Source organism: Schistocerca cancellata, chromosome 2, assembly GCF_023864275.1.
Source record: "Schistocerca cancellata isolate TAMUIC-IGC-003103 chromosome 2, iqSchCanc2.1, whole genome shotgun sequence".
NCBI classification, from domain to species: domain Eukaryota; kingdom Metazoa; phylum Arthropoda; class Insecta; order Orthoptera; family Acrididae; genus Schistocerca; species Schistocerca cancellata.
This window is the reverse complement of record NC_064627.1, coordinates 702,482,943-702,623,474: the sequence shown is the minus strand read 5'-3', so window position 1 is coordinate 702,623,474 and position 140,532 is coordinate 702,482,943. Positions and strand designations below refer to the sequence as shown.

Here is a 140,532-nt window from a genome sequence, read left to right as displayed (position 1 = left end):
CGCAGGACCAGAGTTATCCATATACCAAGTCGGTGGGGGTTGCCTCCAAGACGGCCGTGTGGGTAGCCTACAAGGCTAACAAAGCCAGTGGCAAAGCATTGCACCATTTGCCGCCGCAGCAGCTAAGACATGGTTTCAACGTGCGGTGGAAATAGCTAGTGGTATTATCAACCAGGTTACTACAGGTCTCCGCCAGGTTTCTGAAGAAACAGGAATTTGTAACCGACACCCATGTGTAGCTGCTGTTGCTATTGCTCCATGAACGCTCACACACGAGAGTGGCGTCGTATCCAGCTCGCGAGAAATCCGGCGGATGTGCCCGTTTTTGCGTGTGTTGATGCAGGAAAATACACTCCTGTCAGCAGTTGCCTATTGCGCACGGACTCTTTGGAGAAAGAGCAAGTGCGGTTGCATGGATAGTGTCGTCTGCTAGGACAGACTCTGTGGGGTCCGGAATTTGGAGCTTAGAGGCGCCACAAAAGTAAGTATCACTCTACTACACAGTCCTACTCTTTTTTAATAACTTTTTCATACATACACATACATACACTCACACGCATATATATTTATATAGGAGAGAAATGAATTACCGAATAAAAAATACAGAGTGCCATTTAAAAAGGTCATACCGCTGTTCATATCTTTGTAAAAAAACAAAGCTACAATGAAGGCAATCACGCTGATTGATGTCCCTCTGACAGCTAAAGAACATTTGCTTGAAACAGTTTGTAATTTGCATCTGGACAAACAGTTATTTAGAATGGCCAAGATATCCCACCTAGCAACAAAAAAACCAATGGCATATTATGGCTCCCGGTGTCCCATGCAACTTTGTCCCACAGACTTGTCCAGATGCAAATTACAAACTGTTTCATGCAAATGTTCTTTAGCTGTCAGGGGAACATCAATCAGCATGATTGCCTTCATTGTATCTTTGTTTTTTACGAAGATATGAACAGCAGTGTGACTTTTTTTTTAAATGCACCCTGAATTTTTTATTTGGTAATTCATTTCAACTCCTAAAGACCTATTCAAAAATGTATCACAGTGTACCATTCACTGAAACACAACGTTATTAATTACATAACACAACACTGACTTAGAGCCCGGGATCACAAACTTGTCCACTTGCTGGAGTTAGAAAAAAAATGAAAACCAAGTAAAAACATAACACAAAATTGACTTCGACTCTCCTGTACTATTGCCCAGGAGTAGAAAATTCAAAGGTGCTCAAATTGGTGACCATAGACACCGATACACTGGTGCACTCATTGAATGAAAGAAATATTTACTACATCCAATGTTGCCTGCTGAAGAGAATTACAAGGAAGCACGATACGCTCCTGCATGTCCTCTGGAGTTGTTGGAATATCGCGATAGACAACATCTTTAATGCATCCCTAAAGACGAAGTCCAGAGGAGTTAAATCAGGAAACATAGGAGGCCAAGTAACTGTTCCTCCTCGACCAATCCATCTGGCAGGATACCTTCGGTTCAGAACATGACGTGCACGCAAGGCATTATGTGCTAGACATCCATCGTGTTGATACCACATAAGCATTCTGGTTCTTAGCGGCACTTCATCCAGAAGAGGAAGAAGAATTCGTCTGAGGAAGTTGGCATATGCTGTACCGTTTAGACTACAATTGATGAAATAAAGCTCAATAATTGTAGTACCAAGCATCCCACACCAGACGTTAACTCTCCAATGACGCTGATGTTCCACCTGTCTACGCCATTATGGGTTGTCGCTGGACCAATAATGTGTGTTCCTTGTATTTACCTGCCCTTTGTTTGAGAAGGAACATTCATCAGTAAACATAACATTGGAGAAGAAATTCGGGTTGGCAATGATTTGCTGCTGTGCCGACAGACAGAACTGTACACGATTCTGAAAATCATTCCCATGCAATTCTTGATGTAGGTGCACATGGTAAGGATGGATATGGTGACATGTAAGAATACGATGTACACTGGTTTTAGGAATGCCAATCTCGTGTTCAAGCTGTCGTGTGCTCACATGTGGATTCATAGCAACGGAAGCGAGAACAGTAACTTCGGCAGCTTCGTCTCTGCGAGTGCTACAACGATTGCGTTGTCGTGGTTTGAAACTTCTCGTTTCCTGAAGCGTCGCAACAAGATGAGAAAACATCCGTCGGGAAGGTGGGTTCTTGTCAGGATATTGCTTTCTGTACAGTTCCTCTGCCTGCGTATCATTTCGCCTGCCTTCAACCACAACAACAACAACAATAATAAACGAAATGTTATGTCGATGCAGTTTGTAGGAAGGACAGCCTTTACCGTATACCTACTCTATACAACAGTAATTAAAAGGACTAAACTACTGTACTAAATGTACCCGTACATAAGAAAAAGTATTGCAAATTATTGTTCTGCTAACTTACATTTCCCATAAATGAGTAGCATTTTTACCTTCTCATTGTTGATGTACATTCTGCTCACACAACTCTTCAACTGACGATGGTTGACGGAATGATAGGTGTACATTCTACTTATGTTTACATTTGTCCTCTGTCAACGTCAGCACGTCGATGTATTCCACTAAGTGCCGGGAGCGTCAACATCAATATTGTGTTATGTAATAATAACGTTGTGTTTCAGTGAATGGTATGCTGTGACATTTTTGAATAGGTCTCTAGGAGAAGAAATGAATTACTGAATAAAAAATACAGGGTGCCATTTAAAAAAGTCGTACCGCTGTTTATATCTTTGTAAAAAACAAAGCTACAACGAAGACAATCGTGCTGATTGATGTCCCCGTGACTGCTAAAGAACATTTGCTTGAAACATTTTGTAATTTGCATCTGGACAAACACTCACGAAATAAGCATCAAACGGAAGAACTACAAAGAACGAAACTCGTCTAGCTTGAAGGGGGAAACCAGATGGCGCTATGGTTGGCCCGCTAGATGGCGCTGCCATAGCACAAACGGATATCAGCTGCGATTTTTAAAATAAGAACCCCTATTTTTTTATTACATATTCGTGTGGTACCTAAAGAAATATGAATGTTTTAGTTGGGCCACTTTTTTCGCTTTGTGACAGATGGCGCTGTAATAGTCACAAACCTATAAGTACGTGGTATCACATAATATTCCACCAGTTCGGACGCTATTTGCTTCGTGATACATTACCCGTGTTAAATTGGACCGTTTACTAATGGCGGAAAAGTTCGATATCGTGTTGATGTATGGCTATTATGATCAAAATGCCCAACAGGCGTGTGCTATGTATGCATTTCGGTATCGTGGACGACATCATCCAAATGTCCAGACCGTTCGCCAGATAGTTACGTTATTTAAGGAAACAGGAAGTATTCAGCCACATGTGAAACGACAACCACGACCTGCAACAAATGATGATGCCCAAGTAGGTGTTTTAGCTGCTGAAAAATGCACTACGCTCGAATGAACCATTCTGTCAGACGAGGAGTCCAGCAATTAGATAGCGGAACTGAAACTGTTGCAAATTGGTGATGTTGCAGCTGGCGTGACCATAAATAACTAAACCGTTGGCAGATCTGGGGAGGTGCAGTTATATATCTGTCGTTTTTTTTCTTTACAAGTAATCTTGAGTGTTTGTGACTGTCTCTCCTCCATTATTGTGGCTGAAAAGTTATGTGAGACAGGAGAAATAATTTTGTAAAATGGGTCTACCACCTGAAATGGAACTACTTTCCAACAATACCAAAGGTTTAAGAGGTATATCAGACAAACTACTTCCGTTTCTGGTTCTTTTCGTAGCTGATGTGGTACACATAGATGAAATAATAAGAAAACATATTCAGTAATAAAATTTCAATAGTATTATATTTATATGACTTATAGTCATATTTTCATTGTAAAAACGCAGTGTTCATCTTTCCTCTAGGAGATAATTTTGGTCCAGGGTGTTCATTATTCAGTGAAAATATTATTTCACATTATTTCATCTCACTTTATTTCAAATCCATATCTAGTCACAGAAGTAAAGCATTTCATACATTGTTTTGCACACAAGAGAGCAATTTGCATAACAGTTTTGCACAAGACGGACACGTTCAGGTACAAGTACATGTTCTTGCAGAACACAGTGTGACAACGGAATGCAGTTTGATTGCAGACTAAATGCAGACTAACTGATGCCAACTGATTCAGTGTGCATTCCATTCTGTACATTAATATATGTTTTTCTGGAATGTTCCAGAACCTAATTGTTCAGATTGGAGATTTTCATAACATCTGATTTTATGCTACTAATAAATACCAACAAAATTATAACATTCTGTGCTTACAAAAATCTGAGAAACAAAACAATATAGGAAACATTTTATATAGTTCCAAAAATAAATTCAACAATTTCAAAACATGTCATGTAACAAGTTTTGTATATATTCAGCTTTTATATGAATATAAGTCCCCCCATGAACCATGGACCGTGCCGTTGGTGGGGAGGCTTATGTGCCTCAACGATACAGATAGTCATACCGTAGGTGCAACCGCAATGGAGGGGTATCTGTTGAGAGGCCAGACAAAGGTGTGGTTCCTGAAGAGAGGCAGCAGCCTTTTCAGTAGTTGCAGGGGCAACAGTCTGGATGATTGACTGATCTGACCTTGTAACACTAACCAAAATGGCCTTGCTGTTCTGGTACTGCGAACGGCTGAAAGCAAGGGGAATCTACAGCCATAATTTTTCCCGAGGGCATGCAGCTTTACTGTATGATTAAATAATGATGGCGTCCTCTTGGGTAAAATATACCGGAGGTAAAATAGTCCCCCATTCGGATCTCCGGGCGGGGACTACTCAAGAGGACGTTGTTAATGGGAGAAAGGAAACCGTCATATTATGGATTGGAGCGTGGAATGTCAGATCCCTTAATCGGGCAGGTAGGTTAGAAAATTTAAAAAGGGAAATGGATAGGTTAAAGTTAGATATAGTGGGAATTAGTGAAGTTCGGTGGCAGGAGGAACAAGACTTTTGGTCAGGTGAATACAGGGCTATAAATACAAAATCAAATTATGGTAATGCAGGAGTAGGTTTAATAATGAATAAGAAAATAGGAGTATGGGTAAGCTCCTACAAACAGCATAGTGAACACATTATTGTGGCCAAGATAGACACGAAGCCCACGCCTACTACAGTAGTACAAGTTTATATGCCAACTAGCTCTGCAGATGACGAAGAAATTGATGAAACGTATGATGAGATAAAAGAAATTATTCAGGTAGTGAAGGGAGACGAAAATTTAATAGTCATGGGTGACTGGAATTCAAGAGTAGGAAAAGGGAGAGAAGGAAACATAGTAGGTGAATATGGATTGCGGCTAAGAAATGAAAGAGGAAGCCGCCTGGTAGAATTTTGCACAGAGCATGACTTAATCATAGCTAACACTTGGTTTAAGAATCATGAAACAAGGTTGTATACATGGAAGAACCCTGGAGATACTAAAAGGTATCAGATAGATTATATAATGGTAAGACAGAGATTTAGGAACCAGGTTTTAAATTGTAAGACATTTCCAGGGGCTGATGTGGACTCTGACCACAATCTATTGGCTGTGAACTGTAGATTAAAACTGAAGAAACTGCAAAAAGGTGGGAATTTAAGGAGATGGGACCTGGATAAACTGAAAGAACCAGAGGTTGTGAAACGTCCCCTTAGAACAATTATACAAGACTGTGCTTAAACTGACACACAATATTTTGTAGCGCAACGCAATCTGACTTTCAGAAATCCCTACAAAGGAATGGCCCTGACTAACATTAACCTGTACCTTTCACAAATCACTTACCTCACCAAAATCTTCGTTACTCAAACTACTGCAATACAGCGAGCGCCACTACTGCCAGCTAAATAAAAGATTCAAACTACGGAAGGCACTAACTACTGATAAGCATAGTTAGCAAATGAAAGATTTTAATAGAGAACAAACAATGTATTTACCTTAATAGTGTTGAAAAACCATAATATACATAGCAGTTCATAATATCCAGTATAACAAATTTCAAAACTCCGCCATCTCTCTCCCCACATCCACCACTGCTGGCGGCTCACCTCCAACTGCGCAACGCTATGCGCTGTTCACATCCAGCTGCCGCTGCCCAACACTACAATGGCAGACAACAATGCAAACTAGCCACAGACTGCACACAGCACAGCCAGTGATTTTCATACAGAGCGCTACGTAACGTTGCCAATAAGAAAACATAAACAGCCTACTTACATAGCCCCCATGCTCCCCACAAAAAATTTTACAAATTGTTTTGGGCAGTGGCCAATAATGATTTGATAAAATTTTTCATAATTTCAATAACAAAGAAATCAAATGCGCACACTTATTGATACAATGTTGGTCAAAAGCTAAAATTATCTCACAGTCCAGGTTTTTTTTTCACAAAGTCTCATTAGTAAAAGAAATTGCACACAGAAGTAGTGGATTTCCATGCAGTCTTGAAGAAGTAGTGTTGCCCTTCCAACGGAAAGACAGTGCTGGCTCTTGACATGCTGACAGGTAATGGGCCACAACAGAGCAAACCCACAGCAGAGTCAGTCGAAGTTGATGAATATTGGTAGGTAGGTCATCACAGAGTAGACCCACTATAGTCTTGGTAGAGATTGTGGTATTGGTGGGCCACCAGAGGTGCAGACCCACTGCAGTCCTTGTAGAAATAATGTTATTGGTGGGCCATCAGAGATGCAGACCCACTGTAGTCCTTGTAGAGATGGTCAGCAGCCATCTGCTGCGACTGTGCAGGTGCACAATCACCAACGAAGAGTCTTGCAGAGAAGATAGCAAGTCCATAAACCACCACTTGTGCACACACAAAGTTTTTGGAATTGTCCTTAGAACCAGGAATGCTGTTATCCAGTCCCTTGCTGAATTATTAACACATGTGCAAACACTAACAGTCCCTACTTCTCACATATTGTCCATATACTATGACCAACAGAAACGTGTGCAGTGAAATGTAACTTACAAGTTACTTAATTTGATGAACTGGTGTCAATTACAATATTATAACATGAGAATACAATTACAAAGGTACAAAATACATCATTAAAGAACATAACAATACAGATAACATTTGTAGTAATACAGGCTTTACAAAAGAATAGAAATAACATATACATCAGTGTTACGCGAATTATGACATAAGTAAATACATAAAAGATCAGAATAACTTTTGAAACATCAACTTTACACATGAGCATTAAAACAAAACAGAATAAATAATGTCTAAGCATATTTACAAGGTAAATAACATATTATTAATGCCAATTATATTTGAGGATAACAGTATTCCTCATCATAGTGAATGTAGCTTAGTATTAGAAGAAGAAAAAAATTCTATGAAACTACACAGAGACAGGAAGAAAACAAATACACAAGGGTACACTAAAACATAGTGGGATAACTCAAAAGGAAAGGACAGGGTTCGTTTTCAGTGTAACATTTGGTACTGCAGTCCAACCCAAAACTTCATTCCATAGATCTTTCGTCTTATTTCAACCTTTGCTTCCACCAAAAAAAATCCTATCCAAGCATGCTTTATGTATTTTTCTCGTATAACCTCTCAGTGCATTGCTTCAAATTCATCACAACTCATTCTCTTATATAGTCTACCCCTTCTTAAGCTAACTTAAATCTACTGAGCTCAGATGCTAAACTAAGGGATGAGGCAATGCAGCAGCACAAAATAATTAACACGAACAGCAATGACAAAAAAATTCAAATTGCCAAATTAAGCAACAATATTACAACTAATATAAGGCAATGAGCAAAGTAACACAAAGTCAAATTCAGTAACACTATGCCTGGCAAACAGCAGTAACTTATACCTAAACATGACAAAGCTCAAGCAGAAAAAATATTACAGTAAAAATGGCCATGTTTAATACCTATGTCACATCTTAACACTAGGGTGATGCATCACAAAAACTTACTCTGCAAGAAAGTTACCAAGTCATTAAAAAAATTATTTATGCAATTCCTGTGAAGGGAAATGTCTATTTGTGCTCTCTTTTCTAGGAAAGTACATCATAAACGTATTCTTTACTGGGTCTGTAGACAGAAAATAATGATATTAGTACATCTATTAAATTTTATGATAACCAATGCTGCAGTGCAGCTAGAAACTAGATATTAAAGAAAATGAGGAAATCTCTTAACTAGAAAGAGAATAAATGTAAAATGTTTCTCATCATTTCATTAGACATTTCAGTAAATATCATAAATTAAGAGCTCCACAGTGTAATCATATGTTTTCAAGTTTGAGTGTGTCCTTTCTACAAAGGAATGTCAACAGCGAGGATAATGGCCTCCCCTTTTTTTTCTACCTGTGCCTCTGGAAGGCACTAATGGCTTTTTTCCAGGCGTCTGTCGCGCAGCTGGGTGCCCACGACGCATTACGTGCAGGTGGTCACTTAACTTTCTTACGGAAATGTTTACGACAGCAGTTTCCGCTACAGTGACAGTCTCATATAAAAATTTCACAGGTCGAGAATTTACGTTTTAAATGTGTAGAAACAAGATCCTACGAATATAACAGTGTTCAAAACGTTTTCGTTGGCATGGTGATACATTCATTATTCCTTACCTTATTACACATATACATATTCGTCGACACTTCTTCAATATTTCATCATAATAAATACGTAGCATAATAAAATTCCTCATATAACATCGGCTTATTGATCATAAACATACCGCAACAGCATAATACACATAGTCATCGTAATAATAACATCATAACACCTCAGTCAACTCTCACAATCGTCATAGCTTCCTCCAATAATTAAAAAAAATTCTCTCCTCATGTCAAAAGTGTCATCTGCCTCAAACGTACCTTAAAAATCGTGATCCCATACCAAATATATCATTCAAAGCTCTCATAATATAACAATGGGTCCGAAAAAATGTGAACAGTTCACAAAGTACAGACAAAATACAATTTCGTAAGTGTGAAGTTACCCAACTGTGTAATTGCGTAAACATCTGTCGCTGACGTAGTAAAAAAGTTTATCTCTCAGTTAAATGATCAGATAGCTGTGTAATTTATGTGTTAGAGGAATATGGTACCGATGTGTAAAGTTGTATAAGCAAATACCATATTAGCTAGGGCTCCTTGTGCTTGCCAAACACATGGTACACAAAGTAGGCGTGTACCCCCCTGAGGATTATTGTAATTATACCCTCAGGTGTTACAGATTACAGCAATGGAATGAAATGTATCACGAAAAACTTTCTTTGTAATTCAAAAATCTTTAAAAATAAATGTTTTAAGTACAAAATTAATCACTCAAATACGTGTCCTGTAGCGCTAAATGTGCGTCTTGCTGTAAGATAATGTCTGTGGAAGTGTCGTAGTTATTGTCCTCTGAAAGCTAAGTTCTGCAGAAGTCAAAGTACTTACCTCATGATAAACAAGAGTGAAATGCTTTGGGTATAGATATCTTAGTTATTACGCATATTGTTGTGATTTAGAAATTACTGGGCTGTAACGTATTGTTGTGCTACGGAAAAGGCTGTCTCATTGTAGCTATACCACAAAAGTTACTATTAAACATGTTTTACTTTCCAGAAGAATTCAGAAAAACTGTGCAGATATAAAACAGATACACCGCAAAAGCAACATTGTAAATTGTCACTCATTAGCAGCGTCGTGATAAAATCGTGTAGCTGTCACATAAACTTACCACTGTGTCGTCTGTTCACTATAACAATGCATTCGCAATTACTTTTCTAAGTTACCTATGTTCTTGACTGGATAGTTAGTTAGCTTTAAAACATAGTTGCATGTTGACAGTTTGTAAGTGTGACAAAGAGTACTAGTAACGTGAAGTGAAAAATTTTATAACAAAGACTAAATTAAAAAACAGTTTATCTCTCAATAAACGGTTTTACATGTGAGATGTGGTGTAACCCTTTGCTCTTCTCAGTACGCAGACTTTCAACTTGAATGCAATTATCATGTGGTATTCGTCCGTAAAGAATACTGGAATTTTGTTCAAGGTTAGCGTCAATGTTATTTTTCCCTGAGCCAGCGGGCGTAGGTGGCTGCCTGCGGTGCGATTCATTGTCTGTTTCTTTGTTGGCGCGCGCCGTTATTGGGATTAGGAGACCTAACTTCTACAAATTCACGTTGTCGAAAGTGCCCTGCTCTGTTTGAATCCCGCCAGTTCTGATGAAATTCAGGTCTGTCGTTATGATTACCTCGTCTGTCGTCATGTCGGTAGATTTCATAATTTCTTTCTTGTCGGTCATGTGGTGGAAAATTTCTTCCTGAGTCGTAACTGCACACTGGACCGTTGCGTCTAAAGTTATTCTGTCTCCCTTGATAATAATTGTTTTGGTACCCATATTGTCTGTTTCTAAGGTAATCTCTGTCATATTCATTACTACGGAAATGCAATCTTTCTCTGTAACTATTATTACTCTGCCAGTGGTTGTCATATGGGTGGTGTCTGTTTTGGTCACGATTTGCATTGTAAGAATAGACTTGTCGTGTCCAGTTATTGTTTCTGTTGTCACGGAATTGTGATGGATGTGATCTGTAGTGATTGTTTTCCTGTTTTCGCATCCCGCGACTGTCTGTGTCAATTTCTAATTCTTGTAAGAGTCCCTGAAAAGCTTCAATGTCGTCTTTGCAACGTCCTGCCAAAATAATATGTCGTAAATGTTCAGGCAATTTGATTAAGCAAATGCGGATGAGTTCTGAGGGGCTGTATGGGTTTGACAGGTACTGATTCTTGTGCAACATGTCTTCAAAATATTTCACAAGACTGGAAAATTCAGATTGTTCGAAATGTTTCATCATTATGATGCCATGTTTTACTCGGTCTTGTGTGGCTTGAGACCAATACGCTGAGAGGAAGGCATGGTAAAATTCTCCTTCACTGTGGCAATCGTGAATGACCGATCGCATTCTTACAGCTGGTTCATTCTCTAAGTAGCCACACATAAATTCTAATCTGTGCTCTAATGACCAGTTGGGAGGAAAACAATGAGAGAATTGATGGAGCCACGCTTGTGGATGAATGTCGTTGGCAGAATTCTTAAACATTTTGAATTTACGTGTAGTAATGAACAGCTTATAGTCAAAATCATCGTGTCGGCGAGTAGCATATCGGCCATTGTTACGTCGTGTCGGCGGTTCCATCTCAAAATTCGGTGTACCTTGCCAATTTCTTTCATAATTTCCGAAGTGCCCTGAATTATTATTTTGTGGCTGTTCCGTATTTCTATGTCCCTCTTCCCGTATTGGAGCGCGAGTGGCCTCTGAAATACGTAATTCTTATATTACCTGTGTCAGCTGATCTTGTACTTCCCGGATTTCTCTTTGGTGTTGCGTATTAATTTGATTCTGATTTTGTTTGAATTTCCTAATTTGTTCGCACTCTTCTGTGTCAGTGATGGCTACAGGTCTTGTGTCATTCAGATCATCATATACCTTTGCAGATAAGTTAGTGAACTGATCCGAAAGTTCGGCTACTTTCTCCGATAGTGTACTTATTTCCTCAGTGTGTTTTTCTGAACCAAGTTTCAGAGTGTCCATTTGTGTTGAAATCGTATCTACTGTGTCCTTTAAGTTTTCTTGAGTTTTTGCAACTTGCGTAACCGAATCGGTAGATGCAACTGAGTCAATTTTAGCTTGCAAGGTGTCGTGATTTTCATGAACAATTGTTTGCAGTTCTTTTATGGCTGCTTCATGATTCTGTAATGCATTTTCATGACGCGAAAAAATAGGTTGGAAATGCTCACAAATTTGTGTTTTTACGTCATTACAGACTTTCTGACATTTCGATTCAATGTTATGTAACTCAGCAGTTAAATCTTCACGTGTTTGTTCGAGAGTTTGTTCCAATGAGTCTAACTTTTGAAGTTTTTGCTGTGTTTGTCTCTGATTTTGTTCCATTGTGTGTAACTCCTGCTGTGTTTGTCTCTGGTGTTGTTCCATTGTGTCTAACTGTTGCAGTGTTTGTCTCTGATTTTGTTCCATTGTGTCTAACTTTTGAAGATTCTGTTCCATTGCGTCTAACTTTTGAAGATTTTGTCCCATTTGTTGCATTAATTGTAATAACAATGCATTAGTGTCTGGAATCTGTTCCTCTACGCTTTTCGGCAGTGCATTTGCACCAGCAACATTCACATTTTGACAAGCAGAAAATGTGTCTTGACTCATTTGAGAAACCGGTGAGAACCCAAAACCTGAGTCTACAGTATTTGCAATATTGTGTTCTGTCATTCCTAATTCCTGAGGCGAGCTGTTGCCGACAGATCGATCGATAATGCTTCCCTGTTTACTACCTGTTTCACTGTCTACACCATTATTTGACGCCCGCTCCATTTCCCTATGCACAGTTACCAAATTACTACTTTGAATATTAGTTAATTCATTACATGGTGGCGTTAACACACTGCTTTCGTCTTCACTGTCATTTCTCAGTTTACTTTGGAGCCTAGTGTTACGTTTTTCACACGCCATTATTGTCACAATATTTCACACGACAACACAGAAATGCACAATTTGAAGAGCAAAAATAAGAGAACACATTAACATAGCACTGAAAATAATATGTCGGTAATTGCAAGCGCAGCTGCGAAATACTTGGTGCAAATCTACATGCATGCCACAACTGTTTTACTGTACAACAATGAAAGGCTGCAACTACAAAGGAGATTCTCTCTACAATTACGCGCTAGCAATAAACAAAATCTACACTAATTACACAAACTACAAGAAAAAATCAGAAGATTCCAGTGAGATATCCTTGGCTAAGGGTCGACATATGAAACGTCCCCTTAGAATAATTTATACAAGACTGTGCTTAAACTGACACACAATATTTTTTTAGCGCAACGCAATCTGACTTTCAGAAATCCCTACAAAGGAATGGCCCTGACTAACATTAACCTGTACCTTTCACAAATCACTTACATCACCAAAATCTTCGTTACTCGAACTACTGCAATACAGCGAGCGCCACTACTACCAGCTAAATAAAAGATTCAAACTACGGAAGGCACTAACTACTGATAAGCATAGTTAGCAAATGAAAGATTTTAATAGAGAACAAACAATGTATTTACCTTAATAGTGTTGAAAAACCATAATATACATAGCAGTTCATAATATCCAGTATAACAAATTTCAAAACTCCGCCATCTCTCTCCCCACATCCACCACTGCTGGCGGCTCACCTCCAACTGCGCAACGCTATGCGCTGTTCAAATCCAGCTGCCGCTGCCCAACACTACAATGGCAGACAACAATGCAAACTAGCCACAGACTGCACACAGCACAGCCAGTGATTTTCATACAGAGCGCTACGTAACGTTGCCAATAAGAAAACATAAACAGCCTACTTACAGTTGTACAGAGTTTCAGGAAGAGCATAAGGGAAAAATTGACAGGTATGGTGAAAAGAAATACAGTAGAAGAAGAATGGGTAGCTTTGAGGGATGAAATAGTGAAGGCAACAGAGGATCAAATAGGTAAAAAGGCGATAGCTGGTAGAAACCCTTGGGTAACAGAAGAAATATTGAATTTAATTGATGAAAGGAGAAAATATAAAAATGCAGTAATGAAGCAGGCAAAAAGGAATACACAGGTCTCAAAAATGAGATCGACAGGAAGTGCAAAATGGCTAAGCACAGAAGGCTAGAGGACAAATGTAAGGATGTAGAGGCTTAACTTACTAGGGGTAAGATAGATACTGCCTACAGGAAAATTAAAGAGACCTTTGGAGAAAGGAGAACCACTTGCATGAATATCAAGAACTTTGATGGAAACCCAGTTCTAAGCAAAGAAGGGAAAGCAGAAAGGTGGAAAGAGTATATAGAGGGTCTATACAAGGACGATGTACTTGAGGACAATATTATGGAAATGGAAGAGGATGTAGATGAAGATGAAATGGGAGATATGATATTGTGTGAAGAGTTTGACAGAGCACTGAAAGACCTGAGTCGAAACAAGGCCCCCAGAGTAGACAACATTCCATTAGAACTACTGACAGCCTTGGGAGAGCCAGTCCTGACAAAACTCTATGATCTGGTGAGCAAGATGTATGAGACAGGCGAAATACCCTCAGACTTCAAGAAGAATATAATAATCCCAATCTCCAAGAAAGCAGGTGTTGACAGATGTGAAAATTACCGAACTATCAGTTTAATAAGTCACAGCTGCAAAATACTAACGCGAATTTTTTAGAGAGGAATGGAAAAAACTGATAAAGCTGACCTCGGGGACGATCAGTTTGGATTCCGTAGAAATGTTGGAACAAATGAGGCAATACTGACCTTACGACTTATCTTAGAAGAGAGATTAAGGAAAGGCAAACCTAGATTTCTACCGTTTGGAGACTTAGAGAAAGGCTATTTACAATTTGTACAGAAAGCATATGGCAGTTATAAGAGTCGAGGGGTATGAAAGGGAAGCAGTGGTTGGGAAGGGAGTGAGACAGGGTTGTAGCCTATTCCCGATGTTATTCAGTCTGTATATTGAGCAAGCAATAAAGGAAACAAAAGAAAAGTTCGGAGTAGGTATTAAAATCCATGGAGAAGAAATATAAACTCTGAGGTTCGCCGATGACATTGTAATTCTGTCAGAGACAGCAAAGGACTTGGAAGAGCAGTTGAACGGAATGGATAGTGTCTTGAAAGGAGGGTATAAGATGATCATCAACAAAAGTAAAACGAGGATAATGGAATGTAGTCGAATTAAGTTGGGTCATGCAGAGGGAATTAGATTAGGAAATGAAACACTTAAAGTAGTAAAGGAGTTTTGCTATTTTGGGAACAAAATAACTGATGATGGTCGAAGTAGAGTGGATATAAAACGTAGACTGGCACTGGCAAGGAAAGCATTTCTGAAGAAGAGAAATTTGTTAACATCAAGTATAGATTTAAATGTCAGGAAGTCGTTTCTGAAAGTATTTGTATGGGGTGTAGCCATGTATGGAAGTGAAACGTGGACGATAAATAGCTTAGACAAGAAGAGAATAGAAGCTTTCGAAATGTGGTGCTACAGAAGAATGCTGAAAAGTTGATGGGTAGATCTCATAACTAATGAGGAGGTATTGAATAGAATAGGGGAGAAGAAGAGCTTGTGGCACAACTTGACTAGAAGAAGGGATCGGTTGGTTGGACATGTTCTGAGACATCGAGGGATCACCAATTTAGTATTGGAGGGCAGCGTGGAGTGAAAAATTGTAGAGGGAGACCAAGAGATGAATACACTAAGCAGATTCAGAAGGATGTAGGTTGCAGTAGGTACTGGGAGATGAAGAAGCTTGCACAGGATACAGTAGCATGGAGAGCTGCATCAAACCAGTCTCAGGACTGAAGACCACAACAAGTTGTTTCTGAAGAATTTAAGTGTGTTTTTGAAATGTAATGCTATTTCTTAGTTTGATGAAAATTCAGTTTTGATAATATAAAACACTTTTGGAAAATAATGAAGTCCATGTGATATTAGTTATAAATAATTGGAAAAAATTTAGATTATGTATAATATATGTACACACTCTGTTTTGGATACAGATTATTGTAAAGTGACATGTGTAGGATAACTAACATTTGTAGCCTACTGTATTCACACAGAAACATGTAAAAATTTTGCTACATTATGAACAAATTTGGAGTTGTGTAATATTTTGTACATGTAAAAATGTATTTGAAAACTAAATGAGATCCATTAATCTCATGGTTTATAGCCGAAAATCAGAATAAATATGAACTAAAATACGGTGGAGCTGCAACATTTGGTTGGTCGTGTAATTTTCTGCAAATCTTGGTTTGTTATACACTGTAATTACTCACTTTAACCCTACTACAAAATGTGGACAAATGGTAACAACTGAGAACTATTTAAAACTCACAAGACACATGAAAGACACATTGAATTACAAAATGCATGCCGATAATATCAAGTTGTAAACCACACATTAAATCACTCATGTCATTTACTTACACTATTGATGTGTGATGAATAATAAACTGCCACAGTGTGTGGACCCTAACATGCCCAGTAGGCAGCATCAGCACCAGTACTTCATTTCTAAGATGCACCTAAATTAGTTGTTTTGTTATAAGCTTCTTGCCTGTTTGAAAGTGATAAGTAGCTGTTTACTTGTGGCTGTGTACAGTAGTGGAATTTATTTCTACAGCTGTTTGCGTATTATGTGAAAGTTAATGTGGTGTTATCTCTTTTTGTGGTATAGTTCCATGCTTTCAAACGGCCAGATGATTGAACGATACATAGGAGCAGTGTAGCAGGAGTATCTAGTGACTTCTTGGGTTTGTAGTGTAATTCTTGTTGAATAATGCAAGTAATTATGGATTGCACTTGTAGAGGGAATTAGCCATTGTCTATAATCACCTGCAACCTTTGTTGGCCACTGTTGACAGACTTCAAGCCACTGCTTGTGGATATAGTGGCGTTGACAATCTGTGGTGAAAGCTGTGGCATGCCTGAAGCCTTAAACGTCGCCTGAGATCCCTGATGTCACAGTGTCTTCCTATAACTCCATACATCTAAGGAGGAAGGGCACATAATGCTGCAGTTGGGAATCTCTGGCTGGAAGACGAATGTGGGTGCTGGCTACATGGCCTGACGGCTTAAAACCAGGTTTAAGGAATTGCCTGTCCCTCGCTGAGAGTATATTTGAGCGAGCAGTTGGATAGTTCATATGTTGGGACGATGTGTGTCAGTATCATGGCCTACATATAGATGAGGGATTAACTTAAAGACCATATAAAATCAATGTTGGAATGAGTAACAAAAATTATGAAGAAGACTTTTAATATCACCACAGTTCAGTACAGAATATCATCCCACACAGGAGACAGTATCATGATGTTATCCGCATGGTTTGGATGAAGAGTTATCAACACATGTAGAAGTAACTTAAGGTGTCCTCCAGGGGTATGTGTTGTGACTTCTTGTAGATGATGCATTTATCTATAATGAAGTACAGACTGAAAGGAGCTTCACAAATATATATTCAGATCTTCAAAAGTTTTGAAAGTGGTGTAAAGTCTGGCAACTTGTTTGAGTGTTCCCAAATGTAAAATGATGCACCTTATAAAACACAAAGAAAGTAGTATCCTACAATTGAAATATCTTTGAGTCACAGTTGTATTTCGTCAGTTCATCCGAAAACGTGAGGGTAACACATTATAATGACATGAATGGAACTATCACTTAGGCTCAGGCATGTGTAAATCCAGTAGCAGACTTCATTTTATTGACAGAAAACTAGGGAAACGCCATAAGTCTACAAAAGAGTTTGCTTAAAAAGCACTCAAGTTACCATCCCAGAATGTTGCTCAAGTGTGTGGGATCCATACATATGACTAACAGAAGATATTGTAAGTCTACAAAAAAAAGCAATTCAAATAGATAGAGGTATGTTTGTCTTATGGGAGAGTGTCACAGAGATGTTGAAAGAACTAAACTGGCACGTTCTTGAAGAGAGATGTAATATATCCCAAGACAGCTTACCTACAAAGTTTAAAGAAATGATTTTAAATGATGACTCTAGGGATATACCACAAGGCCCACATAGCAGTCCGACAGGGATGGATCATTAGGATAAGATTAGATTAACTACATCACACACAGGGGCATTTAAATAACCATTTTTCCTGCACTTAATTGGTGAATGGAATAGGAAAATTCCCTGATAACTGGTTTAACTGAAGGTACCGCTTGCTATGCACTCGTTTGAAATTCTATCATAAAAGTCAGGACACGATACACCATTAAAGTGTGTTTTGACAATGAGCAAGGCCCTCACTGTTTCAACTTTCATTCTGTTTTTTTCTTCTGACCACAAAGCGTTCACTATCGAAAACACACGTTCCACAGCAGCATTTGACCCAGGAATTGCCAGACAAAACTCCACCAAATAAATCATGTTTCTCATGTTAATGTTTTTACTTTTGAAATAAGCAAATATTTTACACCACATTGCACTAACACTTTCTTTGTCTCCTTCTTCACTTTTCATGAAGTTCTGTGCATATGAAAATTCATCGAACAGTTCGTCTTCATCAACAGGAATATTTGGTACAATACTTTTAACAAAAACACAACAGTCCTGAACATCCTTCCATTGTAGCTGCCCCTTTTCAGTATTAACCCAGTCAAATGCTTTAAAAGGTGTGAGAAATGCGAAACACCATTCTTTAATATATTCAATGCAAGAGTCATAGAAGATGTCAGTATAAATATGAAATTGTTCTACTGTAATTTCACCCTCTTCTTCCAGCTTTCTTAGAGTCTCATGTACAAAGGATGTGAGTAATCTTTCAGATTTTCTACATTGTAATTTACCCAATAATTTGTTTATTTCTTGATAAACTTCCACTATTGTGATTTCTTGTTTCTCAATACATTTAATTGTTGTGGCGAAAGGTTTTTAGCTGGCTAACAAGAAAATGTAGACACAGTGTTATCAAAGAATTGTTTAAGGATAACAGGACACTTATCAAGAGAAATGAAATATGATTTCAAAGCAGGAAATGTCTCTATAATTCTTTCCAATACTGGAAATCCACCTTGTCTTGCTGTACCCAAGTACAGTTTTGTATTCAGTTTCAGTAAACTTACAGAATGACTTCAGAGATTCAACCCTTACTGTATATATGTGGAAATGCTGGTAGATTTTGTTTACAATTAATTGGCAGTCGATGGGTAGGCAATCTGAGCCAATCTGTAAGGAATTGTGCACCACATGTGCTGGACAGCCAACACCTACTATATTATTCACTGTGTTCTGTTGCAGTTTATAGAACAAATTGTTTTTTCCTTCCTTCTACTTACTACCAAAATTGGTGTTAGGGTTATCTGCAGAAACTGCAATCACCTTTCCCTCAAGATCATATTTCTTTAAAACCTCTAGCACATAATTCTGAAGTAAATCTGAAGTTTCTCCATCTAAATTAACCAATTCCAGCACTTTCACCGTGATGCCATTTTCAGGGTGAAAATACCTGATAAGGAGAGGAACCAACTTCAAATCCAGATGATTCGATGTATCAATCATTACAGAAATGAATCGAGTACTTTTCACTTCATTTAAAACCTGCTGAGTCGCATACGGTGCAATAACATTTGAAATGATTGCATTACACTTTGTGTGTCCACATGAGAAGTTAGGATCGAAAAGTTTTTTTAAAAACTGCTGTAGTACAGTCCATTGTCTTAAAGCTATGGTTATGCATTGCATTGTGATATGCAAACGTAGCTTCTTGTGCTGCCAACTGCCTATCTATTACTGTTACTGATTTTAAGCTTACATTGTAGTCACGCACGCAATTATTTGATCTTTTTGTTTGATCACTCATGTGATGTTTCTTCGTCGTTATGTGATTCACAATGTCAGATCTTCCACCATGAGCAATAGCAAATTTTGATCTGCACAACATACATTCTACAGTTTCTCCACTACCAGTGATAAAAGGAAACTTGCTTTAATTATTGCTGTTAAAATTACACTTTCGTTTTGGCATAATGAAACAGTGATTGCACAGTGCAAAACATTAACAGTGTGGTGACGAAAGCCAGAGAGCAAGTATCAATGGTGTAGAGAATCTCTGGACCGAAAGGACGGATTCAGAGGATCGATTTAGAAGAGAAGAATCTTCTTTGTTATTCGTAACAAAGTAAAATGTAGGGTCCTCCTGAATAGGTCAGGTGTGCACTACACGCCGGAAGCGGCTACAAGGGTAGCGGAGTACGTGTGGAGTGCACATGTGGGTTTTTTAGCTTAGAGAATTCCCTCCCTACGTCCGACAACACGCCTCCCGAGACGCGGCAAGATAGGAGTAGGCAAAGTACAACAGGGAATAACAATATTAATGTGCTAATAGTAAACTGCAGGAGCGTCTATAGAAAGGTCCCAGACCTGCTCTCATTAATAAACGGTCACAACGCCCATATAGTACTAGGGACAGAAAGTTGGCTGAAACCAGATGTAGACAGTAATGAAATCCTAAACTCAGATTGGAATGTATACCGCAGAGACTGGCTGGACAGTGAAGGGGGAGGCGTGTTTATAGCGATAAGCAGTGCAATAGTATCGAAGGAAATTGATGGAGATCCGAAATGTGAAATAATTTGGGTGAAGATCACGGTTAAAGCAGGCTCAGACATGGCAATTGGATGTCTCTATAGGCCCCCTGGCTCAGCAGCTGCTGTGGCTGAGCACCTGAAGGATAATTTGGAAAATATTTCGAGTAGATTTCCCCACCATGTTATAGTTATGGGTGGAGATTTTAATTTGCCGGATATAGACTGGGAGACTCAGACGTTCATAACGGGTGGCAGGGACAAAGAATCCAGTGAAATTTTTTAAAGTGCTTTATCTGAAAACTACCTTGAGCAGTTAAACAGAGAACCGACCCGTGGCGATAACATATTAGACCTTCTGGTGACAAACAGACCCGAACTATTTGAAAAAGTTAACGCAGAACGGGGAATCAGCGATCATAAAGCGGTTACGGCATCGATGATTTCAGCCGTAAATAGGAATATTAAAAAGGGTAGGAAGATTTTTCTGCTTAGAAAAAGTGACAAAAAAGTGATTTAAAATGGAATGATCATATAATGTTGATCGTCGGTAAAGGAGATGCCAGACTGAGATTCATTGGAAGACTCCTAAGGAAATGCAATCTGAAAACAAAGGAAGTAGGTTACAGTACGCTTGTTCGCCCACTGCTTGAATACTGCTCATCAGTGTGGGATCCGTACCAGATATGGTTGATAGAAGAGATAGAGAAGATCCAACGGAGAGCAGCGCGCTTCGTTACAGGATCAATTAGTAACAGCGAAAGCGTTACGGAGATGATAGATAAACTCCAGTGGAACACTCTGCAGGAGAGACGCTCAGTGGCTCGGTATGGGCTTTTGATAAAGTTTTGAGAACATACCTTCGCCGAAGAGTCAAGCAGTATATAGTTCCCTCCTACATATATCTCGCGAAGAGACCATGAGGATATAATCAGAGAGATTAGAGCCCACACAGAAACATACCGACAATCCTTCTTTCCATGAACAATACGAGACTGGAATAGAAGGGAGAAACGATAGAGGTACTCCAGGTACCCTCCGCCACACACCGTCAGGTGGCTTGCGGAGTATGGATGTAGATGTAGAACCTATAGTGCGTTTAAAATTACTTACGATTTTTCACAGTTCAGTGCATGTTTGGGGTATGCTGAAAGTCATCACGCGCTTCCTAGCGTAAATAATTGCGCAGTTAATAGCAAGTCAAACAACCAGTAGCGTAAAATATTCTAGCCAAGCGGAATCATAAAAAACACGACATTTGAGGGTCACCAAAAAAACTTTCGGAACAGCGGGACATTTTGGTAAAAAACGGGACTGTCTCGGGAGGAACGGGACGAATGGACACCCTAACTTAAACCTAACTAACCTAAGGACATCACACACATCCATGCCCGAGGCAGGATTCGAACCTGCGACCGTAGCAGTCGCGCCGTTCCGGACTGAAGTACCTAGAACCGCTCCTCCACCGCGGCCGGCCACTACTTTAATCTATTCTCGTTGCAGTACTGCTGCATGATGTGGGACCCTTACCAGACAGGATTAATGGAGAAAGGCCAAGGAATGGTAGCACGATTTGTATAATCGAGAAGTGGGGTAGAGAATGCCATGAACATGATACAAGATTTATGGTGGACTTCATTCAAACGACGTTTCTCGTTGTGGCAGGATCTTATCACGAAATTTCCTTTTATTGACGCGGACCTACACAGAGACAAAAGATCATCAATATAAAACTAGAGAAATCAGAAATAGGATGGAAAGATATAGGTGTTCGTTTTTTTCGTGCGCTGTTCGATAGTGGAATAATAAAGAATTATTGTGAAGGTGGTTTGATGGACCCCCTGCTAGGCACATAAGTGTGATTTGCAGAGTAACCATGTAAATGTTGATGTAGATATGCCTGGTAAGGATCCCACCCACAGATGAATAGTCTAGCAGAAGACAGATAAGCGTGCTGTAGGCAGTCTCTTCATGGATTTGTTTTCTGCTAGTAAAATGCAGTCTGTGTTTCGCCTTACCTACGACATTGTCTATGTGATTGTTCCAATTTCAGTTGTTTGCAGCTTTAATCCTTATGTAGTCAGTTGAATTCCAGCTTTCAGATTTGTGTGAGTTATGTCTACATCCACATCTATACTCTGCAAAGGACCATAAGGTGCATGGCAGAGGGTAGATCCCATTGTACCAGTTAGTAGCGTTTCTTCCTGTTCCATTCATGCACGGAGCATGGGAAGAATGATTGTCTGAGTCCTCTATGCATGCAGTAATTATTCTAATCTCATTCTCGCTATAGCTATGTGAGCGATACGTAGGGGATTGTAGTCTAGTCATTGAGTCACCATTTAAAGCCAGTTCTTGAAACTTTGTTAGTAGACATTCCAGGGATGGTTAACATCTATCTTCATGAGTCTTCCAGTTCAGTTCCTTTAGTATCTCTGTGACACTGTCACATGGATTAAATAAACCTGTGACCATTCGTGCTGCCCCTCTCTCTATATATTCAGTGTACCCTGTTTTTCCTATTTGGTACAGGTCCCACAAACTTGAACTGTATTCTAGGATGGGTCACAAAAGTGAACTGTAAGCAATCTCCTTTGTAGACTGATTGCACTTCCCCAGTATTCTACCAATAAACTGAAGTCTACCACCAGCTTTACCAACAACTGAGTCTATGTGCTCATTCCATTTTACATCCCTACAAATTATTAAACCTAGGTACTTTGTATGTATTGGCTGATTCTAACATTGACTCAGTGGTGTTATAGTCATAGGATACTATGTTTTTTTTTCGTTTTGTGAAGTGCAAAATTTTACATTTCTGAACATTTAAAGGAAATTACCAATCTTTGCACCACTTTGAAATCTTAGCAAGATCTGACTGAATATTTTTGCAGTTTCCTTCAGATAGTATTTCATTACAGATAATGGTATCATCTGCAAAAAGCCTGATGTTACAATTAAAATTGTCTGCAAGGGCACAATATACAAATTGAACACAATGGTCCCATCACACATCCCTGGGGTACACCCAAAGTTACTTCTACTTCTGACAATGACTCTCCATCCAAGATAACATGCTGTGTCCACCCTACCAAAAGGACCTCAATCCAGTCGCAAATTTCACTTGATACGATCGAACTTCTGTCAATAAAGATATATGTTGTAGTGAGTCAAATGCTTTTCTGAAATCAAGAAATACTGCATCTACCTGATTGCCTTCATCTAAAGCTTTCAGTATGTCATGTGAGACAAGTGCAAGTTGGGTTGCACATGATCAGTATTTTCTTTCTGCACATTTAAATGCCTTTTCTGATGGTGAAAAATTGTTTCCTATTGTTTAGGTATGATACAATTACTGCCGATGCAGAGTCTTGTTCACCACAGAATTTGAGTGTAGTAAGTAAGATATCATGAGAAATACAGTTAAATGCTTTATTTAAATCACACAAAAGAAGTGAAGTTTTATTTTTATTCTAAACGACTACTATTACTTCATTCTCAATTGAAAGAACAGTAGCGGTAGTATTTCTTACACTGCAGGAGCCAAATTGACTATTAGAACGTAGATTATGCGATTAAGGGTAAATGTTAATTGGTTATAAATAAGGAAATTGAAATATTTTGTAGAAAGTAGGAAGTATTGAAACTGGCTGGCAAGTTCTGAGATCACGTTCATCCCCTTCTGTTTACACTGGAATAACTTTCGATATTTTTAGTGCTAGAGGAAATATTCGAAATCATAGACACATGTTAAAAAAGGAAGGCCAGTGGTTCACCAATTTTGTACACTGTTTTTCTAATTATGTAATTGGACAACCAAGAGTAGTCTTTGCTCTTGGAGTCTGAGAACTTCGCCTCTACTTTTCAAATCTCAGTGGGTGTGAATGTGCTCCATTTAAAGCTATGTTCAGTGTTGCTGAAGTAGATCAGTAGCATTAGTACCTGTAGCTTTAATTTTGTTCCAAATACCAACAGAATGCATGAAAAAAACATTTAATATGTCTGGGTCAAGAGCTATGTTTATGTTCATGATATGTGGGATACTCTGCAGCTGCCCCAAACATTTTTGCGCTTATTAACAGCACCTGCAATGTACTTTTGTATGCTGGTCTTTTTTCCATTCTAAGCTTAGTTTTAAGGTTCTTTTAATTCAAGATAAGTTTTGTACCTTTCATCTTTAAGCTCAGTTCCATATTTAGCTGAAATTCCGTATTCAGCAGAAATTTTATATATATGGTACAAAAATAACATGTTTTGTCTGATATTGGTAACTTCATCTGTGTACCACTTAATGTTATTCTTTATAAGTTTGCTTTTATAACTGATTTTTATAAGAGGAGAACAAGTATACCACAAATCTACATAAAATTTAATGAAATTCTCAAAAACATTTTTAGTTTCATTTATTTCCATTTGACACTAGTGAATATAGTCTCACTTAATATTTCTACATTTCTGAATGAGTTGGTGTACCACTTCTCCCTTCTGTCCTCTGACCCATGTCTCCTTTTTCTTAGTAGTGGCATCTGCATTAGATGGGACTCCTTCAGTTTTTATTGGTAAGCGTAAGGAGTATTGCGTCACTGTCTGCAAATCCCCCACCAACAATACTGATAGTGTACAAAACCCTTTCAGTGTTAACAGTGATGATCTATATACTCCATTACATGTGGTATTTGCAGTGCTAAAATATAAAGTTTCTGGGGAGGCTGAAAATGACTTAGTGATTTGCCCACTTTCGTTTCCAATTTCTGTATTAAAGTCCCCACAGGTTGTAACTTTTGTTTTAGATTTTAATGACTTTTTCATTATTATTTTCAAAGAAAATATCAGTATCACCACTTGGAGATTTGTAGAGACTTATAATGGTGAGCTTATGATCGACAAGATATATACAGCAGAAATCTTCACCTATTTTGGAACGGTATTTCTTTATATCAATTTCTGTGAATCTTGTACCCTCTTTTACAAATATGCCTGCCTCACAATTTTTTTCCAAATCTCGACACATTGCATCTGCAGCAGCGTGTCTTTGAGGAGTAAAGAAATCTACCTCATTACTTCTCAGCCAATGCTTCGATAAGCATGTAAAATCTACTTACTCATTACTATGGAAATTCGACAATTCAAACAATTTATTCCTAATGCTACCTAAATTCGCTTGCATCTCAGCTACTATTTTTTATTAATATGAGTATGTTTAGTCATATTTGTAATATTCAGTGTCACTTTCTGTCCTGTGTCCTGGTGCTGCTCCAAAAATCCTTGAGAAACAAAAGTTTCCTGTACATCATGTGTTGCTCTCTGGGATACAATGAAGGTTTGCTGCCACTGCTGTTTTCTCCAACTTTGTTTTCGCTGATGGTGGTGCTACTGTTACATATACTCTGGGTGCTTGATCTGACATTAGTACTGTGCTCTCTTGTGTATTTATTGTATTTCTTTGAGATGTTTCTGGAAGCTGATAAATCATCATAGATGGTAGCCCATCATATGTTGCATTAGGCACACTGCCTAACCTTGCTCTTCTGATTCTTCTGTGTGAACTATTGTCATTTGGGATGTTTCCTTCCTTTAACGACATCTCAAGTTACCTTGGAGTGATTTAGCTGCACTGGCAGCAGAAATTACTTTTTATTCTCCAGGTAACATGCACTTACTGTCCATGAGAAGTATGACCTCTATAGAATCACCCTCCACGTTTGAGATCTTATTTACTTTTTCTGAAATCTTCGTTATTATAACTTATTTTCCTAGTCTGTTTAGGTGAAAACCGTGTATACTGAGGAATCTTCCCTCACATTGCTAATGCCCACAAATGTTGCATTTTCAAATCGACTGCAAATATTCTGCATCTCTGTATTAGCGCTTTCAGTTACTTTGTTGACACACGACAACTCTGACAGGTCGTGTCGATTTGGCACTGAAAAAATGACTACATATGTTCCTCTCAGCTCAAATTCTTCTTCTTCTTCAGTAGCGCTACAGCCCTTGGTGAGCCTTGGCTTCTTCAACAATCTTCCTCCACACTTCTCGGTTATTTGCTGCTCTTTTCCACCCCCGGACTACCATATTGGTGATATCCATTATTACCTTGTCTATCCATCTTCTTCTAATCTCCCTTTTAGCCTAACTGAATGGATCATAACTTTCATCATTTTCTTTGGAATTCTATCCTCTGCCATTCTCTCCAAGTGTCCTAGCCATCGTATTAACAAATTTTACTATGTCCCTGCCTTGTATTAACTCTTGTAATTCGGCATTGTAGCGTATTCTCCAGCCTTCTTCCTCCCTTATTGGCCCATAGAGTTTGTGTAGTATTTTCCGCTCAGTGCTTCTTAGTGCATTTTTATCGTGTTCTGTCAACATCCTTACCTCTGAGCCATATGTGATAATTGGATGGATTAGGGAATTATATATTAGCAGTTTAGTTTTTCTTGTAACAAGGCTATTTTTGAAAAGCTGCATATTTGCAAAGTAAGCTCTGTTTCCTGCTTGTATTCTTTCCCTTATAGCCTTTCCAATACTGTTGTCATTTGTTATTAGTGTTCCCAAGTAGTTGAAAGAGGACACTCCATTGAAGCATTTCCCATTGATATTTAGGTTTTTATGGGTTCTTCTGGCCTCAGATTGTGACATTACAATATATTTTGTTTTGTTTTCATTTACTATGAGGACAATTTTTAAGGCTTCTCTTTCCATTGTCCAGTATGTTTCTACGAGTGTATTGGTGTTTCTTCCTACTATAGCAATGTAATCAGCGTATGCACATATCTGGCTAGTTTTCATAAATATGGTGCCTCTTTTGTTGATTTTATTTGCTACACTATGTAGGGCTATATTGGGCAGTGGAGAGAGACTATTCCCTCACTTCACACCTTTATTAAAGTCAAAGCTTTCACTTGTTCTGCTAAGGACCTTGACTTTTGCTCTTGTCTCTGTCATTGTCTTCTGATTAGTCTTATTAATTTAGCACATATACCAACTTCTTTCAGCACTCTGTATAGTTCTTGCTGATTTATGCTGTCAAAGGCTTGTTTGAAATCGATGAATAGGAAATGCAGATCTATATCATATTCATAGAACCTTTCCATCATTTGTGTAATCAAAAATATTTGATCAGTTGTTCCTCTGCCTGGTCGAAAGCCACACTGATATTCCCCTAGTATGCCTTCTGCACACTTATGGATCCTTTCGTTTAATATACTTGTGAAGATCTTATAAGCTGTACTTAGGAGTGTTACACCTCTATAGTTTTCACATGCAGTTCTGTCCCCTGTCTTATAAATGGGGACTATTATTCCAATTTTCCAATTATCTGGCATAGTTTATGTTTCCCATATATCTGTTAGTAATGTATGCAGTTCCTTTATTACAGCCTCACCACCAGTTTTTATTAATTCAGCAGTTATGCTGTCTTCCCCAGGGGCTCGATTGTTTTTTGACTTGTGCACAGCCTGGGAGACCTCTTGTAGTGTTGGCTTTCTTGCCTCATTGGTTTCATTGTCTACTTCCAGCTCCACTCTTCCCTCCTGTGCGGCTGTCTCTTCATCTTCTAGGCTGGTGCTTAGTGTATCTTTGAAATACTCTGCCCATCTTCCCACTATCTGTTCTTCCTCCCTTATCATTTTCCCATCTTTACTGGAACAGGCCATTGTTTTTGGTTGGAATCTATTCTCCATTTTGCCTATGGTATGATAGAACATTCTTATTCCACTCTGTTCCTATAGTTCTAGTTCTTGAAATTTCTTCTTATTCCACTCTCTTTTCTTTCTCTTGCACAGTCTGTTAGCTCTTCTCCTTCATTCTCTATATTGTTCCACATTATTTCTGGTTTCTCTCTGTAGCACTTTTATTCTTGCCCTGTTCTTTTCCTCTATTGCTGACCTGCAATCTTCATCAAACCATTCCTGGGTTCTTCTGTTCCTTCTTATGCCTATTATTTTCTCTGCAGTATCCTTAATGGCTTTTTCAAACCTGTTCCACCTTTCATCTACTCCTACTGTGGCCTCTTCATTGCTCAACTTTCTGCTTAGTGATACTTGTTATTTTTTTACGTCATCAGGGATGTTCAGTTTGTCTGTATTCCATTTCATCATCTTTCCCATTCTGTTGCCATTTGTTAGTGACAGTTTCTCTCTCAAGACTTATTTTATCACAAAGTGGTCTGAATCACAGTTTGGTTTTCTTCATGTAGTGAATATTTTCCAGAAACTCCATATGGATGTTCATTCCTCCCTATTTTTGCATTAAAATCTCCTATTACTAGCATCAGGTCATATTTAGGTACTGAATAGCATACTTTTTCCAAGTCTGTTTTTGCATTAAAATCTCTTATTACTAGCATCAGGTCATATTTAGGTACTGCATAGCATACTTTTTCCAAGTCTTCGTAGAACTGTTCTTTAATTATATCCTCTTTTTCCTCTATTGGTGCATGTGCATTAACTATTGATATATTCCTAAATTTAACTTTTAGTCTGAGTCTTCTGAGTCTGCACATCCTTTCATTTATGGTTTCAAATTCTAGAAGGCTTTTCCTAGATTCCGTAGTTATTATAAACCCTGTTCCAAGTTGGCCTGTTCTTTCTTCTGATCCACTATATACCAATGAGTACTCAGGTTTATCTATCTGCCCATTCCCCTGCCATCTTATTTCCTGTAGCCCTAAAATATCATATTTGAATTTTAAGATTTCATTGGTTATTTCTTTCATTTTTCCAGGCTGAAGCATTGTCCTCACATTCCATGATGCTACTGTTAGATCCTTTATCCATTTCGTTTGCGGGGTCGTGATACATGCTTTCCATCCAGTTTCCAAGGCTTCTGTTGAATTTCCGTAATATTCTTTTTTTTCAGTATGGGGTTATTAACCGCATGCCCAACCCCCAACCTGGAGGACCAGGATTTGTATGAGGTTTACTCCTCTAGGGAAGTTGGCTTCACTACGCCTCTTGAGCCCTCCCTGCCCTATGTTGTGGGACACACTTTGTCTGTCTCCTCTGTCAAGACCAATCCGGCTTGGGAGACACTGCCAGTAGCTATGCTACCGCCGGCATAACTCTCGACTTCATTGAAGCACACAAACCCTCCCACCCGGCACTGAAGGAGCCTACTATAAGGCGGTGTCCCCTGGGAGGGTCTCAGCTCAAATAGACTCCTTTTAAGTGAGATAAAGAGATCTTTTTTTTATTCCTTGCAATATCGTTTGATCCCGACTCATTATTGTGACTGCACTAAATTTCGCTCCTGACTTTATTATACAAGTTAACTTCTGCTTACTTGTACTCCTAAATTTAGTGGCTACACTTCGCTCTTCATTCTATACATACAATTCAAAAATGGCTCTGAGCACTATGGGACTTAATATCTGAGGTCATCAGTCCCCCTAGAAGTTAGAACTACTTAAACCTAACTAACCTAAGGACATCACACACATCCATGCCCGAGGCAGAATTCGAACTTGCGACCGTTGCGGTCGCGCGGTTCCAGACTGAAGCTACGTTCGCATTTGGTTTCCTAAATAGCATCAGTAATATTCCTTATTCTGTCCCATTTACAAAGTCGTTTTGTTTTTCATGTGGTTCACTTGAATCTGTAATGTACTTCGTGTAAGTTGTTTTGAGGCTAAGTTTTACAGAGTTTTTTTTAGTAGAATGGCAAAATCCATGTTGCTTGGTAGGCAAAAAAAGGTATACCTAGCACGAGGAAATACTGAAGAGAGAAATCGTAGAAGCTTATATAGGCTTAAAATAAAAACAGTATTTGGCTGGTGAACTTCCTTCCCAGAAATCATGAAAGAAGAAGGCGCGAGCTTTCGAATGGAGCGAAAATGAAAACATTTTTGTGCTATTTGGCAGACCCAGGTTTTCAGACTGGTGTATGGGAGAAGCCTTGGGTACGCACCAGACAACTGTGTCACTGACATTTTGACATGTTCATCATAATTTTTTTTACAGCATAATAATTGGTTCATTACAAACCTAGCGCTGTTTCTCGTGTCGAAACCGCACGCGCGACCACTTGAATACTTGGAGAGTGGTCAACTACGCCTCATATTATTTAACCAAAATTATCTCTTGTTAGAAAACTCTAACAGAGTACCTGCTGGAGTAGATGAAAACGTGATATATTCTTAAAATATCGCTTGCGTAATGTATTCACCTAACTTCAATAACAAAAATGTTTCCCGCACGTCGAAAATTCGGTACCATCGTCAGAAAACGCATTTTCGTGAACTGTCTCTAATGATCTTAATAATTTGTTGCCTCATGGAATGTAAAATCCAAACGTAGTGCATCTCTTTCAGAACACATTGATGCCAGTTCCATATTTCTACATTAAATGGTTTGCCTCATTGAGCAAGCTGAATGAAATGTAAGATTACAAGTGAGTTCTGCGCCAGACGACAAATGCCGACAATCTTCCCAAGGAGGGGACGTATTGAGAAAGAACTCCCTTGTCAAGGAATGTACTTCGAATTTTAATTCGTTCGAAACTGAGAACTTCCTTGGAGAGTGTTATTTTTTGGTCTAAGAATCTTCTCTGGAGAACGCTCTCTTTTTTTATTCATACGACCCACTGCATTCCAAATCGAGTAATTCACTCAGGCCATCGACGGGTAGAAAATGAACGGGACGTCGTCATCAAGGTTTTTCTGAAAGAATGCTTTGGCGCTAGCATTAGTAGGAATAACTGTGTTCTTTTCTTCTAATATCGGAAGTTAACCTATTTTAGACGCATTTACTCATGTTAGTTTAGTGGATATTATGCATTTACGCCTTTGTTTTATTATTTCTCTTATTATCGCGACAAATGCTAACGTTTCACGAGACTCGGATATTTTTTTCATTGAGTGTTCTTCCATAAGAGACGTCAGTTTTCTGAAATCGAAAAGTGATTTAGGTTTCACACTAACATATCAGAGCTGACACCTCCACTGTGCATAAATAAAAACACAAACTGAGGACTCAATTTGCATTAAATAACCCTTTATTAAGTGAGAAAGTCAGCTATTGAAGGAGAAAAAAGCAGTTGTCCATTGTTATATGCTACACAGGGGAAAATTGACGGTGAGGATAATGGATAAGATAAACAGGCTGTACGTACCCCATTGTAAATATTGTTTGATGCATTTGTATGTATATATTTTCGCTATCAAATAAATGTCGATGTTTTGATATGTTTAGCTTTTACTACTGTACCATACAAAATTGATCAAGAACGTCATTCATTATGATGTTTTTCTTTTCCATTAATAAACTTTATCGTTGTTAGTTCCATAATACCGACTTTACACGCCGATTTTGTGTCTCACGGATGGTATCGCACTTTCACCGTTCGGTACGGTGATAATACGAATTGACGACGTGCTGACATTCCGACTAGCGTGAACCCTACTCCGTCTGACTATGACGTCGTGTGGTGATCATCGTTTTCGTTCCGCTGACGTCTGATTTGAATCAGTCTGTTACAAAACTGGAGCCAAATAACATTACTTGTTACGGTGAAGCCCTGGCGGAAATTGGAAAAAAGTACCACCATCAATTACCCCAGATTTACAAGAAAGCAGCGTTCGCTGCGTCAACGACAGGAAAAAATAAAAACCTGTTTCTGATTTGGCGCATGAACAACGCTATATCAGAGTGAACACACTTCACTGCGAGTTCTTCGTGTTTTGATTTAGCGGCGAGGCCTTTATTTATCGATGGTTTCAGCGTCATAAAGCATAACGAATGTCGTCAATACGGTTCAATAAAGCCTAATTAGCATGCCCGCATTAGGCTTGTAGTTGTCGTTAACTCATTTATTATTAATTAGTTCGTTTAGGTTATGTGTCAATAGGACGTCTTAGTGATGCACGTAGTTTTGAGGTACTGGTTGTTGTGAGTCGTAAAGGACGATTTAAAACATTTGCGTGTACAGAAATACGATATGTGCAATGCAGTTTATGGTGTTGCGCATTGTGAGAAGTAGCAGAAGTAACTGACTTAGCGAGCGAGAAACAAGTGCGAAAGGCGATGTAAGTGTACTATTTATTTAGAGCCTATGATTGTATTACGTTCCGTCATTGTATTTATAGGGCTGTACTTCTTAAGTTACTTTCGTGACATAGTTATTAAAAATCAGGAAACAGCGTTAATACTGAAATAGGGTGACAGTATCTAGCAGCTTTTTCCCGTAGAGTAGAAGTGCATTGCGGGATGCTTCTTTTCAGTAACAGCTGGAAACTGCGATTAGTGTGACTCAAAAATTACTGTCTTAATTTCTAACCAGTATCCTGAAGTGATGATATACAACACAGTTTTACAACTGCTAAAAAAATATTCGTTTTCTAGACAAGGCATTAATGTCGCAACTATTTTAAAGAAATATCATCAAATACTTCGTAAATGAAAACGGCCAGTTCGTCTTCTCGTTGCAACGAAAAATAGAAACAGCCACACCAGCAATAATTATGGTATGCTCAGACATGCTCAGACATGTCTCGTACCACTTTAAATGCAGACCAGATGCTTATAAAGTTTCAAATCCTCATAATCGAAACATTCTGAACAGCATAATCCTAAACGAAAGAAGTGACACAATGCATTTACAGTAAACGGAAATAAAATGTAGTGTGCAAAATGGAAAGACGTCACGCTAAAAAAAGAAATAATAAATTCAAACTAAAATGACGTAAAAAATGAGGACGGCCTTTAATGAGACAGCCAAGTTGCGATTGTGATCGTTACACAACTACATGTAACAAAAAGACACTGATTAAATAACGTGAACTTCGCTAAGTATAACAAAATTTCATTGATTCGCTGGCGTATTGTTGGTTGTATAAATGAAAAATCGCGCGAGGTCAGTTAGTATCAAAAAATGAAAAATTGGAAGTAAATTCTTAAACATTTTCAGTACCTAGTTAACGAATACAGTTAAACGGTCAGTTTTGTTTCCGTGTGTTTTACTTTGTAGCAGATTTTCTCCTGTACGTTAGGTTTCACTAACATCGGAATTTCACAGAAGTGAGCCAGTACTGTGGATGGTAGCCTAAATCCTCATTTATCAATACAAGTTCAAATCTCCAATATAGGTGTTATTAAGAAACTGTCTAGATAAGAGAAGCGGTGTCTAGATTAGAGAAGCGGGCGTTTAGGCAGAAGCGAAGCATATACCAATAAAACTCAAACATTGCACACTTACGTCTACACCTAACAACATTCGCAGGTTTAGATTTGAAAGTGGTAATAACTGTTTGAGAGAGAATAATTATATGGGAAGAATTACGAAATAAAAAAAATGAGCTCTTTGTTGAATATATTTATTTATCACTTGTGTTTTTCCCTAATACTGCTGGGCACAAAACTTGGCAGAAGCAAGTTTAGTGAAGAGTCATAATCTTGGAGTAAAGTTTGACTCAGAGAAGTGAGAGCTTCTCTTAAATTGTGATCAGAATATACAATACATATGTGAAACACTATTGCTAGTAGTATATCAATAGCATTCATTCTGTTATTAGAAATGTGGAACATCTGAAAACACAAACGAAAGGAAAAATTATCTTGGGTACTAATAAAGGAAAAACAATTACTTGATTCAAATTAAGTTTTCAGACTGGGTGTGGCAGAACTGATGATAATATGGCAATCATTGAATACCAAGTTAAATTATTACGATATACAAATGACAGCTGTCACATTTATTATGAATTATGATGAGATATATCCCAGTTGACATTGTATTAATGCAAACTGACATTAGTTTAAAACCAGAATATTACATAAATAACAGACACTAATAAGTTGTAGTTCTGCCAGTGATAGTATGAAAATATTTTACATACTTAATAAGACCACCCTCAGATTATCTTTGTAATCAGTCACTGAGTCGAGGCATATTTCTTGCGAGCCTTAAATACAACAAGAACTAAAGTCTTTCAGTTTAGATTCTGTAACAGATTCTGCCACAGCTCTGTGCTGCAGAAACAAAATAACCTCACAAATAAAGTCTTTGCACTAATCAGTAAGAAATTCTGTGTGGGAAAACTAAAATGTTAAGACATTCATGGCATCTTTTGCATGGAAGTAACAGGCAGTGTTGGAGCACACAAACAAATTGCAACACAGCATAAAACTAACCTGAGATGGGGGAAATAAAATATGTAGTTTTTCTGGGTTGAGCACAGGGTTTACTGCTATTCTTTATTTACTTACATGTCCCTCCAAACATTACCAAGGATCAATAAAAAAAACTGTGATGTTTGCTGATGACACAAGCATACTAGTTAATATTCCGCACTCAACTATATCTTGGTTATACTGTGCAAAACCAAAACTGCTCACTGCTCACTTGACAAATAGTTTACCTTAATCTCATAAAGAGTTGCAATTTTAAACACACTAAATGACCTACTGCTGAGATGAAAATCATGCACCAAAGGAAACAACAAAGACTAACAAAAATACTGAAAACAGAATTGACAGCTAGAAACAAGACAAAAGCTATAAATACTTATGCTATACCAATATTGACCTACTCATTTGCGGTAGTGAAATGGAGTAACACAGACCTAGAAGCACTCAATACACTTACACGATCACAATGCCACAAATATAGACTACATCACATACATTCAGCAACAGAAAGATTCACATTAAGCAGAAAGGGAGGAGGAAGGGGATTTATCGACATAAAAAACCTACATTATGGACAGGTAGACAATTTAAGAAAATTCTTTATAGAATGAGCAGAAACTAGCAAAATACACAAAGCAATCACTTGTATAAATACATCGGCTATACCATTGCAATTTCATAACCACTTCTACAACCCTTTAGATCACATAACATCAACAGATATGAAGAAATTAAATTGGAAAAAGAAAACACTACATGGCAAGCACACGTATCATCTAAAACAGCCACACATCGATCAAGACGCATCCAACACATGGCTAAGAAAAGGCAATATATACAGTCAGACGGAAGAATTCGTGATTGCAATACAGGATCAAACAATAAACACCAGATATTACAGCAAGCATATTATTTAAGATCCCAATACCACAACAGATAAATGCAGACTTTGCAAACAACAAATAGAAACAGTAGACCACATCACAAGTGGATGTACAATACTAGCAAATACAGAATACCCCAGAAGATATGACAATGTAGCAAAAATAATACATCAACAACTTGCCATACAACATAAACTAATAAAACAACACATTCCCACATACAAGTATGCACCACAAAATGTACTGGAGAATGATGAATACAAATTATACGGGAACAGAACCATTATAACAGATAAAGGAACACCACATAACAAACCTGACATCATACTCACCAATAAAAGGAAGAAATTAACACAACTAATCGAAATATCCATACGCAATGCAACAAATATACAGAAGAAAACAGGAGAAAAAATTGAAAAATACATCCAACTGGCTGAGGAAGTCAAGTACATGTGGCATCAGGATAAAGTTGACATTATACCAATTACACTACCAACTACAGGAGTCATACCACACAATATCCACCAGTACATCAACGCAATACAGCTACATCCAAATGTATATATACAACTACAGAAATCTGTAATTATTGATACATGTTCAATTACCCGAAAGTTCCTAGATGCAATGTAACATATACCGTACAGTTAAAAGGAAGTCACGCTTGGTCAAGGTCCGCATCACTTTCCATTTTTAACCAGACATAATGTCTGAGAAAGGAAAGTAAAAGATAATAATAATAATAATAATAAATCATAACAGTTAAATATGCAATAGTATCAAGATTTATTTATGGTACATCTTATGTATCCATGTAAAAAGTCTTTGTTGGCACATTACTGTCACAGACATATAGGTATAATTCATATGGCAGTTTTTTGAGCCACATTTGAGCCACACTCCTATTGTTTTTCTTAAAGTTATTCATTGGTAGTTCGCTCACAGCCTTTAAGAGTTTGTTATAAAATTGCAAGCTAAGGTGTTTATGGCTCTTTTGTGTTAATTTCAGCCTTGTGTATGGTAGGTCTATGTTACTATTATTTCGAGTAGTATGAACATGAACTTCAGATCTTAAATTAAAGTTCTTTACATTCGCTTTAGCATATATTAAACAATTATAAATATATATACTAGGTAGTGTCATTATCTTTAGTTCTTTAAAATGATTTTTGCAACTTTGTCTTGGTGCTAGTCTTAAAATGCACCTAACTGCTTTCTTCTGCCACTTGAAGATGGTACTGGAACCCACTGAGCTACCCCAAAGAAGTACCCTGTATTGCAGTTGTGAATGGAAGAAAGCAAAGCATGTGGAGATTAGCAGATTTTTACTGATAACGTGTCTCAACTTGTGTAATAGAAAGAGAGTTTGAACAAGTTTGCCACATAGATAATTTGTGTGTCTGTCCCATGTAAGTTTTTGACCTATATGTAAACCTAGTAACTTGACATTTTTTGTATTCTGTTCAGTTGTTTTCAGGGTGAAGTAAATTTCTTGTTTTCAATTTGTTTATTGATAAAAGGTTGGCTCTGCACCAGTTACTGCTCATTTCAGTTACTACTTTGTTGTATTCTATGAAATCTTGCAGATTTTCTCCATCTGTTATTAGTGTCATATCATCAGCATACAGTACATTGTTGCATGGCATATAATTTGAGAAGTCATTGATCTAAACAATGAACAGGAAAGGGCCAAGCACTGAGCGTTGTGGAATTCCTCTCTTTACTTTCATGGGTGTGGACTTTTGATAGTTTGTTTTTACTAATTGTACCCTATTGCTTAAGTATGATAGAAAAAATTGTAATGGTTTATCTGCAATACCATAATGTTATAGTTTTTTTTATCATTATTTCATGTGTGACTGAGCCGAAGGCTTTTGTTAAATCTGAAAGTGTAGCACAAGTGAGTTTCTTGTTTTCATATCCTTCATATATATTACTAAGGAGGCATTCAACTGCTTTGGTTGTTGATAGTTCAGATTGAAAGCCAAACTGGTTCTTACTCAATAATTTATTACTTTCAAAATAATTGGAAAATTGGATATGTATGCAGTTTTCTATTACTTTTGATATAAAGGGAACTATTGATATAGGTCTATAATTGTTTGGCATTTTTCTGTCACCTTTCCTATAGATTGGGAGTGTAACTGTCATTTTCTGACATTCAGGGAATACTCCTTCTTCAAGTATGCGATTCGTCATATATGTCAGTAGCATTTAGATTGCAGTGGCTATGTGTTTAACAATACTGTTATTAAGCCCATAATAGTCCTCTGTTTTTGAGTTTTTAAGTTTCTTTATAGATTTGATAATGTGGCCGGAGGTGATTTTTGACCAAGGGAATTTCTTGGTTGCTGGTGCTTGTTGTTTAAGAAGGGTTACAGCAGCTGAAATATAATCGGAATTATTTTTACCAAAAGAAGAAGAAGAAGAAGAAGAAGATTGAGAGCTGGTACAATTTATAAAATATTCGTTAAGGATGTTGCAACATATAGGCCCTGTGGCTTCCTGTTTGCTCATTTTGATTTCACTTTTTATTACATTCCAAGCTGCTTGGCAGGCATTTTTTGAGCCTGCAATATATTCATCATTTATTTACCTGCACTGATACATCCATTACGTATATTCCTGTTCAGGAGATAGATTTTAATTGGAAGTCACTTGAGTGGTGTCAGTGGATAAATATGATATTACAGTGCCTGTGTTGTTCAGAAGTACAACACAATGTTCCTTTGGACATGACTGCACTGTACAGGTAATGGTTATCCATTTCGCAACTGAGAACACATTTCATGTATTTCAGAACAGCTGTAGTTGCAGCTGTCCTTGTTCCGTCGGACACACATGCAAATCCGGAGGAACACTGCATTGTACTTCTGATCAACACAGGCGCTGCAATATCGTTTTTATCCACCAATATCAGGCAAGCAACTTTCAACTAAAATGTCTCCCCTGTACAGGAATATTCATAGTGGATGTACGAGTGCTGGTTGTAGACATATGGTTGATGACATTTGAAAGTTTGGATCTGGCTGTGACTTGTACTCGGATAGCCTAACGGTAAGGTGATTGCTCACGATAAGGAAAACCGAGTTCGAGTCCCAGTCCGGCACAAATTTTCATTGTCGTCATTCCTTTATACAGCTGACGGTGATCCACATTCACAATGAGGAATGCATTTCATGAAAGTCATTCTTGTTCTAAAAAGCAAATCCTTTCATTTCACAAGCACTGAGCAAAAACATTCTAACTGTCTAAGAACTTTTTACTGACAAATTACAAGACTATTACATTCGAAAGTGTGTCTGTAGATTAGATTAGATTAGATTAATACTAGTTCCATGGATCATGAATACGATATTTCGTAATGATGTGGAACGAGTCAAATTTTCCAATACAAGACTTTAGTGCCAGTATAATTCACCCCTTTCTGTGCCAAAGTTAGATTTAATCTTCAATAGTGAAGACCATCCTTTCTCCTAGTATTGTAGTTATGCACACTGCTATTACTTTTGAATTGGATTTGGTTGTTAATAACAAATTTCATAAGAGTGTATATATACTGAGAAGCTACTGTGAATATCCCTAGATCCTTAAATAAATGTCTGCAGGATGATCTTGGGTGGACTCCAGCTATTATTCTGATTACACGCTTTTGTGCAATAAATACTTTATTCCTCAGTGATGAATTACCCCAAAATATGATGCCATATGAAAGCAACGAGTGAAAATAGGCGTAGTAAGCTAATTTACTAAGATGTTTATCATCAAAATTTGCAATGACCCTTATTGCATAAGTAGCTGAACTCAAACGTTTCAGCAGATCATCAATGTGTTTCTTCCAATTTAATCTCTCATCAATGGACACACCTAAAAATTTGGAATATTCTACCTTAGCTATATGCTTCTGATTAAGGTCTATATTTATTAATGGCATCATACCATTCACTGTACGGAACTGTATGTACTGTGTGTTATCAAAATTCAGTGAGTGTCCGTTTACAAGGAACCACTTAGTAATTTTCTGAAAGACAGTATTGACAATTTCATCAGTTAATTCTTGTTTGTCAGGTGTGATTACTATACTTGTATCATCAGCAAAGAGAACTAACTTTGCCTCTTCATGAATATAGAATGGCAAGTCATTAATATATATTAAGAACAACAAAGGACCCAAGACTGACCCTTGTGGAACCCCATTCTTGATAGTTCCCCAGTTTGAGGAATGTGCTGATCTTTGCATATTATGAGAACTACTTATTTCAACTTTCTGCACTCTTCCAGTTAGGTACGAATTAAACCATTTGTGCACTGTCCCACTCATGCCACAATACTTGAGCTTGTCTAGCAGAATTTCATGATTTACACAATCAAAAGCCTTTGAGAGATCACAAAAAATCCCAGTGGGTGGTGTTCGGTTATTCAGATCATTCAAAATTTGATTGGTGAAAGCATATATGGCATTTTCTGTTGAAAAACCTTTCTGGAAACCAAACTGACATTTTGTTAGTACTTCATTGTTACAGATATGTGAAGCTACTCTTGAATACATTACTTTCTCAAAAATTTTGGATAAAGCTGTTAGAAGGGAGATTGGACAGTAATTGTTGACATCAGATCTATCCCCCTTTTTATGCAAAGGTATAACAATAGCATATTTCAGTCTATCAGGGAAAATGCCCTGTTCCAGAGAGCTATTACACAGGTAGCTGAGAATCTTACTTATCTGTTGAGAACAAGCTTTTAGTATTTTGCTGGAAATGCCATCAATTCCATGTGAGTTTTTGCTTTTAAGCAAGTTTATTATTTTCCTAATTTCAGAGGGAGAAGTGGGTGAGATTTCAATTGTATCAAATTGCATAGGTATGGCCTCTTCCATTAACAGCCTAGCATCTTCTAATGAACACCTGGATCCTACTATATCCACAACATTTAGAAAATGATTATTAAAAATATTTTCAACTTCTGACTTTTTGTTCGTAAAGTTTTCATTCAATTTGATGGTAATACTGTCTTCCTGTGCTCTTGGTTGACCTGTTTCTCTTTTAATAATATTCCAAATTGTTTTAATTTTATTATCAGAGTTGCTGATTTCAGACATGATACACATACTTCTGTATTTTTAATAACTTTTCTTAATATAACACAGTAGTTTTTATAATGTTTGATAGTTTCTGGGTCACTACTCTTTCTTGCTGTCAGATACATTTCCCTTTTCCGGTTACAAGATATTTTTATACCCTTAGTAAGCCATGGTTTGTTACGAGGTTTCTTACGAGTATATTTAACTATTTTCTTGGGGAAGCAGTTTTCAAATGCATTTACAAAAATGTCATGAAATAAATTATATTTTAAATTGGCATCAGGTTCACGGTACACCTCATCCCAGTCTAACTGCTGTAGGCTTTCCCTGAAATTTGCAATTGTTAAATCGTTGACTGAACGTACTACTTTGGAGGACTGTTTAGTATTGCTGAATGAATGGAGCTATGTCATATATTGTAACTAGCTGTGCACCATGATCAGAAAGACCATTCTCAACAAGCTGAGCATTTATCTGGTTAAACTTATCTTGGTCTATAAAGAAGTTATCTATCAGTGAGCTGCTATCCTTTACCACCCGAGTAGGAAAATCAATAACAGGTGTCAAATTGAAAGAACCGAGTAATACTTCAAGGTCATTTTTCCTATTACCCTCTTTCATAGAATCTACATTGAAGTTCCCACAAATAATAATTTGTATTGTTACAATATCTCCTGTTTGTGTGAATTCCATTCTGTAAAACACTTTTCCTTACCACAATACTGTGCTTTTGCAAGCAGCAACATTTTATGTGGTCATGGCCACAAACAAGCTAGATTCTCAGACAAGTTGTCACAAAAAGCACAAACTACAGATCAAGTAGGTCTATTTGGCCTGCAGCCAACATGGTTGACGATATATGAGGGTGTGGGACTGGTAGTGAGTCATGCTGGGATAGCCTAATTGGAAGGTCAGTGTTCATGATAAATGGGAATCCTGGGTTCGAGTCCCAATCCGGCACAAATTTTCATTGTCATCATTCTGTCATACAGCTGATGGTTGTTATTATTGGAAACTGAGAATAAACTTCATGTATTTCATAATGGCTGTAATTGCTGCAGTGCCTGTTCCTTTGGACGTACATGCATGTGCAAAAGGACATTGCATTGTACTTCTGAACAATACAAGCACTGCAATATCATAAGACTGACTTTTGTGGCATTATTAAGGAAACTAACTTTTATAGAATTACATATATTCCACTATTTATTTACATGAGAAGGTTTAAGTTAGTTCAACAATGGGTGTGTAAAATTACAAGTTCACGTGTTAAGCAACAAAACATGGAAAAACAGAAGTTATTGAAATGTATCTTACAGTTAATAGTGGCTCAGTTTGAACTAAGCACCATCAGTAACACAACATTAATTACTGATTGATTTTTTATTAGTGCTTATGGCTTCAGTTGCCTTATTGAACCATGCTATAGTGGTGCAGGTATAACAAGGAAGTGGGAGCTCACGGAACATATCTTTGTTCTTCAGGGAGGAAAGAGATGTTGGTTGAGGTGGATCAAAAGGGGGCAGGTCATTCGACCCTAGATTGATGGGAACATGCCTGTTGGAAGGACAAAATATATTCAGACATTGCATATTGCTCTCAGCTGTGCATCACATAGCAGTTTCTAATAGGTGTTGTACACAGGCATAGTGGAGTTTTATAATATCAAAAGCTATGTGCCTATTTGTGGTTAAAAATACTTTACTGTTAAAATAATTTTTATTTTTAAGGAAAAAAAAATTACAGCAAATCTTTTAACTATTTGTACTCAACTGGCAGTTGCTTGTTTTCTAAAAGATTCTGTGTATTGGTTATTATCCGGAAAGATAGTTAAATTTTTTGTGTTATAGCAACAACATGGTCATCGTTGCCTGTTGTCAAGAGACCAGGCAGCTGTAGCACGTGATGTGAAGCAGAGAGAGTGAGACAAACTGGAGCTGCTGCAAAGTATTCTCTCTGTTGAAAACGTCAGGCCTCCCACCCCAACGTTGTCTTCCTTCTTAAATCCACACCACTATAGCATGGATCAATGAGGCAACTGAAGGCATAAGCACTAATAAAGAATCGATCAGTATTTGATGTTGGTGGGTGGTGTTGAGTTTGAAGAGTGATCCACTGTGAAACTCAAACTTTTTTTTGATAGTGAGCCTGCTTTCCCATATTGAAGATCAGCTCGACTTTGTTTTGGGATTAAAAGTGCAGCATCATTTTAATTCTTTCACGTGTTTCATTTATCTCTTAATGTTAAACCAGCAGCTTCCATCACTGCCTAGTGACATTGAAAGTTGGAGTCAAGTCTGGAGATGTGTTCATATGATCTCGTGATTAAAGTGACTGCTAGTGACACCCAAGAAGCATAAATGATTCCTGGTTGGGCACAAATTTTCATTGGTCCCAACAAATTCATTATAATGTGCTACCACTTTTTCTACTGTTGTGTTATGATCTTAAAGCTAATCCCCTTGATAAAATTCTTCCCAAGCCATTTCTCTATAAAATTTAATGCTTAAAGTTCAGCTGATAAATTTCACCCTGGCATTTATTTGAATTACTATTGACCCATATGTCCATGGCTTGGGAAGAATTTTATCAAGGGGATTAGCTTTAAGATCATAACACAACAGTAGAAAAAGTGGTAGCACATTATAATGAATTTGTTGGGACCCATGCCCATAGTGACATCTAATAGGGGCAACCCCTGCCCTCAGTGACATTTTACAGTCAGCTTTCCTGGAGAATGGCAGCCTATCTTCCATGAAGAAACTCACAAGATGAGATTTCATGATTGGTCCTACGGAATCGTATGAAATGAACCACCTAATATGTCTCAAACTTTGAGATGAGTAGAGGACAGTACCAGCTGTAGAAGTATGAAACCAGAATATGGTTGCAATAATTACATGTCTGTTGTTCAAAACTGATAAATAGTATTTTGTTCGAAATAACCTCTGTGCTGTTTATACATTTCTCCTTCCTCTCCAGCGGGCTATGAATGCCAAAACCAGTTCTTCTTTTGAAGCGAACCAGTCAGTGAGCTATTTTTGTACATTTTATATGAATTGAAGCATTGTTCAGTGAGAGCATGTCCCAGTGATGCAAATAGATGATAATCGGATGGAACCAAGTCTGGAGAATAAGCCGTGTGCCCTAGTATTTCCTGACTGAATGCCTCGATCATTCCCCTGACCCATTTTTTTGTGTGTGATGGGGCATTATGGAGCAATATGACTTTGTGTTGCCTTTTTTCATATTCTGGTTGTTTTTTGTGCACTGCTCAGTTTAAATCAATCATTTGCTGTTGGTAGCGATCAGTGTTAACGGTTTCACCAGGTTTTAGCAGCTGATAATTGATGACACCCTTCTGATCCCACCAAACTCACAGCATTATCTTCTTTCCAAAGTGATTTGGTCTTGCAGCAGATGTCAATGATTTTTCTGGATTCACCCATGATTTACGACACTTAGGATTCTCAAAATATATCCATTTTTTATCATCTGTCACTATTCAATGGAGAAACGACTTTCTTTTGTATATAGCCAGCAGCATTTCACAACTGGTCTTTCGATTTGCTTGCTGTCTTCCATTCAGTTCATGCAGAACCCATTTTCCCACTTTCTGCACCTCTCCCATAGCTTTAACTAAAGAGAAATGGCTTTCTGCATCACATTCAGGTGTTCCGTGAGTTCCTGTTGAGTCTGAGTATCATCTTCATCCAATAAGACCTGTAATTCGTTGCCTTTGAACTTTTATGGTGGTTTCCCACTCTCATAGTTTCTCATGTCAAAATCACCCCTTTCGAATTTTTTGAACCAATTGAAACACTGTGTTTTCCCAAGAGCATGTTTGCCAAAAGCTTCAACAAGCATTCAGTGTGATTCTGCAGCAGTTTTCTTCAAATGATAACAGAAAACTAATACTGTCTGCAAATCGTAGTTCCTAGGCATAAAACTCGACATGTCTATGGGTTTGTAACAGACACCAGTGTATGGAACTTAGGTTATTGTGTGTCGACATTCATCGTCAGCTGTTACAGGAAGCAGATGGTGCTGCAGACGTGGTCTCAAGAGCCCTATACTGGTGGCTAGGACCATCGACAGTGAAATTCCGGTTTCATACTTCTACTCCTTGTATACTGAACAGCCTGGCAGACATTTCTCCAGACCACACCTTTATATAACATTGTCACATGGTTCACTATGATTCATGTGTCCACAAAAGTCATTTTACTGTTGTTTGGTCAAGTTTTACACTTCCACACCCACCCTGTACCATATCATCCAGTTGGAATTATATTTAGCATATGAGCAAATGATTGGCCATGGTAAATGAGTTATGTACACCATACCGCAAATTATAGTGCTGTAACTGCTTCATAATGAGTTGTGCAACCCTCAGGGAGAATAGTGAAGAATGACAGAATTTTTTTCAAATAACAGCTTTCCGCATTTGACATTGTCCACATAAAAAAATGTGACTGTGGCATAATTGTTTTTCAGTTACAGATGACTCATCAAATTTCCACTTTACTAGCATGTGGAAGAACTGACATGGCATTTTTGTAAGTGTTGAACTTCGTATGTGTTGAATGTTTGTGACATGAGCTGAAATTCAACCTGATGCAATACTACTTTATTATCCCACTGTCATCAGCAAACAACCACAACAATAACAGTTCATGATGTTTGTTTAGGCAAATATCCACTAAAGTGACAATAACCATAGCTCAACCTTGAATGGGGAAAAGTGTTGAGATCTGTCTGGGTGTGGTACATTTGTGACAAAAGAGCCTAGGGCAGACTTGAGCCTCTCAGACAAGGAGTTGTTCATGGTCCAGAGTTGGAGTGACCTGTGACTCCACCGCAAGTGGCACCATTGTCACATACATTGGGCTGTGCCTCTGGAGTTGTAAATTTCCTGGTTAGGCCACACTGATTCCAGAGACAGCCACGTGTTAGCTACAGTGCTGAGTCTTGTTTACTTCAGCCTAGATCACTTTCATCCATATGTGAATACTTTGCACTGTTGCAGTCTCTTAGTTCTATGTTTGTCTGTGTCTCTTCATTTGGATACTTTTGGAGTCCTCATTCACTGGTTAGGTAAACACTCAGTGTTCGTTCAAGGATGCCACACGTACTCTGTACTCATTCCCAGCAGTTTGGTGAGCACCATCGTCTTGCTTTGCAAGATATAACAGTTGATGATGAGAACTTGCTCTCACAAGTATGTTTGTTTCATGTTAGTGTTGTATGTTATTGCAGTTACGGTCTTCAATCTGAAGACTGATTTGATGCAACTCTCCTTACTACTCTATGCTCTGCAAATCTCTTCATATCCAAATAACTACTGCAACCGTCGTCCATTTGAACCTGCTTACAATATTCATTTCTTGGTCTCACTCCACAATTTTTGCCTCACACGTCCCTCCAGTTTTGCATTAATGATTCCTTGATATCATAGAATGTGTCATATCAAATGATTCTTTCTTTTTGTCAAGTTGTGTCACGAGCCTTTTTTCTACCCACTTCTATTCAGTACCTCCTCATTAGTTACATGAACTACCCATCTAATCTTCAGCATTCTTCTGTAGCACCACATTTAGAAAGCTTCTATTCTCTTCTTTGAACTGCTTATCGCCTGCGTTTCACTTCCATACAATGTTACACTCCAGAGAAATACCTTCAGAAAAGACTTCCTAATGCTTAAATTTATATTCAATGTTAACTTTATCTCTTGAACTTCAGCCATTGTGTCTCCATTATATGTCCTCTTTTCTTCAGCCATCATCTGTTATTTTACAGCAAAACTCGCCTATTAGTTTTGTAGAGTGTAGAATGTAGTTTATTCATCTCATAACATACAGTTACAAATCAAAGTTTTGTGTACTGGAGACACATAAAATTAAAAATATAGGGTTATAATAGTTTTTAGACATGAAAAATTTAACAAGAACATATATAACACTTATGGTCATTTTGCAGCTTGCAATACAATTTATACAATATATTAACAATTTATTACACAATACATAATCTTTATTGTTTCTTTTCTTTTCAAGTTGCCAAACTGTCCTGCATGAATTATTCAATTGAATAGGCACATTTTTCCACTAGTGTATTAAATAACAATTATTTTAGTGGGTCAAACTCAATATTTAACAGATTTGTGTTATTTAATTTATTGTAAATTTTTAATCCCATGTACAATGGTGTTTGAGCGTAAAATTTTAAATTATGAGAGGGAAGTTTGAAAATATCTGTGAGGAGTACTGTAGTTGTGACTAAAATGAAAATTTTCAAGTGAGTTTTGATTTTTATATATGAAAATAAAATTTTTTGTAGATGTACAGAGAAGGAATGGTTAGCATTTTTAAATAATGGACAACAAGATGTTCTTTTTTGGACTACAAACATGTTTCTAATGGTTCTCTTTTGAAGTGTTAGTAATCTTGGGCTGTTCATAGAGTTTCCCCAGAAAATCATTCCGTATCAAAGTATAGTCTCAAAGTAGCTGTGGTAGACTATCTTCCTGGTGCCCATAAGGGTGGAACCAGATAAGATATTCATCGCATAAGTTAGGCTGTTTAGTTAGTTTGCTAAGAAGCCTACATATGCCGTCCAGTTTAAATTTTTGTCAAGATTTAGACCTAGAAATTTTACATAACTTGCTTCAGTCATTTCCTGATCGCTGTGCACTATTTTTGTGGGAGATGCTGATGATGTTTTAGCCCTGAACTGCACTAATTATGTTTTTTTGACATTGAGTTTTAATCCATTTTGCTGTAGTGTCTCATTTCCTAATCTAATTCCCTCAGTATTGCCCAATTTAATTCAACTACAATCCATTACCCTTTTTTGCTTTTGTTAAAGTTCACCTTATATTTTCCTTTCAAGTCACTGTCCATTGCGTTCTACTGCACATTCAAGTCTTTTGCTGTCTTGGACAGATTAGTGTCATCATCAGATATCAAACCTTTTATTTCTTGTTTCTGAACATTAATTCCTTCTTCAAATTTTTCTTTGGCTTCCTATATTGCTTGCTCATTTTACAGACTGAATAACATTGGGGGTAGGCTGCACTCATGACTAACTTCCTTCTCAACTACTACATATCTTACCCAAAGTCGGCTTCTACCAATTGTTCGATTCCTCTCTAAATAAGTCAGTATTTTGCAACCTTTTCTTAATGTAGTAATATGATTGAAGTTCCTGACAATGAGAAGGATTGATCTGTCTGTGCTTTAAAGAAATTTTTTATAGCCAAGATCATGTTCAAAACTGTTTTTATTGACTGATTTCAATGACAGGTAAGACTGTCATCTTCAGATCTCTAAAATTGTTTTTGGTTGTACCTCATGTTCCATTGTGCAGTCATAACTCATGCCAAGTTAACATATTAGTGGAGAGGTTTGTCAAAAATATCAATAACATTACAAACAGGTTTGTCACAAGTGAACAAGTGACAGACCTGTTTGTAAACCTGTGTGGAACGTGCAATATACTCTCCATTAAAGTATAGATTGTACATAAAGTCTGGGAACACTTTAAATTATTTATTACACAAGAACTAAACATTGTACAGGTGTCATACATACTGCATTTTGAAGAGAAACTCTGAAAGTTTTTTTTTTTTTTTTTTTTTTTTTTTTTTTTTTTTTTTTTTTTTTTTTTTTTTTTTTACAAACATTCGATATGCGGACCATGAGTAACTCGGCAGACATCAATACAATAATCAAATTCTTGCCATACCTATCCCAACATGGCATCGTTGACTGTGGTAGAGGCGGTACATACACCAGATCTTTAATGTGTCCCCACAGAGAAAAGTCACACGAATTGAGATCTGGTGATTGGGGAGGCCATTTAATGAAACAGCAGTCCCCTCCTGTAGCAGGCCGATCCATTGATGCAGCAGCTCCATGTTCAGTACCCACGAACTTCGCGATGAAAATGGAGTGGAGCCCTATCTTGCTGAAAGATGAACGGAAAGTACATTTGCATTTGAGGCATCAGCCATTGCTGCAACATGTCCAAGTAGGAATATCCAGTGACAGTGCTCTCATGAAGAAGAATGGCCCATACAGTTTTTGACATGACAAGGACAAAAAACATTTACCTTTGGGGATGATGATGAAGTCCTATACTCCTTGACAGAGCATAGGGGAACAAGAATCGCACTCAAATGCAATACATTCGTGTGGATGCTTTGTACCCCAGATTTGACAATTATGCCTGTTCACTTTCCCATAAGTGTGAAAAGTGGCTTCGTCGCTAAAAATTAAGCGATCAACAATGCCGTCCTCACCCTCATTGAGTTGTTGCAACTGCGATGAAAACTCAAAATGCTTGTCTTTGTCGTCGTCATTGAGCTTCTGCACTAGCTCCAATTTAAATGGTTTCATAGACAGCTTCTGCCACAGGTTTTCCACACTATCATTGGAGCTAATTCAAATTCACAGGATGCGCGATGCACCGATTTCTTTGGACTCCTTATGAATGTCTGTCATACGTGCTCCACATGCACTTCACTCACATTGGAACGTCCGCTTCTTTTTGCTGGGCATTAGCAACCCATCGTAATGAATTTGTGGGCCAGTGGTAAATGACCTTCCTAATTGGTGGCTTCTTACTGTACTTGGTTCTAAACATCTGTTGAACAGCTGTAGCACACGTGTTTTTGTCGATCTCCAGTACACAGAAAGCTCGCTCTGCACCTGAACTTGCCATGTTTGTGACTAGCGCTCTACTGCAATAAATAATTGAAAGTGTTCCCAGACTTAATGTACACCCTGTATTAATGTGGCATCAGTAATGAATGCCCAGTAGAAACCTGTGAATAAAAAACAGTTTTGAACATGGTCTTGGCTATAAAGTTTTATTTAATGAAGCAATAGATTAGTAATATTCACACAAGACAGCACCTAATTTCTTTAGAATTGGAATTATAGTTTATTTCATGAAGTCTCGTGGTATTTCTTATGTCTCATATATCTTGCACATAGGTGGAATAGTTTTATCATGATGGACTCTCCCACGCGTATCAGCAGTTCTGAGGGAGTGTCATGTGCTCTAGGGGCCTTGCTTGAGCTTTAGTCATTCAGTGCTCTGTCAAATTCTTCTCACAGTAGCCTATGGCCCATCTCATCTTCATCTACTTCCTCTTCTCTTTCTATTAACTGGCTTCAAGTTCAATTCTCTTGTATAGTCCCTCTACACATCCCTTCCACCTTTCCTTTCTTTGGTTATACTGGTTTGCCTTCTGAGCTGTTAATGTTCATACAGCTGCTTCTCTATTCTCCCAAGATCCCTTTCATTGTCCTGTAGGTGGCGTGTCTCTTTCTGCTAGTTATACTCATGTCCATGGACTTACATTTGTCCTCTGGCTGTTCCTCCTTAGCCATTTTGCATTCCTTGTCAGTCTCATGTTTTAAAAATTTGTTTCCGTTACACCTGCTTCATTTGCTGCATTTTTATATTTTCTCTTTTCATCAATTAAATTCAGTATCTCCTGTGATATCCAAGAATTTGTATTAGACCTTGTCTTTTTGCCTATATGATCTTCTCCTGCCTTCACTACTTCATCTCTCAAAGCTACTTACTCATCTTCTACTGTATTCCTTTCCCCTGTTTTGGTAGGATGTTGCCTAATATGCCCTTTGAAACTCTCAATAACCCCTGATTCTTTCAACATATCCAGGTCCTCTCTCTTTAATTTCCTACCCTTTTGCAAATTCTTGAGTTTTGATCTACAGCTCATAACCAATAAATTGTGGTCAGAGTCCACATCTGCCTCTGGAAGTGTCTTATGGTTTAAAATCTGGTTCACCGAGCGAGGTGGCGCAGTGGTTAGGACACTGGACTCGCATTCGGGAGGACGACGGTTCAATCCCGCGTCTGGCCATCCTGATTTAGGTTTTCCGTGATTTCCCTAAATCGCTCCAGGCAAATGCCGGGATGGTTCCTTTGAAAGGGCACGGCCGACTTCCTTCCCCGTCCTTCCTTAATCGAATGAGACCGATGACCTCACTGATTGGTCTCTTCCCCCAAACAATCCAAAAAAATTAAAATCTGGTTCCAGAATCACTGTCTGACCATTACATAATCAACCTGAAACCTTTCAGTGCCTCCAGGTCTCTTCTATGTATACAAACTTTATTCGTGATTCTTAAACTAAGTGTTAGCGATGATTCAGTTATGCTCTGTGCAAAATTCTACCAGGTTGCTTCCTCTTTCATTCATTTTCCTCAGTCCATATTCTCCTACTATATTCCTTTCAATTCCTTTTCCTACTACTGAATTCCAGGCAACCGTCAAAATTAAATTTTCCTTTTCGTTAACTACACAAATAATTTATTTTATCTTGTTGTACGCTCTTTCAGTCTCTGCGGAACTTGTTGGATGTAAACTTGAATTACTGTGGAGAGTGTCGGCTTTGTCTGTCGTGGCTACAATAATGTGTCCACTGTGGTGCTCACAGTAGCTTACCTGCATTCCTGTTTTTTTTTTTTTTTTCTTTATTTATTTATTTATTTATTTTTATTCATTACTAGATCTACACCTGCATTACATCTATTTGATTTTTGTATTTCTAATGTTATACTCACCTGACCAGAAGTCTTGTTCCTCTTCACTAATTCCCATTGTATCTAACTTCAAGCTATTTGTTTCCTTTTTCAAATTTTCTGTCTTACCTTCAGGGATCTAACATTCCACACTCCGATTTGAAGAATGTCAGTTTTGATTCTCGTGATGACGACATTCTCTTGAGTAGCCCCATGAGGAAACTTGAATGGGGGCAATTTTACCTCTGAAATATTTTTCCCAAGAGGAAGCCATCATCATTTAACCATGTGGTAGAGCTCCTTGTCCTTGGGAAAAGTACTGGCTATAGTTTCCACGCACTTTCAGCTGTTTGCAGTACTGACACAGCAAGGCCATGTTGGCCAATGTTACAAACAAATCAGTCAGTCACTCAGATTGTGGCCAATGCAACTAATAAAAAGGCTACTGCCCTTCTTTGGAAACCACATGTTTGTCTGGCCTCTCCAAAGAAATCTCTCCATTTTAGTTGCATCTGTGGTACAACTATCTGTATTGTTGAGGCTTGCAAGTCACCCTACCTCTGCAACGTGTGTGGTTCATGAAGTAGTAGTTGAACATTGTGGCCATTAAGGACCCAGTGTTTTTAGTGTGTTGGAGATAACAAATGCAGTTGCAGAAGGAGCAGCTGAGACAGTAGCTACAATAACAATAGTTGCAACAGCAGTTGCACGAACAACAGGAGCAAATGCAGGAGCTCATCAATTTGCTGGCCATGCAGTGGTGAGGTGAGTGGAGGCGGCACAGCCTCCACACCTCTGCTGGACACATTTGTAGGTTTTGATGATAATGGAAACATGGGAAAATTATTTAGTCCATTTTAAGATGTACTGCCAGGCAATGTACATCATTGAGTCTGTGGATTGGAATGTTTTTATATTGTTGTGGAGTACTAGTTTGTTTGAAGGCAGCCCCTAATAGTCATGAAAAAGTACAATATGCAGAATTGTGTCAATTACTAAGCACTACTAAGGTGAGAAAACACACGTGTTAGCTGACTGCGTACAGTTGAATCAATATCGTAAGTGTCCGAGGCAGTGGTATGCATTTGGATAGCTGACTTCCAGGGATTAGTGCATAGACGCAATTTTAAATGCAAACATTACAGCACGTCCTATGTAAACTCCCTAATCTGCAATACAGTGATGTGGCTAATGCCAGACAGGGCTGTACAAACTAAAGTGATAGTGCATTCAGATCTTACGTCAGAGGAAGCAGCATGAACTGCAGAATCAGAGGAGTTGATTGCTGCAGCACAAAATGTGTTTTCCAATGATTGGCAGGTAGCAAAACAACTTGAAGAGACACACCAGTGCGATTAGTCCCAGACAGACACTATTCAGGCTTTAGCGATCGTATTGTCAATGTGGCTGGACGGGTGTAGTAATGAAATGGGTACTCTGGCATCTTGGTGCAGATCTGCTACAGAGGTGGGGGCCTCACCAGACCGCTGTTGGTCTTCATGGCATTAGCCTTCCATTGAGTTCACACCATATGCAGAGTGCCGTCCTTTTACGGCACTGGACTTGCAGTCTTTCCCAGATTACACGAGAGGAGGCAGTGCTCTTATTTCTTTGCAACTTCTCAAGCTTTACATATGCCATGCAGTTGTGTGCAAAAAACATCAGAGAGCTGTGCTGCAGGATGATGTCCCCAAGTTTTCAATTGAGTCCACAAGCATGTCAGTAGCTGGTTGTTTCAATTACACACATGGGCCTCGACCAGTCTGATCAATGTAGATACATATCACTGACTGGGATGCTCCCCCCCCCCTCCCCCCCTCCCAATACTGCTCTCAGTTCCAACTGCTTTCTGATAGTAGGCAGCCGGCTCTCTTACATGGACAACTACTAGTCACAGCTAAATACAAGAATATAGAACACCAGCTCATGCTTTTGGTTGTAAATCCATAATTGGTAGAAAACATTTCATACTTAATGCTTTCATTATTTTTGGCTTCGAAGCAGTCAATAAAGTTAACTTGTCTGTCATTTCAGAACTTGGAAACATTGCTCCAATCATTCAATCAACATTTTGGTAAGTATCTGGGTAATTTCAAGGCCCAAAATTACGTTGAATTGATTGACAATTCCTAGGTTCTGTCCAGCCTGCCTCATGCCTTTTGCTATGCAAGGTAAAGTGGAGGTGGAACTTGACAGACGCCAGAACCTTGGGGTGGTGTCACTGATTTCATCAAGCCAGTGTGCCACCCCCACAGTAATCATCCAGAAATCCAGAGATGATGTTAGACTTTGCAGCGATTTCAAGCACACGATCAGCACACAAAGTGAAATAACTGTTTCTCCATACCATGTCAAGTTGTTAGCTAAGTTGACTAATAATCAGAATTTCCAGAATTGACCTCAGATATATGTACTTTCAACTGCCATTGGACACAGCAATGTCCAGACATGAAAATGCTAGAGGAATGTCGTAGGAGGTTGTCAGACACTTCGTCGCCAGCAGTAGGAGGAGCCCAGGGCATTGAATCAACCTCAGAAGAAGGAACAGCCTTGGCTGTGGGCTTCTGGCTTAAGGCACAAGGAATATTGGGCGTGGCTCATGGAGTGCAGTCGCCAAACAGGCAGGGGAGCAGCCAATGTGAGAAGTGGACCTGGAAAATGAGACACATGCAAGGCTGTCATCAAGAAGAGACAGTGAAGCCACTGAAGGCAGCAATACCTGGTACATCCAGGCTTTGCAGGAAAAGTTCCATGACTGGAGAATATGATGTGAAGGGAAATTTGGGGAAGGGGGGGGGGGGGGGAGCACGTCAGGTGACTGCCGCAAAAGAAGTCTTGTGGTGGTGTCGGATGGGTTTCCACAGAAGGCAGAGTGTGCTTCATGCAGTTGGCTGTTAGAAAAGATGATGAAAACATGATGCACAAGGAGCTGGCAGATCTTATGGTGCAAGAACCTGGTGGAGGCCTTGGTACAAGGAGCTGGTTGAGTAGGGGGTGCCTGCTGAACTGTCAGTGCCGGATGAGCTGGTGGCAGTAGATGAGCTGGTTGCCCTGGGGCAGGAGCACCAGGGATGGCTGGCACTGGGTCCTACAGGGGGCAGGGTTGCTAGGGCTGGGTCACAAGAGGTGGTGCTGGAACGATTGTGCGATGGCAGTCGTTTTCAGGGAAGCTAAATTACTCCATGAAGTTCTTTCATGGGCAGCTCATGTTTGTTACCCATAGAATCAGCTTCTTAAGAAAGGGATGAAGTTTGAGTGATCAGAGATGTGTCATTTGGCATTCCAGAAACTGAAGCAACACTTCCATTCTGCTTTGTGTTTGGCCAAGTTCATCCCCAGTGAGCCTTTGATTCTTGCCACAAATGCATCCCAATGCAGCATCAGAGCCATTCTCTCTCACAGAACTCCAAATGGCTCAAAACAGTCTGTTGCATTCACATCAAAGACTTTGTTGGCAGCACAGAGAAATTATTCTCAGGTTGAGGAGGAGACACTCATGATAATATAGAATGTAAGAAAGTTCCATGTGTTCTTTTATGGCACTAAGTTTCACCTTCTTACAGATCATAAGCCACTCATCTTCATGTTTGGTCCCCAAACAACACACTCAGACAGAAAAGTGCAGCATTGGACCTGATTTCTTTTGTGGTGGCGTTCGTAGCGACAAACACTTCGCTGTAGAAACGGCTTACGAAGTCACCGCCACACTTTTAATAGCGGGCCGACCGGTCCGCTGGAACAGTGAACAGAAAGATGAAAACCCAAACACTCTGATTAAATAAAAGTCGGTACTTATCTTTATTAACGAAGATACAGAAACACAGTAGTGAACTCCGTGTCTACAGAAATCTGTCTAGTTAGAGTCGGAGCGGCTAGGTCAGCGTCGGCTGACGACAAACAACAACTCTGCTGCGATGAACACACAACTGACTAGCAAGTACACAAATCGGTGGCGAGTATCCCACTGAGCAGCGAATACAGAACTGTCCTAGCGCTCGCGACTCCAGCGCTTAAGAAGCCAGAAGCCAGCAGTGGCGCGCGCAGACTTGCGGCGATTTCCTGTATCGCTGGCGCTGCTTATGCGGACGGCGTCCGGACTTTGATGCTGCCAACCTTTTGGCAGCAGGCTCGGTTGGCATTACTGGCTAGGACATAACAGTTTCGAATCCTGCCTCGGGCATGGATGTGTTTGATGTCCTTAGGTTAGTTAGGTTTAAGTAGTTCTAAGTTCTAGGGGACTGATGACCACGGTAGGTAAGTCCCATAGTGCTCAGAGCCATTTGAACCATTTTTGGACCTGGTTTCTGAGTCTTATGATACATCACTGCATGCAAATTCAGTTGCTTTGTCATGGTTACCAGCAGGTCCTGATATCAACTTTGATAAGCAGGAGGCAGTCTGTCATAGACTGGACCAGAACCTTCAGGACATGCTAAACAAATTTCTGTTGGCAGTATGGAAAGTCGTGGCAGCTACAAGTGAGGGTCCACTCCTGCACAGAGTAATTACAGTGGTTCAGCAGATGGCTGGAACATTTTCTCATGAGTTCAGACCTTGAGCTCTTAATGTATTTCAGAATTTGCGATATGCTCAACATCGTCAATGGTGTCCTGCTGTTAGCAGTGGAAGATTGGACTGCTGTTTTGTTACTACACCATCGTTATGATGATGCATTCTGATTTTACATGCATCCCATTGGAGGGTGTTGTAAATGAAAGCATTGGCCCTTCGACACATCTATTAGCCAGCATTTAATTCCACCGACAAGCATGTGGTGTGTGCCTGTTCAGAGTGCACCCAAAACCAGGCACCTCCATCACAAAGATTTTCTCCAGAGCACCCGTGGAACTGGGTGCTCATGGATTTCACTGGTTTCATCTAAGGGTCCATGTGGTATTAGACGCCTCGTCTAATTTTCCATGTGTTGCTAGGTTGTCCTCCACTGTGTCGAACGCTACAATTCAGTCCTTAGCTGCCATTTTCGCTATTGAGGGTATGCTACTCACCCTGGTCTCAGACAATAATCAGAGGAATGCGAAGCATTCTGCCACCAGAATGAAATTCAGCACCTGACCACACGTCAGTCTGAATGGCATCACATATAGGGGTCGAGCACTAGTAAAAACATTCAAATCACAATTAAAGGAAACAGCCTCAGCATTGCCTAGACATGATGCTTACTGAGCAACTCCAATAAGTGGCTGAGGTGTTGCATGGCTGTCAGTGTTGCAGTCTCTTTGACCAATTGTGCCTGAGGGCTTGCCCCTCTGGCACATGGACCATGCCTGGGTGTTGGCAAGGTTTCACTTTCTGGGCACGCACATTCAGGTAGACACAGGAGTGGATGTACGGCATCATAGTGGGATATAAGGGGCAATAACTTTATATTGTTGCAGTGCGTCAGCAGCACCTGATAGGCCACACTAAGCAGCTATGCCTGCATCAGACTGAGCAATGGACACCACAACTCAGACATACAAGAGACATTTATGGGATGGATTAACTAACCTGAGCTCCAAAGCACTGAGTGACACCCACAGATGTTTCCAATCTCCCCGCCGTGCACTGCCTGCTGTATAATTTTTGCCCTTGACCAGTGATATCCAACACATAAGAGAACTGTTTGCCTGGGGTGGACCTGATGGAGATGGAGTGCATCCCTCCATCATCACAGCAGTTGGCTGAGGTTGCCGTCCAGTCCTCATTAGCTCTTGACCACCAGCCTCCAGTGCAGCATCAACCTGTCACCATCCCCAGCATTGCCCATGATGTCCCAGCAGAGAGCACCCAGGAGGAACCCCTATGGAGATCCTTGTTGTGGCTTAGGCAGTGCTGCTGGAGTCAGCTGCTTGTTACCACTAATCTTGATTCTTGTTTACTTGAGCCTATACTCATTTGCATTTGTGTGTGAATACTTCTTGCTGTAGCACTCCGTTAGTTTCCTGTTCATCCCAGATAGTGCTTTCAGACTCACTGCTCCCCAGTTTGGTTGACACTCAGTGTTTGTTCAAGGGAAACCATGAGTCATGGTGCTCCGCACTCATTACAAGCATTTTTAGGTATGCTATCATCTTGCTTTGTGAGTTACAACAGTAATCAATGTAATGACAACATATACTAAATCTGGAGCTGCATAAATGTGAGAGATATCAAAAGTGCAAGCTGAGAAAGGCTGTGTGATAAGAACACTATGACAGGTTGGAACTAATAAAAAAGGGTGCTATTGGTGACTGACTTTTGAGCAGAATTTTGTTGCTTTAAACTCATTTTTAACTGAGAAAAAAGTCACATAAATTCAAACCACTTTCCAAAGTAGTCCTACAAAATCAACTTGTGGGGTTTCATTAAGGACAACGTTTATGCACAAATGCCACCACAGAACCTAGAAAAGTTGAAGAACCTGATCTGTACTGCCATAACATCAGTGATGGACATACTTTCGTAAGTATGGGAGGAATTTTAAGTATCAGTGTGATACGTTTGTGTCACTGATTGAGGACATATTGAACATCTGTAATATAAACTTGAGAGATTTGTAAATATATGTCCCAACTTTTGTAGTTGTATGTTGTACAGTGTAATAAATATATGTGTTTGAAATATGTATCTCAAACAGTGGAAACACCAGATTGAAATATCAGCAATATAAAGAAAAGATAGATTGCTACTCACAATGAAGATGACACACTGAGTTGCAGATAGGCACAGTGAAAAGAAGTTACACATTAGCTTTCAGCCAAAATCTTCTTCAGAAAAGGAAACACACACACACACACACACACACACACACACACACACACACACACACACACACACACACACATTCATTCTCACAAACAAGCATGCCTCATGTACAGCTGATTGTCATCTTCAGCTGTGCGGACTAGAATGCAACTATCACTTAGAATGGAAACAGCAGTCCAGAGGGGGAGGGAAAGAGAAGGGATAGCAGGGTATGGGGAGAGAGAGAGAGAGAGAGAGAGAGGAGTGCTATCTGTTCAAGTGGGTGGGGACTAGGCTGCCAACAGTTGCAGTGCTGGGGGCAGAGGGACAGGGAGATGGGGATGAATGGTTGGAGGGGGGATATGGGGAGTGAAAGAGGAGGGAAATGGGTTAGGTCAGGTGTGTTGTCAAAGGGCACACAAAGAGGATGAGGGGATGAAAGTAGGGAGGAGGTGATAGGACAGAGGGGGGTGGCTACTCAATGGAGGGTGTGGGGGATAGTAAGTTATCATAGTTTGAGGCTGGCCTAATTTCAGATGCAGGGAATGTGTTGTAAGGAAAACTCCCTCTGCACAGTTAAGAGAAACTGGAGGTGGAGGGAAGGACTCAGATGGTTCTGGTAATGAAGCAGCCAGTGAAATCAAGCATTCTGTCTTCAGCTTTTATGTTGTGCCATAGGGTGGTCTATTTTGCTCTTGGCCTCAGTTTAATGGTAGCTGTTCATCCTGGTGGGCAGCCAACTGCTAGTCATACCAGTATAAAAAGCTTTACAATGATTGCAGCAGAGCTGGTGTATGACGTGGCCGCTTCACAGGTGACCCAGACTCTGATGGAGTATGATATGCCTGTGACAGGACTGGAATAGGAAGTGCTGGATGGTTGGATTTGGATTGGGCAGGTCTTGCATCTGGGTCCTCCACAACAATATAATCCCTGTGGCAAAGGATTGGGATTGGGAGTGGCATAGGGATGGACTAGGATGTTGTGTTGCTTGAAAGTGCTACAAAACACAACTTTAGGTGAGGTGGGAAGTATCTCGGGTAGGATGTCCTTCATTTCAGGAACTGATGACAGATAATCAAAGCCCTGACAAAGGATGTGGTTGAGTTGTTCCAGTCTGGGATGGTACTGGGTGATGAAGGGAGCACTTCTTTGTAGCTGGTTCTTTTGGATAATTGGAGGACTGGACATGTGCGGGGAAATGACAAGGGAGATCTCATCGTGGACTAGGTCTGGTGGTGGTGCCTGTCTGTGAAGGCCTTGGTGAGACCCCCGGTTGCTGTCCCTGGGTGGCCGGGCTGTATGGGAGGGATTTTTTGGTGCAGAAGGGATGATAGCTTTCTGGATGCAGGTACTGTTGGTGAGTTTAGTGTGAACAGGGGTGTGGATGGAGCCAAGAGAGAGGAGGAGGTCAACATCAAGGGAGGTGGCATGTTGGGTTGAGGAGGACCAGGTGAAGCAGATGGAATAGAAGGTACTGAGATTGTGATGGAATGAGGATAGGATGTCTTGGCCATGAGTCCAGATCATAAATATAGCATTAATGAACCAAAATCACACTAGAAGTTTGGCATTTTAAAGGCTGGGAGGGTCTCCTCTAGGTGTCCCATGAACAGGTTGACATAGGAGGGTGCCATGTAGATGCCCATGGCTGTGCCATGGATTTATTCGTATACTTTCCCTTCAGAGGAGAAGTAGTTGTGATTTAGGATAAAGATAGTAATGTGTATGAGGAATGAGATAGTCTTTGGAGTCTTAAAGATGTTGGGAAAGGTAGTGTTTACGAGTGGTAATACCGTGGGCATGAGGGATGTTGGTGTATAGGGAAGAGGCATCAACAGTGATGAGTTTGGATTCATTAGGTAAAAGAGATGGGATAGTGGGGAGTCAATGAAGGAAGTGGTGGGTGTCTTTCACATGGGAGGCTAGATTATGGGGATTTGGTTGGAAGTGCTGGCCAGTAATTCTTTCATTAGGGGCTCAATATCAAGCTACAATAGAATGTCCAGGATTGTTATGTTTGTTGATTTTGGTGAGCATGTAGAAGGGGGGTACGTGAGGTGTCAGGGGTGAGGAGGGAAATGGATTCAGAGGAGAGGAAGGGATAGGAAGGAGAGGGAAGGGAAGGGAATACATATATTCTTTTGGAACACCCTGTAGTGCCATCAACTAGTCACATTTATGTAGATGTCACCATTCTTACAATGTGAACAGCGTGTGCTATTGTATAACACGATGGAAGATTTCTTGAGATTCCTAGAGCAGTATTGTGGAATTTTGCTAGCACTATCAACAAACATCCATGATTTATTTTCAAAGAATATTCTTAAGAATTTATTTTATTTACTAGCGATTCATCAAGAACATTAACACATTTAATCACACTATGTAAGCATGGAAGTAGTTGCCAAGGAGTAACTGATGAAATCATAACCAAATTCCTTTTAACAAATGGGAATTTTATTCACTTTAATAGTGCCTAAAACATTTTTTAAAAGAAACAGATTTAAAATTATAATCAGAAAGCACCCTCTAAATATCAAAGTTACAATTTGGTCAGAGGCAGAAAGAAACAAGTTTTAACTGTATGAGCTTTCGGGCAGAGAACCTTGCCACTCCCTTTTGACACGGCCGTAGTTACGACCGCTCACAACAGCCTCTGAAAGACTACACTGGTGCAAATCTGCAACACACCAGATAACTTTAAACTAAGAGTTTCAACAATTTACACAAGCTCACAAACTATGCATCCCCAGTAGGAGGGATGGAAATGGTACAAAACACTAACAATTAAAATATTAACCTTGCCACCGAAGGTGCAACTTGATTTTAACTTCTAAGAAAAGTTTTACGGTGAAAGGGTGGCAACTTTATATACTAAAATGATCATTTAAATAAAAGCCCATGAAATGCAATCTTATATAAAATTCTACGAGGTTGGCCAAACAATAGTTAAGATGCTCTACAGTACACAGATAGCGCCTCTCAAGATCATAGGCAATAATATCAAAGTTTCCAAAGATCTAAACATATTTTAGGTATTAGGCCGTTACCCTCCAAGCAATAAATTCATTAACACACCAAATCCGACAAACATGACAGAGGCAGCTACTAACGTAGGGTAGATTGAATGGCAGATTACTGAACAACCCGAACCACAGGTTGCTCTAACCTGCCCCTACTTCACAAGGGAAAAACGGACCACCCAATTTATAAACAACCACCTTCCCGCTGGTGGGCAAACAGAGAAAAATGGTGGGACGACCCCAAAGCAAAACAGCTGCTGACCTCACCAAAGAATTTAACAAGAGTAAATCAAACAACAAATCACTAATCATTTGACTTATAATAAACTGCGATTTCTTGAGAAGACCTGGTGCAGCACCCTCAAATCGCTCTCCCGAACCGTCCGCTGCCAGTCACTTCAACGGACGCAGGAAGGCGCGCCGATCTCCTGTCTCAAGGCGTCGCAGCTCGCACCGGCCAGACTGATGTCGTGGGTTGACTCCTGTTGCTCTCATGTCGACCGCGAAGTCACTACCCCTCGCTATACGCCACGGCCCACTGTACTCACGTGGCGACCTCACATACGCCGACACTCAAGATGGACAAGTCATCTTGTGTCTCAGTGCGCGACTGACCAACCGATCGATCCAACCGCCAACGACCATTGCCTGAGCAACTTGAGCAGACTGGCGGCCTAACGCGCAGACTCAGATGCGGGAACTAAGCCCCGACCGGTCAACCACTCGCTGAGTTCTCTTACTGGCGGAGCGGAAAGACTCTCATTTTGCTGGCTTTAAAGGCTGATCCGAACGACAGACAGGCACTAACAGCCCAACAAATGCGGATGAGAGACAGACTAGCAAGCTAGGGACGAGAGACTTACCCAGACTGACCAACTGGCGAGCTCATAGAGCCCCTTAAATGCACGTGAACAGGCAACCTTTCCCCTTTCCCACCGGAGGGAGGCACCAAAGCTGCGATTGCCAGAGCGGCACCACCGCCAGAAACGGAGGGCAACTGCTTCACACTACACGCTGCGGCACACACTTCAAAACAGCAATTTTTTCCAAGGCTCAGTCAGGTCACTGTTATTAACTATGTGGACATTCTGAGTTACTAAGTGTGTCCCATAATGCATACTATGTTTTTTCAAGTGATGCATTTTTACAAAATCATAATGTCTCAGTTAATTAGTACACTTTGTTTGAAACTGTGATTTGTTGAGCATCTATTTAAAATTTTATTTACATCCAACATATTTCAGTGTGATAGAAATTTTGCAGCCAGTTTTTGTCCATTATGCTCCGCTGGGCTCCCTGATACCAAAATGAAAAAATGCACAATGTCTCTAAATCTCTCTCTTGGCATTGTGTCACAAAGAAGTCTGGTCCCCTGCCTTTTGATCACAAGCTACGAACATCTGTTCCTTTGGCACAAAAAGAATCATAGACATGCAAAATTTCAATAAATGCATCTATCTCAGAAAGACAAGCAAATCAACTGTTGTTTCCAAATTGCCTATGGGTGTCTGTCTCTGTGTTTCTTTTCACAAGTGGTGCTCGTCCTGTTATCTGGCTTTTGTAGTCTTCCAGGTGCATAAAAAATATGATTCAATGTCTCCCATTCTGTTCCATCTTTTCTGAATTTGGAATGATCCTCAAGAAATGGTGAAAGTAATACCTCTTTATCCCTACCTTCCTCTGTTGCATCAGATGTCAGCCCTTCCTGAATGATATGATGGTTTTGATGGAAGCATTAATCTTGCTGCTATTAAGATTGGTGTAACATCTCTGGACATATCATAATTACTTTCACTTGAGTCATCACAATATGGACTACAATCATCACAGCTAGTTTCTACTTGTCTTTCAGTTTCACTGCCTGTGAAACGTTGCTCTGAAATTTGCTGCAGATGTTCTAAGTATTCCATTAGTTTCTTGTCTGACAACTTATGAATCCTTTTCAATCTCTCAATCATGACTAACACACAACTGAGTACTTTACATATAGCAAGACACATTAATCAGCTCAGAAACTTGAGGACGTATTATCACAATCAAGTCATGCAAAACTGAGCATTTGCTTTTCTCTAATGAACTCCTTGAGTGCGAGGTTGCAAGTTCAGTCTTTAGTAAGGCTCATTTGAAAGTGCTGTTTTAACAGTTATGACAGGAAAAATATTAGTGCTAATGACTCACCATATGCATCAGGAAGGCAACAGAAAATGAGTGTCTGAGACAGTGCAGAGATAAACCTTCTACAGGATGTATATAATACACTTCACAAGATGGACATTGTCGACATTCAAGAAATGTTCAAAACAAATACTTAACTTACACCATGAACACCAAATGAAAAATGGTGCACCACAGTGATCACAAAGATTCATGCTATCAAGATCAAAGGTGAGCTCCTTGGGAGTTACAAATTGTGCACAACGTTAGCTAGGTATCCACTGCTAAAGAATGGCTATATAGAATCATAGTGGTGGAACAGGGTGATGAAAACTGATGGAATGTGATGGCAAGCAGCTGAAAGTGAGATAGTCTGTCATGGAGCTTGTGAGACTAACTACGCTTTAAGGTGTAGCTGCTGATAGCACAATAATATGTTTTATAGGCACAGAAAAAAACAAACATTCAGAGACTCAATTTGTTCAGTGTTGCCATGTGGTATGAATTGCAATGTCACACACTTGTCAGGAGGGATAGTAGTTTGCTCTAAAGGAAGGTGATTCTATACACTGACCAGGAATCAAGCAAAAGTAAGTTACTTAGACCAGCCACTGGGGAAAAAAAGAAAAAAAAAAAAACCAGCACAATAAATAACTTTTCAGCCAATTTATCATTCATAAGAACAGTTGGCATAATTTTATATGACCATGGATCTTGATACAACCAACTTGGGTACCTCTAATTTCCAGGGTTCTTTTCATTTGCATTTCCTCTTCAAATACTGCTTGGTTAGAGTTGAAAACAAATTCGTTACTGAACTATGAGATAAAATTGTTTATCTCATCTAGAAATATTCAGGCTGATTCTGCAGTGGACAATTTGTTTGAAATTACCAATTCTGTAGCACTGTTTGAAGTTATGCAACCATTCCCTGCTTCCCTTGAAATCAATGTAATCTGTGTTGTGTGCAATTTGATGTGCATAATGTAGTAGGTCATTATCACACACATCTTGTAAATTGTATCGAGCATCCTTGAAATGTGTGAACACCAGTTTTTGTAACAAGTGTGCTTTGTCCTCCCTTCAATATCCATAGGTTTAATTATGCACTACACTGCCGTATTGCTGCAGACTTGTTCGAAATCTGTTCACAATTGTTTTTTTAATGTGCTGCAGGTGATCTTACATGTATGTAATTATGTTTAGTACTCACTCTGTGGACCACAATTGTCCTTTACTATGTTTCACTGGAGACAGGAATTGTGGTTTTCTGTCTGACAAGGAAGGCGAACTAAATGGCTCGACACCTTTCTCAGTACCACCTTCACTTGTTAAGCATGTATCGTCATCACTGTACTCCTCGTGTACATTGTCTGCACAGTCAAGCATACATGACTCCATACATTCCACTCACTCATCTTGCAGAAATGCTAGTATTTCATCTGCCACTTCTTTCTCGCTCTGCAAAATTCCTTGGGCTCTTTTCTGATGAAATGTTAACTTTGGCATCTGTTGTTCTGGAGATAATACGATGTTTGCTTTGTTTATCATTGCCATTGTTCTGCTTCGTATCTCCACTACTATAGCATTGTTGTGAGTTACTTTTCAATAAAGCAATAAAAGTACACGCTGTAGCCTTGTGCTGTGCTCACCATTGAATACTTCCTGTCACAGCCCCTGTATTGTCACTGGCAGCCAATATTGTGGTTGCATGGTAGACAGTAAGTGGGGTGTTGAATGCTGTAAATATCACTGGCTTTTTGTAGCTTTGCACTGAAGGGGCTCCTTGTAAGACAAATTTGGTGCAAAAAGAAACATTAAGTGATAAAAATGACCACTGGTGTGGTTCTGAATATACAATAAGAAATAAAAGCAGTTAGTATAGTTAAATGTGTGTAATTTCTACAGTGAAACCACTGTTGAAAATGAATAAAAGTCACACAATTTCAAAGCTTCACAGAAACAAGTATTCTTGTTACAGATAGACACAATTTCAAAATGGTCACTTTAACCACTTCTGCAATTCTATTGTTAGGAGTAACCTCTTTGCCGATAATGCGGGTATCTGTAATAAAATACTATCTGAGAAAGCAGAAGAAATATCCACTGAGATCTTGATAAGATATTACAAAATTGACTACTTGCAAACGTTCAGAGATGTGAAACTGTGCACTTCATGCACACAAATGTAATACACAATGAATACAATACCAGTAAATCACAATTGGAATCAATCAAATCATACAAATACTTTAGCATGTTATTTTAGAAGGATATGAATGGTCACATAGGTTCAGTCAAACACTTGGACAACCTATCATAGAATATTACTCAGTTTTGTGGGACCCATACCAAATAGGAATGACAAGAGATTTTGAATGTATTTAAGGGGAGCCGGAGGTGCCTATGCTGCCCATGTTAAAATTACTAAGTTTGAGGAACATTTATGAATAAACCAGCAAATAGAAAAATTTGAATTTTTTTTTACATATAGAGTGGTTTAGTATTGCAGTTATGACAGAAGGATTTTGGAGTATATTTTCTAGTTTCCTTCCAATTATTTTTTTTATTAATTTTTTTACAAATAATTGCTTTATAATTAAACTGAAATGAAACTACTGAACATATTGCGAAATGGCTGTGTTACAATGTAAGTTTGACCACTAGGAGTGCTGTATAAAAATTTCATCTCTCTAGCTTGAGTGGATTTTGAGAAAATGTTCCTTATATTCGAAAAATTCTAATTTACGGGAAATGGCTATCAAAGTTTCTCCATACATTCCTGCACTATAGGATGGATTATCAGGGTCTTCTTCTTCATCCTCCAAAAGCTTCCTCTTCTGTCTTCTTTTCTGGCCTGTTGTTCCATCATACTTCATATGCCTTTCTCTTCTTTCTGCTCCTCTTATCCTTTCTCTGTCAATATTTCTTAGTGCTTGCACAGTGTTCACCCCAGCTGTAAATCCTAATGCCTTCAGAACTTCACACTTCACACTGTTCCCTTGGTTGTAGGTTGCTATTGCATCATAAATGCCAAAGTGCAGTGTTTTTATGCTTACAAACACCCTTTTAGGAATCACTTTCCAAATCAAATTGTTTACGCTCTCATTAGGATTCTGCGTCTTTCCGTGTAGACATTTGTGTAACAATTCTGGCTGTGCTAAGTCATGAAAAATTAGTTTTATTGCATTTATCACAGCTACTGGCAAACCATGTTCGTGATAATAGTCCTTTTTTGCATTATATTTGCACCAGGAATCTTTTGGGCACAGGCTGTGTTGAGGGTATTCATTAGAAGAGGCAGTATGAAGGAACAATGCCCACACTGCTTTTCGCATGTCACTAATATTACTAGTATTTTGCCTTATAGCATACCCATAGTATCTCTGTAGACGTTCAATCACCTCATCAGTAAGCCTGCCTCTCCGTCCTATTGTCTTTCCATCACTGAGCTTACTTGAACCCAAAGTTTGTTTGAGCCTTCAAAGCTGTGCACCCATACGCTTTTGCACATGCTGAATGCATTCCAACTTTTCAACTACAAATTCATTTCCATATGGTTTCAGTTCCTCTATAGTCTTGAAACCTTTGGAGTCACCATCCCCAAGGTAGTATTTGTACCTAACATTGTATCTGGGAACTGAACGTTCAAAAATTTGTTTCTCTCCATCCCCTTCCATTGCTCCACTTGATCCACTAAAATTTGCCTCACAGGTTCCACTGTGCTCTCCTTTGATTTTATTTTTGCACCTACAATGTTTTGATAATATTTGCAACATCTGTCACTTTTGCACTATCACCACAAGTAGCAGTTACAACCCCATTCAGGGATTTATGACCCCTCTTTTGCCAGGAACCATCTAATGCCACTACCAAATCCCTAGAACCACCGTTCATTTCTTCCTCCACTGCTTCCTTCATAGTTTTCAAAGCCACGTCTTCAACAGAGGATCCTACCAGTTCACAGTAGTACTCAAATTTGCTTGGAGGCGATGGCAAGTTCATAATACCACAAAACAGTTTACCAGCAGCAGACCCTTTTCCAATGGATCGAAGAACATACACAAGTCGAACATTCACGTTAAACACTCTAGATCGTCCATTTTCACCAAAGAGACTGGCATGTGAATTGTAGAAAGTCACTTGATACTTGCAACATGCATAGATTATCTTCATCTCACAAGCTAAACCAAAGTGCTTTGTTATCTCTAGTCCCACTCCTACACTTGAACACATTTTGCACAGAACACTTTCTTTCAGCACAGAAGATAATAATCCAATATTCAGTACTTCATTAATATCATCACTGTCACTAACATATTCACGAAATCTGTCACTTCCACCAGTCAGCTTCTTGCTAGAAGATGTCACAGGGCTATGGCCGGCCATGTGTTGCTTAGCAGAAGAATGCACTGTTTCAGTAATTGTAGTATCGCAACTTGATATTAGTGTTAATTTTCTTTTCCCTACGTTCTTCCTCTTCTTATATACACAGTTACTAAAATGTGGCATCGTAACCAGAACAACACTTTACACAAGAAGTATAATACTACCAACAACAGGCGCAACACTGAACTAATTCGAAACGGTAAACAGCAAAGAGACGATGTTCCGTGCTCTTAGCGCTTCATTTGTCACAGAAAACAATGTAGCCAACCCTTGCACACTCGCTGTATGCGTAACATAAGGTGCTGTATGCGTAACAGGCCGAGAAAATCCCAAGCAGTTCGCCAGGAAGTCACGAGAGGGTGTTAGATGCATTCAGCAGCCGCCAATTTCCTCTGCAGGCGTGGGGGAAAATGGTAATACCTCCACTTCTAGAACGAGTAGAACAATAATTCAAAGTTTACATTAAAGAGGAATGTTCCAATTAATTTTCAGTAGAAAAAAAAAAATGTAATTTTTTGGATTTGACCACCTCCGGCTCCCCTTAAAGGACAGCAAAAATTGCCACATGTAAGTTTGATTTGTGGTGGAGTATGATTTAAATGCTGAAAACTGTGAAATGGCAGACATTTGAAAAAAGATATCAACTGTCCTGGGAAAGTCTATATATGAAGCTTTAAGGACCAGTATTAAGTGAGAAATCTAAGAATATACCACAACCCTCTTTTGATTGCTATTGTAGGAACTACAAAAGCAACATTAGATCAATTACAGTGTGCACAAAGGCTTTTAAGTAGCCATTCTCCTCATATTCAATATATGAATAGAATGGGAAGAAGAACTAAATGTGAATTTCCTCCTTTCTAGAAGGTCAAATCAAGTATAACAGGCATTGTTAATTGTGGCTGTTGCACTTCTCTTGGCAGAGGAATTGCAGCACATCATGTCATGTAGTGCAAAGAACTGCTGAAAACACACTGACAGAAAAAAAATTGCAGCTCCAAAAAATAATTAATCTAGAGTAATGAAATTTTGGGAATACATTTGTCTAGATAACATATTTAAGTGATTAACATTGCAAGATCACAGGTTAATGTAAACATGAGATAAATCATTCCAAATGTGAAATGTTGGTACGTTAATAACCAGTGTACCCTCCAGAATGTCAAGTGCATGCATGCAAGCGTGCGTGCATTGTGTTGTACAGGTGTTGGATATCAATTTGTTGGCTGGAGTTCCATGCCTGTTTTACTTGTCAGTCAATACAGGGACAGTTAATGCTGTTTGTGGATGGCACTGGAGTTGTCTGATGATGTCCCAAATGTGCTCGATTGGGAGGTAGATTTGGTTATCGAACAGGCCAAGGTAACATGTCGACACTATACTAGAGCATGTTGGGCTACAACAGCAGTATGTGGATGGAGTTTATCCTGTTGGAGACACCCCCTGGAATGCTGTTCATGAATGGCAGCCAACAGGTTGACTCACCAGATTGAATACAAATTTGCAGTCAGGGTGCATGGGATAACCATGAGAGTAGTCCAGCTGTCTTACAAAATTTCACTCCAGACTATAACTCCAGCTGTGGGTCCAGTGTGTTTAGCACAAAGACAGGTTGGTTTCAAGCCCTAAACCAGCCTCCTCCTAACCAACACAAGGGCATCACTCGCACCTTGACAGAACCAGCTTTCACCAGTAAAACATAACAGACCTCAACCCTGCCCTCCAATGAGCTCTCAATTGGCAATGGCTTGGTATCAGTGGAATTCATGCTAAATGGTGTCTGGTTAAGAGCTGTCTTTGAAGTAACCAATTTGTAACAGTTCATTATGGCACTGTAGTGGCAACTGTTGCTCTGATTGCTGCTGCAGATGCGGCACAACATGCCAGAGCCTCACACTGAAAATGACAGTCATCCCTCTCAGTAGTGCCATGTGGCTTTCCGGAACCTGGTTTTCTTGTGCTGTACAGTCTCATGATCACTGTTGCTAGCAGTTATGTACAGTACAGTAGCTACATTGCTGCCAGGTCTTTCTGCAATATCATAGAAGGAACATCCAGCTTCTCATAGCCCTATTACATGACCTCTTTCAAACTCAGTGAGGTGTTGATAATGGCGTCTTTGTCACCTTAAAGGTATTCCTGACTAACATCAACTCACCACGATGAATCTCATAGGTAACAAACATTCATGATCATTACAATGTGTATTATAACCAAACCTGATTTAAAACCTTATAGTGGTACAGTGTAATACAACTGGTGCAAAACTGGAATATATATCATCTTTCAAATATAGAAACATGCCTACCAACTTTCATTTATGCTGCACGACTCCTTCTTGGTGTTGTAATTTTTTTTTTGTTTGTGTTTTTAAATTGGTGCACATATACTTCAATAACATTGTTGCAGGTAATGAAACTTGCTTCATTTATATATTGCTTCAAACAAGTCATTAAACAAGATGCTTGTGCCTGTATGTGTGTGTGTGTGTGTGTGTTGTGTACATAGTTCCGCATAGTCAGCATGTACACAAATTTCCCACTAGAGCGCGCCCCGCTAAGCACAACAGCGCAGGCGCAGCGCTCGTCCATCTCCGCACTACGAGATGGCGCTGCCTTAGAGACGGACCAAATTCTGCTTCCGCCGATCCACGTATTAATATGTAACGCAGCTGAGATTGCTGCTAACGTAGAACCTTTTCTCCTCGCGGATCACACTCGCACAGTGATCCCTGAATGTGCGAGGTATTATAACGAGTGTACAGACCTCCGATTAGTCAGTCTGCATGTGTCTGCACCAGTCTGCATTTGTCTGTACCAGTCTACAATTAGTCTGTACCAGTCTATAGTCAAGTTACAGTCAGTGCCTAATACGATTATCATATTCCTGTACATAGCCGTGAAGATAAATGAATAGACACTTTGTCAAGTATTAGAGATATCTGAGAATAAGATTAACGTACCAAGACCAAGGGAACTTCAGGATTGTCAATTGTAAATAGCATCCAGAATCAAGTTACGTAAGGTTTATGCTTGTTATTATTTTAACAAATGTGTGTGAAAATTAATCAAGTTCTGTTTAAAGTTGGTCACCGTCAATCTGCTACTATAAGTGTGAAAATGGCATTTCTTTCGTCTGACCTAACGGCAGAAGATAAACGCCACAATAAGACCACGAGACATATTGGTGAGACTCGTCTACTTCGTTAGAGTGACGAGTCAAATAATCTGATGGTGTGTGTACTGAAGGTCTTACAGTATGCACTCCACAGTGTGTGTGTGTGTGTGTGTGTGTGTGTGTGTGTGTGTGTTTGAGTGGAGACTTGACAGAAAGCAGAGAAATTTTATGTAGATAAAGAGCCTGTGCAGGCGTAGAATCTTGTATGTGTACAGCTCAGAAAAATGAAAGAAAAAAAACCTCTGGAGTGAGTGATTTTGGGAGAATAAGAGCTGTACTGAGTGCAGTGGAAGTTAGTTTGAAAAAGAAAAAAAAACTAGTTTTATTCTGCAGGACTTTCTAGTGCTTTTAGTATGTTTTAACATAATATTTATTTACCATCATCATTACAAGCACACTTTGTACCAGGTGGTTATAATTAAAGTGCAGCTACTCACACAGGCCAAGTTGTTGTTGTTGATGTGGTCTTCAGTCCTGAGACTGGTTTGATGCAGCTCTCCATGTTACTCTATCCTGTGAAAGCTTCTTCATCTCCCAGTAACTACTGCAACCTACATCCTTCTGAATCTGCTTAGTGTATTCATCTCTTGGTCTCCCTCTACAATTTTTACCCTCCATGCTGCCCTCCAATACGAAATTGGTGATCCCTTGATGCCTCAGAACATGACCTACAACCGATCCCTTCTTCTAGTCAAGTTGTGCCACAAACTTCTCTTGTCCCCAGTCCTATTCAATACCTCCTCATTAGTTATGTGATCTACCCATCTAATCTTCAGCATTCTTCTGTAGCACCACATTTCGAAAGCTTCTATTCTCTTCTTGTCCAAACTATTTATCGTCCACGTTTCACTTCCATACATGGCTACACTCCATACAAATACTTTCAGAAACGACTGCCTGACACTTAAATCTATACTCGATGTTAACAAATTTCTCTTCTTCAGAAACGCTTTCCTTGCCGTTGCCAGTTTACATTTTATATCCTCTCTACTTCGACCATCATCAGTTATTTTGCTTCCCAAATAGCAAAACTCCTTTACTACTTTAAATGTCTCGTTTCCTAATCTAATTCCCTCAGCATCACCCGACTTAATTCGACTACATTCCATTATCCTCGTTTTGCTTTTGTTGATGTTCATCTTATATCCTCCTTTCAAGACACTATCCATTCCGTTCAACTGCTTTTCCAAGTCCTTTGCTGTCCCTGACAGAATTACAATGTCATCGGCAAACCTTAAAGTTTTTATTTCTTCTCCATGGATTTTAATACCTAATCCAAATTTTTCTTTTGTTTCCTTAACTGCTTGCTCAATATACAGATTGAATAACATCGGGGAGAGGCTACAACCCTGTCTCACTCCCTTCCCAACCACTGATTCCCTTTCGTGTCCCTCGACTCTTATAACTGCCATCTGGTTTCTGTACAAATTGTAAATAGCCTTTCGCTCCCTGTATTTTACCCCTGCCACCTTCAGAATTTGAAAGAGAATATTCCAGTCAACATTGTCAAAAGCTTTCTCTAAGTCTACAAATGCTAGAAACGTAGGTTTGCCTTTCCTTAATCTAGCTTCTAAGATAAGTCGTAGGGTCAGTATTGCCTCATGTGTTCCAATATTTCTACGGAATCCAAACTGATCTTCCCCGAGGTCGGCTTCTACTAGTTTTTCCATTCGTCTGTAAAGAATTCATGTTAGTATTTTGCAGCCGTGACTTGTTAAACTGATAGTTCAGTAATTTTCACATCTGTCAACACCTGCTTTCTTTGGGATTGAAATTATTATATTCTTCTTCAAGTCTGAGGGTATTTCGCCTGTCTCATATATCTTGCTTACCAGATGGTGGAGTTTTGTCAGGACTGGCTCTCCCAAGGCTGTCAGTAGTTCTAATGGAATGTTGTCTACTCCTGGGACCTTGTTTCGACTCAGGTCTTTCAGTGCTCTGTCAAACTCTTCACGCAGTATCATATCTCCCATTTCATCTTCATCTACATCCTCTTCCATTTCCATAATATTGTCCTCAAGTACACCGCCCTTGTATAGACCCTCTATATACTCCTTCCACCTTTCTGCTTTCCCTGCTTTGCTTAGAACTGGGTTTCCATCTGAGCTCTTGATATTCATACAAGTGGTTCTCTTTTCTCCAAAGGTCTCTTTAATTTTCCTATAGGCAGTATCTATCTTACCCCTGGTGAGACAAGCCTCTACATCCTTACATTTGTCCTCTAGCCATCCGTGTTTAGCCATTTTGCACTTCCTGTTGATCTCATTTTTGAGGCGTTTGTGTTCCTTTTTGCCTGCTTCATTTACTGCATTTTTATATTTTCTCCTTTCATCAATTAAATTCAATATTTCTTCTGTTACCCAAGGATTTCTAGCAGCCCTCGTCTTTTTACCTACTTTATCCTCTGCTGCCTTCACTACTTCATCCCTCAAAGCTACCCATTCTTCTTCTACTGTATTTCTTTCCCCCATTCCTGTCAATTGTTCCCTTATGCTCTCCTTGAAACTCTGTACAACCTCTGGTTCTTTCAGTTTATCCAGGTCCCATCTCCTTAAATTCCCACCTTTTTGCAGTTTCATCAGTTTTAATCTACAGTTCATAACCAATAGATTGTGGTCAGAGTTCACATCTGCCCCTGGAAATGTCTTACAATTTAAAACCTGGTTCCTAAATCTCTGTCTTACCATTATATAGTCTATCTGAAACCTGTCAGTATCTCCAGGCTTCTTCCATGTATACAACCTTCTTTTATGATTCTTGAGCCAAGTGTTAGCTATGATTAGGTTGTGCTCTGTGCAAAATTCTACCAGGTGGCTTCCTCTTTCATTTCTTCCAAGGCCAGGTATGGGCTGTAATTATTGTGTGGCAGCAAAACTTGGTAGATATGGTAATATGTTGATATGCTAATGTTTTAATGTGGAACCGATTTACTGTGTAAAAAATGTTAGTTCCAATTATGGCCACCAGGTGCAAATCTGGTGCTATACATTATATAACCATATGACATCTATGCTGCAATACCAGAGAAGGAAAGTTGCTATTCACCATATAGTGGAGATGCTGAGTCGCAATAGGCACAACAAAAAGATTCACACAATTATAGCTTTTGGCCATTAAGGCCTTTGTCAGCAGTAGACACACACACACACACACACACACACACACACACACACACACACACTCAAACAAATGCAACTTGCATGCACACACGCACACACACACACACACACACACACACACACACACACACAAATGCAACTTGCACACATGTCTGCAGTCTCAGAGAGTTCAAACCACACTGCCAGCAGCAGCACCAGTTCATGATGGGAGTGGCGACTGGGTGGGGGTAAGTAGGAGGCTGGGGTGGGGAGGGGGTGGGATAGTATGGTGGGAGTGGCGGACAGTGAAGTGTTGCAATTTAGATGGAGGGCCCTTGCGAATCCCAAAAGACAGTCACCATAACCTTTCCAGCTGAAGGAATGGTCTTTGCCTTTTTGGTGCAGATTCTTCCTTGGTAACCCATTGTTTAGATTGTTGTTTGGTCTCAGGAGTGTAGTAAGGTATCCATGTTTCATCCACAGTGATGAAACAATGCTTAAAGTCCTGCGGATTCTTCCTGAACAGCTGCAAACCATCCTTGCAACACTTCACATGATACCGTTTTTGGTTAAGTGTGAGTAATCACAGAACCCATCTTGTGGATAGCTTTCTCATGTCCAAATGTGTATGCAAAATATTATCTCCCCTTTCATGGGGAAAACTTGGTGTGTGTTCTTTCCAAAGATGCTACTAACTAAACATGACCTCGATACGCCCCGGTAGTGCCATCTCTCGGACTTTGCATGGACTTTTCAAATGCCCCTCGTATATCGGTCTATAGCTGTAGGACAGTAATTGTATCCTTCCATCAATGGGAGAGGTCCTATGAGATCTAAATGTATATGTTCAAACCGTAGATTTGTAGGGATGAAGCTTCGAAGCGGTGATCTGACATGTCTGCTAATTTTATTGCTTTGACAAGCCATGCACTGTCATACAAATTGCTTACAATCTCTGTCCATATGCGGCCAGACGAACACTCGCTTCACCATGTTTGTTGTGGTTTTAACACCTGGGTGTGACATGTTGTGCAGCAAGGTGATAATCTGTTGCCGGAAGTTTGCAGTAATGAATGGCCGTAGTCTGTTATTGGCTATGTCACAATATAGCTCAACGGCTGATGGAGGTAGTGCGATGCGATGGAGTTGCGTGCCTGTTGGTTGCACCAACAAATAATGTAATTCATCATCCAATTGTTGCACCACCGTGAGAGCTTCAAAGTGAATTGCTTCAGAAATAGCTTTTATATGTGAGAGCGCGTCAGCTGGCACATTCAGTTCACGTTCGACATGAGTGATGATGTTAGTAGTAAATTGACCAATGAAATAAAGATGTTGAAGCTGTCATGGTGAAGCTTTATCTGGGCTCTGTCAGAAAATATAAATTAGTGGCTTGTGATCCATTACTAAAACAAATTTCTGTCCCTCTAACATGTGTCAGAACTTTTTGATGGTTGCATAGGCAGCATACAGCTCAAGGTTGTATGTTAACCAATTTTGCTGTGAAGATGGCAACTTTTTGCTAAAGAAGGCTATTGGTTGCCAGTGTTCATCCACGTGTTGTTGTAGTGCAGCAGTGATTGAGGAGGCAGATGCATCAACCATCAGAGCAAGTTGTGCTTGTGGTACTGGTTGCGCCAAGAGTGCTGCTTCAGTGATGGCAGCCTTCAAATCAGGAAATACCATTACAACTTCTAGGTTTCACTGAAGTTTATCCTTTGGTCTTGGTTTGCCTTGTACGAATTTGTTCAGAGGTGTGCGTGGTTAAGGACAAAACGACGATAGAAGTTCGTGACATCATAGAAACATTGTAGTTCCTTCATTGTAGTAGGTTGCAGAAAATCAAGTATTGCATATCCCTTTTCTTTTTATGGCCAATTTCCTTGAGCATTAATGATACAGCCAAGAAATTGAATTTCTGTTGCCCCCAAAGATGCATTTGGACGAATTAATAATTAGGCCATGCTCACATAGACGGGTAAAGAGTTGTTGTAGGTGTGACAGTTGTACAGCTTTTGAGCATGATATGATCAAAACATCATCTATGTATTAGCAATTATCCAAGTCATGTGTGACCTCATCCATAAATCTTTGGAATGTCTGAGCAGCGTTATATAGCCTGACAGGCATACAAGTGAACTCAAACAACCCGGAAGGTGTGCATTCAGCTGTCTTAGGAACGTCGACTGGTGCCACGGTTATCCAGTAAAAAGCTCTAACGAGATCCAGCGTGGAGAGTATGCTCTTACTACAGACATTGGATGTGAAATCCTCAATGTGTGGTATAGGGTACTGGTCTGGAATCGTTCTTGCAGTTAGCTGTCAATAGTCTCCACAAGGACGCATTCCGTTGTTCTTTTTCGGTACCACATGGAGGGGGGATGCCCAACTGCTACTTGACGAACAACAGATCCCCTTTGCAAACATGGATGCAAATTCCTGTTTAACTAATTTCAATTTCTGTGGTGTTAAATGACGTGGTCGAGCATGAACAGGTGGCCCAGGCCTGGTCAAAATGTAGTGCACTGTGTAGTGCTGTACGGGAGCTAGCATGGGAGCTTGACATGTGATCTCGGGAAACTGTTTCAAAAGTTCAATAAAAAGAGAATTTCCAGTTGTCACTCTGACACTAGCATCTTCTACATGACATACTAGTCCTCTGCTAGCTACGTTAGTACTAGTGTCCAGCAGGTATCGATGCCTGAGGTCAGGCACAAGTCCATAAAAAGATAAAAAAATCTGCCCCCAGTATAGGATGTGTGATGTCTGTCACGACAAACTGCCACTCGAGCATGCTTCATAGGCCTGGGCTTAACACTAATGTGGTACAACCATATGTAGCTACTGTAGAACCATTGGCTGCGAAGAGGTGGTAACCAACACGCTTATGAGGTGGCAAATGGGCAGACGGGTAGACTAACACATCTGCGCCTGTGTCTACTAGGAACTGTAATTTCAGACCTTGGTCTGTGATAAACAATCGACAGCTGCTGTTTTGAGCATCAGTGGCCGTCATCACTGAGCTCCTGTTGCTTTTCCCTGCTCACAAGGTGGGCTACACTTTCATGCCTCAGACCCGAAACGGCAGTGGTATCAGTATACTTTCATAGCCAAAGGTGAGTGACTACGATTCCCGGGTGAGTGGTAGCTACGAGATCGGAGACTGTTCTGAGTTCACAGTGCGGTGACTTGTGTGGAAAGTTCAGTGATCTGAGCTTGTGGCACAGCAAAGTTGCTGTCCGTCTGCAGTTGTATATAACTGTTGCAATGCACACAAATGGATACATTTCAAATATTCTATCGGCAGTTTGCGCTAGTGCATCTAGATCGCCGGTGCACACAGTTAGAATCTTTTAGATGAGAGGAGTTAGGCATGATAGCCAAATGCTTCACTGAATGTCATCGCTTACTGCGTTGCTTATCAACATACATAATCGACGCAGCAGCTACGATGGAGTGCGATTGCCCATCTCTTCGGAATTAAGTAGTTTTTCCAGCCTTTTCACCTCAGATTGCAAAAGTCATGTGATTAGGGCACTCTTAAATTTTCGAATATCGGTCCACACTCGGCAGTGATGATAGAATATTCTGCACCTCCAGTGCCATCTCTTTGCCGAGTGCTGCTACAACATAACTATATTTTGTATGGTCTGCGGTGACTTGTGCTAGGACAAATTGGCTTTCCAACTGCGCAAACCATAGCATAGGATTTTGTTGCCAGAACGGTGGTGGGTTTATTGTGATGTGGTTTATCATTGCACCAGCAGGTGTGTCTGCTGCTGGTGCAGGAACTTGACTTACCATTGTAGTAATACTGCAAAATCAGTAGGCTACAGATGTGTGGCACAGCTGCCGTGGAGTGCAGAAGATGCACGAAGCAGTTGAGTGTGCGATGCGGTTGACGTGACTGTACTTTTTGTCATACAGTACGGTACGGAGCGTAAACGTGTGTTGGATTGAACGCCTGTGACCATTGAATATCACATCGGGGTCACCAACTGTTACGGGTTAGCAGTACTCTTTTTATTACTTTAGGAATTACCCGTAACACAAAATGACATTCGAGTGACAGAGTGAACAAACAACAGAATAAATAATATAGTTGGAAAGCAAAGAGTAAACATAGATGTCAGAGATGTTGTTGTTGCATGGAATCTTTCACTTGTGCTTAGCACTAAATCTTACACATATACACTGTACACTAGCTTGCATACACTTCAGTTGAAAATGATGGTGACAAGGCATAGTGGCCGATTTTGATGGTACCTGGTGAAAAAGAGGGCACACTCCTTTGAATGATGGTGTTACAACAACATCTGTTGATGCTGGCAAAGTACTAGATATTGAAGTGTTGAGCAAATTTTGTCATAGTTCTGTGGGAGGGATTCCAGATCATGAATGTAATATGAACTATAAAGGCTCAAATGGAGGTCTGGCAGTGCAGGGAGTTGTCAGCTTGTTTACCAGATCTGTTGGCTCCATTAACCTGCGATATGTAAAGTACCTTGGTGATGGTGATAATAAAGCTTGAGGTTAAAAAATGTGCTCCATATGCAGCTCAGACTATTGTGCAGAAGTTAGAATGTGTGGGACATGTACATAAAAGACTTGGCACTAGACTTAGAAGGTTGAGACAAGATTTGTCAGTAAAAAAGTTATCTGATGGGAACGGAATAAAAGGGAGAGGGCAACTGACGGATGCAGAAATTGACAAGCTACAGGCATATTATGGCTTGGCAGTAAGAAGGAACACAATGGACTTGAAAAAATATGAAGCCAGCAGTTTGGGCCTTATACTTCCACAAAATGTCGACAGACAGTAACCCTATCCACAATTTGTGCCCTGGAGGAAGTGAATCACAGTGAGCTACCAAAGGTCAATTGCTGTTGGTGAAGAATATCACAGGAATTCTCTACCAGCTGCTATAATGAAAGCCATCAAACTTATATTCAGGGACCTTGCAAATGAAAACTTATTGAAGAAATGTTTTCGTGGCGGTACCCAAAACCCAAATGAAAGTTTCAACCAATGTCTATGTGAAAGAGTGCCAAAAAACCATTTTTGTGGGAAGAAATGCACTTGCTATTGGTGTTTATGATACAGTTTCATGTTTTAATTATGGTGTGCAAACCAGGAAATATGGTTTGGAGAAAATGAGACTTAAGCCTGGAGTGAACTGCATCGAAGCTTTGTATACGATAGACTGAGAGCATGTAGTGGATGCAGATAAATCATTTTTGGAGGTGATAAAATCAAGAAGAGTGCATCATAGGAATGTGAAAAGGAAGAAAACTGATTTATAAAATGAAAAAGAACCTGCTTATGGTGCTGGACAGTTTTAAAAGAATGCCACATAGTAGCAGAAACTTTAATGGCCATTTTCTGCAAAACACAGATTTCTATACTTAGGGACATATAACGCCCAAAATAAATTTCCTATTACTTTCAAACTTGGTATGCTTCTTAAACACAAACTCCTTAATTCAAAACTCTAGAATTTTCCAAATCTATTAAAAACTGTGGTAAAAATTGAGATAATTAACTATAAAATTTGAGTTTTTTCTGAACATGAAGTTCAAAATGTAACAGCTCATTCATTTTTTCATGAATTAAATAAATTCTAGAGTTTCATACATCTGTAAGTATGATTTGTATGCTGTGCAAAAGTCATCAAAGAATCTCTCTTCCTTATGAAGAAAAGTGTACCTATAGCAATAAATGCAGCCAATAGTAAGTGAAAAAATGATGAAATTTCATGCTGACAAAGTTTTATAAATTTATTAGTAAAAGGATAGACAGTGGAAATTAAAATGTCCTGAGGTGCCTCTCCTGCACCAAGTTGGCTTGTGTGGTGTCCTATCCCCCTTAAAAGTGAAATAAGTAGAATATAAAAATATGAAAGGAAGACAACAGTTGTGATTGGCTTTACAATGAGTTAGTGAGGTTATGTAGGTGTATTTAATTGGTAAGATGTTTTTTCAGTGTCCAACATCTTTACCAGACCATTTTTGCTTGCAACATTTCAACAATTGATCTAGTCCTCTGGTGCAGCAAACTGTGGTTTGCAGCCAGACTGCCTGGTTACAAATAATGAGCAGACATCAGACTAGCATATGAAGCATCTATAGAACATGACTAGATCCATTGTCAAATCAGTGTTTGCAAAAATAGAGTTATTAACTTGAGTAGGTGAGTTGAAACCTCAAAACATGAATCCCTTCTTGATGGGATCTACAGAACAGCACGAATGAATGAATGAATGAATGAGCCACTGAGTGAATAGAAACAATTGTAATTCATGATGAGTCCAAATTAAGTGTTTCAGTTGGTAAGATATTGAGCTTGGATTCAGGACTCCATTGATCCATCTTGATGTATGTTATCTATGGTTTCTTACATGAGTTCAGGAAAAGCTGCCAGGTGTGCCTTAGAACACAAGTAGGCTGTGGTGCATTATGAACACTATACTTATCATGATAAAGATGATCCAGTGTTCCAACAGCTCTCCAGTGGCACTCCACAGCATGTTATTCTAGATAATGCTACCAAATGACTGAGGACAAAAAGAGATGCATATCCATAATGTGGAAAATCCTGGTGAAATTCAGGTACCTTACAGTTCCAGTTAGAGCAGTGCAACTCAGGCCAGATCCCGATAGTCCTGAATTATTCACAGCTATGCTCAGTTGCATCTGCATCTGCTGCAATAATGGAGGGAAGAGGCAGAGGTGGTGTCTGAGAGATAACTCCCTAACAATGTGATGTGTAGATGTACACAAAGAACACGGACCAGTGGCAGATCAGCATTGATCTTCTTGGTCTCATTCACTAACAGTTGTGTTTCTGCTATTATTTCAGAGGAAGGAACTTGTACTTTGAAAATCTGAGACAATCAACATTTTAAGGATTATGTTACATTTCATTATAGGTTTCAGTTAAGTTTTCTATGTTTCAATACTCATATTAGAGAGTTGCATAGTGTATTTATTTTTATATACACAAATTAGTGATGATGATGTGTATTAATATTTAATGTTCATAATTTAAATTACATATGCAGCTTATAATTAAAAATAAGACATAATTTCCGGAAGACTTAAAAAAATTCACATTACTACAAATTTTCCTGCATTGCTTATAAATTATAATATGTAGCTTTTGAAACAGGCACTTGAATTCAAAGGAAACTATTACAACATTTACATACTTTGAAAGCCCAGTTATTTAATCGAGCAGGTAGGCCAGAGAATTTATTTAGACAGTTAAGGGAGAGGAAAATGTAATTGTGATGTGTGACTGGAATTTGGCAGTAGGAAGAGGAGGAGAAGAAAATTAGCAGGAGAATATTGACAGGGGAAAAGGAACAAAATTAGGAAACTCCTGGTAGAATTTTGCACAGGGCATAATTTAATCACTGCTAACACATTTTCTAAGAATCATGAAAGTAGGTTTCAGATTGATTATGTAATGGTAAGACAGAGATTTGGATCCAGATTTTAAACTGTTAGACAATTCCAGATGTAGATGTGGATTTTGACAATAACACATTAGTTATAAACTGTAGACCAAAATGGAAGAAGCTGCAGAGAGATATAAAACTAAAGAGATGGTATCTGGATAAGTAGAAAGAATCAGAGGTTACTGAGAGTCTGAAATGGAGCATTAGGAAACGATTGACGGAAATGGGGGGGAAAAGAATACAGTAGAAGATTATTGGATACCTTTGAGAGATGGAATGATGATCAAACAGGTAAAAGGACAAACCATAGTAAAAGTTGTTAGATATCATAGGAAATACTAAAGTTAATTTACAACAGCAGAAAATATAAAAATGCAGCAAATGAAGCAGGTGAAAGGAAATACAGACATTTAAAAAGTGAGATTGATAGAAAGTGCAAAATGGCTAGAGAACAAATACAAGGCTATGGAAGCATGTGTAACTAGGAAAAAATTAAAGAGCCTTTTGGAGTAAAGAGAAAGTGATGTATAAGTATCAAGAGGTCCAATGGAAAACCAGTACTAAGCAAAGAAGGGGAAACTGAAAGGTGGGAGAAATATGTGGAGGGGTTGTACAAGGGAAATGAACATTAAAGGCAATAGAAAGGGAAGAGGAAGTAGATGAAGATGAGATATGATAATGCAAGAAGAATGTGACACAGCACTGAAAGACCTAAGTCGAAACAAGGATCTTTAAGTATATAACATTGTATCAGAACTACTGATATCCTTGGAAGAGCCAGCCAAGACAAAATTGTTCCATCTGATGTGCAAGATGTAAGAGACAGGAGAAATACCAACAGAGTTCAACAAGAATGTAATAAGTACAATTTCAAAGAAAGCAGGTGCTGGCAAGTATGAATATTACCAAAATATCAGTTTAATAAGTCATAGTTGCAAAATACTGACACAAAGTAGTTATGGAATAATGGAAAAATTGGTAGAAGTCTACGTCATGGAAGATCAGTTTGTGTTCCAGAGAAATGTAGGAACATGTGAGGCAATACTGACCCTATGACATATCTTAGAAGATAGGATAAAGAAGGGAAAATGTACATTTATAGCATTTTTAGAGTCAGAGAAAGCTTTTGACAATGTTCAATACAATACACTCTGAAATTCTGAAGGTAGCAAGGATAAAATACAGGGGGCAAGAAGTTATTTACAATAAAGTGTGATGGTCTAAGAGGTACATCACAACAGGGAAATGAGCCTGTGACCTCTGAGAACTGTGTCACAGGTTACACCAAAGTTGTAATACAACATGTGCATGCCATCCTAACCCACATAAATCCACTCGATGATACAGACTTAAATCTTCGAAACTCCTTGCAGAAGAAAATGAACTGAGACAGGGAATGGTAAAGTTGTTGTTTCATTTGATATCAGTAACAGTCATGGTGAAGCCTAACCAAAAAGTTTACATTTAAAAGTTATTTGCGACTTGTACTGAGTCCAAGTGTCAGTTATAAGATTCAAAGGGCATGAAAGAGAAATAGTACTTGAGAAGGGACTAAGAAAGGGTTGTGATGTACCAGATGTGATCAAAAAGTAACAGGATTTTTTGTTTATCTTAAAGAATCTGTATTTATTCATCAATATCCACATTCTACTCTTCAAAGGAACCCCCTCAGGTGCAATACACTTGTGCCAACACTTTTCCTGTCTTGGAAGCACTTCTGGAGCTCACTTTGCATTATTGTGTTCAGCTCCTTCAGTGATTCGGTTTTATCTCATCTGTGGTGGCGAAACGACGACGTTTCACTATTCTTTTCAGCCTTGGAAATAGGAAGAAGTTGCAGGGCGCCATGTCCAGTGAATACAGTGGCTGAGTCTATGTAAAAGTTTTGCTTCTGCCAAAAAATCACAAACAAGCATTGAGGTGAGGTGTGAATGAGAGCATTATCGTCATGCAATTTCCATGATTGGTTTTGCCACAATTCTGGTCATTTTCTTCGAATTGCTTCATGCAAGCACCGCATAAATTCCAGGTGGTATCCCTTATTGATTGTATGACCATAAGGCAGGAATTCGTGATGCAATATCTCATTGTAATTAAATAAAACAATGAAAAGAACCTACACATGTGATTGAACTAGTCAGATTTAACAATTTTGGAACAAACTTTGCTGCTACATGCTTCATGCCCAAAACATCTGAAAAAATTGATGTGCATGAGCTAGTAGGTATGCCTACGTTACCAGAAACCTCTCTGATGGTGATTCGGGAATTTTCCAAAACCATTTTCTTTATTTCTTCCACATTGTCGTCAGTAACTGATGTGCTAAGGCATCCAGGGCAGTTATCGTCTCCAGTTTTTTTGCGACCCTCTTTCAGATATTTGTACCACTCATTACCTCTAGTCTCACTCATAGTAGATTCACCAAACGCTGCAGTAAACATTTTGAATGTGGTGCTATGCTTTATTCCATTATTAAAGCAAAATTTAATGCAAATTCTTGGCTCCATCTTTTTCAAAAATAAAAATTCACTGAGCACTCAAAAACAACTATAACCTTTTTGACTGTCAACAATAAACTAAAATTCAAAATAGCTGAAAGTGCAAACATCCATCAGGAACATGTTTTCTAACAAGATAAAAAAAAATTAAAATAGGATGTATGAAGCCTGCGAAATTATATTCCTGTTAATATTTTATCGCACTTTACATCCCCTATGTTATTCCACCTATACTTTGAGCAAGCAGTAAAGGAAACCAAGAAAAATTTGGAGAAGGTTTTAAAATTTGGTAAGAGGACATAAAAACTTTACAGAAGAATGCAGAGGCTTACATGGGTTTGCAATACTAATGAGGAGGAACTGAACAGAAGTGGGGAGATAAGAAAATTGTGGCACAATTTGACTAAAAGACGGGATCAGTTGATAGAACACATTCTGAGATATCAAAGAATCATTGGTATAGACTTGGAGGGAAGTGTGGGGGTAAAATTGTAGAAGGAGACCAATAGATGAATACAGTAAGCAGGATCAAATGGTTGTAGGTTTCAGTAGTCATTCAGAGGCTTGCACAGGATAGAGTATTGGGGAGAACTGCACCCAACCATCTTTGGACTGAAAACCACGATAATAGCGACAAGTACAACCAATATATTTTACCCAACCCATACTGTGTTTTGGTTTGTGTATATGCCTTCACTGTGATTCAATTTCCAATTAAAAAATATACAGAAGATAGAAAGAGACCACTTACTTGACAAATGATTTTTATTCTAAGTGCTTATGGATTTTGAGCTTTGAGTCAGTTTTTAGGATGTGTTTGAGTGCCACAAGAGGAAGAGTACTGTCCACAACAGGAAGATGCCAAAGTTCAAATTACATCCTGGCACAGTTTTAACTTCCCATTTTGTGTACATGTCTCTTTTTGGACTCATGGAGGATATGAAAAAACTACACCTATATATAAGGAAACTACATCTATTCCTGTTTGCAGTAACAAGAAGAGATGAGGACTGTGTTAAGGAAGCTAATAAATGATCCCTTATCTTAAATGCCGCACGTTAGGAATCTGTACCATTTGTAGAAGTTTAGTCCTGTGTAGCATTTGCTTGCATAATTGAACACCTTACAAATAATGATATTGTAGTTTTTTTAATTTTTATTTTGATGTACTTTTAATTTCTTTGTTTCAGAATGCTATATACGACATCAGTACAGGAGGTCACCAAAGGCTCACACGCATAAGAATTCTTTTGGAAGATAAAGTGAATTCTTAATTCCAAACAGTTTTAATGGCCATGACATTTTAAGTGACTATCAGACTTAATAAATCATTGCGAAAGACTGCTGGTGGTATTCAGCTTCAATGCCATACATTCTAGTTAGAGGGAACCTTGCATCATATGGACAGCGCCAGCCTTGGAGAGTTCTTGTGTCAGGCTTGAAAGGTAGATCAAAAAATCATTAACATGTAGTAGTTGAAATGATTATTTTGAAATCAATAGTTCTTAGAGAGAGAGAGAGAGAGAGAGAGAGAGAGAGAGAGAGAGAGAAAAGGCATTCAGAAAGTTGTGTTGTGATCAGTACACACATAAATGGAAAAATATTCATTTCATCTATAGATTATTAAGTAATTGTGCCGTCAAGTTGAATAGGGAGTTGAGAAATAACAACACACAAAAGTTAAAGGTAAAACTGCACAGCTTCCCTTTAACTCTGAAAAAGCAATGCACAGATCACAGCAGTAAATCTACATCTACATTTATACTCCGCAAGCCACCCAACGGTGTGTGGCAGAGAGCACTTTATGTGCCACTGTCATTACCTCCCTTTCCTCTTCCAGTCGCATATGTTTCGTGGGAAGAATGACTGCTGGAAAGCCTCTATGCACGCTTGAATCTCTCTAATTTTACATTCATGATCTCCTCGGGTGGTATAAGTAGGGGGAAGCAATATATTCGATACCTCATCCAGAAACGCACCCTCTCAAAACCTGGACAGCAACCTACACCGTGGTGCAAAGCACCTCTCTTGCAGAGTCTGCCACTTGAGTTTGCTAAACATCTCCGTAACGCTATCATGTTTACCAAATAACCCTGTGACGAAACGTGCCACTCTTCTTCGGATCTTCTCTATCTCCTTTCTCAACCCAGTACGGATCCCACTCTGATGAGCAATACTCAAGTATAGGTCGAACAAGTGTTTTGTAAGCCACCTCCTTTGTTGATGGACTACATTTTCTAATGACTCTCCCAATGAATCAACCTGGCACTCGCCTTTCTAACAATTAATTTTATATGATCATTCCACTTCAAATTGTTCCGTACGCGTACTCCCAGATATTTTACAGAAGTAACTGCTACCAGTGTTTGTTCCACTATCATATAATCATACAATAAAGGATCCTTCTTTCTATGTATTCACAATACATTACATTTGTCTATGTTAAGGGTCAGTTGCCACTCCCTGCACCAAGTGCCTATCCGCTGCAGATCTTCCTGCATTTCGCTGCAATTTTCTAATGCTGCAACTTCTTTGTATACTACAGCATCATCCGCGAAAAGCCACATGGAACTTCCGACGCTATCTACTAGGTCATTTGTATATATTGTGAAAAGCAATGGTCCCATGACACTCCCCTGTGGCATGCCGGAGGTTACTTTAACGTCTGAAGATGTCTCTCCATTGAGAACAACATGCTGTGTTCTGTTTGATAAAAACTCTTAAATCCAGCCACACAGCTGGTCTGAGAGTCCATAGGCCCTTATTTTGTGTATCAGGCGACAGTGCAGAACTGTATTGAACACCTTCCGGAAGTCAAGGAAAATGGCATCTACCTGGGAGCCTGTATCTAATATTTTCTGGGTCTCATGCACAAATAAAGTGAGTTGGGTCTCTCACGATTGCTGTTTCCAGAATCCATGTTGATTCCTGCAGAGTAGACATCATTTTTTGAGAGTTGTAAGCCTTGCTGTAGTACCTGTTCAACAGCCAATGGGCTGAAAAGTATCTTCTGTCATACAGTGTGTTAAATAAATTTGGATTTGATAATGGTACATATGGTAAGCACCACTATACAATTTAGGGAAGCTTTGGAGTTTAGATGTGTGAACATTTATATTACTGCACCAAAAATAGTGAATTAATGACAACAGTGGTTGACATATACTTTTTATCCTTTTGTGACGCATCACAGAGTCCCTTCATGATGACCTAATTTCTTCTAGCCCTCAGTTGCTACAGTTTTTAGCTTTATACTTTTGTAAAAGCTGAATCTTATGAAATAAAACAGAAATGCAGAAGTTCAGTTCTTTCAGCATTTTAAGGACTCTCTCTGCTGGATTGAACAAACCTAACCTGTGACCATTTGTACCGCAGTTCTGTGTATTCATTCCTTAGGCTCTGTTACTCCTGTCTGATATGGATCCCACACACTTCAGCAATATTCTAGGATAGGTCACATGAGTGTTTTGTATGCAGACTCCTTTGTAGACTAATTGCATTTCCCTAATATTCTACCAATGAACTGCAGTTTGCCACCTGCTCAACTTACAGCTAAGACTATGTTGTTGTTCCTTTCATACTCCAACAAAATATTACACACAGGTATTTGTATGAGCTGACTTATTCCAACTGTGAGTCATTGATGTTATTCTCACTAATGGGATATTATGTTTTTACTTTTATGAAGTTATATGTTTATCAACATTAAAGAAAGATACCAATCTTTACAGCACTTTGAAATCTTATCAAGATCTGACTGAATTTTTATGCAGATGTTTTTTTTTCAAACAGTACTTAAATGTAGTTAACTGCATCATCTGAAAAATGTTCGAGGTTACTATTAAAATTGCCCATAATATCATTAAACCATAAATATACAATGTGAACATCAAATGTCCCACCGCACTTTGGGCGGCTTGTAAACAGAAGAAACAAGAGCATGGCTGGGACTGATGAATGGGGCTGAGAACCAGAGGGCTGGAACAGGAGGGAAGAGAAATGAAAGGCTGGGTCCTGTGTTGGAGGTGGAGCTAATTTTAATGAGGTGTTACTGTCCCGTCCCCCACGGCCAAATTTAACACCTGGTGTCTGTGCTGCTGCTGGATGGCCACTTGTCCTAGTGTCAAAAGCCCTGTGCCAACAAGCAAATACCCAGTCAAGTGGCGAGACAGCACCACAGATGGCCCCACAGGTGTTGACAGTTTGTGATGGAGGAGTGTGCATGGCTGATGGACGTGGAGGAGCTCCTATCAGTGTCATACTGTAGGAACTCAAAAAAAGTGTTAGCACCTCATCCATAGGAGCGTTGGCCATGTCTTTCTTCATCTGTGTGGAAATGCAGAGGCATCAGATGTTGAATCCCATCTCTCCAGCAGAACTTGCTGAAAACCAGGGGCTGAAATTGAGCTCAGTTATCTATCACCAACAAAGGAACATTCTGCTGAGCACTGCAACCATAGCTTACACACTTGTGGACCAACAGTTGACCACGTACAGAAAGTTGGAGTTCACATCAATGACAATCAACCAGGTAGTACCCAGGAAGGAGCCTGCAAAATCAACATGAATCCACTCCCATGGGTGTAAGGGTGTCGGCCAAGGTGAGAATGTTTGGCAGAGAGCCGTTTGCTGCTGTTGATACTGATTACAGTTGCAGATAAGATGTTTGACATGCCGACCTTTGCCCAGCCAGTACAGATGCACTGGATGTGCAGTTTAGTTCACAAGATGCCCCCCTGACCTTATTGTAGGTGTCATAAGACTGTCGGTCATAGAGGTTCTGTTGGGACTACCCAGGGAGACTGTTCATCTGTGGTTAGTAGGATAACTCCTTCCATCAGGTGCTGAAGGTGGAAGTAACGTCACAACCGATTGGAGTCCCGACCGGGAATGTGGCCCAGCCATCCCTGTTGTATGTACTGCAGTACCTTTTGTAAGATGGTGTCCTTGGCCACTTCTCCACCCAGCTGGAAGCACAAGATCTCATCTTGGTTGAACTCCAGGTCAGGACCCATCATGCGTTGGGACAAGGCATCTGCATTAGTGTGTTGAGCGGTATTGCAGGAATGAATTTTGTAATAGTGTCTGCTGAGAAAGAGTGCCCAGTGCTGGAGTCGGTGAGCAGTCTTCTCAGGTAGCTTTGCTAAAGGATCAAAGAGAGAGGTCAATGGGTTATGATACATAATGAAGTGAAACTTCGTTCCATATAGAAATGTATGAAATTTCTTCAGCATAAAGATGATCGTGAGGGCATATCTCTCTTTTTACAAGTATCTCTTCTGGGTGGCATTGAGCATCTTAGATGCAAATGTGAATGAATGTTCAGAAGTGTCCACATCTCTGTGTGCCAGGATGGTCCTCAGGCCCCATTCAGAGGCGTCTGCCACCACCGCTAGCTATGTGCCTGGTTGAAATGTGCTGAGACATTGTGCCATTGGGAGGGCTTGCTTCAGGGTGTTGAACACCTGCTCATGTGCCTCCGACCGTACAAAAGTCATGCCCTTCTTCTGTAGGTTGTTGAAAGGTTGTGCAATTGACTCCACACCTGGGTTAAATTTTCCATCATACATTACTTTTCTCAAGAAGGACTGGAGCTCCTTTAAATTTGTGGGGCAAGGAAGCACGATGATGCTTTTGACCAGCTTCTGAGAGTTGATGATGTCCTAGGTATTCCACCAACGGTTGAAAAACAAAAAGAGAGATTTTCTAAGATTGCATTTGAGGTCTAAGGACTGGAAGGAGTGTAACAGCCGCTGAAAGTTTCCTAAACATTCTTCCATTGTGGCTTACGTCACTACAATGTCGTCTAGATTATTTATGCAGCCTGAAACATCCTGCAGCAGTTGCTCAAGAGACCATTGAAAAATTGCTAGGACACTGTTCACCACGAAAACTCTGAAGTGATATAATCCTTGTGGCGTATTTACTACCAGGATTTTCTATGATTCTTCATCCAGAGGTTGTTGCAAGCCAGCTCTAGAGACATCAACCATGATGAAATACTGACCTCCTGGAGGTGCAGAGAAAAGATCATCTGGTTTCAGAATGGGATACGTATTGATCTCTGACTGGGAATTGACTATAACCTAAGTCTCCGATAAGGTGCAGTTTCCCCAATGTTTTTTTTTTCACAGTTACCACAGGTGTTGCTCACTCACTTGCAGACCCGGATTCATTGACATCCATGGCTGTCAATCTATCTAGCTCATTCTTGATAGCATCTTTCAGTGTGATCGGTATGGGTCATGAATGGAAGAAGCAAGGGTGGGTCGATTTCTTTAATGTAATGTGCACCACAAAGTTCTTCACTTTTCTCAGATCTCCAGAGAAAATGTCAGGCTACTCCTTAGTGAAGGTTTCCAGCTCCAAAAGCAGTACTTATTCTGAGACCAGGTGGACCGAGTCACTGATGACAAATCAGAAAGCTGGAAAAACATTGAAGTCAAATAGATTCTCCGTATCTGTATGATGAACAACAAGGAAGGTGAGGTGTCATATAACATTTTGTACATCGCCATGATTGTGAGTTGTTCTTCGAGTAGAATGCGCTACTTGTTATGTACCACTAAGCAGTGAGCTGTGGATTGTTAAGGGAAGTACTCCCAGCTGGAGATACATTTGAGTGTTTAACAGGGGCATAGAGGCACCGGTTCATCCTGTAGCTGAACTTGGTTATTGTGCAAAGTGAGTGTGATGAACAGTTTCTTATGTAACACCTCTGTGGTGTGGGACTCAGAAGAAATCATGTTAATTTCCATTAGTTCCTGTTGAAGCAAGTGTTTTTTGTCCAGAGCATGGCAGACAGATGAGAAACACCCTTCCTTCCAGTATGCCTTGCACTGTGCCCACCTGTTGAGGCAGTATACAGTCCAGACATGATGGAAATGAATGCCAGTTGGGCAGCTGAGACCTCTTTCCTTGTTTATGAGGTGGAGCTGCAGTGCAGTGGTGTTGGCACTCTACTGTTGCCACATTTACTGTGTCAACAAAGTTGGATCCATCTGCCGCACCTGACGTGATGGCTGCCCCCTCACTCCGGAATTGTAATCTACAGCCTGGGGCTGGGGAACTTCCAAGGATTTAACCCAATTTAAAACATCCTCAAAAATAGGGTTCTGAAATTGTAGTGTGTCATGATACACCTCGTTTATTTGGAGCCACTCCTCTGCATCGAATTACTTATTTACTGGAGTCACAAAATGGCATTTCCTACTAAGTCCCTGCAGGTCAGCCACCCATGACTGATTAGGCTGCTTATAACACTGGTAGAGTCCATACGGGATGCAATGACACGGCAGTGTCAGTGAAATAGGTGGTTAACAGAACACACATTTCATGAAAGGTCAGTTGTGTCAGTTCCATGAGAGGGGCAGCCATGCAATGACAGTTGTTGTAAATAAGAGAGGGGCTAACTCAGCCACAAATTCAATGTAGAATCTGATAGGGATTCCATTGGCCCTGTAGCTTTCTTCAGTTTTAATGACTTCAGCTGTTTCTCAAAGCCACAAACACTAGTACCTATTTGGTTCATATTTTCAATAGTATGAGAATTAAACTCGGGCAATACTCCTGGGTTTTCGTTTTAAAGGAAAATTTGAAAATGGAGTTAAGCGTTTCTGCTTTTGCTTTGCTACCCTCAATTTCAGTTCCTGTCTCATCAGTGACTGACTGTACACTAACTTTTTGACTGTACACTAACTTTTGTGCCATTAACAGCTTTTACATGCAACCAGAGTTGTTTTAGATTTTGTGTAAGGTATTTCAACAATATTCTGCTACAGTAGTCATTGAATGTTTCACTCTTTGCTCTCTTGGAGGCCAAACATGTTTCAGTCAGTATCTCTTTATCCATAGCTCTTTGCTTTGTTTTACACCTATTGAGCAGTAGTTCACATGAAAACAGGACCATCGGCAGTGAGATACTTTCCACATTTATTGGCAAAAATTTCTGATGTGAGTAACTTAAATCTCAGATACCCCCCCCCCCTCCCCCCCAAAGGCCAAAGGTTTTAAATCAATTATATCTATTTAAAGTAAGAATATTTACTTACTAACACACATATTTCCTGTAATACTTATTAACTGTAAATGTTGTTGAATGGTAAATCAGTTCCATAAAATGGTAAATCATATTTATTACAACATTGGCGTGGTACTGGTTTAAGAGGCCACATTGTTTACCATTACCCAACCACCCTCATTTTCATAATATCCTGTTAGTGATTGTAAATGGAAGTGGGGCATACTTTATGCACAGTAGCAAACGTCTTTAAACATTTGCTTTCTCTTAATCTTCTACAGTTTGTTGTATTAATTTTCCCATTCATTCTTACTACATATGTGTCTGTTTCAGTACTGGAATTTTATACTATAACTTATCTCATTGGACTATATTTCTGAATGTGTGTGCCTCTTTACCACCATATCTCCACTTTCAAAACTGAGTGTGAGTAGCGACTTACTAACATTTATCTTTGAGTTACATGGTAAAAGCTGTCATGCAAACCAACTTTGAACTTTGCCTAATTACCAGTTGTTGTCTGGTTTAGCTATTAATCCCAAACTTGTATTAGAAAAAGGAATGGAATCTGTCTGTTTTGTAAAAACTAGCTTACTATATATATGTGTGTTTACATGTAGTGTGCAGGTGGATCCCTCGTTTCTAGGAATGTGTTATTTGTCCTTTTTTTCCTTTCCCCAAGCTATTCTTCTTACGCCCAGAAGTAGAAACTAATAGTTCTGAAGCTTAGTATAATGTCATGTATTTCTACTTTTATGTGTGCCTGTTGGCTACACCAAACATCCAAAAACATACCATGTATACATTCTGTCAGGAGAGATTTGGAAATCACAGTAAATAACTGTACAATGATATGGTTGAATAAACCAATGACACTATCTCATAGGAAAAGCATTAAATTCTGTTTTGAGAATTTTTTAAAGGTAGAGAGGGGAAAGGAAGAGCTAATTCTAATTAGTAGAAAGCTTGCTTTAATTTTACTGAGCTATGTGGTGCAGTGGTTATCTCACTAGACTTGCATTCAGGAGGACAATGGTTCAAATCCTCATCCAGCCATCCAGATTTAGGTTTTCTGTGATTTTATTCCTCATCCTTGAAACCTTCCGAGCATGTTTCAACTCTAACGGCTTCAATGTCAAAGGGGCATTAAACCCTAATCCTACTGTTTTGAATTTGGAGCCATTTTCACCAGTCAATGAAAACACCTAAGTGTAAGCAAAATACAACATTAATAGTCCCTAATTATCTAGTAAACAATGAAGTAATGAAATAATTAATAATATGAAAGTCTTAAGAGATGGAAGCCTGAGAAATGTGACATGCAAGTGTGGATACCATACAATAAAGTAATATCAAATCTTTCTAGTGAAATCAAATTAAACATGTGTACAAAAAACTGTGCTGGAATAGATGAATAGTATTATCTGTGGAAGTGGATGAAGATGAAGTGTAAACTTGGCCCCAAAGGGTAACACTTTTGTGCTGTAGAAATGCTAAAGGCTACATCTACATCTACATCTGCATCTATGTCTATACTCTGCAAACCACTGTGAAGTGCGTGGCACTGAGTACGTCAAATTGTTGTGATTATTAGGGTTCTTCCCCTTCTGCTCACATATGGAATGTGGGAAGAATGATTGTTGAAGTGCCTCTGTGAACTGTAATTAATCTAATTTTGTTCTTACAATCCCTCTGTGAGCAGCATGTAAGGGGTTGTAGTATTTCCCTAGAGTTGTAATTTGGAACAGATTCTTGAAACTTTATAAATAAATTTTCTTCAGATAGATATATATTGATATGTTGGCAAATGTGCCAACACCTTGTAGATAGAGGAGGCTGAAATGCATGTTATCTAACGCAGAAGGGCGTGAAGTCTGGAACAGGATACGTTATTAATGCACTAAAGAAAAGTACGTAGCGTCTGTTTACTTAACTTTAATTCATCCTTGTGGTACATCGCTCTTGACTATACAAATGAGACTCTCTCCAGATATGGTTAATGGCGCCTTGCTAGGTCGTAGCCATGGACTTAGCTGAAGGCTATTCTAACTGTCTCTCGGCAAATGAGAGAAAGGCTTCGTCAGTGTAGTCGCTAGCAAAGTCGTTGTACAACTGGGGCGAGTGCTAGTCCGTCTTTCTAGACCTGCCGTGTGGTGGCGCTTGGTCTGCAATTACTGACAGTGGCAACACGCGGGTCCGACATGTACTAATGGACCGCGGCCGATTTAAAGCTACCACCTAGCAAGTGTGGTGTCTGGCGGTGACACCACATATATATCTTCAAGAGTCTGCCTGTTCAGTTTCTTCAGTATCTCTGTGACACTCTCCCAAGGATCAAATAAACCTGTGACAATTTGTACTGCCCTTCTCCCATACACTTGAGCATATTATAGAATGGGTCGCACGAGTGATTTGAAAGCAATCTCCTTTCTAGACTGACTGCATTTCATCAGTATTCTACCAATAAACTGAAGTCTACCACCTGCTTTACCCACGACTGAGCCTGTGTGATGATTCCGCTTCATATCCCTACAATGTGTTACACCCAGGTGTTTGTATGAGTTGTCTGATCCCAAATGTGAGTCATTGATATTATAGTCTTAGGACACAAGATTTTTTTTCCATTTTGTGAAGTGCACAATTTTACATTTCTAAACATTAAAGCAAGTCTAGACTTCACACAACTTTGAAATTTCATCAAGATCTGACTGAATATTTAAGCAGCTTCTTTCAGACAGTACTTCATTATAGGTAACTGCTCATCTTCAAAAAGCCTGAGATTACTATTAATAGTGTCTGAAAGGTCATTAATATACAACGAGAACAGCAAGAGTCCTAAAACACTTTGCTGGGGTACACCCAAAGCTGTTTCTACATCTGATGATGTCTCTCTATCCAAGATAACCTGTTGGGTCTTCCCTACCAAAAAGTCCACAATCCAGTCACAAATTTTGTTTGATACCCCATATGGTAATACTTTAAACAATAAGCATTGATGTGTAACTGAGTAAAATGCTTTTTGAAAATCAAGACATAATGCATCTACCTGACTGCCTTGATCCAAAGCTTTCTGTATGTTATGTAAGAAAAGTGTGAGGTGGGTTTCTCATGACTGATATTTCTGTTCAAGATACCTCATTATGTTTGGGCTCAGAATATGTCCTAAGATTCTACAACAAATCGATTCAAGGATACTGGATAGTAGTTTTGTGAATCACTTCTACCAGCCTCCTTGTAAACAGGCGTGATCTGTCCTTTCTTCCAATTAAAGGCCACAATTTTCCGTTAGAGAGATCTATAGCAGAGTAGAGTTAGAAGAAGGGCTAACTCAGCTGCAAATTCAATATAGGATCTGATAGGGATGCAATTTGGTCCTGGAGCTTTGTTCAATTTTGACACTTTCTGCTGTTTCTCAAAGTGATTGGCACTATCTCAAATTTTACTCATATTTTCAGTGATACGAGGATTAAATTGGGGCAATTCTCCTGGGTTTTTCTTTGTAAAGGAACTCTTGTAAATGAAAATAAGCTTTCAAGTGTTTTGTGGGCTACCCTCAGTTTCATTTCCTGTCTCATTCGCAAGTGACGGAACACTAACTTTAGTGCCACTAACAGTCTTTACATACAATCAGAATTTTCTTGGGTTTTGTGAAATATCACGTGACATTATTCTGCTATGGTAGTCAATGAATACCTCATGCCTTGCTCTCCTGACAGCCAAATGAGTTTCATTCAGCATCTCTCTGTCTATAGATCTGGGCTTTGTTTTACCTATTATGCAGTAGTCTCTGCTTCCGTAAAAGTTTCTTTAAGTGACTGTATACCAAGAAGGGTACCTCCCATTATTAACTGTTCTGCTGGGTGCATGCACTGAAGTGACTAGTTGTGGTATAGCAATATGCATATATACAGATGGTGGTAGTATCACATCCATAAGTTATGAAAAGGCAGTGCATTGTTGCATTGGTGGGCAGTGCTTTATGGAGCAGCCGTTTGTACTCAGGTGATTCATGTGAAAAGGGTTTGAGAGGATTATAGCTGCACAGTGGAAATTAGCAGTCTTTGAACAGGAAATGGTAGTTGGAGCTAGATGTATGGGACATTCCATTTCGGAAATCGTTAGTGAATTCAATATTCCGAAATCCAGCATTTCAAGTATGTGCCAAGAATACCAGATTTAAGGTATTACCTCTCACTATGCTCAATGCATTGGCCAATGGCCTTCACTTAACAGCCGAGAGGAGTGGTGCATTAAATAACCACAGTAATCAATTTGGGATGTACGACGACTGTATCCATTGGGACAGTGTAACTAAATTTGGCATTAATGGGCTATGGCAGCAAGCAACCAATTCAAGTGCCTTTGCAAACACCATGATACTGCCTGCAGCGCCTCTGCTTGGCTCCTGACCATATCGGTTTGACCCTAAGTGACTGGAAAACTGTGGCCTGGTCAGATGAGTCCCATTTTCAGTTGGTAAGAGATAATGGAAGGAATCGAGTGCTATGTAGACTCCATGAAGCCATTGACCCAAGTTGTCAAAAAGGCATTGTGCAAGTTGGTGGTGGCTCTCGAATGGTGTGTTCTAAGTTTACATGGAATGGTCCGGGTCCTCTGGTCCAACAGAACTGATCATTGACTGAAATTGGCTACGTTCGATTACTTGGAGACCATTTTTCAGCCATTTATGAACTTCACATTCCCAAACAATGATATAATTTTTATGGATGTCAATGCTCCATGTCATCGAGCCACAATTGTTTTCAATTGATTTGAAGAATAATCTGGACAATTTGAGCAAATGATTTGGTCAAATGATTTGGTTGCCCAGATCACCTGACATGAATCCAATTCAAGATTTATGGGACATAATCAAGAGTTCAGTTCATGCACAAAATACTGCCCGGCAACACATTTGCAGTTATGGATGGCTATAGAGGCAGCAGGGCTCAGTACTTCTGCAGGGGACTTCAAACAACTTATTGGATCCATGCCATGTCAAGGTGCTGCCCTACACCAGACAAAAGGAGGTCCAACACAATATTAGAAGGTATTCTATGACCTTTGGCACCTCAGTGTATCTGCCCAGTACATGGTCAACTATTCTTTTAATCTTTAGCCATAGTTCTCCTACATGCTCCTGTTCTGTGCTGACAGTTCAGAGTCCCTCATTGAGATATGGCAGTGCTCCTTCTCTCTTTACTGAAGATATATTTTGTTCTTTGTAATTTGGTAATCATTGTTGCCAGTTTTGATGTGGACATCCTCAACAGCCTGTTCCAGGAGGTTACCATTACTATTTAATGCCCACACCTGACACTGAGTGTTGCCCAAACAATCCTGATGCAGCTTCAATTTCTGTCTCAGTGGATTTGAGTTTCGTGTCTACTGTGACAAATACACATCTGAATTTCCTTTCAATATACTGTAAAATTTTTTCCCACAATCTCGCTGCTATCAATATCAGGATTTAGTCAGCTTTCTCCACCTAGTATTACCTGAGCTTCACTGCCTTTCAGTGCCACTTCAAAATCTGGGACTTTGTTGCAAGTGCTTTGGTAGTCAACTACTAGGATTTTAATACTCTCACCTGTGAGGGGCATTTCTTTGGTTCTTACACTTGTACTTCTGAGTCTCTTACAGTTGTCATTCTGAACCGTATGGAGAGTCGCCTAATCTAAAAACCCTTGCGTGCATCCCGCACAGTATCAGCTTCCTGGGTAGCAGCCTGTGATGTGTAATGCACTCCTATCCTATTTATGGGGACCATACAGTTCTCACCCCTATGGTGCAAGACCAGGTAGTCACAGCCTTGGTTGTCACAGAACATTCAAAGTAAATGGTTGAGTACTTCCAGTCGACTCAGGACCAGGAGTCCACGATTAGCCCTGGCGATAATGTTGTCAACTGTGAGCTTTATTGAAACTTCATGCACAAGGCTGCTATTTTCAAACTCCATTGTCAGTCACTGGAATGATCGAAGTATGACCTTGGAGTCCAGACGGCAGGCATTGTTTGTTCAAATGTGCACCACAGTCCATAGTTGGCTCCACTGTTTTCCCTTAGTGGCTACTGGAATAGCCTCTTCTGCATGTTGAATGAGGACCATAGGCATACACACTTAGTGCATCTGATATTCCTTCCTGTCTTGCTGCTTTTTCCATAAGTGGTACCATTATTTACCATACATTTGAACTACCAACGATCAGTAGATTCCTACCCTTTTGAATTTGTCTCCTCTTGACACACAGCCAAGCAGATTCCTCCAAAACAGGTGAAATGAGTCCCAATAGCTGAGTTTCAGTTTCAGTGAAAGACACCACCTCAGACTTGTTGGTTAAGAGGATTGATATAACACACTGCGTCTTCCCTGGCCCCTGTCTGCCATGTACTGGATGCCTAGCTCTACCACTGATATGTCACCTGCAATCAAGAGGACAAGTAATGACAGATCCCATACTTCCTGCGGAGAAGACAGGATCCACAGGAGAGCATAATACTTCAGGTACATGACTCTGGGTGCTCCTCCAACACACTGATTCACAGCAGTTGCCGATCATATGACAGTAGCTACAGAGATTTCCAGCTGCTTACGGACATCAGCTATCTCATCTTATGTTCAAGAACAGCATTCACAGTGGGGGTGCACTGTGTCTGTTTCAATGTTTTACAGGATAGTGAACAAATAATTTTGAACTAAGCTTGCTGACTACCTTAACATGTTGAGCAAATAAATACTAATACTCTATTAGGAGTGAACCAAATACATAAGACAAGATTTCTGTTAAGGCAATGGAAAAGCCTGTGGTAAAGATTACTAGTGAAAACTTTTTGTGGTTGATTTTGGTCACTAACAAACTTGAAAAAAAAGACTTAATTGATGATAAGTGTAGATAATATGTACTCCTCGTGAAAGGGAAAACTAGATGTAACACAATATGTTAGTTAAAGTGTGTGGTACAATAGCTAAATCACAAATGTTGATTTACTGTGAATTAGTTTATGCACATGACAATGATAATGTCAAAAATTCTCAAAAGTGTATGTTTATTTGCACTGATGTACACTGATAATATGGGTGATCTTTTCTTTGGCTGTAGCTGTGAATCACAAACGCTGACTGCTTCAAAATAAGTTGTCTACAGCACTTGAAACTTACAGAAATGTTCAGAAATATAGTCTTGTAAGTGTCCAAAAATTCTAAAAAATAAGACTTATGATGTAATTGTGCAATGAAATTAAAGAATGATTGTTCTGAAAGAGGCTAGGTGTACTTTTCTCAAAAATTATAAAAGAGCATAAATAAGTTTCAGCCCACAACTGAAAGTAACAATATGAGTTTATCGCAGCACTTGCAAATGTTTGAAATTTCTCAATATAACAATACAATAAAATACAGTATTGTTACAGTGAATAGTAAAATATGTGAATCTAGAATTTCAGATCAGATCATGACTCTGTCTCAAGCGGTCTCAAAGAAAAATTCCAAAGGCATCTTTGAATGGCTTTCTCACATAACTGCTTCTGTAACAACCTCTACACTGATGTGCTGAAGATGGACACTGCAGCATCAGTTTATCTCGGTTAATATTGTGAAAATGTGCAGCACCAACAAAGCGTGTCGCCTGAATGGAGTAGTTATTGCATAAGTAAATAGTACAAAATATAATCGAAGATTCCAAATGACAATAATTGTGACAATTTAATTGTCCATAGTAAACTTCTACACACTAACCACACAATAAAATAAATAGCAGTGACAACATCTAAGCACATGGTTTATCGGTATAAATAAATAATGGAAAATTCGGTATGGAGTGACAACAGTAAGAAAGTATAGATGCTATCCACCACATAGAGAAGATACTGAGTGGCAGACAGGCACCAGGCACAACGAAAGATGCTGCTAGAATATTCAGCTATTGGACTAAACCCTTTGTCTGACGTAGACCACCCCCCTCCCCCCCCCCCCCCTCCCGCCACACACACACACACACAGACGGCCACTTTCATCACCAAGCACTTAGGCCGAACAGTTACTAGATCTGAGGTGAGCAGTAATCTTTGCTGAGGTGGGTGATGGGGGTACAGAAGAGACGTGGGTGGGGGGGGGGGGGGGAGATGCGAGATGGGGTGACAGGAGATGATGCCTGGACTATAGTGAAAGAGGAGGAGAGAAATAGAGAAGAGGAAAAGACTAAACAGGTGCTTACATTTGTGTAAGGCTGGAGTGGGAGTAGGGAAGGGAATAGGCAGGTGGAGCATACAGATCAGCAAAGGAATAGGACAAGGGGTTATGGGAACAAAGGATATGTTGCAGGGAGTGTACTCGCCTGTGCAGTTTAGAGAAGCTAGTGTTGGTGGGAAGAATCCAGATGGCACAGACTGTGAAGCAGTCACTGTAGTCGGGCACAATGTATTGGCCGGTGTGGTCAGCAACTTGGTGGGCCAGCTGTCTCTTGGTCACAGTTTGGCAATGGCCATTCATATGGACAGACATATAGCTTGTTAGTCATCATATCCATGTAGAATGTAATACAGTAGTTGCAGCTATGTTGGTAGATCACATGGCTGCTTTCACAAGTGGCCGTACCGTTGATGGCGGTAGGAGATGCCAGTGACAGGACTGGAGTACGTGATAGTGGAAGGGTGTGTGGGACAGGTCTTCCATCTAGGTCTATTGCAGGGTTATAAGCCGTGGGGTAGGGAGTTAGGAGCAGGGTTGAAATTGGGATGGTCAGACAGAGTGCACCTTTAAATCATCAGTATTGCAGAGTTGCTCAGAAGTATCTTTGAATGTTTCATCCCCCCTTCATCACCCCCTGTTAACTTTCCAGAATTTCTTAAGCTCAAACGTTGTCTCACCATCATTCCCCAAATCTGTCAAAATGCAAACGAACCTTACATCTGCAGAAAGTACCGCAATGTTGCATCTAAGAACTGATCTCAATCTTATAATCCTACCTACTGACAAAGTCTACATTACTGTTGTTTTGAACCACAAGGATTGTCTGGAAGAAGGACTTCACTAGCTGTCATATTCATCCACCTACAAACCCTGCCACAGCGTCCTCATTCCAGAAATCCAACAGGATCTCCTTAGGCCCATCCTAGAATCTCTCCCTAGAGTCCATTTCTCTCCTCACACCTACCACTGCCCGCACTCCTACCATCCATAAATCCAACCACCCAGGATGCCCTATTGTGGCTAGTTACTGTGCCACCACTGAGAGAAACCCTGCTCTCATAGAACACCACCTTCAGCCTGTTACCTGCAATCCACCCTTGTATATAAAAAATACTAACCATTTCCTCCACCAACTCTCCACAGTTGCATTTCCTTTACCAATCCTATTGGTGCCATCTCCCTTTACACAACATCCCTAATGCCCATGGCCTTGCCTCTATTGAGCACTGCCTTTCCCAATGCCTGGCAGGTTTCAAACCTACAACATCCTTCCAGGTCACAGTGACCAACTATATCCTCAACCACAATTGCTTCTCATTTGAAGGCATCACATACAAACAAACAGCACCCACATGGCTCCGTCATATGTAACCTGTTCATGGGCCATCTTGGGGAATCCTTTTTAACTACTCAAATAGCAAACCCCTCACCTGCTTCAAATTCACTGATGATCTGGATCAAGGGTGAGGGCACCCCATCCACATTCCTCCAGAACCTCAACACCTTCTCCTCAATTCTCTTCACCTGGTTGTTCTCAACCCAACAAGCCACCTTTCTTGATGTTGACCTTCACCTCAGAGATGACAACCTCATCACCTCTGTCCATATCAAACCTACCAACCACCGACAATACCTCCACTTCAACAGCTGCCACCCATTCCATACCATGAAGCCCGTTCCATACATCCTAACCATCTGTGGCCATTGCATCTGTAGTAACAAGCAGTCTGTCTCAAAATATACCAATGGACCCACTGAGGCCTTCACAGATGGAAATCACGCTTCCAACCTTGTACAGAAATGGATCTCCCATGCCTTATCGCTCCAGTCACCCAAGACCTCCAAAAGTCTCACCGTCTGGTCACAGAAGAGCGTTCCCCTCATGACTCATTACCACCCAGGACTGGAGCTAGTAAATCTCATTTTCTAGCAGGGTTTCGATTAGCTCTCATCATGCCCTGAAATGAGGAATGTCCTACCCAGTATCCTCCCACCTCTCCCACAGTGGTATTCCGCTGTTCAGTGAACCTATGCAATGTCCTTGTCCATTATTGTGCAACCCCTCCTCCCAATCCGTTGCCTTTCGGCTTATATCCCTGTAATAGACTTAGGTGCAAGACCTGCCCCATACATCCTCTCTCTGAAACCAGCCATGGGATCTATTAGGTAAGCTGCGACTACTGCACTGCATAGTACGTGGCACGACAACTAAAATACTGTCTCTGTGCTGGAATGGTCATTGGCAAACTGTTTCCAACAAACAGCTGGACCACCCAGCTGCTGAGCATGCTGCCCAACACAGCATTCTTTATTTCAATGACTGCTTCACAGTTTGTGCTATCTGGATCCTTCTTACAACACCAGCTTTTCTGAACTATGTAGGTTGGAACTCTCCCTGCAATATACCCTACATTCTCATAATGCTCATGGCCTCAACCTTCACTTCATCCACCTACCCTCTTCCCTGTTCCAACTCCAGCACTACACAGCCTTCTATTCCACCAGTGCATGCCAGTCTTTTTACTTCTCTCCTTTCTCGCACCCCCCCCCCCTCTCTCTCTCTCTCTCTCTCTCTCTCTCTCTCTCTCTCTCTCCTTCCCTACCTGTCTCAGCCTCCTCCTTACCTCCACCACCCAGATTGCTCCTCCCATCATGCACTGTAGCCTGCAGTCTGGCTTTGTCAGCCAGAGACAGTGGTTTTGTGTGTGTGTGTGTGTGTGTGTGTGTGTGTGTGTGTATGTGTGTGTGTGTGTTTGTGTTGCATTTGAGTGAATGTGTGGGTGTATGTTGTCTAATTCAGAAGTAGTACTTTTGGCTGAAAGCTTATTTGTTTAGCAGTCTTTTTGATGTGCCTGTCTGCGACCCAGCATCTCCACTATGTGGTAAGTAGCCATCTATCCTTTTCATAATATTGTCATCCATTGTATTAGATATTCTGGTAAACTATTAAACAAAAAGAAAAATATAATGAAACAGAAACGTCAGTTTATGTGATTCTGAAAAATATATCTGCAAAGGCAGGGATGTCACATACATTGCAATCTCAGTAACTACTAAATGATCAGACAGTATGTCCTGCAGACATAGTATATGCTGCTATGATTATTTGCACTTGTATATTAGATTTCTGCTCTGGATTACTACATTTTTAGCAGCACATTGTCAAACAAATGCGAAGGTTTCACTGTGCCTCGTTATATATAACACTGGTCTCCATACAGGGCTTCTTCCTTTGAAGAATTTGACAGTTTGATGGCTTGTTAGTGTTTTGAGCAATAGTTTCCATGTTACTATTCATTTTGTATAGATAAAGTTTTTTGCTTTGTACATATTAAGTTTAGTAATCATAATTTTATATGTATAGTTGTTTTCAAAGACATCATGGGTTTTGTTACAACTATTTATTTAGTTGATAAGTAATGTCTAGGTTTTTTCATATATTAATGCTATTGAATCTCTCATCAGTTTTGTGAATAACAATGAACATTAATTAGAGAACTTTATGTCATGTTTTTAGGATGTTAACGTGAAGTAGACACTTTGATGATTTGCATATTTGTGTAATATTTCATAGCATCATATTGTAATGTAGGGGTCTGATGATTAAGTCTAATCATTTTTAAGGCAATCTTGTTTGAATATGTGCTCATCATTAACATAGCTGTTAATGAAAAATATATTATTTTAACAAACAAAAGTGACAGTGAATTTCTCTTGTGGCCTATGTAACTGAGGAGGAGAAATAAAATCAGTACATTTGTGTATGTCAGAAACTGAGAAATTATTAGGTGTAGGACAGGAGACAATAGTGAATTGCACTTTTGATAGAATAGGATTTTGGAGCAGGGTATTATCTAAGTGTGAGAAAAGTTAATGGTATCCAGATGACTAAAATATAGGCAATGGGGGTAAAGGAATTGTAAACTGTAGTCAGAAACACTAGAATGATTTTAATCTGAGAATATACATGATTTGAAAGAGAGCATGTTAAAAATCTACAAGTTTTTTGTAAAAACAACAAATTGTATTGTGTGCTCAAAAAAGTCAGATTTGCCCCTAATGTGAAAGGAGCATCTAATCATCTGATAAGTACGCTATCTCCATTCACGTGTTTTACCAGCTTTTGGACATTAGCCAGTATTTTAAGAGTGCATCTGATTGTGGGTCTCAGTCATCTCTGGGGAGGCTCTTTGTTTGTATCTCATATACAAAGGAGGTGAACAGTGCAATAAATTAGTCAGTTTGTATTGTGCCAGGATCCTTGAACTGAACCCTTATGCAAACTCTCTGCCTTCATCAACATTGCACCCTGTCGCTCTCTCTCCACCCTCATAATATGTACAGAAACATGGGTTAGATGTATAGAGGCCAAAGATGGATGCCAACCATTGTGAGCCACTGCATGGATCTTAACCAGCTGGAAGCCATGTATGGTATGGAAAATCTTCCTGCAAAGAACTTGAGTGGTAGTGGATGCCAATCAGATCCACACACTGGAAATGTGGACAGAACTAGAAAGCCTGGACATTCCCCCCCCCCCCCCCCCCCCCCCCCAATGCTGACTTGCTTTCTCCCCCTGATCAAAGTAGACAGTGTACAAATATGGTTCAATGCCAGATCAGGTCCACCTACTAAAATGCCACCTGATGGACCAATGACAAGACCTTATCGGATGCCAAATTATGGAAACAACTTGATTGCATTTAGGTACAAAATAAAATAAAATAAATGAATATTGTGCTTTGGGTTTAATTGTGAGGAAGTCTACTGTATACTGTGAATGATGATTTTCCAACTGAGAATGACATTCTGGGAGGAGTGCAGTCCAGTTTTCTGAGGTATATGAGATTTACTGTAGGATAAATGTGAACAATATAAACAGTCTGTACACACTAATAAGACTACACCAACCAAGAAACTTCATTCATAAGAGGTATGCTGCCAAGTGGAATGAATCTAACTACCCTGCACACTGTAAACTGTCATCACCTTCATCTTGAACAGTTTTAAGCCCCAGCTGCATCTTCTAGTCCTGTTTTATAACTGTTTTCCTGTGTTCAGTCTGGTCCAGTCCTTGTCTCTTTTTTCAGCACACTCCTGCACATCTTACAGCCAATAACCCTGTGGTCATTTCCTCCACATCTCCATTATGTGTACCTTTGTGGGAATCCTCTTGTTTTTCATTCTCTTTAAGTGCCCATACAATCTTAGCCTTGATGCTCCTGCTCTGCAAGTGTTCCTCTTTCACTGTTTCCCTTATGCTTTGTTTCTTCATTACTAATGTTTCAGATGCATGGGTCAATACTGGATGTTTTAACTTCTTGGGATGTCTTTGTTCCAGATCAGGCTCCTAACACATCACAGGAATGTTTCTGCCACATTCACTGACCTCTTTCTCATGTCTTCCATTTTCCTATTCACACTTCCCAAGTGCTTAACACTTTCCACTGTCTTCAGTTGTTCACCCCCAATCCGTATTATGATAGTTTGTCTATTATTCCTTCTAACTGTAACCTGAATCTCACTTTTTTTTTGTTTACATTAAATTTTATCGCATACTGCCTCACAGTTTCTTCTCAAGCATACAGTTGTTCCTGAATCTCCTCCTCCCTGTTTTCCCAGATCATCAAGTCATCCACAAACACCATTGCTTCCATCTTGTCTTCTCCAGCTTTTTTTGCCATCCAAGAAGTGGAGAAGTTACAAAACACTGAGCCTGTTTCACTCCACTTGTTTGCTGGAACCAATTGGTCCTTTTATTTCCCACTTTTACACAACTCAGACTTCACAGTATATCTCCTCCACTCTGGTTGTCATATCTGTTTCCACTCTCTTCTTTTCTAGTGCTTCCCAGATCTTTCTTCAACAGATGCTGTCAAATGCCTTTTTTATATTGAGAAAGGCATCATGAGGTCTTCCCCAAATTCATAATGGTGCTCCTGGAGTTACCTCACTGCAGATGTGAGGTCAACAGCTGACCTTCCAGGTTTGAAGCTATGCTGTTCCTCTTCTGTTCTCCAGGACCTTTTTATGTAACTTGGCACAGTGTGGTGTCATTGTGACTCCCCTGCAGTTTCTGCAATCCTTCCTACTCCCTTTTGGAACATAGGAATAATTAGTGCCGTGTTCCAATCTTTTGGAGTCTTCTTTTCATTTCACACCACCCTCATCATATGATACAGCCTCTGTTTCCCAACCTCCCCTGTTGCCTTCACCATTTTGATACTTACTTTATCCATATCCACTGCCTTTCCTCCTTTTACCTTGCCCAGTGTCATTTCCATTTCTTTCCATGTCAGCTCCTCCCCCCCCCCCCCCCCCCCCCCTCCCTGCCCTCCTACCAGAGTTTACTTCTACATTCTTTAGTCTGTTATTCTTATCTCCAAGTCCATTCAGATTTAGCAGATATTCAAAGTATTCTTTCCACACTGTCTTCAGTGGTGTCTTTGTTATTAACCTCATTGACATTTCCATCTATCGTTGTTGCATTCTCTCTCAACTTCTCCTCTTTCTTTTGACCATTCTTTACAGTACTTTCTTAGTGCCTTTGCTATCTTCCTCTATCATCTTTGTCCATTTTTCCACCCAATTTCTTCTCTTGTCAACCAATACCTTATTTGCATCTTTCTTCTTTTTCGTACACTCCTCTCTTGTTAGTTCATTCCTTTCTGGAACCACAGTCTGGAGGCCTTGTCTTTCCTTCCCACTACTTCCGTGACTTTTTTATTCCACCATAGCCTCTCCTTCCACCATTTTCTGCTGCTTCTACTTTCACATAGAGCTACTGCAGTTTCTACTATAGCACTTTGAAATTGTTTGCATCCCTCTTCTCCTGTTTTTAGTTCATTCTTTGGTAACCTTTCTTTTCTAATCTCCTGATAGTTGTCCATGACTTCCTTTCCCTTCAGTTACCATACTCTAATTCTCTCTTCTTGGTCCTCCGTCTTCTTTCATTCTTTCATAATTCTCATGCTCATTCCCAGTAACAAGTGGTCACTATCCATTGCCTAAGATAGTAGTATTTTTGTATCAATTCTAGTCCTCTTTATTTTCATATCATAGAGCATGTAATCCATCAAAGAGTTCTGCAGGAGATTCCTGCTGTGCCACACTATTTTGTGGCTGTTTTTTTTTTTTCCAGCAGTCTCTTTCCTTCTTTGTTTCTGCTTCCCCATCCTTCTGTCCCCAGTACATTTTCATACCCTTTTCTTTCACTCCCAAATTTGCATTCAAGCCTCCAGTGACTATTACCCCCTGTCCATTTAAATGCTTTTGCAGTTCTTCCTCAAAGTCGTTGTTCTCTTGAGAAGAGCAGCCCACTTCAGGGTCATACATCTGAACCACCTCCACACTTCTTCCGTTTGTTACTACTCTGATCTTTATTATCCTGTCACTTATTCTCTGTATCTCTTCTTTTAGACCATCCCTCACAACAACTCCCACACCATTTTGTCTTCCTTCTTCATTTCCACTCCAATATAATCTGTAACCTTTCCTCAGTTCCCTACTGTGTTCTGCTTTCCCTCTTGTCTCCACCATGCCTAAAATCACTAGCTTTCTCCTTTCCATCATATCCACTATTTCTTCTACCTTTCCTGCAAGTGTTCCAATGTTCAAAGTTCCAATTCATAGTGTGTTTGCCTTGCCAGGTCATTGTCTTTTTTTAGCCATCCTTCCCGAGCCTAGCTCTGTTGTTGAAAGCTAGTTATTGATCCGTTGTCAGCTAGTTAGCCTATCACAACTTCACCATAGGGCCTTCACTGCTACCATATTGGTCCCGGGGCACACAAAGATCCCACTGCACTTTACCCCTGTAGGCCATCCCTTACTTTGCAGCATTGCCCACCTCACACATCTTAGATGAGGTGATGGTCTTGTATAAACTGTACTTTTCAGATTGCTACTGGACTTCCACTAACAAAGAGGATGTGGATGCTGTATATTTTTCATCCCTGTTCTTCCAGCCATGTGCAGATTCAGATTAAAATGCAGGGTCACACTAAGTGGCCTAGTGATTGAGGCATTAGACTCATAAATATTAGTTTAAGTCCCCAGCTGCCTCTTGATTTTTAAGTATTCCACAGTTGCCCTAAATCAATTCAGGTAAATGTCAGGATGGTACTTTGAAGAAGATAATATTGGGTTCATGTCCCCATCCTTGTCCATCCAGGGTTTGTGCTTTGTCTCCAGTTATGCTTATGAGACATTACACTCAAATCTTCATTAAAAATGCAGGGAGATGAGAGACTCTCTCTCCAAAATTTTTTAGTGAAAGTTGTTGATACGAATGATGATTTGGATGTAATCAGTAACTGAATTAGAACCTAGTTTGAATTCGCTATTTAGGTAGGGCTGTATATGAAACTACACTTCAGTTAGCAAGGTTATTCTTCTGCAATGGTGGAACAAATAATTGGAAGAAAATATTAGAAGTGGTTATTTTTTAAGAAAAATAATTTTGGGAGCATCATGTACTGACAGACAAACAAGACAGGCCCTATTAAAAATAATGGTTGCATCTAGAATTATATTTCCAAATTGAATGAAATTTGGAATGGAAGATGATGTTATTGGTAGCATCAAAAAACTACAGTTCCAGCAAGCAACCCACAATGTCATACAATGTGTTGATAATCTGTTATTCTCAGTTGGTAATGTTAATCCCTTTGTTTCATGCATTTGACCTATGGTCATGGCAGGGATACAAATAGGTATCTGATGACATCTTACTACAAAAATCCCAGTCTGCTTGAATCACCACTCACAGATCCTTGGTGTCACTTGAGCATGACTAATTTTAGTCCATACTTTTGCATTGCCTAAACACACCAGATTTTACAAAGATTCACCTCACCAACATTCTACTGCAGTTGAAATTGTTGTGGAATCCTGGAATAGTGTATTATTAAACTAGTAACTGAGGGCACTACAGGTTAGCAATTTATGAAAAACCGCATTCTTGGAATAAAATAAACCATAATTTCTTTACTTATGTTGTTGCAAGACCCACAACAATTTTCATTTCACCAACTGTTGATGACCCTTAAAAAATTACATTGTTCCATTGAAAAAATCTGCATTTGACTGTATTTCATTGTAATGAGAAATGTTATGAATATTTAATTCTCACTTCACCGTTGGGCCTGCAAGCAGAAGTGAGTGCTCTACACACAATCCTTTTTCAGGTAATTGAAGATAGGTACAGATCTTGTCCCAAATTTAAAGAAAAAAATCAATATGTTAGCTACATTTCATATGCACCATTGTATGACCTCACACACAGCAGAAGCAAACTCATAGTGACACCTATTTTTCATTGTAAACTATTTGAATTTTGTCTAGTGGGTGACTTAATTATGAAATACCACAACCATGACCATTAATGAAATGGAATGGAATTTGTCACACAGCTGATGAATGAGACTACGAGAAGCGAGAGAATCTTTACCAAATAGTTTCATTACAATCTTCTGAGTAGTATTGCAAAGCAACTGGCTCAAGGGTTAATCAGCATTCCTTGTGAGACCCTACCTTGTAAGATGTGACGTCAGACACCAACAGGACTCCTGATCAGCCAATACAGATAGCATTCAGAGAATCCTGCAACAGAAGTAACATTGGGGCTATTGCAAAAAGCATGCAAAATTCCCTGCAGAGGATCGAGTTCCCTTGGGAGCTTTGTTGTGAACCAGTAAGTAAGCATACAATGAATCTTATCCCATGTGAGATGGGCTTAATGAAGCATCAGACAGTATGTAGTCATTGCATTTGGGATATTGGTGCAAAATGGCTGTATCTAGTACATGACAAGGATGCAGAGACAAAAAATAAAGGTCACAATGGATAGAATACTTTTATGTTACAAGACATTTGGGTCTTTGACGTATCTTTCTTGCTAATATTTTGTGTCCTGCTGCAGGAGATATTGTCAGAGGCTGTGGAAATAGATATTAACATCTCCTAGAATTACAGCTCCCATAATTAATACTTTGAACACTTTTCTGCTAGAAAAGGCAAGACCAGGTGAACGGTTCAGGTATTCTCACTGTGCACAGCAAGAGATGAAAGATCAGTTGGAATTGTACCTAACGTCTGAGACAATGGAGACGGTAGGGAGGAGGAAAATACAGAGGGGTCCAGAAAAATGTAGACACTCTTTGATAGTTAATATCTTTGGAACAACATGACATACCTTTTCAATTCTGCATGGTAGCATGGGTTGTCTCAACAGATCTTGGCACGCATTTTCCAGCAGATGACAGTGCAGCAATGAGAGAAGTAAGATTGTCGTTTGAGTGACACAAATCCACATTGAAGTGGTACTGGAAATACAAAAACATGATGGAAGTACAATGGCAATGTCATAATGTGTACCAAAGTTAACCACCAACATGTATGGCAAATTTTTGTATTCAGAATAAATTTGAATCCTACAGTACTGTTCAGAATGTGCATAAGGAAAGGCCTGGCTGACCAAAAACATCAACAAGTGCAGCTTCCAGTGCTGCTGAGTTGCAGCATTTTACTAGGTCACCTTAAAAATCTGTGAAGCAGGGTCCACATGAAAGCAGGGTAAGCCGATCAACCATACGATGAATTCTGAAGGCTGCAGAGTGAAAAGTGTACGTTCCATTTTCAATTTGGAACTCTCATGAAGTGATGTTGCTAGTACTAATTCACATATGTTTAAGTGAGGTGTAACTGGTTTCTCATTATGTTCTTTGACTCTTAATTTCTGATTGATGTTTTAACTGTTCTTCTGCTTGCTTTTGTATATCATCAAAAGTTATGTTCAAAATGTCTGACCAGGTGAAATGTTTTAATAACAGTTCTCCAATAAATTGCTTATTAAGTTACTTCTATTAGTGAGTGCCCACTAGATAATTGTGGAAGGTTCTTTAAGATAACCTGGAGCTCAAGGATCATCTGTGCCCATGTAGTGTGTCTGTGTGAACAATATGCTCTGCACATTGTCTGATTTCCCTCAGTATTCTCTCAGACAAGTTCAGCTATGGGTGGAATGTAGAAATAGTAACATGTCTAATACCTTCCCAGGTGAGTAACTCTGTAAAAGTATTACTAGTAAACTGTTTTCCATCGTTGGTTAATAAACAACTTGATTTTCCCATGTCTCAAAAGTATTTTCTCAGACAGTTAACTATCGTGATTGAATTTGCTAATTTGATTGGCTGTAGTTTTATATACTTGGCCCAGCATTCTAGTCTCACAATATTGTAGGTAACACCTCCTCTCCCTTTTTGGTAGTGGCCCATACAAATCCACAGTTGATAGGTCATATAATGCATAAGATATTATTGCATATAGTTCATATGTTACTTCATTACTGTCATCTTTTGTTGCAGTTCACCAGTTCATAACATATTTCTTACTTTTCTGCTTATATTTTTAAAATAATAAAATATTTTCATGTGTTTAACGAACTTCCATATTCCAAAGCGTCCATAATCTCTATGTAAAAAACCAAATCAAATCATCTACTGCAACTTTAGGGACACACGTTCTCCAATAATGAGTGTTCTCATTTAGTCTCCTAAACAAAGTATCTTTGCAATGATCCAGCATTTCCTTTCATTTTCTGATAAAATATTGTGCTCCAATAATTACAATGTTGTTGTTTGTTGTTGTGGTCTTCAGTCCTGAGACTGGTTTGATGCAGCTCTCCATGCTACTCTATCCTGTGCAAGCTTCTTCATCTCCCAGTACCTACTGCAACCTACATCCTTCTGAATCTGCTTAGTGTATTCATCTCTTGGTCTCCCCCTATGATTTTTACCCTCCACGCTGCCCTCCAGTACTAAATTGGTGATCCCTTGATGCCTCAGAACATGTCCTACCAACCGATCCCTTCTTCTGGTCAAGTTGTGCCACAAACTTCTCTTCTCCCCAATCCTATTCAATACTTCCTCATTAGTTATGTGATCTACCCATCTAATCTTCAGCATTCTTCTGTAGCACCACATTTCGAAAGCTTCTATTCTCTTCTTGTCCAAACTATTTACTGTCCATGTTTCACTTCCATACATGGCTACACTCCATACAAATACTTTCAGAAATGACTTCCTGACACTTAAATCTATACTCGATGTTAACAAATTTCTCTTCTTCAGAAACGCTTTCCTTGCCATTGCCAGTCTACATTTTATATCCTCTCTACTTCGACCATCATCAGTTATTTTGCTCCCCAAATAGCAAAACTCCTTTACTACTTTAAGTGTCTCATTTCCTAATCTAATACCCTCAACATCACCCGACTTAACTCGACTACATTCCATTATCCTCGTTTTGCTTTTGTTGATGTTCATCTTATATCCTCCCTTCAAGACACCATCCATTCCGTCCAACTGCTCTTCCAAGTCCTTTGCTGTCTCCGACAGAATTACAATGTCATCGGCGAACCTCAACGTTTTTATTTCTTCTCCATGTATTTTAATACCTACTCCGAATTTTTCTTTTGTTTCCTTTACTGCTTGCTCAATATACAGATTGAATAACATAATAATAACATAATTACAATATATGACTGAAAAACTCATTTACTTTAACTCCCTCCTTGATTGTTTTTGCTAGAGTTCTCACTTCATTACAGGTTAACTTTTAGATAAAAAGTTAATAATAAAACTGTTTCCTGGTCCCTCTGTTCTATATTCATGGCAAAGGTGATTGGTAAAGTGCATCAGGTGCTATATTTAATGACCCTTTAATGTAAGTTATGTGTATTGTAAACTCCTTCAAAAATAATACCCATCTCATTAGTCTACTGCGAAGGAGTTAACTCTCCATTAAGAAACTCAAAGTTTCTTGGTCAGTGCATATTACTATCTTTGAGCCCCATACAAGAATATGAAACTTCAATAACTAATAATTTCTTTTCTGTAGCTGTATAATTTAATTCATTCTTATTAAGACTTGGGCTAGCAAAAATAACAGTATTGTATTCTCCTTGTTTTGGATCCCATTTCTCGTGAAACAGTTCACATCCTAATCCATATTCCGAAGTATCTGTAACTAACTTAAAAGGTTGATGTATCTTTGGATGCTTTAGTAGCTTAGCATCTAATGAAGAATGTTTAATTTTGTTACAGGCTTCAGCCATTCCCTCATCCCATTTCCATTTAGTTCTTTGCTTAAGCAATGACAACAAGCGCCAATTATTCATGGATCAATCTTTTATGAAATGTTGGTAGAATCTGCCTAAACATAAAATTGACATACTTGCTTGGCATTTCTTGGCACTGGGAAATCTTTGATTGCTCATATTTTTTCAGGGTCAGGTTGTAACTCTTTTACTCGTATTGTATGTCCTAAAAATTTCAATTCATTTCCGCTGAAGTGAGAGTTCGTTAACTTAATTGTAATACCTCGCTTGCATAGCTTATATAAGGTTCTGGTTAATAATTCAAAATGTTCCTTCCATTATTTTGATATTAAAAGCAAATTGTCTACATATCTTAGTAAATCTTCTATGAAATCATCTCCTAGTGCTCTGTCAAATGCTCTTATAAAAACAGATACTAATATATTCAAACCAAATGGAAGTACTCAGAACTGGTAAGACTTTTTTTCAAACAGAAATTATGTATATTTTTGTGAATCTTCATGCAATTTCACTTTCCGGTACCCAACTGTGAGATCCAGTGAACAAAAGGAATTGGCTTTCTCAAATCTGGATAATAGTTTGTGTATTCCTATTGATCAGTCTCTTTCTGTTTCATGTGTTTGTTTAATGTGTGAGCATCTAATACTAAGCACACTCCACCAGTAACTTTGTTTACTATCAATAATGGATTATTGTATACAGTTACACTGTGTTCAGTGATCCTATTTTCGATCATTTTGTGTATCTCTTTCTGTGCCTCTTTTTGTAAACTCATAGGAATAGCAACTGACTTACAATAAATGTCCTCTTGTCTTTTATTTTAAACTTACATGCATTATCTCCTATTGCTCCTGGCTTATCAGGGAAAACTCTGTTATTTGTAGTTAATATGTCATATGATTCCTGCTTTTGTTCTCTGTCAGAATATCTGATTCTCAAGACTTCAGTTGTAGACTTCTTGGATTTCAGGCATTTTATCTACAGTATTCTCAACTATTACTGTTTTGGCAGTAGCTTCCTGTTGTATCTTGGCTACCTCTTTTAAATCCTGGCTCATTTCTTTTGTTTTATTCTTCAATGGTACATTATAAGAAATAGTTCTGCTCCTCCATGATACTCTGTTAGTATCGAAATTGAGTGACACTTCATGTTGTGACAACCAATCAAGTTCTAGTAATAAATGCAAATTTGAATTTGGAGCAATTAATAAAGATTGGTAAAAAACATAACCATTCACTGTAATTGGTGCTCTTGTTCCTATTTTTATAGGCTTACCTTTACTTCCCATTTTGTCTATTAAATAAACACCATTCACTGGTAGTGCTGGACGTTTCCATTTACTACAAATCAAGGACATAAATTCCTGCAAAATTATTGATATCTAATTCCTGGATCTATGTGAATATCTGCGTTCATTTCAATTTTTTTCCCACAATTATAGGTTTTAATTGTTCCTTCTCTACTGATGTTTCTTCTTGTACTGGCCAATCATGGGTGGTAATTGTATGCATAAGAGCTGCTACTTTTTCTATCTTTGTACCTTTTGCTCCTGTGGTATCATGAAGATTGTTTCCAGTGCTGGAACAGTTGTTGGAAGTAAATTTCATTGACTATTTGTTTGTTCAGTTGTTTCCCTCACTATAATAGTGCTTTTGACTGTACAAAATTTCCTTTCATTTTTCTTTTGAAATCTGGGAGGATAAGGATTTCCTTCATTATTCTCCGATGCATCGTTATCCCATGGAAATAGTTCTTCCTTTTTGTATTTAAATGATCTAACGACTCGGTATATGTTAACAAATCACCAACATTTGCCCATCCTTGATACCAGACTTCTTTATGTACATGTTAGGCTAATCGTCTTACCAATATTTTCACTAAATGTCCTTCTATTTTACTGTCTATATATTTGGCCTGTGTAAGGTACCATCTACATACTTCTTGTAGGGAACCCTACTGTTGTTATAATTTAGGGTCAAGTACGTCAAGTGTTAATTTTTCCTGCATGCTATCTGGCCAATGTTTCCTCTTGAAACTACTTTCGAAATCTTCCCAAGAGTTGAAGTCTTCAGAATGGGCACTGTCCCATTTTGCTGCATCTCCTGTTAAATAGCCTAATGCAAAATCTATTTTTTGTGAATCTTCCCACTTACTTGGTTGTTGTTGTTGTTGTCTTCAGTCCTGAGACTGGTTTGATGCAGCTCTCCATGCTACTCTATCCTGTGCAAGCTACTTCATCTCCCAGTACCTACTGCAACCTACATCCTTCTGAATCTGCGTAGTGTATTCATCTCTTGGTCTCCCCCTACGATTTTTACCCTCCACGCTGCCTTCCAATACTAAATTGGTGATCCCTTGATGCCTCAGAACATGTCCTACCAACCGATCCCTTCTTCTGGTCAAGTTGTGCCACAAACTTCTCTTCTCCCCAATCCTATTCAGTACTTCCTCATTAGTTATGTGATCTACCCATCTAATCTTCAGCATTCTTCTGTAGCACCACATTTCAAAAGCTTCTATTCTCTTCTTGTCCAAACTATTTACCATCCATGTTTCACTTCCATACATGGCTACACTCCATACAAATACTTTCAGAAATGACTTCCTGACACTTAAATCTATACTCGATGTTAACAAATTTCTCTTCTTCAGAAACGCTTTCCTTGCCATTGCCAGTCTACATTTTATATCCTCTCTACTTCGACCATCATCAGTTATTTTGCTCCCCAAATAGCAAAACTCCTTTACTACTTTAAGTGTCTCATTTCCTAATCTAATACCCTCAGCATCACCTGACTTAACTTGACTACATTCCATTATCCTCGTTTTGCTTTTGTTGATGTTCATCTTATACCCTCCCTTCAAGACACCATCCATTCCGTTCAACTGCTCTTCCAAGTCCTTTGCTGTCTCTGACAGAATTACAATGTCATCGGCGAACCTCAAAGTTTTTATTTCTTCTCCATGTATTTTAATACCTACTCCGAATTTTTCTTTTGTTTCCTTTACTGCTTGCTCAATATACAGATTGAATAACATTGGGGAGAGGCTGCAACCCTGTCTCACTCCCTTCCCAACCACTGCTTCCCTCTCATGCCCCTCGACTCTTATAACTGCCATCTGGTTTCTGTACAAATTGTAAATAGCCTTTCGCTCCCTGTATTTTACCCCTGCCACCTTTAGAATTTGAAAGAGAGTATCCCAGTCAACATTGTCAAAAGCTTTCTCTAAGTCTACAAATGCTAGAAACGTAGGTTTGCCTTTCCTTAATCTTTCTTCTAAGATAAGTTGTAAGGTCAGTATTGCCTCACGTGTTCCAGTATTTCTACGGAATCCAAACTGATCTTCCCCGAGGTCGGCTTCTACTAGTTTTTCCATTCGTCTGTAAAGAATTCATGTTAGTATTTTGCAGCTGTGGCTTATTAAACTGATTGTTCAGTAATTTTCACATCTGTCAACACCTGCTTTCTTTGGGATTGGAATTATTATATTCTTCTTGAAGTCTGAGGGTATTTCACCTGTTTCATACATCTTGCTCACCAGATGGTAGAGTTTTGTCAGGACTGGCTCTCCCAAGGCCGTCAGTAGTTCTACTGGAATGTTGTCTACTCCGGGGGCCTTGTTTCGACTCAGGTCTTTCAGTGCTCTGTCAAACTCTTCACGCAGTATCGTATCTCCCATTTCATCTTCATCTACATCCTCTTCCATTTCCATAATATTGTCCTCAAGTACACCGCCCTTGTATAGACCCTCTATATACTCCTTCCACCTTTCTGCCTTCCCTTCTTTGCTTAGAATTGGGTTTCCATCTGAGCTCTTGATGTTCATACAAGTGGTCCTCTTATCTCCAAAGGTCTCTTTAATTTTCCTGTAGGCAGTATCTATCTTACCCCTAGTGAGATAAGCCTCTACATCCTTACATTTGTCCTCTAGCCATCCCTGCTTAGCCATTCTGCACTTCCTGTCGATCTCATTTTTGAGACGTTTGTATTCCTTTTTGCCTGCTTCATTTACTGCATTTTTATATTTTCTCCTTTCATCAATTAAATTCAATATTTCTTCTGTTACCCAAGGATTTCTACTAGCCCTCGTCTTTTTACCTACTTGATCCTCTGCTGCCTTCACTACTTCATCCCTCAAAGCTACCCATTCTTCTTCTACTGTATTTCTTTCCCCCATTCCTGTCAATTGTTCCCTTATGCTTTCCCTGAAACTCTCTACAACCTCTGGTTCTTTCAGTTTATCCAGGTCCCATCTCCTTAAATTCCCACCTTTTTGCAGTTTCTTCAGTTTTAATCTACAGGTCATAACCAATAGATTGTGGTCAGAGTCCACATCTGCCCCTGGAAATGTCTTACAATTTAAAACCTGGTTCCTAAATCTCTGTCTTACCATTATATAATCTATCTGATACCTTTTAGTATCTCCAGGGTTCTTCCATGTATACAACCTTCTATCATGATTCTTAAACCAAGTGTTAGCTATGATTAAGTTGTGCTCTGTGCAAAATTCTACCAGGCGGTTTCCTCTTTCATTTCTTAGCCCCAATCCATATTCACTTACTACGTTTCCTTCTCTCCCTTTCCCTACACTTGAATTCCAGTCACCCATGACTATTAAATTTTTGTCTCCCTTCACTATCTGAATAATTTCTTTTATTTCATCATACATTTCTTCAATTTCTTCGTCATCTGCAGAGCTAGTTGGCATATAAACTTGTACTACTGTAGTAGGTGTGGGCTTCGTATCTATCTTGGCCACAATAATGCGTTCACTATGCTGTTTGTAGTAGCTTACCCGCATTCCTATTTTCCTATTCATTATTAAACCTACTCCTGCATTACCCCTATTTGACTTTGTGTTTATAACCCTGTAGTCACCTGACCAGAAGTCTTGTTCCTCCTGCCACGGAACTTCACTAATTCCCACTATATCTAACTTTAACCTATCCATTTCCCTTTTTAAATTTTCTAACCTACCTGCCCGATTAAGGGATCTGACATTCCACGCTCTGATCCGTAGAACGCCAGTTTTCTTTCTCCTGATAACGACATCCTCTTGAGTAGTCCCCGCCCGGAGATCCGAATGGGGGACTATTTTACCTCCGTAATATTTTACCCAAGAAGACGCCATCATCATTTAATCATACAGTAAAGCTGCATGCCCTCGGGAAAAATTACGGCCGTAGTTTCCCCTTGCTTTCAGCCGTTCGCAGTACCAGCACAGCAAGGCCGTTTTGGTTATTGTTACAAGGCCAGATCAGTCAATCATCCAGACTGTTGCCCCTGCAACTACTGAAAAGGCTGCTGCCCCTCTTCAGGAACCACACGTTTGTCTGGCCTCTCAACAGATACCCCTCTGTTGTGGTTGTACCTACGGTACGGCTATCTGTATCACTGAGGCACGCAAGCCTCCCCACCAACGGCAAGGTCCATGGTTCATGGGGGGGACTTACTTGGTAATGATCTAGAAAATGCTCATAACAAACAAACGGGATGTACTTCCCCCTTCGGTTTCAACTTGGGAAATTGCTTGGATAAATTTAAATCTGATATTAACTGGAATTCCTCCAACAATTCTTTAGACATACCTCCATTAACATTGTTCCCTCTTTTTTCAATATCTGATTGTGTTTTCTCTAAAGCATCCCATAATTTTTGAAATTTTTCTCGTTGTTGTGCAGTACTAGCCACAGAAGTAGTATGTCCACTAGAAGATTCCACAGTGTCCCATATTTTTCACTCTACAAAACCTTGCAGTCATTTCTGTAAACTGGTTAATGTAGTAAGTGGATTTAATATCTGCTGGTTTTCTGAGGTTTCAACTCTTTCTTGTGTCTTTGAGATTTCATTTCTTACTGCTTGGAAATTTTCTTTGACACCTGTAAAATGAGCTACAGGTTTAGTAGTCACTACAGTATCTACTGTTGCTGGCAGAGTTTCGGTTAAAGCACTGACTGTATTTTCTAAAGAATCTGCTATTTTTTTCTTGTGTCGTTATACGAGACAGAAATTCTGTTTTAATGGTTTTCTCAACTTTATTATGTATGAGGTCTGTCTAAAAAGTATCCGACCTTCGATTTTCCCATGCAAAACAGAGACGATAGCATGGCGTGACTATACACAGTAAAGGAAGAGACCTTTATGCACATGTGTGAATTTTGTCCCCAGCTTCCAGCGCGTCGGTCACTGCCTGTCGGACACTGAGTGAGGTGCTACACGACATGTTCGTCGGATTACTGATTCTCTCAAGATGACTGAACGTGTTGAGCAAAGATACTGCGTCAAATTTTGTCAAAAGCTTGGTGATTCTCAATGCAAAACAATTTGTAAGATTCAGCACATGTTTGGAGAAGATTCAATGGGTGCACATCAGCGGAGAGTGACCAGCGTTCTGGCAGGCCTCAAACTCCCAAACTGCTTGGAGTGCAGCTGTTGTTGAGAGAGTGCAAAATTTGGTGATGGCTGATTGTCGTTTGGTCATGTGGGAGGTTGCCCAAGAGGTTGGAGTGACTATAAAGATTCTGCACATGCAATTTTGCATGATGATTTGAAAATGCGCCGAGTGGCTTTGAAATTCGCACCCAAGTTGTTGTCACTGGAACAAAAAGACCTCCGTTTTGACATTGCAGAGGACCTTCTGGACACTACCAACATTGGTCCTGGGTTTCTGAACACTGTGAAAACTGGAGATGAGTCATGGGTGTATGAGTACCACCCGGAAACAAAAAGACAGGCATCACAGTGGAAGCATCTCGAGTCTCCAAGGCTGAAGAAAGTGCAGCAGGTGTGAAGCAAAATCAAGGTGATGCTAACTGTCTTCTTTGATGTCCGTGGAATTGTGTATCACGAATACACACCGGAAGGACAAACAGTGTCAAAGGAGTACTATCAAGATGTTCTCCGGAGACTCCATGATGCACTTCGGCACAAGAGACCAGACATGTGGACAGCGAAAGACTAGCAATTGCATCACAACGCCCCCGCACATTCATCCCACTTGATCCAAAATTTCTTGGCCAAACATGGAATTACAACTGTTTGCCAACCTCCCTACTCTCCAGACGTGGGTCCTTGCGACTTCTAGTTGTTTCCAAAATTGAAGACGCCACTGAAAGAATCCCATTTTGAGAGTAGAGAAGAGATAATGCGGAACACAATGATGGAGCTGAACACCATTCCAGAAGAGACTTCCAGAGGTGTTTCTGGCAGTGGGAGGATCAGTGGGCTAAGTGTGTGCAAGCATAAGGGGCTTACTTTGAAGGGGATTAGGGTCCAAACCCGTCAGGTATTAGAAATATTTTTTCTGGCTGAAGGTTGGATACTTTTTAGACAGACCTTGTATATTTTCCTCTAGATGCTTAATATATCATTCTTATAATCAGTTTAGTATTTGTAATCTCTTATCATTATCTTCTAATGTGTTCATAAGACTAGTTGTTAATTCCTGAAACTCTTTAGGCTATTTCTGATGGTTCTGTAGATTCCATTGTTTTTGCTTCCATTGCATGCATAACTATTGGCAAAATAAAATCTATTATAATTTACCAATAATTGAAACAGAATTATGACATGAAATCTCACTATGCCGCTTGTCACAAAGTTTCACCACCAGTACTGTGGAAATAAAATGCTGCCACCAGGTCGGTGAAGAGATGCCGTAGTCTCAAAATGTATGTCAGCTCATAACCAGACATCTAATTACCAAATTGACTATCTTCTTTTCCAATCCCACTGAGAATTTATTTTTACGTTGCGAAGTATGTAAGATGTGATCGATATTTGTGATGCATGTACCACATTTTAGTAATCCTGGCTGGTCTTTATAAGTTCCCAGTACTATTGCATCCTTTAAATTATAGATAACTTCTTTAAATATTGTTGCAAAATAATTTTAAATAATTTATTTTCGATAATGCCTTGAAAGTTGTATCACGATGTATCGTGTGCAGTGTATAAGTTATCTTATTGATTTGTTGTGCTCGTAGCAAGATCTCATTTATTCTTAATATTTTGTTAAAGTCTCTTCAGAATTTGTTCAATCTTCATTTTAAATTTTCTTCACTACTTGGAACTACTGAAATAATCCGTTTACTTCTTTCTTCAGTGATTCTTCTATATCTGAACCACTTGATTCAAATAAACACCAGATCCATTTTACAATAACGTTCTGAAAGATGACAATCAAGTAACTTAGCATGCATAGAAGCTTTTCAAGCAGTGTCTACCATCAAATTCAGTTCAAAACAGTCATTTGTTCTGACCCTTGACAATGTTGGTGACCCTCTTGCCCTAAGGAGTTCACTGCACATTCCATATGTACCATCAAACCACCGTGCATCATCACAAGCCAGTGGCTTTTTTTTCCCGTATTTCATTCTGGATTTTGGCTGCTGCACATCCAAATATTGTCCACATGATCTGCACATACAGGTATGAGGGTGCATACGGTGAATGTTTTTTTATTTTTTTTTTTATTTTTCTTAATATACTAAGTTAACATAGAACATGACCACCTTTGGCTACTGTACCACAGTGGAACATGATGTTCTCATGAACATCGCATTACTCTACAAATTGTTGCAGTAATAACAGTAGATTTATGTCAGTGGAATCATTAGTTCATTCTTCGGGACAGAAGGATGGAAATCATAATTCTAAAAGTTAATCATACACTTTCATGTGTGTCTGTCAGCAGTACTAAATATTTTGCCTCCTGGCGAGCAGTTCTGTCTCATAATTTTCTAATTTTCTTGAGTGAATTTTAATTTTGATGCAAGTAACAACCCTATCTGACAGATGATTTACAAGACAACCAAGAGAATAACTGTTGCCACCGCTACAAAAAAATATAATGCACCATCATTTCATATAATCAGCATTCAGCATTGACATAGTTCTGTTGTCATTACTGCAACAGGTTCATAGCCAACTTGCCCCAGGGAATAACAGCAATTCTTCACCATGCATACATGAATGTGGTATTTGCTATACCAAATAAAACTGATCTAAACACAATACTAAGGAAAGTATTTTGAATTTCAAAACCATGTTTAACCACGTCTTCACTAAGACTGTCTCCCTAGTAACATTTATCTAGGTTGTATACTATAATAACTATTTTATGCACCAATAAAAAAATTAGTCATCTCTCAGACATCAACTATGGGACACTGGCAGGGTTTATATACGTATGGTCAGGATTTCTTTGGGTGTTATGAAAGGTCTTTTATAATGTTCTGCTAGAGTAGCTGTTGAAGGCTAAAATAAAGATGGAGGTTTTAGCTATTTGATTGACTGAAACTTCCAAAATGTGACAGTACTACCCATGACTTGTATTTATGAGATACACACTTTAAACAAATTATCTCTTGTATGTTGATGGGCTACGTTCTAAACAAGGACAATCACTTTGGTGTTAAGAGTGAAATTTGGTGGATTTGTACCCAGTGATTTTTCCATTAGTAATACTCTGACTATAAATCTGAAAGATAAGGTTGTGTATTGGTGTGTGATCTATTCACTCTTGAGACTTTTTATTTCCATTTAAGCAACTTCCCACCAGAGTCTTGTTGAAGAGTTTAATGTATACTCTGGGCCATAGTACTCTACTTACCTTTACCAAGGAATGATGTAACTGGTTATTTTGTTAATTTACAAAAGTTATGGATATCAGTCTCGAGGTATTTAACATACTTTAAATGGATTGTTTTCAGATAGTTTCCAAATATTGCATAGTTAGAAGCTGATGTTTGTCTCCATTCCAATGATAACTTCCCATTCTGAATCCAGTAACCAACAGAGTAAGCGCTGTTAAAGTAATTTTGATTTCATCTTCACCAATATTGTGCCATTTTTGCCAAGTATAGTGATTTCATTGTTCCAATTTTTCTTATCCTGTATTATTGTTCTTCCTTTGGATATTACCAAATCCAGATCATAGTATTACAGTAATGTAATTAAAGGGACTTATCCCCAATATTTGTAATGCAGTATGAATAAAGGATTTCTTAATATAGACTATTATGGTATTTTATGTATTTTTATATAAAAAAACCACAAAGTTCAGTCTTCAAAAGCAATAAATTATTTTTAAATGGAAATAACACACATTCTTGTTAGAAGTGTTGCAAGAATATAATTTTAGCAAGTTTTGGTTAAGATAATCCTGTTACTTAAAAGAAAATGACACTGATAACATTTTAGTCACTTGTATGACTAAAGGTAAAATACACTACTGGCCATTAAAATTGCTACACCACGAAGATAACGTGCTATAGACGTGAAATTTAACCGACAGGAAGAAGATGCTGTGATATGCAAATGATTAGCTTTTCAGAGCATTCACACAAGGTTGGCACTGGTGGCGACACCTACAACGTGCTGACATGAGGAAAGTTTCCAACCGGTTTCACATACACGAACAGCAGTTGACCGGCATTGCCTGGTGAAACATTGTTGTGATGCCTCGTGTAAGGATGAGAAACGCATACCATCACATTTCCGACTTTGATAAAGGTCGGATTGTAGCCTATTGCGATTGTTGTTTATCATATAGTGGCATTGCTGCTTGCATTGGTCTAGATCCAATGACTGTTAGCAGAATATGGAATCGGTGGGCTGAGGAGGGTAATACTGAATGATGTGCTGAATCCAAACGGCCTCGTATCACTAATTGTCGAGATGACAGGCATCTTATCCGTATGGCTATAACGGATCGTGCAGCCACATCTCGATCCCTGAGTCAACAGATGGGACGTTCGCAAGACAACAACCATCTGCACGAACAGTTCGATGATGTTTGCAACAGCATGGGTTATCAGCTCAGAGACCACAGCTGCGGTTACCCTTGATGCTGCATCATAGACAGGAGCGCCTGCGATGGTGTGCTCAGTGACGAACCTGGGTGCACGAATGGCAAAACGTCATTTTTTCAGATGAATCCAGGTTGTGTTTACAGCATCATGATGGTCGCATCTGTGTTTGGTGACATCGCGGTGAACGCACGTATGAAGCGTGTATTTGTCATCGCCATACTGGCGTATCACCTGGCGTGATGGTATGGGGTGCCATTGGTTACACGTCTCGGTCACCTCTTGTTCGCATTGACGGCACTTTGAACAGTGGACATTTCATTTCATATGTGTTACGACCCGTGGCTCTACCCTTCATTCGATCCCTGCGAAACCCTACATTTCAGCAGGATAATGCACGACCGCATGTTGCAGGTCCTGTACGGGCCTTTCTGGATACAGAAAATGTTCAACTGCTGCCCTGGCCAGCACATTCTCCAGATCTGTCACCAATTGAAAATGTCTAGTCAATGGTGGCCGAGCAACTGGCTCATCACAATATGCCAGTCACTACTCTTGATGAACTGTGGTATCATGTTGAAGCTGCATGGGCAGCTGTACCTGTACATGCCATCCAAGCTCTGTTTGACTCAATGCCCAGGTGTATCAAGGCCGTTATTACAGCCAGAGGTGGTTGTTCTGGGTACTGATTTATCAGGATCTATGCACCCAAATTGCATGAAAATATAATTACATGTTAGTTCTAGTATAATATATTTGTCCAATGAATACCTGTTTATCGTCTGCATTTCTTCTTGGTGTAGCAACTTTAATGGCCAGGAGTGTAGGACCATTATCACTGAACAATATCAGGTTATTCCCATAAGCACCTTTGCTTTACTTGAGCTTTGATTTCGAGGATGGTCCCATAAGTACCCGACCAAGCATAGAAAACAAAAAAAAAATTGGAAAAAAAAATTATTTATTTTTCAACATAATCTCCTTTCAGCCCCATGCACTTTTCCCAGTGGTGTTCAATAAGTCTGATGCCTTTTTTACAACGAGAACTGTCTAACTCCTCAAAATAGCCATTAACTGCCGACATCACATCTTCATTTGTTGAAAATCTTCGACCACCGAGCCATTTTTTCAAGTTTGGGAACAGAAAATAATTCAGGGGGGCTAAATCTGGCAAATAAGGTGTATGAGGTAGTAATTCAAACTTTAATTCAAATTCAAACTTTAATTCATTAATTTTCGCCATTGCAATAATGAACTTGTGAGCTGGCGCATTGTCCTGAGGAAACAACACTGGTTATGAAATGGTGCAAAAAATCAACTTTGTTGATGCGAAACTTCATTAAACGCTCAATTCAAACAGCTTCATGACACTGTTTTTGCTCAAGTGTGAGTAAACATGGCACAAACCTTGCACACAGTTTTCTCATGGCCAAATTTTCAGACAATATGTGATTTATCGCACTTTTTGAAATGCCTAATATGTCTGCTAGCTCACGCACTTTCAGTCGATGATCATCCAGTATTGCTTTGTGGATTTTCTTCACCATTTCTGGAGTTGTCACCTCATTTGGTCGACCACTGCAATGCTCATCTTGGCAGCACATATGGCCTCGTTTAAATGCAGTCACCCAATATTTTGCTGTTGACAATGAAGGAACAGACTCTCCCAAAGTAGAATCTAGGTCAGCTTTAATACTGGTTGCACTGAGGCCTTTAAAATAAATAAATAAATAAATAAATAAATAAATAAAAAATAAAAAAGTATCACATAACGATGACCAGTTGCCTCCATTTTCACAAGTTCACTCACAACGTTCTCTATTGATGGCTGCTAAACAAATACTAAACAATGTGGCATCTTCAAACTTGAAATATGCCTCATAGATCGTATACTTTCTAATCCAGAAATATTTTTCAACAATGACTGCCATCTCTTAGTCAGGCCAGGTACTTACGGGACCACCCTGTATTCAAGTACAGGAAAGTGAACATGTAATAATCACACTGTTTGTTACTCATGTTCTCAGCTTAAGAAATGATGCAGTCATATATGATGCTATTTAATAATACATTAATACCTGACTCAACAATGGAAAAATCTAGATGGAATGTAACAATATTATGAAAAGGATAGTTGCTACTCACCAATGGCAGATGTGCTGAGTCACAGATAGGCACAATAAAAAACTGTTATAAAATGAGCTTTCAGCCAACAAGGCCCCTCTCTCTCTCTCTCTCTCTCTCTCTCTCTCTCTCTCTCTCTCTCTCTCTCTCACACACACACACACACACACACACACATATACCTGCACTCAAATGCAACTCGCACACACATGACTGAAGTTTCTGGTTGCTGAGCACACTGCAAGACTGTAATTACCCTCCCAACTTTGTACAAAAACAGAACTGCCATGCCTTCTCTTGAGTCACCCACCACCTCCCAAAGTCCCACCGTCTGGCCACAGAGGGCCATTCCCCTCATGACTCAGGACTGGAGCAACTGAATCACCTTCTTTGCCAGGGTTTTGACCAGTTCTCATTGTGCCCTGAAAACAGGAATATCCTACCCAATATCCTTCCCACCCCTCCCACAGTGGTATTCCACTATCCACCGAACCGACGCAGTATCTCTGTCCATCCCTACACATCTCCTGCTCCCAATCCCTTGCCTCATGGCTCATATCCCTGTGATAGATCTTGATGCAAGACCTGCCCCATATATCCTCCCACCACCACCACCACCACCTACTCCAGTTCAGTCACAAGCATCACCTATCCCATTTTAAGACAGCACTACATGTGACACAAGTCATGTGATGTACAAGCTAAGCTGCAAGCACTGTGGTGCATTCTACGTGGGCATGACAACTAACAAGCTGTCTGCCTGCCTGCCTGAATGGCCACCAACAAACTGTGGCCAAGAAATAGCTGGACTACCCCATTGCTGAGCATGCTTGCCAACACAATGTTCTTGATTTCAATGACTGCTTCAGAGCCTGTGCCATCTGGATCCTTCCCATCAATACTAATTTTTCTGAATTGTGCATATGGGGACTCTCCCTGCAATATATCCTATTCCTGTAACTGTCCTGGCCTCAACCTTTGTTAGGATGTGTCCTTACCCTCTAGCCCCTTCCATCACTACACAGTCTATATTCCATCAGCGCACCCACAGTCTTTTTACATCTCTCCTTCTCCATTAACCCTGACCTCCGTCTAACCTCCCGACTGCATCTAACTGACCTACCCTCTCTACACTTTGTCCATGTATGCTCCCACAAGCAGCATTTTACTGTTCCTCACACCTAATCTGCTCTCCTTCCCCCTCCCTGCCCTAGCCTCCTCCTTACCCCGACCACCCGGTTACATCTCCCATCACCTGGAGCTGCTGGCAGTGTGGCCTCAACAGCCATAGACTGTCTGCGACTCAGCATTTCTGCTTTATGGTGAGAGCAGCTATCCTTTTCATAATATTAATACCTGATTAAAAATTAAGAGGATTTACTAATCATTGTTTTAATACACAGTTCTTTGAATGTAAAATAAAGACAAATTTGTTTGTTTGAATTTATTTTTGTGAGCTTACAACATTGCTTTTATCTCATGTTGAAGCATCAGATCTTGAGCAGATGAGCAGATTCGCTTCAGGAGGTTACTGTGATGAATCGACTATAGTTTTCTTGCAACATCCGTGTGTTATTCTGACAGCCCTTGAAGTTCTGGGTTATAAAGTAGTTGCTTCATCCTCTGCCTCTGTTAAACAAGACTACAATGAGTATATGTGGACTATGAGAAAGGACTTTGCAGAACCAGAGCCTAGTAAGTTGTAAACTATGGCATAATTTTTAATTTAGTTGTTGATCCAAATGCTAAGGCAAATTTTACTTTGCTTTCAAGTAGTTCAGCTTCTTTTACAAAAATGTTGTTGTTTCTTCTGATGGCTATGAAACTTTGAAACTGATTTGTGTTTCCAGCTGACATAGAAAACAATGTTGTTTCAAATTATCTTGGTATCTACAGTTGTGAAACAAAAGTACAATTTTATTTTTAATCACAAGAAACCTGACTTGCACATAGAAGAGCTACGTCTTTTTGTAACAGTGTGATTATAGTTAATTATTTTCCAAAGATTACATATTAGTAATGTATAATATGTTTGTTTCACAAATTTAGCTTATCCACAGTTCAACAGCCATGCTATTTAAAGTTAAAGGTATAAGACGAGGCTGTTTTAGCAGCATAAAGATATCAACAAGCACACGTTTAACAGCCCAGTCATCAAAATGATGTGTATAAAAAGGGAATCAACAGTTCAGCTGAATACCCAACTGCACACCATTATTCAGTCAAATTGAGAAAATCTGAGAGATCCCAAATGTAGCGAGATAATTATTGGGTATAGTCTTCTTGGTTATTATTGTATGTATTCGTGGATGTGGCCTCTGAGTTTTAGGCTGTGTTCCAAAAACTTTATTTCTCTTGTGGTTTACTTTGCAGACAGCTTCAAAGCTTTTTAATTTTATTTACTGAGGAGTTTGTATACTGCTTAGACAAAGGCTGCTCATGGAGTGTTTCACATGATATCGTCTTTTGGGAGGAAGGAACATTTTGATTTTCACTATGTCCAAAATGTTTATAGTTCAATTTTATGTCCCCAAAAAGATAGTGCCTTTAGACAAGTCTGCCATTTTCCTTTCTTCCCATGTTTCATTCCAAAGTCACCTGTGGTTCAGAGATCAGGTAGAAATAATTTTTTATTTGTAAAATATTAATACAGTCGGTAATAAAATTTAGACATGTTTCTCAGTTTTTGCCTGCATGAAACAGTAGTGAACTGATGTTCATACATTGTAGTACAGCAACATTAGTGCTCCTGCCACAGATAAAAAGATAGAAAAAAATGATCTGCCATCTTGTGTCCTATCCACAAGCTTGCTGAAGATGTTAGCTGCTTTTCTCATTACATGAAATGAAAAACTGAGTAGCTGTACACCCGCAACATGTTCTTGATTTTAGTTTATCTAAAATTGTAATTTAAATATTTTACTACTTAAGACTGTTATTAAATGATGGTGCTGCCATTTGAAAAATTACCCAGAGGAGACAGGACATCTGCGTATGCAGTGTGTCCCCTGAGGAATAGTCATATTCAGGGTTATGACAGGAACTGTGATTTGAAGCAAAAAAGTAAAAAGTCCAGTAAACATGGGCTGTAAAGTGCATACCTTAAGAGTTGTGTGTGCTTATCCATCTCCGTTACTGTGGATAAAAAGTCCAGTAAACATGGGCTGTAAAGTGCATACCTTAAGAGTTGTGTGCGCTTATCCATCTCCGCTACTGTGAGAAACATCTCTTCTATTGAACAAGTGTTCACAGCTCTCAATATGTGCATTGTAGAGCCTATGTTTACTAGACTGTTTTGCTTCAAATGATTATTCCTGTCATACCCCTCAATACTGACCATTTCCTGATGGGACACCAGCATGTAGAAAAGCACTGTTGGTAGTCAAACCAAAAAGTAATCATCTGTTCTGTTTTCATGGTGGCATATTTTAAACTTTAAGTAGTGTTATCATGACTCAGCAAGAAAAGTAGTGGCATAAATTTAGTGAAGATAAATCTTTTATTTTTTTGGTAGTATCATCATTGTTTGAACTCCTTTCTATGTTTTTGCTAAATTGCTTTAGGTAAATACTGGAATTATGCCTTAAACAAGCCATAAGCTAAATGTTTATGGATAATTTTATGACTATGTTTATGTTGGGCTCCGTCTATAGCCATGACAACATTAATGAAATGTTAAAATCTGCCAGATTGTGAACTGGTGTTGCCAGCTCAAATACCTTAGCGTTATGTCACTTATCCTGTTGAATATGTTTCAGATCTGTAACTTCCATACATTTAGCTGTTACTATGAAATGCAGAGGCATGACTTCTTCACAATGTTAATTTAAATACACGTTTTGTTGTTCAGTGGAAAATCAGCTCTTGTCCATGGTTTTTACAGGTGTACTAGTAATTAATTTATCATCCATGTAAGTGTGTTTTTCCGGTACTTTGTTTCAGAAGACCTAGTATGATTTTCTATTGTATCATTTCTTCCACCAGCTGGAAATGGACATACCACTTTTGCTTCCTAATCAAGTCAGTATGCCAGACCTTCCAACGTACTTATATGCTGCAGTCAAAGGATCATTGCATGCTAGTGACTGTTCTGTCTTTGGACTCAACTGTGCTGAGATACAGGCACTAACCAAGCGTTACCAAAATACATCATCTGAGACACTTAATGGAGTTATAATCAAAGGTGAGAATGATTTGTGTATACTATGTTTCTTAAATCATTAAGTATAATGCAAATATGTGTATCATACTAAATAAAGAAGACACTAAGCAGCACATACATAAATAAATAAATTATATTAGTAGCAGATCTCTTGGGAAAAGACCTTCGTCTGAGCCCCCACACACAAATTCTCTCTCTCTCTCTCTCTCTCTCTCTCTCTCTCTCTCTCTCCTCTCAGGTGTGACTGGACCCTGTTAGTTCAAGAAAACTTAACAATTCAGTTTCGTGGGTTTCTATGCAGCTTTGATTATTTCTCATGAATTCTTTCTTTCTTCATTCCATTTTGTTCCTTTTTTCCTAGAGATTTTTGTGTCATATGACTGCACTTGCCAAATGTCTTTGTGAATTTTTGTCTAAAACTTTCTTGAAAGTTTTTCAGTCTCTCTCCAGATTTTTTTTTATTCTTTGAATGGTATAGCTTTAATTCATTTCGTGTATGTTAAAATTTAGTGGGCAAGTCTTGTTCCTGGGAGTCTGCGAATGTATCCATAAAAACTTTTATATTCTTCTTTGGATGACAGTCAGGAGGTTGGATAATTTTTCTGTTGTTTTCTGGGATCTTACTGTAGTGTGTGTGTGTGTGTGTGTGTGTGTGTGTGTGAGAGAGAGAGAGAGAGAGAGAGAGAGAGAGAGAGAGAGAATGAGAATGAGAGTGAGAGTGTGCAGTTTCCTAGGGAGTTATACTTTTGCAATTGTCTCTATCATTGTCATTCCAATTACATTTATTACTTTAGCACTTATACCAACTTTTCTCAGCACTCTGTATAATTCTTATTGACTTATGTCTGATTTTTATTGCTAGCATATACTGTTGTGTTTAGTGGGTTTAATGTAGCTGGAGCAATCAGAGGGGTGGAGGTCAATGTCCAGGAAGGTGCCACATTGGGTTGAGGATGACCAGGTGAAGTGGATGGGAGAGAAGTCATTGAGGTTGTGAAGGATTGAGGATAGGAGAGGATGGCCCATAAACAGGTTGGCACTGGATGGCACATGCAGGTGCCCATAGCTGTCCTCTAGATTTTGTTGTGTACTTTCCCTTCAACGGGAAAACTGTTATGTGTAAGGATATAGTTGGTAAGGAAAGAGGTAGTGGATTCTGAGTCTGGAGGTCATTGGGAGAGGTAGGGTTCAACAGTGGCAAGGCTGTGGGCATGAGTTACGTTGGTGTATTGGGAGGGGAAATCAACAATGGTAAGTTGGGACCCGGGAGGTAAAGGGGTGGGGATGGTGGTGAGTCTGTGAAGGGGGTAGTTGGTATATTTGATGTGGGAGGCTAGGTTTCAGACGGTTGGAGGTGTTGGTCAACAAGAGTAGAAATGTCTTCAGTGAGAACACACTGCCCAGCTACAATAGGACATCCAGTATTTTTGGGTTTGTGGATTTTGAGGAATATCTAGAAAATGGGTGTGTGTAGTGTCACGAGTGTGAAGAGGGAGATAAACTTGAATGAGAGGTTCTGGAGGTTTTCTGTAGGGATTAGAGTTTACTTTGGACCTCTGGGATGGGATCTCTGTGGCAGAAGTTGTTGGCGAAGGAGTATGACGGTTGGCAGAGGCCTTCTGCCAGGTGGTCACTGTGACACATCATGACAGTGATGGATTCTTTTGTCTGCAGGAAGGATGATTAAATCAGGACCTGCTTTAAGGTTGTATGTGGTTGTCCTTTCTTTTACTGAAACATTAGTATTCTGAGGAAGGGACCTAGGGAAGGATGGTAAGGTTAAGTTGGAGGTAAGGAATTCCTGGAAGGTTACCAGGGGGTGGTTGGTAGGGAGAGGGAGAGTGTCTCAGTTGAATTGTGGTATGAGCTGGGAGAGGCCAGGTTCAGCATTAGGATTAAGTTGGCTTTTGTTGATGGAATTGGTGGAAAAGAAGTGTTTCCATTGAAGGGGACAAGAGAAGAAGTGTAGGTCTTTGACAGGTCCAACATGGTTGACCTTGATTGTGGGGCTGAATGTGGATAGGACTCAAACTTGCGTGGGACTGAGGTTTTTGGTGGAAAGGTTAACAACAGTGTTTTGGGTTTGCTTGGGTTCTAGATCTTGTGGAGTGCTGGGAGGAAGTTTTGGAAGATGTGAAAATTGAAAAGGTCAGCTAGGCAGGGTCTGGATGCCATGAAGGATTGACAAGGGGGTTCACTGAGGGAATTTTATTTATTTATTGCAATACATACTCCATATATCCATTTTTGTATGGTAACGCATGGATGTGAAACAACTAAAATCATTTAATTCATTGTTATGTTTGTTCCCACGAGGACAATAAACAAAGATTAAGAATACAAATTGAAAATAATAATAAAGTAATACAATGAGTGTGGTCTAATTACACTTGCAAAGAGAGGTTAAGACACAATTTTCAGATATTTTCTAAACAATTTTTTTTACAGAGTAGAAGTTATCATATTCTTGACTTACAGACCACCATTTAATCTAATTACATCTACATCTACATCTACATCCATACTCCGCAAGCCACCTGACGGTGTGTGGCGGAGGGTACCTTCAGTACCTCTATCGGTTCTCCCTTCTATTCCAGTCTCGTATTGTTCGTGGAAAGAAGAATTGTCGGTATGCCTCTGTGTGGGCTCTAATCTCTCTGATTTTATCCTCATGGTCTCTTCGCGAGATATACGTAGGAGGGAGCAATATACTGCTTGACTCTTCGGTGAAGGTATGTTCTCGAAACTTTGACAAAAGCCCGTACCGAGCTACTGAGCGTCTCTCCTGCAGAGTCTTCCACTGGAGTTTATCTATCATCTCCGTAACGCTTTCGCGATTACTAAATGATCCTGTAACGAAGCGCGCTGCTCTCCGTTGGATCTTCTCTCTGTCTTGTATCAACCCTATCTGGTACGGATCCCACACTGCTGGGCAGTATTCAAGCAGTGGGCGAACAAGCGTACTGTAACCTACTTCCTTTGTTTTCGGATTGCATTTCCTTAGGATTCTTCCAATGAATCTCAGTCTGGCATCTGCTTTACCGACAATCAACATTATATGATCATTCCATTTTAAATCACTCCTAATGCGTACTCCCAGATAATTTATGGTATTAACTGCTTCCAGTTGCTGACCTGCTATTTTGTAGCTAAATGATAAAGGATCTATCTTTCTGTGTATTCGCAGCACATTACACTTGTCTACATTGAGATTCAGTTGCCATTCCCTGCACCATGCGTCAATTCGCTGCAGATCCTCCTGCATTTCAGTACAATTTTCCATTGTTACAACCTCTCGATACACCACAGCATCATCTGCAAAAAGCCTCAGTGAACTTCCGATGTCATCCACCAGATCATTTATGTATATTGTGAATAGCAACGGTCCTATGACACTCCCCTGCGGCACACCTGAAATTACTCTTACTTCGGAAGACTTCTCTCCATTGAGAATAACATGCTGCGTCCTGTTATCTAGGAACTCCTCAATCCAATCACACAATTGGTCTGATAGTCCATATGCTCTTACTTTGTTCAATAAACGACTGTGGCGAACTGTATCGAACGCCTTGCGGAAGTCAAGAAACACGGCATCTACCTGTGAACCCGTGTCTATGGCCCTCTGAGTCTCGTGGACGAATAGCGCGAGCTGGGTTTCACATGACCGTCTTTTTCGAAACCCATGCTGATTCCTACAGAGTAGATTTCTAGTCTCCAGAAAAGTCATTATACTCGAACACAATACGTGTTCCAAAATTCTACAACTGATCGACGTTAGAGCAGCAAGACGTATTGACTCAGGGATACCCAATGATACATGGTAAATAATCTTAGCTACCTGTATCTATGCTATAGAATTGTTCTAGAAAATAGTCACTTTCTGCAAGCAAGAACCCCTTAGCTTACTTTTGTATAGTACATTATTTCCTCGTATACACTTAATATTACTTGGAAGTGCATTGAAGATTTTTGTGCTTGTGTATTTTACATCTTTTTGCGCCAGAGACAAATTTTTCTGGTCACAGTGTATGTCACATTTTCTTTTTGTGTTATGATTGTATGTTTCATTCATTTCATTTTGAGAAGGACTGTGAAGCACGAATTTCATGATTGAAAAGAGATATTGTGAAATAGTGGTTAGTATTCCTATTTGCATAAAAGGGTTGTGACATGAGATTCTTGGAGACACTCCATACAAAATTCGAACAACCTCTTTCTGACTTGCAAAGAGTTTTTTTGACAGTGGTGAATTGCCCCAGAAGATTATTCCAAACACATAAGTGAATAGAAGTAGCCAAAGTAAGCAGATTTTTAGGCATTGATGCTTTCAATTTTGTAATTATCCGGGTGGCAAATGTTGTTGAACTAAGCCTTTTTAGGGTTTGGTGGATGTGGTGTTCCCAGTTAAACCTGTTATTTATGTGTATGTCCAAGAATTTCAAACAATCTACCCCCTGTATCTGCTGGCTCTCATGTGCAAATTGTATCTCCTGGCAGTAGGGGCATCTTTGGGGAAAGTTTAAGCCGTATTGTGAAAGGATACAGAAATGGAAAATGAAGATAGTGTATTTCTCCCGTAGACAAGAAACTCAAATCCTCCGACATCTACATCTACATCTACATCTACATCTACATCCATACTCCGCAAGCCACCTGACGGTGTGTGGCGGAGGGTACCTTCAGTACCTCTATCGGTTCTCCCTTCTATTCCAGTCTCGTATTGTTCGTGGAAAGAAGAATTGTCGGTATGCCTCTGTGTGGGCTCTAATCTCTCTGATTTTATCCTCATGGTCTCTTCGCGAGATATACGTAGGAGGGAGCAATATACTGCTTGACTCTTCGGTGAAGGTATGTTCTCGAAACTTTGACAAAAGCCCGTACCGAGCTACTGAGCGTCTCTCCTGCAGAGTCTTCCACTGGAGTTTATCTATCATCTCCGTAACGCTTTCGCGATTACTAAATGATCCTGTAACGAAGCGCGCTGCTCTCCGTTGGATCTTCTCTCTGTCTTGTATCAACCCTATCTGGTACGGATCCCACACTGCTGGGCAGTATTCAAGCAGTGGGCGAACAAGCGTACTGTAACCTACTTCCTTTGTTTTCGGATTGCATTTCCTTAGGATTCTTCCAATGAATCTCAGTCTGGCATCTGCTTTACCGACAATCAACATTATATGATCATTCCATTTTAAATCACTCCTAATGCGTACTCCCAGATAATTTATGGTATTAACTGCTTCCAGTTGCTGACCTGCTATTTTGTAGCTAAATGATAAAGGATCTATCTTTCTGTGTATTCGCAGCACATTACACTTGTCTACATTGAGATTCAGTTGCCATTCCCTGCACCATGCGTCAATTCGCTGCAGATCCTCCTGCATTTCAGTACAATTTTCCATTGTTACAACCTCTCGATACACCACAGCATCATCTGCAAAAAGCCTCAGTGAACTTCCGATGTCATCCACCAGATCATTTATGTATATTGTGAATAGCAACGGTCCTATGACACTCCCCTGCGGCACACCTGAAATTACTCTTACTTCGGAAGACTTCTCTCCATTGAGAATAACATGCTGCGTCCTGTTATCTAGGAACTCCTCAATCCAATCACACAATTGGTCTGATAGTCCATATGCTCTTACTTTGTTCAATAAACGACTGTGGCGAACTGTATCGAACGCCTTGCGGAAGTCAAGAAACACGGCATCTACCTGTGAACCCGTGTCTATGGCCCTCTGAGTCTCGTGGACGAATAGCGCGAGCTGGGTTTCACATGACCGTCTTTTTCGAAACCCATGCTGATTCCTACAGAGTAGATTTCTAGTCTCCAGAAAAGTCATTATACTCGAACACAATACGTGTTCCAAAATTCTACAACTGATCGACGTTAGAGCAGCAAGACGTATTGACTCAGGGATACCCAATGATACATGGTAAATAATCTTAGCTACCTGTATCTATGCTATAGAATTGTTCTAGAAAATAGTCACTTTCTGCAAGCAAGAACCCCTTAGCTTACTTTTGTATAGTACATTATTTCCTCGTATACACTTAATATTACTTGGAAGTGCATTGAAGATTTTTGTGCTTGTGTATTTTACATCTTTTTGCGCCAGAGACAAATTTTTCTGGTCACAGTGTATGTCACATTTTCTTTTTGTGTTATGATTGTATGTTTCATTCATTTCATTTTGAGAAGGACTGTGAAGCACGAATTTCATGATTGAAAAGAGATATTGTGAAATAGTGGTTAGTATTCCTATTTGCATAAAAGGGTTGTGACATGAGATTCTTGGAGACACTCCATACAAAATTCGAACAACCTCTTTCTGACTTGCAAAGAGTTTTTTTGACAGTGGTGAATTGCCCCAGAAGATTATTCCAAACACATAAGTGAATAGAAGTAGCCAAAGTAAGCAGATTTTTAGGCATTGATGCTTTCAATTTTGTAATTATCCGGGTGGCAAATGTTGTTGAACTAAGCCTTTTTAGGGTTTGGTGGATGTGGTGTTCCCAGTTAAACCTGTTATTTATGTGTATGTCCAAGAATTTCAAACAATCTACCCCCTGTATCTGCTGGCTCTCATGTGCAAATTGTATCTCCTGGCAGTAGGGGCATCTTTGGGGAAAGTTTAAGCCGTATTGTGAAAGGATACAGAAATGGAAAATGAAGATAGTGTATTTCTCCCGTAGACAAGAAACTCAAATCCTCCGACATCTACATCTACATCTACATCTACATCTACATCCATACTCCGCAAGCCACCTGACGGTGTGTGGCGGAGGGTACCTTCAGTACCTCTATCGGTTCTCCCTTCTATTCCAGTCTCGTATTGTTCGTGGAAAGAAGAATTGTCGGTATGCCTCTGTGTGGGCTCTAATCTCTCTGATTTTATCCTCATGGTCTCTTCGCGAGATATACGTAGGAGGGAGCAATATACTGCTTGACTCTTCGGTGAAGGTATGTTCTCGAAACTTTGACAAAAGCCCGTACCGAGCTACTGAGCGTCTCTCCTGCAGAGTCTTCCACTGGAGTTTATCTATCATCTCCGTAACGCTTTCGCGATTACTAAATGATCCTGTAACGAAGCGCGCTGCTCTCCGTTGGATCTTCTCTCTGTCTTGTATCAACCCTATCTGGTACGGATCCCACACTGCTGGGCAGTATTCAAGCAGTGGGCGAACAAGCGTACTGTAACCTACTTCCTTTGTTTTCGGATTGCATTTCCTTAGGATTCTTCCAATGAATCTCAGTCTGGCATCTGCTTTACCGACAATCAACATTATATGATCATTCCATTTTAAATCACTCCTAATGCGTACTCCCAGATAATTTATGGTATTAACTGCTTCCAGTTGCTGACCTGCTATTTTGTAGCTAAATGATAAAGGATCTATCTTTCTGTGTATTCGCAGCACATTACACTTGTCTACATTGAGATTCAGTTGCCATTCCCTGCACCATGCGTCAATTCGCTGCAGATCCTCCTGCATTTCAGTACAATTTTCCATTGTTACAACCTCTCGATACACCACAGCATCATCTGCAAAAAGCCTCAGTGAACTTCCGATGTCATCCACCAGATCATTTATGTATATTGTGAATAGCAACGGTCCTATGACACTCCCCTGCGGCACACCTGAAATTACTCTTACTTCGGAAGACTTCTCTCCATTGAGAATAACATGCTGCGTCCTGTTATCTAGGAACTCCTCAATCCAATCACACAATTGGTCTGATAGTCCATATGCTCTTACTTTGTTCAATAAACGACTGTGGCGAACTGTATCGAACGCCTTGCGGAAGTCAAGAAACACGGCATCTACCTGTGAACCCGTGTCTATGGCCCTCTGAGTCTCGTGGACGAATAGCGCGAGCTGGGTTTCACATGACCGTCTTTTTCGAAACCCATGCTGATTCCTACAGAGTAGATTTCTAGTCTCCAGAAAAGTCATTATACTCGAACACAATACGTGTTCCAAAATTCTACAACTGATCGACGTTAGAGCAGCAAGACGTATTGACTCAGGGATACCCAATGATACATGGTAAATAATCTTAGCTACCTGTATCTATGCTATAGAATTGTTCTAGAAAATAGTCACTTTCTGCAAGCAAGAACCCCTTAGCTTACTTTTGTATAGTACATTATTTCCTCGTATACACTTAATATTACTTGGAAGTGCATTGAAGATTTTTGTGCTTGTGTATTTTACATCTTTTTGCGCCAGAGACAAATTTTTCTGGTCACAGTGTATGTCACATTTTCTTTTTGTGTTATGATTGTATGTTTCATTCATTTCATTTTGAGAAGGACTGTGAAGCACGAATTTCATGATTGAAAAGAGATATTGTGAAATAGTGGTTAGTATTCCTATTTGCATAAAAGGGTTGTGACATGAGATTCTTGGAGACACTCCATACAAAATTCGAACAACCTCTTTCTGACTTGCAAAGAGTTTTTTTGACAGTGGTGAATTGCCCCAGAAGATTATTCCAAACACATAAGTGAATAGAAGTAGCCAAAGTAAGCAGATTTTTAGGCATTGATGCTTTCAATTTTGTAATTATCCGGGTGGCAAATGTTGTTGAACTAAGCCTTTTTAGGGTTTGGTGGATGTGGTGTTCCCAGTTAAACCTGTTATTTATGTGTATGTCCAAGAATTTCAAACAATCAACCCCCTGTATCTGCTGGCTCTCATGTGCAAATTGTATCTCCTGGCAGTAGGGGCATCTTTGGGGAAAGTTTAAGCCGTATTGTGAAAGGATACAGAAATGGAAAATGAAGATAGTGTATTTCTCCCGTAGACAAGAAACTCAAATCCTCCGACATCTACATCTACATCTACATCTACATCTACATCCATACTCCGCAAGCCACCTGACGGTGTGTGGCGGAGGGTACCTTCAGTACCTCTATCGGTTCTCCCTTCTATTCCAGTCTCGTATTGTTCGTGGAAAGAAGAATTGTCGGTATGCCTCTGTGTGGGCTCTAATCTCTCTGATTTTATCCTCATGGTCTCTTCGCGAGATATACGTAGGAGGGAGCAATATACTGCTTGACTCTTCGGTGAAGGTATGTTCTCGAAACTTTGACAAAAGCCCGTACCGAGCTACTGAGCGTCTCTCCTGCAGAGTCTTCCACTGGAGTTTATCTATCATCTCCGTAACGCTTTCGCGATTACTAAATGATCCTGTAACGAAGCGCGCTGCTCTCCGTTGGATCTTCTCTCTGTCTTGTATCAACCCTATCTGGTACGGATCCCACACTGCTGAGCAGTATTCAAGCAGTGGGCGAACAAGCGTACTGTAACCTACTTCCTTTGTTTTCGGATTGCATTTCCTTAGGATTCTTCCAATGAATCTCAGTCTGGCATCTGCTTTACCGACAATCAACATTATATGATCATTCCATTTTAAATCACTCCTAATGCGTACTCCCAGATAATTTATGGTATTAACTGCTTCCAGTTGCTGACCTGCTATTTTGTAGCTAAATGATAAAGGATCTATCTTTCTGTGTATTCGCAGCACATTACACTTGTCTACATTGAGATTCAGTTGCCATTCCCTGCACCATGCGTCAATTCGCTGCAGATCCTCCTGCATTTCAGTACAATTTTCCATTGTTACAACCTCTCGATACACCACAGCATCATCTGCAAAAAGCCTCAGTGAACTTCCGATGTCATCCACCAGATCATTTATGTATATTGTGAATAGCAACGGTCCTATGACACTCCCCTGCGGCACACCTGAAATTACTCTTACTTCGGAAGACTTCTCTCCATTGAGAATAACATGCTGCGTCCTGTTATCTAGGAACTCCTCAATCCAATCACACAATTGGTCTGATAGTCCATATGCTCTTACTTTGTTCAATAAACGACTGTGGCGAACTGTATCGAACGCCTTGCGGAAGTCAAGAAACACGGCATCTACCTGTGAACCCGTGTCTATGGCTCTCTGAGTCTCGTGGACGAATAGCGCGAGCTGGGTTTCACATGACCGTCTTTTACGAAACCCATGCTGATTCCTACAGAGTAGATTTCTAGTCTCCAGAAAAGTCATTATACTCGAACACAATACGTGTTCCAAAATTCTACAACTGATCGACGTTAGAGCAGCAAGACGTATTGACTCAGGGATACCCAATGATACATGGTAAATAATCTTAGCTACCTGTATCTATGCTATAGAATTGTTCTAGAAAATAGTCACTTTCTGCAAGCAAGAACCCCTTAGCTTACTTTTGTATAGTACATTATTTCCTCGTATACACTTAATATTACTTGGAAGTGCATTGAAGATTTTTGTGCTTGTGTATTTTACATCTTTTTGCGCCAGAGACAAATTTTTCTGGTCACAGTGTATGTCACATTTTCTTTTTGTGTTATGATTGTATGTTTCATTCATTTCATTTTGAGAAGGACTGTGAAGCACGAATTTCATGATTGAAAAGAGATATTGTGAAATAGTGGTTAGTATTCCTATTTGCATAAAAGGGTTGTGACATGAGATTCTTGGAGACACTCCATACAAAATTCGAACAACCTCTTTCTGACTTGCAAAGAGTTTTTTTGACAGTGGTGAATTGCCCCAGAAGATTATTCCAAACACATAAGTGAATAGAAGTAGCCAAAGTAAGCAGATTTTTAGGCATTGATGCTTTCAATTTTGTAATTATCCGGGTGGCAAATGTTGTTGAACTAAGCCTTTTTAGGGTTTGGTGGATGTGGTGTTCCCAGTTAAACCTGTTATTTATGTGTATGTCCAAGAATTTCAAACAATCTACCCCCTGTATCTGCTGGCTCTCATGTGCAAATTGTATCTCCTGTGAGCTTTTGTGACTAGA

General features: G+C 39.5%; 1 protein-coding gene across 1 annotated transcript; it reads left to right on the top strand.

The window, feature by feature from the left end:
• The first annotated feature begins 84,439 nt into the window (after window positions 1–84,439).
• LOC126162485 (uncharacterized) lies at window positions 84,440–129,667 on the top strand. The gene is made up of 3 exons (XM_049919028.1): window positions 84,440–84,694; window positions 127,000–127,206; window positions 129,496–129,667. Exons 1-3 carry the CDS (start codon window positions 84,613–84,615, stop codon window positions 129,525–129,527), a joined length of 321 nt encoding a protein of 106 aa, XP_049774985.1. The 5' UTR covers window positions 84,440–84,612; the 3' UTR covers window positions 129,528–129,667.
• Window positions 129,668–140,532: the final 10,865 nt, after the last annotated feature.

Bases quoted from the DNA above. Each gene is read 5' to 3' on its own strand.
- LOC126162485 (XM_049919028.1), top strand. From the start codon at position 84,613: ATGCCATACATTCTAGTTAGAGGGAACCTTGCATCATATGGACAGCGC. The intron at 84,695-126,999 runs GTAGATCAAAAA...CTCATGTTGAAG, and splicing joins TCTTGTGTCAGGCTTGAAAG to CATCAGATCTTGAGCAGATG. The intron at 127,207-129,495 runs GTAAGTTGTAAA...TTCTTCCACCAG, and splicing joins CTTTGCAGAACCAGAGCCTA to CTGGAAATGGACATACCACT.